This window comes from Gobius niger (genome assembly GCF_951799975.1).
Source record: "Gobius niger genome assembly, chromosome: 4".
Taxonomy (NCBI): domain Eukaryota; kingdom Metazoa; phylum Chordata; class Actinopteri; order Gobiiformes; family Gobiidae; genus Gobius; species Gobius niger.
This window is the reverse complement of record NC_136855.1, coordinates 20,599,516-20,721,411: the sequence shown is the minus strand read 5'-3', so window position 1 is coordinate 20,721,411 and position 121,896 is coordinate 20,599,516. Positions and strand designations below refer to the sequence as shown.

Below are 121,896 nucleotides of genomic sequence, written 5' to 3'. Positions count from 1 at the left end.
GTGAAATAAATACATTTACACAAATGGACATTATCATCGAAGCACACTTGTATGATACACGTCACAAAAATATACAGGTAATTGTTTTGTATTTTTTCATTGATGTGGAGCACATCTAAAATCTACAGACAGCTTTAAATAACACTACAGGGTCTTCTCCTGTTCACAACTGTTCTCCTTGGAAGGGTCAGCATCCATAACCTTTTTGATCCAAATGGGTTTCCTTCCCAAATTGATTCGGCTGCTGAAGTATCTGCAGCACAGTGGCAGTTACAAGTGTTTAACAACTAATGACTTGAAGATTCTGCCTGTTGGCTATGGTTACCCAGTCTTTTCATTGTTTTGGCTAAAATATGGTTTCATGCATGATTTCCATAGAAAAGATTTACAGGTTATAGAGATGGAGAAGTAACGTATGATCCCCAAAGTGTGACAGGTCCGTTCAGTGGCTCTAAAACCTCTTTCAGCTCTCTGCAACATACACAATGATGACTGCCAAACTGTGTGTGAATTCTCTTCAGTGACCCAACTTTCTTGTCCAAAGATTAGCCAATTTAAAGCATCATAGCGTTTGCAGGGCCCAGCAAAACAAATACATTTCTCTTTTATTGTGGGATACTGTAGTTACATTCACCATTATGAGCCTTAACTGATATATGATAACTATGACTTTTAATCAAAGTTGAATAACTTAAGTTTCTACTGTTTGTAATAAATATCAGTAGTATATTAATTTATTGAGGGTTAAAGGCTTTGTTCAACAAAATTAAAGCTGCAATACAAAACATTGCACAAGTCCAGCACCTTCTTTCATAAATGGCAAATAAGTGCAAATGTAAAAATTAATTTCTGGACTACATACATAGTCCTTTTTTCTTTACAAAATAAATAAAACAAGAACAACAACAACATGTTTATAGTTCTCAGTAATCAGTCTCACGTTTGTAAAATAAGTTCAATTTAGTAACATCAAGCATAAAAAATACATAATCCAACCGGACCATGAGTTGAAATCTTGACATTTATTTAAAAAGGTTTTCTGTGGTGGCCAGATAAATGGTGCAGTCCTATGACTGGGATGAATGGAGGGCAGTTATGTACAGCTTATTTATCAAAAGACTCATATACAGTGAAAAGTACCTAAATGTCCTCATTTAACCTAAAGATATACAATAGAGGTTTTTCTACATAAAATTACGCATGTGTATTTGGTTAGGTTGGTTATAGAGTGATTTGTTCCTGGTACTTTATTGAGCCTTATATCCACTTGGGTTCCGCATGTGAAAAGGGAAGATGGACAAGATGGCTACCCTACTGTGTTGTGTAAAGAAGAAACACATAGTTAAAGAACAGTAAAGACTACGAAAAACTACACAGCAATATCTGAGAACTGAGGGAGGAATCAAAGAAGACAAAAATAAAATGATTTCAAATACATGAACCACACATAAAAACCAAAGTACTTTTTTGTCTTTTATGTTGTGTTTCCAATAAAATGTCTTAAGTTATAATCTGTATAATTTATACAATATACACTGAGTAAAAATACCCCTTACAATGCTGATGTGTGATGTGAAGTCAACTACACGAGCTCTGCTGCTCCTCGCCTGTGTCCTGCTGCCATTCATATTGAAACAAGTCTGAGTGCACGTTTTGGCTTCCTCACTTGGCATTAAGAGTTGCATAATTTTTGATACTTTAAGACCATTATTACCTGTTAAAGCTGAAAACTATAGAATAGTTTACTGTCAAAACAGAGCTTCTGAAACTGTCGTACTTATGTAATGGTGAACAAAAGTGAACAAAGTGCAAACACCTAAAAATACTGCCAACAAAAAACAATGTACTCCCCATTTAATTGTTAAATTACGCAATTAATGGTCCCCACTTTTACTGAAAAATGGCATCGACTATGTAACAATTTAAATGATTGAGGTTGGGAATATGGCATTTTCAGATGCTTGATTATTTTTGCTAATACTAAAATAAGCCAGCTGGTGATATTATAAATACTGTCTGTTATCTAATAGCTTATGGCAAGTTACACAAAGAGGAAGAGAAGCTCTTCTTACAGGGTCAAACATTTGCTCCTAACAGTGGCACATATCCATATGCAGAAACCCCTCCTTTAAGCCCGCTATTGCATGTAATTCCTAAGATCATTGCTGATTTGTTAACACATTATCACTTGTTATATTCATTACATATATGATAATTGTCAAAGTGGACAAGCTGATAGAAAAATGAAATACATACTGATTGGTTTTGCTTTGAAGAAGACAGTAAAACAAAGCAGTGTAATATGTCATATACAAGGTGATGCTTATTTACATGTCTAGTGTGAAGGGGTCCAAATAGAGAAAAAGCTTGATCAGTCAGTTTTGTCAGCACACATTTCCTTCAAGCCACTCCAGAAACAGATGCCTATGGTTTGGTACATGAACTGACGCTGGTAAAGTTTGTACCAATAAAATTGACAGGAGGGCATTGAAATAATCAGGACAGTAGTGTGAAAGAAATTCAAGTCTTTACACGACTCAAACATTTTTGAACGGTAACGCCACCTACATTTCATGTTCTCATATGAGATTTTTTTTTAGCCAAATTACAGGTGCAAACACTCTTGTAGTAATATTGGCATGTTCTGTATGTAACACATGTAAATGTTTTTAGAGGGGGATGTCACAGAGCAGACATTGAGAAGCAGTTGAGTTCAGAGCTGAGAGTAAGCCATGACATTTTGTAGACATCCTCCATTTTTTATTTGGACCAATGTCAATCCCATATGTATTTCTAAATGTACATGTAATCAGAAATGTCATTAATAGTTCAATGTCTAATTTTAGCTTTAGGGTGTTGTCTTGTTGAACATTTAAAAAACTCTGTGGAGTAAACTGAGAAAAGGGGTTAGTACCGTCTCATTATCTCACAAAAGTAAACCAAACAGTTCTTCAAAACATGTCCTTGTTTGAGCACTTATTATTAATAAAATCTTAATGCATATTTGACTGCCTTGCCATCACACGTGTCCAAAGTTACTTTTAGTAACTTTTTAGAGATTATTCAAAGTTCTAAAGCAAAATATCTTACTTCCTTGGTGAGTGCAGGTTGATGTCAGTTCATCATCTTCCCTCCAAACAGTTCAAGTCACTCCAATATGGTGTAGGGTTCAGGCTAGAGGTTTGGGTCTTGTTATTTATACGGGGATGCATCAGCGGACAGTGTGTGTGTGTGTGTGTGTGTGTGCGTGTGTGTGTGTAAAAGAGCAAAAGGTCATTCAAAGCAGTTTGGGATTTTGAACTGAAGCCCGGCTGGTTGCAACATTGTTCGCGTGTCCTTCCGTTCGCCTGACAGCTTCACACTTTGGCTTCCAGCAGCTCCAGGAAGAGTTTGTGCATTGGGACCTTGCCATCCTGCTTGATGCTGTAGAAGTGCTGCACTGCCTTGGTGGAGGTCTGCCGAAGCAGGGGGAGGGTCATGAGCAGCTTGCCCGCCCGACGGGGGTCCTCCTGGTGTTGGGAAGCCTCGTAGTCCTGCAGGGCCTCATGGAGCACATCCTGGAGCTTCTGCACCGCGTCCACGTCCTCAATGTGCATTGAGTCTGTGGAAGCACAAACATATAGAGCATGTAAATCTAAATATCTGACTGAGACTGAAAGCTTACATAAAAACATCCTTGCAATATTCCATATTTGAGCTGAGAAAGTTCAATCATTTCTGACGTAGTTTAGTTTGACTCAGAAAATATGTAGACTATAGCACAAAAGTTGCTATAAAACACTGTACGTACTCATTTGATTGGGCTCCTGAACTCCCCTGTCTTCCCTCTGCTGCCCCCTATGTGCAGATATATTTCTGATGCAACTCAGTATATCATTTTAACAGTTGTTTTATGTTTGAGAGTATGTATGTGTATGGCATATTCATTTACATGTGCTAGAAGTGGCAATAAAGCTAACTAACATTAACTACAGAGGCTACAATTGTCATTTTATGAAATAGTCACAACCAAAAGACATAAATGCCTAAAATATTCATTACTGTATCGCCCAAAACATTTTGTGACATCTATTGGTTCAGTAAAATGTTCCTGCGTCTATGTTGATACAGTGAGAGGTGTGTTTTCCAAACAAATATCGAGAAACCACCCTTTGAAAGGCCTCTGCTGCCGTCTGTGGGTGTGATGAATGAACCGGCGAAGGCACAAGTGGGAGGGGAATAAAAGCTGGACTTAGAGTGATGGAGGGACAGCGCGCGTGTGTGTGTATGGAGTAAACATTAGCTGCCTCTCTCTGAGTTGGCTCACGGAGTATGTTCTGGCAGATGTGGCAGTAAAGGCTGAGAATGACCCTCAATAATAATGCTCCATATCGGCCCGTAGGGAGGCCAAGTCTTAATGTGAGCTGGCCTTTAGCTCCCCACCTCCGATCAATGCCTCTGATCAATGGCTACATGCATGTTAAATAATAATCACAAGGAAACTATTGATAGCCTTCTACACATACTGCTGCTTAAATCAGGAGAAATGCGGGACTGAAATTTAACAAATATTTAAGAAAACATCACAAAATAGCATACTTTCTGTGCTTGCTACGCAGTGGCTCTATTGTGTACAATTTAAAAAATATTGAGTTTTATTTTTGTGATGAATCAACATGTATGCAATGAAAGAATACTTACTACATTGATTTACTCCTTTCCACACAAAGCTATTTCAAATACACAGGATTGGATCTATAGAGTATAATGCAAGTATCAGTATGCAGCTCCAGACCAGGCCTGGTTCGAATTCCATAAGATCAATAGGAACTTGTTTTCCATGTTTTCCTTTTCTTCGTATTGCCTCTATTTTAGTCTAAACTCAGCACATAAATAGTAATAATAATGAGGTGCTTACGCCTTTACTCTTACAACCGAGTCTTTTGGATCAAAAGCATGTAGAGTGTACAGAGATTATGGAGTCCCATATTAGAGTTTCATGTGCTTTTGCACACTGCATTTTCACATTATTCTATTCTAATTTTATATACTTTATTGCATCGTTCTTTGATTGCACATTGACCTCTGTTTTTTTGTTTGCAAATTGTATAACTATCTGCATATTTTCTCACTATATGCACCTACTGTTGTAAAAAGTGAATTTCTCCACAGTGAGATCAACAAAGTCTTATATTCACTTCCTGAACTGTGCCCTGTTCAGTGTAAATGTAGGCCTTAATGATTATGAGGATGTTAAATCATCAAATGTTAACATGTAAGTCTCAATGCACACTTTTATATTAAAACAAATAAAGGAAAAAAAGAAAAGAATGAATGGATATACACAGACACACATAGCTAATGCTTCCCATGGCAGTCTTTACATGTGGGGCACGTTTGCTAACATTTCTTAAGGCTTGGCTTCATTAATGCAGACGATTAGCATCCTGTGAATTAATTAGTGTCAGTGCCCTTCAAAATGCTAATGCCAGCATTCTGTTGTCTTGAAGACCAGTTCGTCTGGGCAGTGGGGCTAACTTCGTATTTGTGCGTAAGCTGATTTACTGATTACGGAGCAAAGAAAAAATCAACAAGGAACCAGTGATTCATTATTCGCGTAGCTTTGATTAAAAAATAGATTATTGGAGTTTATTTTATAAGTATATAGAGGTAGTAGTAGTAGTAGAAGTAGTAGTAGTTGAGTATCAATGGTGAGATATTGTATATATTTTAAAGGTATAATGCAAAATCAACTTCTTAGAGTTGATTCTAGTAATGTTGAAAAACTGCATGTTTTCAGGGTTTCATTCACGTTAAGGTGATTTTGGTACGGAGCCCCATTCTGTACATGCGTCAACACAAATTCAAACCATTGCAAAACTTTATAAATCTTTTACGGTGTATATAGCACTTCTGCTGACAAATTCTGACGCATAAGTCCACTCTAATTGCATTCATTGTATCTATAAAGTTTACATATAAATAGACACGCAGAGCATAAAGGAAAGTGTTGATGGAACCATTTTGTTGAATCATTATCATTATAAGTAATTTTTTATCAGTATATTTTGGCAGAGTCTAAACTTCTGACTTGTATATATGTTTGTTTTTCTGGTCTGTGGCAAATTTGGAACAAAAGGCCCCACCCTCCTTAATCAGAGCTCTAGTTGCATTCTCTCATTTAAACACATTGTATTGACAGCTCTCCCCTTGTAATTAAAGAGTACTGAAGAGCTGGCCGGCTTCCAAGACAAAGTTCAAAAGACAGGTCATGAGAGGAAGAAGCCATGTGTGTGTGCGTGTGCATGTGTCAGTCAGCTGTCGATGCCTCCGGACACATCAGAGAGGGGCCCGTATCGACGGACTCCGGGATCTAATGATTTCACCTTATTTAACAGCCGTCTGAAGGGGCGACTATGCTAATTGTAACAGGGACTTTGTTTGGAGTGGGAGGCCAATACTTGTGTGCGCTCGTGTATACCTGTGTGACTATCGAAGTGTAACGTCGAAGAGTGTGCAGCTTAACTAAGGCGCGTCAAAGCAAGTCCGATGTGATGCATGGCGTGCCTGTTTCATCGCAAGGAAAATCAGCTCTTTGATGGTGTTGCCTAAATGAGTCCCAGGGGTGTAGAGAATCCTAGGATTAACTCTTCTGTGGCCCCTCACACACACAGAGCGACAAACATGCATACACATACCGATAGTGACATTAAGGCAATACAAACCTGAGTTAGCAAGAGCAATCGCTTTCAGGGTGACAAATTCCTCCTTCTCCATCTTCATAGCTTTGTATTTCTTGACCAGTTGAAGGATGGCGTTGTTAAGATCCAAAAGACCGGCGAGTTTGGACTGGTCCTCGTCCATTATGTAGTCCTCGGCATACACCAACTGAGGAGCGAGGAGAAGAAAGCAAACTGGTATTAACAAAAATAATAATCGGAATACATTTGATTTAAAAGCACCTGTCAAAATCTCAAGACACTGTACAATGGAAACATTAAAAACAGGAACAACAAAATAGCATAATTGAGATGGGTGCACGACTAGGTGGTATAGGATTGTTTGAACAGATGAGTTTTGCATCTGGATGAAGACGTGGTTCTTAGAAAGACAATATTCATGTCGGGGTACTACTGCGATAAAGCATACTATGATCTTAAACAGAATAGAAATATGAGACTTGCCTTGTCTTCGAAAGAGAGTGAACGGTAGACGACACGCAGGATTAGGATCTCCATCCATGCACTCTGCAGGAGACTCATCTGATCAGCCAGAGACAGTGTGGAGAACCCTGACAAAACAACACAAGAATCTATTAATGCCGAGAACACAACTTTTTACTGGTTTTACCGATGAAAGAGTAAGGCTGTTTGATTATTTCTTCTTTTCCGTGCCCACCCTCCAAAAACCTCCACTCGACAGGAGGACTCCTTACCCTCCTCTCCCTCCTCCTCTCTCCCCGGTGCCCTGGGTCCTTCTCAGGGGGAAAGCAGGCCTTATCTCCCCCTGACACAACCCCTGTGGATCAATGCTGGTCACTGCTGCTTCACCGCTCAAACACACAGCCTAATTGCTGCTGTCGCATCAAAACTCATGCTTTTCCTAACGTCGGCCTATCCAGTCTCAGATCAGGCGTTTTTTTGTATCAGTTGTGGCTGTCTAACACAGACCAGCTGTTTGTCAGGTTTGCTCTGGAATGTTTTGTCCCATTTGATAAATCTACGTAGCTTGGCTTCACCTTGGTGTGTTTCAAATTCAATTGGCAATTAGAATTTTTTACCTTAAAAGGACTGTAGGGAGTTTAAAAATGTTAGAATTATGTATTTTCCTCCCCCTACATGTTCCCGCAATGTCCTAATGTGTAGAATGAGCCCAGACCTGTTCACCACAACTGCCTCTAAAATCCTGCACTGTCACTCAAAAAGGTGTTAATTCGGGTCTAAAGTGCCGTCATGCACGAGCTTAATATAGAAGCTGCAGTTACGCGTAAGACCTGAGGTGGCAGTAGTGAATATAAAATGACCAACTTGCATCTAGTCCCTTTAAAATGCAAATGACAAGTTTTAATACTTTAGAAAATATACTGCCTGTCCTACTGACAGGAAGTGACACAGATAGAGGTAAAGTTCCATAGCAGGTTGACTGACTCATTTCTCATTGACATAACATGATTGGCACGGCAACCGTTTAAAATTAACATCCTGTTTGTGTCCAATAAGGAAGTGAAACTATATTCATATAATAAATTCTTAGATATAATTGTGTTAACTATGGTGTAGCAAGTATTGTGTCTAATGTGTCATTTCCAAAGTAAAACGGTGTTCCATTTTAAGACAGCCAAGGCCCTCAAATTGTCCACGGATTTTGTTCAGGAAAACCTTGCTGTAGGATGTGCCTACTGTGCATGTTTTGGGTTGATGGAGGAAGCCAGATTGTTGTTGAAGTGTGGTAAGAATACTCTTAGAATAAATGATTTACTGGAATAAACCAGCCTTTCATTCAGTACGAAATGACGACAAAAATTGAGACAGATCTCCCATTCAATATCACAAAAATCCCAACACTTAAGTGACATAAACGGCTGCCTAATAATAACTATATTGCAAAGGAGACAGTTATCTCATCCTCCTCTGTTGGTCTATTAACAGCTCAGCGCTCTAATGGAACACCTGCCCGCTCACACCTCTGCACACAGCTGCCTCTTACACCTGCCTCTCAGTTCATGTTTGTGTGGGCTTCATAAGGCAGGGGAGCGCACCTGTCAGACCCCACAGCAGCCCTCTACGGTCTGTGTGCGTGGGTGTGTGTGCCAGTGTATCATCCTGTCAGGGGGAAGGCAGGAGGATAAGAATGGAGATAGTGCTTCATCAACATCTGCGGCGACGCGCCTCCTCCTGAGACGCTGCCCTAAGTGTGAGTGAGGGTTTATGGGTATTAGGAGTTCTTATCTTTGAGCTCATTGATGGATAATGACAAGTGTCTCATTATGTTGTAGTTGCTGGCTATTGTTGTTTGTAAAGTGTTGTGACTCCATCTATTCACCTTTGTTAACACCGTGGAAACAGACGAGTCAGTTTGTAAAGACACGACGAGAGACACCACCGTGACGCAAAACAATCAGGCACATCTTCTGCTTATTAGTTCCATACACTTTAATAGCATTTAAAGGAAATTCATATGATGTGGAGCAGAACTGCAGGGGGGAAAACTGATTGCAATTAAGTATTGTAATGAGATCTGCAATTTCAGTTTTGTTTTTTGTTTGTTTTATTTTCAAATAAAGATTCAGTTGACAGTGGAATTTGAGAACTGAAATATGACCTGCTTCGCTAGGGACGGGAATCGTTTTTGTATAGCGCCTTTACCATGACACAAGTCACCCAAATAACCACATGGATTTCAGAACATGCTCGGAGAGATCTAGGATATTTTGTTGTTCGCAAAATCAAATTGTATTTCCCAAATAAGTATAGGCTTTGATGTTTCCCAGTTGCAACCAATTAGGATCCGCTGTGAAGCCCCAAAGTGGAGGGTCAAGCTTGCATATTTATTTTTCTGACGACTGTGGGATGTGTTTCAATTGAGCGAAATTTAAGATGGATGCACAATAAAATCTGTGAACATTTGCATGGAATATATGTTGTGGTGAGAGAATTACTGCTGCAAAATGTATCCCTAAATTATTGTTACAGCATATCAGGTGCCACAATATACTGTCAGATCACTAAGTTCTTCCAGTTATCTGAGTTTGTTCTTTCTTTCTTTTTTGCTTACAGCACTTAAAACAAGAAAACATTTCAAAAGTGCAAAAGAAGATTCAGTTAATTTAGCCGTTTTTTGACACAAACAATAAAAAAATACTCTCAATTTTGGTTGAAATTTACATAGAATATCCTGTTGAAATAGCATAGTCAAATATTGCAATAATATCTCAATTTTCTCATAATGCATTCTTATCATTGCCAGCTGTCAATGCTGTCCTTTTTTAACCAAATAAAATTATTAACATGGTTTAAAAGGTTTTTAAAGGTGATTTATTATAGGGGTCTTCTCTGCAGGCATGGACACACAAATGCACACACACACACACACACACACACCATGTCTTCAGGGGGTTGGCCACCACTCATCATGCAAAGAGAAAATGAACACTGGCATTGCTAAATTTAATACACATAACTATCTTCCAACGGCCCGGGGGAGAGATAGAAGTAAAATGGTGTAGTAATATTCAGAAGTAGCTCAGGTGTGCTGGTTTATTTGCTAGTTTGTGTTTGCAGATGTACAATAAAATAAATGCATGTTGTTATTTCAATGTCGAGCTTTAAGCGCAGAAAAAACAACAACCGTGGGATTTAATTAGCACAAAAAACAACAAACTGAAATTTCTACATAAGATCAATTTTCTCAAAGTAAATGCTAATAATCAGCAACAGTTATTAATTGAATACGTTAAAAGTGGACTCCTAACATCAAGATACATGATCCTTATCTGGGCAGGGTTTATCTATAGAGTTGTGAAGCCGTGCTTTGTCTGACAAATATGGATGAAAATTAAAAATAGCTATTGCTCCCCTTAGCGTGGCTTGAATTTCATCTGCATACAGGTGAAATATTCATGCTTGTGCATCTGTATGTTGTGTGTATGAAAGTTTATGCACCCCCTCCCTCCCCACCGGCCTGTCTGCCCCATTCAAGCATCCAATGCCTCTTATCTGTCTGATTAATAGGCGGCCGGCTTCAGGACAAATTAATTAACAGATAACGGCATCTCTCCCTTCTTCCCTTCCCCGCGCCCTCCCCTCCTTCTCATGCAGCGATCGATATAGCAGAAGAAAAGAAACATCAATGGGAATTTAGTGCTGATGATGGAGAGAGAGTGGTATTGATGCAGAGAGAGAGAGAGAGAGAGAGAGAGAGAGAGAGAGAGAGAGAGAGAGAGAGAGAGAGAGGTGGTGGTGGGAGGGTGGAGACCTTTCTTTCATACCTGTTATTTCAACAAAAGAAGGTTCCTTATTTGACTCTAATTACATTTGCTTTCTGCTCATTGTTGATAAGTAATCTTGTCTTGTTTGTTGACGAATGATAGTGTGCCTCGCTTTAACGTGAGTAGGACAGTGACTGTTTAATGGAAACCAAACTTTACAGTTAAGATGATATTGAACTAGACATCCTCCACCAGAGATTTGTTCCAACTTCCACCCCAAAGGCATTAGCAAAAAAAAAATCTATATGCAAAACAAAGTCTTTCATTACAAAGCTCTTGTAAATACCATAATGAATGGAAGAATCTTAAAATAGCAGCATTTGCACTTCTGTCCTCAAGTACATAGGTATGACAGAAGGAGGCCGCGGTGCACTCACTCGGACCTAACCTCTACTGCTTCCTCTTATGTCTTTTTCTGTGATCTTCTTGCTCGATGGAATACTCACACAGACAAACACACGGGCGTCGATTCCCCAGTCGCCCCGCGGCCTGTTTGTCTGCCAAATGAGTCCTGACTGCACGTTTACACCCGAGACGACGCACCAGCCCTCCATAGCTCCATAAACATGAACAGCAACACACACACACACTCTACAGGGATCGGCCTCTCTCATGCCCCACTTGTTACTCCGACACACACTGACACACATGACCAGAAGGCCCACATTTGTTTTCTTGTGGTTACAGGGCAAATGGGAACCAGTGAAAGATGACTGAGATGTGTATGAGTACCTATGGACCCGTGTGGGCAGTTGGCAACACATGTGGAACAGTTTTTATTTTCTATTTTATGTTCCTACTTTAGAAATGGGAAAATGTAGGTAATTCCCTCTTTTAAACTTTACGGCGCTAAAACGGCAATTTATTGGCCTCTTTCTATGAAGTCATTTGCATAGTCCTTTAGCATTATTTTACAAAGGCACTTGACTTTCAAAAGGAGCACGCGCTTTTGATTCGTGTGGCTGGAAATGTTTGCGTCTTTATTTTTTCACAATCATGAATTTGATCGTAAACAGGATATCTACCTGTGATCTAACGCAATAAAGAAGACCTCTTTGTACATGTGCACAGTGGTCTATAGGAGATGTATTTAATCCTACTGTGACTGAGATTGCCTTAAAAATGCTCCGTGGGAGATTGTTACATGTTTATGTTTGACCACTGCCCTCACCTGTTTACCTCGCTCATACTATTTCTTGTGCGCACATTAGTACCTACTGTGCTGCGCTAAGTACATTCCAAGGCTATATTTACGTGTTTTGTGTGTGCGCTGTCAAACTGCTTTGCACCATACGGCCAGACGCTGGCCCAAATGAACAAGGACCCCCTGTGATGGCTTTGGCCGAGCTCAAACTACACACACACTAAACGCACCGCAAACAACACAAGCAAACGGTGCCGCACGCAGCCACACACTTTCACCAGCTGACCCAATTACACAGAGATGCGCAACGAGATGGAAACAAATCTACCCAGAGAACCAGCTAATTTAGAGGGGCTACGAGATAGGCACAAACCCACTCAGAGTTAAAAGGAACAACTACTGAAGTCTAAACTTTGGTAAATGTTATCAATTAAATAGCACTTGGGGAGTCATGGTCAAACTGCACTATACATTTATACTGATATTCTCTCAGTTTAATAAAGCAACGTAATGTTCTTTATTAAAATGCATCAGCTTAAAAGGCATTATTCAAATAATAGTCAGTTTGGGTGAGTCGGTACAAAAATTAAATATCAAGCATAGGCTTAAATGACTTGAATTGAGGATATATCTTGTTTTGAGTGTTTTTTACTCATTTAGTCTGTTTTCCTGACCTGACCATGTTTACTTTGCTAGTTTAAGGACAAAAGAACAAAAAAAAAAAAGATTATCATGCTCAAATTGAGACATTTAAACTAATCTAATTAATTTCTTTTTGCAGTGTAGATGTCATTGAAAACAACTGAATGGACATTTGAGGAAAGATTTGACAGGTAAAAGGAGTAGACACAAATGTACCATTCTTTAATCTAAAATATTGAAATAAATTGTGCCATATAATAATATTGACCACGACACCCCAAAAAAGATTCAGCCGACTGCATTCTGAACAAAACATACACATGATTTCTTTGGCTTGAATATCTCTTCCCTGCCCCCCCCCTCTGCCCTTAGCCTCTTTCCCCTCACCCCCCCCTCTGTACCTCAGGAGAGAGGAGCAGTCATAGGGCTGTGGTAGCCTCTAATCAGTGTGAACAGCCAGCTAATTACCAAACTCTCAGCCCTCCGCCGACCGTTAATTGCATACATTAGACACCATCAGCAGCGGCGCAAGATTAACACTTAAAATCTTCCCATTGCTGTAGCCGCGATGATTGTGTGTGCAAAAGGCATAGACAGGAGAGGGGCTGGAGTGGATAACTGTATTCCCCATGTAGAGATCTGTGCTGCTTCCGCGGTGACGGCTGCAAATATTTAACACTTAATTAGAGACGAAATGGAGACGTGGCAAATGTTACGGAGAGGGGCACGGCCGCCCGGGTGACGGGGGGGTGATTGGTCATCGAGGGCGGCCAAAAGTCTCACTGGAAAACGGCATATGGAGTGACATTAAGAGACATCAAATAATAAAATATCAATATTTACATTTTAATTACCCGACGGGAGCTCCTCGAGGACTCGCAATAATGTGAGAATGTGAGCCGTATTGTGCAATGCTGTGCAACGTGACAATTTCAAGAGGAAAAAGAACAAAGAAATGTGCACGATGTGTACAATATTAAAGTGCAATGGTGGACTCTGCCAAGGCACTGGCCCTGTCTCGCAATGGTAACAATATTGAGCCAAAACTTGGACCTAGACTAGAATACTATTTAGTTTATGACATATTCTTTCATGTATGTAAAAAGCCTAATTATGCTCTTGAAAAGGGAATAATAAGGTTTGAATGTCCTTGTTTTCATCACTGACCTTTCTGTGAATAAAAATCATCTAGCGAATTACTCACAAAAATGATAAAAATAATAATTCCTGTTATACAAGCATGTTTGTTGTTCTTCTTCTCTATCTGGCCATCTTTTCTTTTTTTTTATCATCTATCTATCAATCTCACTGCTGACAAATTCATTTTCCCAGCTTGTTCAATTAACTAGGTGGTGAGAGTCTATTGATCTTATGTCGGATTACCTCTTCAAAACAATATCCCATTATAACAAGTTCTCAAAATCCAAAATCTATATTCCAAGGATTGAGCGATGGGATATGCACTCGCAAAATTTACCATGAAATGCAATAAAACCTAACAAATGTTTTGGAACTTTTTTAATAATAATGCATGAGACAAAGCTGGTGGCATTAAATGACCCAACAGTCTCTCCCTGTCAGGGCTGGGTGACTGTCTGTGTATGAGATTATGAAGCTGTGTTGATTTTATCTTCCTAATCCGCCATAGCTTTCCATAGAGAGAAGAAAAACTCCAGAGGGATTAATTTACCATTCACAGATTAGTGATACGTCTCCACTATCATCATCCAGGACAAACATCGTAAGAAAGGGCTCAACAATGCCCGAAAGAAGAGGCGTACTGTACACAGTCGAAATGAAAGACGGAGATGTAAAAGATGCCGAACATCGAGACGGCGTCCTGCCTTAATGTTCTAGCTCCAAGACAAGAACATTAGAGACCATTCCACTTCCTCATCTGAGCCTGAAAAAGCCTGGGCTGAAAATCTTAATTAATTGTCCAATAGTGCTGCAGGGTCATTATGCATTGCAATAAAGAAGCGTGTAATTATGAGATTTAACAGCCATTACCAAGGCCAGGAACTCATATGTCATCATCAGCAACCAAGCCAATGGTTTGGTAGGCTTGTGTGTGTGGCCTGATGGACAGCGCACACACACACACACACACACACACGCACAATACACAACAATGACTTACAGTATAAAAATGGATAGCTAAAAAACTCAGAGCACACACCAGATGCCAAACAGCCAGCTGTGGCAGTAAGCTGACAAACTCTCCATCAAACAGAACTGTGGCTTTGCTCGTTCACCTGTGCTTGTCCGTTGCACACACGTGTATGACGGCACAGTAGCGCTCTCGTCTCACATTCCGGTTTGTACGTTCTCCCCGTGCTTGGGTGGGTTTCCTCTGGGCACTCCACCAACCCAAACCATGCACAGTAGAACAAAACATCTGAAAACCAAGACCCTGGAGAGCTGCTCTATGGTCACCTACTGCTCCTCATCGGTTGCACTGGTGTTGAAGGATGGGTCAAATGCAAGGTATCCTATTAAGCATGTTATACAAATTACGAAATGTGTGGGGAGAGAAGAATAAAATAGACCCCCCAAAATAGATAAAGTTTAGAATAAATACATATATACCCTAGTGAGAAAAAAAACAAAAAACCTCAATATTTCTATGCACTATCCCACCTTCAACTGATATCCGGAAACGTTTCAGTCGCTTTTGGGTGGATAGACAACAAATATTTGCCTGTGTGTTGTGCTTTTTGTTTGTCTGCGGAAAGCGGTTTTGGTAACCCCCTGTAATATATAAATACATTTACCTATGAGTGATCGCATTTGTGTGTGCACAAGCCATAAGTCGTCCCCATCTGGTGACAGGCACGCTCCAATCCCATTTCCCCACCTGCTTATTCCCTGATGGAAGGGATGAACCCTCAGGACTGTTATTTAAGCAGATAGATGGAGGACGGGAGAGGACATGGGCTGAGGGCTGGACACAGACATAGACAGTGAGACAGTGCTGGTGGAGATGACAATGCGTGGGTAGCATTGGGAAATGATTTGGAAGTACCATCTTTGCAATTGATACATTTTTGGACAGAACAATGCAACTGTAAGAGAGAGAGAGAGAAAAAAAAAAATGAAAATAGCAGGAGACAGACAATGATCACTCCATGCCGTCTGTGAACTTTACATGAACCGGGAGAAATAATGTGATGCCATGACAGGCAAGGGCCCTCCTTCCACTAGATTTGCTGCAAGCTTTAGGTGTGCGATAAGTGCACGTCAACGTCTATGGGAATATTCATGTACATATATATGTTGATGCCGAGCGCGGATGAAGCCTTTACGGCCTCCTCGCGTGAATGAGTGTGTGTGTGTTCAGAAGATGGTGATGGACCAAAATGGAGTTTAGCCTCTCTGTAATTATGATCATCTATCTTTATGCCTTTTGAGCATACCATAACATATCGCGCCATCTTTCTCTTTTCTCTCGCTCAAATACAAAGCAAATTGAAAGTGGTAAAAAACGCTGGTGCTTGACTGGAATTATCATTGAGTCAGATGGTGAAATGATTTATTTATTACTGCTTATATGCATGTAATGTATGAGAGGGGCAGTTTACAGGGACTACTTACTATCTCCTGAATGACCATGTTATTTTTAGTATTGCTTCCCCTTGAAAATATTTAAAACATTTCACATTAATGACTAGAACTAAACATCTAAACAGAAATATTGTAGTGATGCAGTAAAAGGTAGCAATGTTCTTCTCCCCAACACATCGTTATGAAATGGTTCACTAATCCAATAAGAAGCCCAACTTAATCCAAACATTAAGCTCAGCTATCAAATTTAATTTTCCTAATACGATTTTGTCAATATTTGTTTTCATCTGCAAAGATTGGTATTGTCTCCATAAGATGCAAAGAGGCACTGAAAAACAGCGTCTCAGATGCTCAAATGTAAGCATTGGACAAACAGGCAAATACACTTACACCCAAACTCTAAATGCTTTATGTTCCCCAATAAAAGCAAATCACAGTCAACGAGATTAGAGCCAGCACACATGAACACACACATCCATGCAGTGCAATGGCCTAATACAATTGTTTTTGGCAATTATATTGAAGCATTTGTAGCAGAGTGGCCGGAGTTACATTACACCGTCTGAGGCAACTACAGCTGACGATAACGGTTATGTGGTGTGTCTTTGGTTAATAAAACGTCAGACTGAAGAAACCTTTAGAAACAGAGCATTTGATTGATTTGATATTTTAACGATTATTTACCAGCAACATTTCCCTGTAAGTGATGACAACTGAGTCTCCAAACAAGCAGAAAAATGTGACTGAGCATTAATGAAACAGCAGGCAGAAAAACTGAAGAAGACATGGGGTCATGGGTCTAGGTTCTGGATAGAGATCCATTTGACTCAATAATGAAGAGGTTAAAGGATTTCATTGGGGGTGAGGGAGGGACAGAGGGAGGTGAAAAAGGGGGCAGAAAGAATGGGTGTCAAAATAGAATTCAGCTGTAAGGTTCACGTACTGTATACTCCAGTACAATTTCTATTAATTTCTTCTAGACTTTTCAGAGTAGAAAGTATATTATATTTTCTAGGTACCATATAGTTAATTAGCCCCAGTTGTGTCCACTCTTAATGCTTGATTTTTAGAAAGTTTATAGAAAAAAGTTAGATAGGATTTTTATGTACAGAACCCATGCAGGTTTTGAGGTGGGCGGGAATTTGAGTGGAGAAACCTAAAGACGTTTTTATATCTGATTGGCACTATCCAAATTTGTTCTTCCGTATCTACACCATGACCAATTAAATGAATAGTGTGACAAGAAGTGCCTTCACTGCCTCCCTCCTTTTTACTGCTCAATCATACTGCGTTACGGTGGACAATTTGGCTGCTTATCCCAAGTCAAAATTGAAAGGAAAGAGAAAGAAAAAGAGCAAGTGAGATTGAGAGTAAAGAAAGATAGGGAAAGCAGAAGAATGGTGGGGAAGAGTGGTGGGCACCCCCAGAGCAATTTCTTTCCTGAATAAAAACGATGGGGGTGGAGGTTGTAAAGAAACACTAATAGCAAGGCCTCGGGTTCTGGTAAAATAGACTGTTTTATAGGTTCGGCTTCTTATTCATTGATTCATTCATTTGCTCAGGCTGTGCTCTTTCGTCAAGTCAAGTGCTCATCTGTCTGTCTCTTCCAGGAGTCCAGATAAGAGCATGACTGCCCAGTAGTTATTACAGAGACTGGGAGTATAGTGAGTATAACAGAGAGGATGAAAAGACTTATTATACAGAAGGATGAATGGATTTTAAATAGGGGTTTCCCCCTATAACTCACTCCTTTACCCCTGATGTTTTAATGTTTTCAGTCTTTATAACGGCAAAAACACAGTGAGGTTTGCAACGATTTCATTGGGGACAATTTTAAAATAGAAAAGCTTACAGGATATGTCAAATGTAATGCAAATTTAAAGCAATACACGTGTAAAGATATGAAGCAGAATTGTGAGAAATCATATGATACTGCAATGTCTGAAGAGCCAACAGTCTTGCACAGTTCCCTCCCAATAGCGTGCTTATGTTAGTAACCCGTTTGTTTGATAACAGGAGACATACAGTGTGTGAAAACTCATTTTGCTATCCTAATGACATATCAAATGTTTGCATATAGGCCAAATCAGTATGGAAATAAGTGTGTGCACACAAATACAGCCAGAGCCTTAGAATAAAAGAGCCAATCACACAGATATGCGTCTGTTGTCACATGTCTCTAAGGTTGGCCGCCTGTGTGTGTCAGACATGAGTCCCACTGAACACACACACACTCAGCAGCCTAGCCTTGTTATCCAGGGGCCTGTCTCAGAGGCAGCCTCTCTAACGCTGAGTGATGTTTAAATTAGTTTACAATTTAGCCTCCTCGCTATCCGCAGACGGCTCTTAACTCAGTGTGTGCATGTGCTGTGCTTTTGTCAATGTGTTTGTGCGTGTGGGAGTGTAACAAATTGTTGCCAGTACGGCAGACATCTAATGACTTCAAATTAGCTGCCTGGTGCTCGCCTTGACATGTTGTTACCACTGTTAGTGGCCTGTGTGTGTGCTCTGGTGTGTGAGCGAGCGCTCACTGCGCTGCACAGCCGTATCATGACGCATAAATTGGCTACACCTCATCACTCTTTGCATCTATCTCTTTCCATTTGAATAAAGATAAAAAATACTTCTTATAAGGCCACATACATAAACTTTGACCTGAGACATGACCAGGACTCCTTTCCTTTGACTAGATTCTGATTAAAATATAAGCATTAGTGCATAATTATGTGAGTGCTTATAACTGACAAAGTATGTTGAAAAGGTCTACTTCATTTTGACAAGCCACTCTCCCCTGAGAAAAGAGTAAATCACTTTGTGTGTGGACATGAGAGTATTAGATCAGTGGTCAGTGTTGTAAACAGTGAGGATTTCATAAGGTGTTCCCATCTCACACACACACACACACACACCTAAACACACAGAGCCGGAAGATGAAGAGTTCTATCTTTCGCAGTGAGCAGTGGATTGCCTCGCTCGTACATCTAATCACACTATCTGCTCTTCTCCACCAAGCAATCGTTGCACTTCAGTCCCTTCATGACAAAGTTGCACACATACAGTCCTACACATAACCTGGCCATTCATTTGTAGAAAGACAAGGCAAAGAAAATCATAATATAGTATTAAATTACATTTAAAGTTTTAATACTGTGTTGAAATGTGACTATAGCACCACATCTATAGTGCTGTAAAAGGTAAAGAGAAAAAGCAGAGAAGCTGTGAACATGTGGTGTGAAAATAGATATAAAAAATGAGCTATACTTGGAGTATAGATCAATATACTTGTCCACTTACTGCCCATATAGAAGGCTACTGTAGATCAATACGGTAACAATAAGTAATGCATATTATTTTTTCCTTTCCTCCATGTTATTTTCACATAACTTGATATTACACATTAAAAAGCACACGACTATTATCCTCCATGACCATTTCATATAGATATAAACTTGGTGTTGTTTATGTCTGTAGTCTGATGCTTCAGAGGTTAGTTCTGTTAGTTTATGAATGGGTCTTGTGATGCAAAATAATTTATCTTTTAAGCAGTACACAAAATTAAAACAGAGAAACTAGAAAAGTTGTCTAAGCTTTGTCTGTGTGTCTTTGTGATGAGACAAATATATACAGTAATCTTTGCTAATACAAAACATCACTCTTCCTCTGTCTGTGCTGTCACTGCATGCTCACTCAGTAAAACCAAAACCAGATTAGATTTCATCGCTTTGTCTTTTACGGTCTGATCCTTGTCTCATTCTTTCATGGCCAAATGAGGAGGGTTTTTTTGTATTCAGTTTAGAACTTCATTCATAAAATGGTCAACAGTATGTGTGCTTTGTTTTACTGTGGGCATATGGGGCTTATACAGCTACTGACTTGGAACGGTCAACAGTTCAGCCTGTCTGAGGGCACAGATTAGGGTGAAGGGTCACACAGAAATAGCCTATTGTTCAGTCCATTATGTACTGTAATCTAAATGCCCCGCAGTAAAAGCGTTTTTGAAGTCTCTTGCAGCAGCCAGCTTGGTCAAGTTTGACTGCACTCTAGTGTAGTACAATTGTATTCTATTTGACCAATATTCATACTTTATGCTCATACTTGTGAGAGTAGGTGAGTACACATTGAATGGTACACTTGTGAGGTGAGTAGGGCCTGTCCTACCTGGGATGTGCTTGGCCCAGCCGATGTTGACCACCAGTTCTCGGTCAGCCAGGTCGCACAGCGTAGTCAGGGCCTTGATGTCGCTGTCTGGTACTGTGGGGTCAGGCATGGCATAGATCTTCTCTGGCTCAGCCACCAGCAGGTGAGAGACAATTTTGTTATCTGCAAGGCAGCCAAAGGCAACTGACATGACCACCAGACAAGAGAAAGACAGAAACAGACAGAAGAAATGGTGAATTAAAGCTTTAACAGCTAAGCTTTTCCACACCAATAAGGTGCAAAAATAAATAATGCAAAGAAAAAATCAGCCAAAAACACTGTAAACATTTAAGCACATTCAGTATTTTAAATCTAAATATTGAATAGTGTAAAAGTTTAAAGAATAAATAATTGGGCCTTGTTGGTGCATAAAGGATGAAGGATAATACTTAAAGCCAAACAGCTCAGCTGGTAATAGTGACATGTGGTGATGAGATCTCTATGGCCCATTAGTAACAGACTGATACCCTGCTTCCAAATTAATCCACTGACTAATCAAGCATGGAAGTCAAAACCGAGAACAGAGGAGGAAGAGAGGTATAGGGGCAGGGGAGAGTCACTGAAAAAGGGAGAGATATAAGCAGAACGAAGACAGGGAGAAATAGCAACTGACTGTAAAAGACAGACAGCAGAGGAGAAAACGACAGGCAGGTGGAGATAAACACAGGCAGGAGGGGTGCTGTATTGATCTAACACTATCCAGCCCAATTCGCGCTCACACAAATACACACTTGGATATATATATCTTTATAAAATATCCTGCACCCCCCTTTCCTCTCACTGCAGCTGCAGGGTCGTTTGAGCACAACCAATTGCAGTCACACAGCAGTATCTGTGGGTAAATCTTATTTAATGTTTCCCTAATTAGAATCAATGGAAGCCCATTTCCAAACCCTGGGCTATTGTTTGGTTCTCACACAATCAATGGGGACGCTGAGGCTAGGGATTGTGCTACAGATAGATAGGCACTGTGTGTATGTGAGAGGAAGACAGTGGGACAGACAGAATTTCGGTCACTATTGACTGTGTGTAAAGCAGAGAATAACATACAAAGGAGGTTGACATTCACCTACTGAGATTTGAAATTGGAGTACAAATCTCAATGTCCACATTTACACAGTAGTATTATATGGTTGGATATAATCAGTTGTTTAGTTACTTTTTAAGTTGTATAGTAACTTGAAATTTGGTCTTGTGTTCAGCAATTAGTTAAGGTTAAAATGTTTGACTAATTATGTATTAATTCATATTCAGACCTATTTAATATCAAATATGTAGAGAGTTAGACATGCAAAATTCACAATGTCTCAGTGCATTTATTGAGTATACAGGCTCTGTATACACAACACAGGCCTATAGTGTACTCACAGTCACATTATCTCATCATTTTAATGATTAGTAGCACAAAAGTCCCAGTAAGCTCTTGTGCAGCCGTTCGGCATATTGGCATAAAGCAGAATATGCTCCAGCTTTAAGCAAAATGGGCTTTAGGGAGCAAGCCGCTGAACACTGCTCAATCTGCCTCGCCTGCATGTGCACGTTGTGTGTCTGAGCAGACGGTTAGCTAGAGAGCTAACCCTAGTTTGATGTGGTTGCCAGATTGGATTTAATCCGGATTAGGTTGCTGGCTGGTAGCCCCCTTATCCTGCTCTTCTCATTCTCTCTGCGAAACCATCTCATTTATGTATCTTCCTTAGTACTCTTCTTCATATGATCAAGTTTTGGTATTGCTACATCAGAATCAACCAATGTGAATTAACACTTTGTAATGGAATATTGCACTTATAACAATTTTGCTAATAAACTGGTAACAGCGCAAACAGAGAGATGAACCTAGCATAACACAGATGGACCTCACTGCACTGTGAGTGAGCATAAAAGTGTGTTAAATATAATTACAGTCTATTAGTACGTAAACCAGGGAGGCAGCGTAAAGTGTGGTCACACATATACATGGATTAAAATAAAAACAGCAACTTTGTCTCCTTACATGGTTTCTTGGCTGGCAGAGCCAGCTGTGGGTTCAGGTATGGACTGTTGTCAGCATCTATCCTGCGTTTGTACTTCTGTCTTCCCCCACGAACCCTGTCCAGACGCACACCTGCAGACACACAGAGAGGTGCATTAATACAGTGACAATAAAGACAGTACAGATTATTTTTGTATTCAGTTACAGGGGATACACATGTTAGTATACTTTGTCCGGTATATTCTATGTTTCACTGTCATATTCGTAGCCTCTTCGTTTTGCACTTTGACTCGAATGAATAAGATCATGCTCTTTTGTTATGTAACAAGCTAATTCAAGCTGACACCTGGAGACAACCTTTCTGGGGCGCTCTTGCATATGACTTACTTTTCCCTGGCATTGCCCAATCTCAGTTGGTCTTTTGCTGCTTAATTAATTGACACAAAAGGGTCCTAATTTAATTAGTCCTTTGTCTTTGGGGATTGGTTGTTTCCGTGGTTACCACTTAAAGATGGATAAGTAAGACAGAGGTGTCTTGTACCCTGAGGGAGTAGAAGAGGAGAGCCCAATCTTCTTTTAAACAATTCCCCTGTTTAAGCACTTCAGTCATTTAAACAGTTCAGGGTCAGTGTTTCAATGGTCAAAAATAAACAAATAAAAATGTTTCTGATTGGCATAGGTCAAAGAACTTCCTCCTGGTGCAGGTGGAGTGTGTCTGGGTGTTTTTGTATTTGATTTAGTAAAAAGGAACCCATCAGCTGTGGCTATAAAATATCTGTGTGATTCATGAACAAAAAATGTGTAATTTAGCATTGTGCATACCAAAAGATGACCTTGAATATTTGTATTAACCTAAAAGAGAAGGGAAATGTACTTTTTGTCTGTTTAGACCTTTATTGCGTTTCATCACAACAGTCTCAGTAAGTCCACAGACCACACTTCTCCAGCTGCGGTGAAAGGCTGAGGGATTTGCTCAGACAGACAGATTTAAATCCTGTGAAAATAGTGCTGACCACAATGGAAACAACACACCTAAGATTAACGGGAGACTAAAAGCAGCAAAGGGGAAAATATGTACGTTCTAAACAATAGATTCACTCGTTGACTAACCCATGTTGTATTAATGAAAGCACATTGACATGCATCTGTGTCTGAGTGCAAGCCTGAATAAGGGAGGGAGACAGAAGGGCCGACAGTCCAGGTACAGTGGGGGGGCTAGTGTCAGCAAACGGTCAAGAATCTCTTAACAACGGGGGGTACAAACTCTCTCACACACAGGCAGGCGCACGGAAATATTTTTTATCGGAAACACATTGCAGTGCACTAGTGTTTGGGTAAGCCTTCACAAGCGGCTTGCTTCATTTCAACATGGGTCAGTGGTGGGTCAAAAACAGGTGGCACGAAAGGAAGCAAAAAATACAGTGAAGCTTAGATGTTGTGGTAGCTGTGAGAAGATTGTGAGATTATAAGTTTCACTCACAGCTGTCAAACTGAACAACAGTATTATTGGTAATAAAGTAGTAACGCAAAAATTATTCCTTAATCTGCACCTTCTACTTACATTTTACGTTTGAAGAAAATATATTACACTTAATATAGTAAAACTAAAACCTCGGCTGCAACACAGATGCATTTGGATACTCTTCCTCCTTAAAACCTTTCAAATGTGGAGTCCTAATTTGTCACTCCCCACACACCTTAAAGAGGCAGCAGCTCTGCAGCCCGGCTCACTTCATAAAAAGGCCCCTCTAACTACCTCATCTATTTTCCACCAAATTAACTCTCTCTCAGCACTGATTAATGATCAAATCTAAATGAATCAAATTAAAAATTGAAAATTATATTTCCAAAGCCCACAAAAAAGAGACAGGAGGAGGTTAGAGGAGAGAGCAAGAGTGCTGTAACTCCTTTAACAAATGAGCCTTCAAATAATAAAGAATGGTCATGAGAGGAGAGGGATGAGGAGAGTACACTACACCCGGACTATGGAGAAAAATAATCTTCAAAAATGAAAAGAACAAATTAAACAATTAAAAACAATTTGTGTAACATATAAATCAAAAGCAAAAAAAGGTATAGCAATGGCCAATGTTGAAGTGTAAGTCTGGTTAAATATAAAGGAATAACAAAAAGCCCTGACGCTTTCTCAAATCAAGGGAGCATCAGGGCTTTGTAAATGCAAATTGACCAAATGAGTCCTAGTTTTGTCTCAGCCAAGAACAAATCATTTATAGTGAAACTACAAACAAATGTATCGCTGGAGCTATGGCAGCTTGTGTGTTTAACCAGTCTAACATTTTGACTACAAAAGCGAAAAGAAGCTTCCTAAGATGCGAAACGTCCTCAACTTAATCAACCCAGTCCAGTGGAGGATATCTAAGAGCCGACCCAAACTCCAGCAAAAATAGTTTCTGCCTAAATATGAGCGCCCCACCCTCTGTATGACAATGATGGAGGTGAAACGCTCCTATCGTGGGAATTTCACTGCCTGTCAATATGGCCATCTGCAGTGATCACATCAGCATAGATTTTACACTGCATTGGCATCAGCCCGTGTATGTGTGCTTGAGCTATTGAGGGATTGCAAGTGAAATGCCTTTGACACCTATGTGCTTTGAAGGGGACCAGCCGATGAACAACAACTGAGGGGAGAGAGGCAGATATAGAGCGATGGCACAGAGAGAGGGAGAGAGGAAAAATTACCGAAGAGGAAAAGACAACAACTGGATTGATTTCAGATGGCCGATAGATGATATGATAAGAGAGCGACAGACTGAGGGAGGGCAGACTGCGGAGAGAGAGGCAGAAAAGGGAACACAAATATAAATGAATTGATCACAAAAAATGTATGGCAGGAAAGATTGATTTGATTAAAGGGACATGGAGGTTTTATTATATGAGCTTGTAACAAAGCTGTCAGGATTTCATTTCAAGATAAATAAAAAATCTATGTGTACAATATTAAAAGGCCAAATGGCATTTGAACTGGAGCAGTAGAAGAATGGAAGTGAGGTGCAGTGTCAAACAGTGGCGTTTGTTTAGACCAGAGCAGATCAGAGTCGCTCTGCCTGAGGCAGCGAGCAGGTGGCTGTCACTGCTGTGTGAACTTGTGTGTGGAAGAATCAGCAAGAGTCTGGAAAGGTATCTGCCTTCTGCTCTTTTCTCAGCAAATACAAGGGGACATATATGCTTTTATAGTCCATAATATTTTCATGAAATTGTTTAAGTTGAAGGAATGTCAATAAAAAATTCCTATATACATAAACTGTTTCCTTCTTTTGTCTCGCCTGTATGTAAGCAAATGCAAACCACTTAGATGGATCTCAGTTCTCTGTATTTCCATTATCGCTTTCTTGCACCGATGCAACTAGATGCCACTCACAGACACTCTCACACACTCTCGCACTCAGAACAGACACTACAGATTTAGCTACAAGTTTCCCAAGGGGAAACACCAGACGCCACTTGTCTGGCCTCCCTACCTCTTCTTTTGACTTTCTTTTTACCAGCTTTTTTATAGTTTACACTACACAGTACACTTCAATTGTGTGTTTGTGTAGGTTGCATTGAGGCGGGGCCTGTTGTGGTGAGTGCAAGTGCTTGAGAGCAGTGAGATCCAGTGGCTACAGTGAGGGTCATTGAGCTATGAACAGAGTTGTGACACAAACCACCAGCTGTACCCCCCACCCCACATACACACACACTGCTCTAACACACAGAGCGAGGCCTTCCACCCGATCTCACTCATTAGGTCTTGGAGGCCGCGGGGAGCAGGACCAGAGCTGGCACTAGCTCCTGCTGTGTGCGTTTGTGAAGTGTGCACGTGAGGGTCTGTGCATGTGTGGGGGCACTGTGCCAGGGTTAATATTTGACTGTGTGGACCAGTCTCTGTCGCGTGGCATCTGAATCCAGCTGGTCTGTAACACATTATAGAGATGGAGGCTTTGCTTTAGGAACTGCGCAGTCTGTTTAACAACAATTCATGAAATGTGCCATCATCAAAGCTGCTATGCTGTGTGGGAGCAAATTCTCTGTCAATATGACCATATGTACAATACACTGCATACTGAATACAGTTGGCTAGTGAAGAGGGGGGCCCTGCCAAAGCCTTTTATGCACAAATTCCTGCTTTGTGGATTGAATCCTGTTCATTAGTGTTTCAGATTTTTGTACACTACATGATGTATTAGCTCTGATATGTATGTATTCAGATCACTATATTTTCATCTCTGCTACAAAATGTTAAACGTTAAACAAGAGTCTTTCTTGTTCCATACCTGAAAAACACCCCTGCTATGGGAGGAATCAAGCTCCACCCGCCTGACCTTTCAATCTTCAGCTGACGCATCATTATGACCTCATTAAAAATGGACAGGGAGCTATAGCCAGAGGGTAAGTTCTCATAATACAGTCAGGCTTTTAATTGCCTTGCTCCAGAAATTAACTGCTACATATTGGTGGGTGGGTTTCCCCCTTTCACTCCCTCCTTCAGTGGGCCACCTGCTTATGTACGGGTTTTTGCTAGCATTTGTTTGTGTGTATGTAAGGGGCATGAGGAAAGGAACTGTTGGTTTACTGGATTACTGACCCAAAGGCCTCTTGTTCTCTTCTCTCTCCATCACGCACATGAACTTACTCTTCATCTCAGCCTCTCTGTCTCCCAGGGCGACAAAGCTAATTTGAGGCAGATCTTGCCCTAAGGGGTAAACCACATTGTCCACACACACACACACATGCGCGCTTTGTGTATTACACCACATTTCACCCCACTCCACCATTTCCACTTTATCTTCACCTTTTTCCTGTGAGCTACCCCCTGACACCAACAGTTAATGCTGATGCTAACTGATCTAGCCACTTACCATTATCGTCATCTACTGCTATGATGGTCACTGCCTAAAGCTAAACAAGAAGCTGCCTCTAAATGAGTGCAGTGAACACATGCATCAGTATCTGTTGGACAAAAGACACACTCCACTCAAATGCCGCTGTAACCACATTTAAAATCAGCTATGATTTCAGAGGAAAAAACAATATATGTCCCCAAGAAAGATAAGATGAATATGAATACATGTATTTTGGATCATTACAGCTGACACTCAGAACAATACACTAGCTGAGACATATTCTGTAGTTGTGTCAGGGAACAATGAGAAAACAGCAAGATATTAAAAGGGGGAAAAAGAAGAAAGCTGTTACTGAAATAGAGGGCTTGAACACCTTTACTACTTTAAAGTTATGTATTGTAAACCACAAGGGCAAATGCAATAAACTTCAAATGGAAAATGGCTTTAATCTGGTACTGCACATCTCAGTCTTTGTGTCTTTGTGGGCTAAAATGGCATTTGTAAGATTGAACCACCCATTTCAGCCGTCCACTTTATGCACAAATAAAAATGATGTTTATATAAAAAAAAAGGAGGAAATGGACAGAATGAGCCATCAGTGTGGGAGAAGTTGATAAGCACTATAGATGGAGGGGGCTGGCCAGCATCGGTGCAGCCTGACCAGTGTAAGAAAGGGGGCGTAGGCCAGGTCCCCCATCAATTACAACCTTGACCCTCCTCCTCTGCGCCTCACACGCGCACACGCTTTCTGCCTCATTCACCCCTCCTCACCCCGCTGCTCGTCCTCCCCTGGTCCCTCTCCTCTGCTCCTATAAATCAATCTCTTCTCCCTTCATGCCTCCTGCCCTCCCCCCAACAACTTTCTTCACTCCCACCACTACCCCTATTTCTCCATCGGACACTGGTCTCATCCTCAGCCCTTTTCTCACCGTCCCTTTTATCGCAGGGAATGCAGCGGGACTAGAGAGGTCGGAGGTGGCAAGATGAGAGGGAGGAGGGAGCAGTCAACGGGAAAATGCAAATCTAGCAATAAGGAGCATTCATGTGACATCATAGCATTCAGGACTCTACAGTGTAGTACAATATAGTACATGCCTTTCAAATGTCAAAACGTGAGACACCACTTTTATTCAGCGTTTGGGAGATTGCTACAAACAGTGAGTGGTCGCAGTGGATTGATCATTTGCCTGGTCAGTTGAGTCATTGAGTAGAAGAAGAAGAAGAGACCTTTTCCCCTACCCTCTCTCAGCATGCCCACGGTCAGACACTTCATGAAGCGGCAGGCCTGGCACGACTTGCGTCTCCTCTTGGTGATCTCGCACTCGTTTGTGGCCGGACAGCTGTATTCAATGTTACCTGTAAAAAAGACACAAAAATGTTCAAACATTACCGAGCAGAACAGCAAAGGTGCAAGTCAATAAAACGAAAATAAATAGAGCAGTTCCCTCTATCCAGAGCCTCACCGCTTTTCTCGCAGACAACTCTCAATCACATGCATGTGAGGCTATTAACTGTACAGCTATAACAACACACTGAGTACATCCTTTAGGTAATGTTCAGCCAAAGGCTTTCTTACAGCCTGCAACAGAGTTTCCTTCTCCCACCTCCCATTTCCCTTTAATCTCAATTATTCTCCACACGATAATCTCTAAAGGCAGTTGAGACAGATCACTGACTCTACGAGCATGTACAGTTTTCTATGGCCTCGCTGCTACAGTACTGCAGCACGCCCATGCATCTCTCTCTGAAAGAAAGTAAACAATGATTACTATTGACTGCTGCTCTGCAAAGGATGTTTCTCATTACGGGCCTGATTAAGAGGCCCGGTTAGCCCAGAAAGAGGCTAAATGCGCAGTGTGTCTTCTAATGGCTAACAAGATACCCATTAATTGGCCTTGTTAGTTAAAATAAAGGCTAAACATGCTAAATGGGACTCCTGCAGTCTGTTAAATGAACTCTATGGGACTTGTTAGCTAGCTCCATCCTCTACGCGGCGATGATACATGTGGAGCAGTTAAATTCAATTACTGTTGGAACCAAGTGTTATATGTGCTAATGCTAACACATGCCCGGTAATAGGCGGCATTAACCACCAGAAGAAAGCATTGTGGACTGTCGCTTTCTCCACTTGAATGCAACAACCGTTTAACAATAGGAGGGGCAAATGACTATCAAATGGCTCCATGTTGCGAGTCGAGTTGTATTTCTGTGCAGCGCGCCAGATATAATATGTGTGTGTTGTGTAGGAGAATGGGGCCTCAAATCCCCTGCAATCTCCTCTGAGATGTGTGAGTATGTCCACCTGCTGCATGACAATTGACCACTACAGCAAAGACCGCATAGGAACGGTTCCATCGGCAGGCTTTGTCTTTTTTCCCCACACTATTGTTTGACACTCATATTGTTGTAATCTATTGGCTTCGACTCATTTACTTTTGTATCATGAACAAAAAAAAAATGTTTTAAGATATTCTTTTCCATTTCTTGCTGGGTCTGCCTGAAAAAAAATCCTTGTAATGTATCCAAGTTAAATGTCCAATATTATACTTTATTCTGGCTTTGGGACACCTTAGCCTTGATATTTTTGTAGAATAACTTAGAGTATGTGTGTGGAAAGTATCTTCAGGACAGGAGAGGCACACAACCCACTCCTACTGCTAAGATGTGGTTCAAATTGAAGTAACAAAATGATGGAAACCATGCTAACCATGCGCAAGTTTGGTGAAGGCGTCTCTAGACTAAAAAACACTATGTTTCCGATGAGGATTTAACATTATAGCCTGATTAAAAGCCTTTTGTGTAATAATGAGTTTTCCCTCTTTTTTAGTATATCTTCAGTTCTCCTACATTGGCCCCGTCTTTCTTCCCGTTCTTTACCCTCCTCCCCTCTCCCTTTATCCCACTCTCTCAATAAGGGGGTGATAGATGCAGCTTGTCAGGTGCTTCTGGAATGACGCCACCGAAACAGCAGCTGCCGTGGCCACTTTCTCCATGCTGCGACATAAACACACAAACCACTTTTTTTTCCCCCAAACATCCATGTGTCCGGTCCGTGGCCCCTCTTCTTTGCTCTCTCCCTCTCACATTTCTTCCCTTCCTGTCCGATCCTCTGCCTCAACCCCCACTCGCCCCATGCTGTCCTCCCTGTCCAGCTGGAGGTGTTTTTTTGGTGATTACCTGCAGTTTTATTGGCTAATGGCTTGAAACACACCAATATGTCTGCCACTGCCCATCTGAGCCTGGCCTCGCATTCAAGCCAAAATGTGCAGCCCCACTCTTTGCCCGTACATAAACACAAGCCTATGTACACACGGCATGCACATAAAACCTGCGCTCATTTACATGGATGAACACAGGGCCACACACAGATAAGGAGGCAAACACGCTTCTGAAATGTTAGGAAATAAGTTTGGCCGCGGGTGGAGCCAGCGATAATGTCATGACCCATTTGATGCAGGCTTTATCATCCGAGCAAACCAATATGAGGTGAATTAAAGCAGTCTGGATTTCAAAAATGGTAAACTCAATTGTTGTTTCAGGATTAAGCTACCAAAATGTGTTAGTTGTGCTTTCGAAAATGTCTGCTCCTGGGTTTTTCCGTGAGTCCTTTCTGTGTGGAGCTACTGCACCTTTGTAATGCAACTCAATTGTAGCTATAAAATGTTTCTTTGCGTCTTTGAAAGTATCATCAAATAGAAATGGGTGCGTGCCACGCTTTGTCCCAACCCCTAACCTATAGCTCTGGCATACCTGATCCGCCACATGGCCACTACAGGAGAAGAGAGGATTACAAATAGAGAGAAAATGAGGCAACAACACAGAAGGGGCACCACATTGATTTAAACCTATCCAAGGTCACACACCAAAGAGGCTCTATATACTGTCATCACGGCATCATATCTATATGTTTGCCGGGATCTGGTATTTAATCTGCGCCCAGCCCTCACCTATGTGACCTATAACATGCCCCTTTAAATGAAATGTGGCAGGTGGGATTGGTCAACTATTAGATACAACGGCAATGGGCAGTGAATTAGGGGTTAAACCTATATATGGAGTGATTACAAGGTCACGATCTATTCATGCGCCGGTGTCCATGTGTGAATGAGCTTGGGCATGTGCGTGTTTGCGTCTTTTATCTCTGCATGTCTGTCCTGGGCTTCAAATCTCTCGCTGTGGTGGGGGGGAATTGGGGGGATTGGTATGTGTTCTGATCTGCTCCCATAATAAACATGGACAGGTCGCGCCTGTACAGTGCGGTGGCTGGTGACCGCCGAGCGTATGTTAAGACTTCCACCTCGTCTTCTGGGCAGTCTGGTTCTCTCTGGGGCTTTACTGGGGAAAGCTGCTTATCGGGGGGGAGAAAGAAAGGGACATATAGATAGATAGATGAATTGGGTCTGATAAAAGTGACAGACAGACTGGACTCTATGGATCAATGCTGCAGGAAGACTGGCTACCTGGTTAGTGTGGTTATAATGGCTGAGTGTGTCGTGTGAATTGATGACATTGACCTATTCTATTAGCTCACTCGAGCTACCACCTTAAAAACCTATCTTACTCATTCATAGATTGTTGTTGAGTCATGCTTTTTACTTTAAGTCTGCTTCCAAAAGTTGTGAAACAAGTTAGGCATGAGTTTGGACTAGAGCTAACAGTTTCCTTGTTTCCATTTACAGAGAAAATCTGTCAAGGGGCCTTTATTGATTCTTAATTAGGCTTTACATTTTATAGTTTATTTTGAAGATTAAAAGTGAAAAAGTCAGAACATATCCCCCACTCTTTCCAAACTCAAATTAACTTTATTTATTAAGTTAATATCAAACACTATTTTTACTGAAACAAACCAGATTGACGTTTTTAGTCCAATTATGTGAACTTGTTTAGCTCAAACAAGAGACAAGCGCGGGATTAAGGGGCCTAATACCTACTACTCCTCTCATCATGTGGATTACTGTTATATCCCTTCTCTCCTTTACCCCTTTAACTGAACTTCTGACCTGGAGACATGACCTACGACCTTCCTGCAACTTTACCTTATCGCCTAGACAACAGGCTTATGGTAAACAGTCTCTCAGCCAGGCATTAGCCACAAAATCTGCAAATGCAAACACGCTTGAGAAATTACGCCGTGCTGTTGATGAAGAGGTCACGGTGGAGCGTTCGAGACGTGGGGTGAGAGTTGGTGCGTATAATCTAATAGGTGAGATAATTATGTGCATATATACGGGCAAAGGGAATAGCACAAAGAGAGGGCAGTGAAAATGGAGCAAGACTCTTTGAGCAAAAATGTTCTATATAAAAATCTGGGTTCACATCTGGCCTGAGGCTTCCATCATACGTCCTGGATCTCACCTTGGCTGGTGTCTTGTGACCGACTGTTAAAAATAAAACAAACCTCTGATGCATTGAGAAAGAGGGATTATAATGCCTATAGACAAAGTGCCTTTGGTGGGTGTCTGGAATGAAACTCCAATGACTGCTTAAAGGATATTCAGTGTTGTACTTCATAAATTCAAAGATGATCACATAATCAAGGTAAGACAATGGTGAGAGAAATGTGTACAAGAGACAAAATCTTTGTCTAACCTTGAATAGTGCGCTTGAAGAATGCCTTGCAGGCCTCACATGACGCCACTCCGTAGTGGTACCCCGACGCGATGTCCCCACACACCAGACACAGTCTTTTGGGCATTGAATTTAACATGTACTCGCACTTAATTTGTGAATCTTCCCCAATTGTTGAAGAACAGTCCTCGTAGCGTTTTGACCCAGGACCCCCAGCAGGTCCCAGGGGTCCTGCATTTGACCCGTAGAGGCTGGGAGAGTCTAAGCCGTTGGGATGGCCGTTCATGGTGGATGAGTAGGAGCCGGAGGCGTCACTGGAGCCACCAGGAGAGTGATGGTTTAAACTGTCGGTCAGAGACGCAGGACTGGACGGCTCAGTCTTTATGTACGAGGACGGACAGTTGGAGTCAAGGTGACGCTCCTTACTAGACATTCTGCAGAGAAGCCTGAGAGAACAAGACAATTGGAAAGAAACAGATAACAGTGGTTGAATAATGGGACAATGCAATACATTTCAGTGTGTACACAATTTTAAGGAGCACTCATAAAAGCCAGGCCTGAACACTCCACACACCACACTGAGACAAACACACACATGCTTACGGTGCTCATCCGTCACTCTCCAGTCAATAGCGGCTTGTTCTACATGAAGGTAATCAGTAAGCAGCTCCTCTGCTGCTCAATCATCCCACAAACACTTCCACACACAGACACGACGCAAGCCACACGCAAATGCAGTAACAGCGCTCAACAACATCAACATAAGTAAGTCTAAACAAAATGCATTGTCTTCTCACAGCATGTGCTTCTCCATGTCTCTTGACACTTGAGGTTTTTCCTATTACACTCTCAAAGGAGGCTGGTTGGTGTCTTGTTAACGGCAGTTGTAATTAACAGCTATCTTCTCTGTGTCCATATCTTTTCACCCCTCCTTTTGTCTCCCTTTCTATCTATATGCCCTGGATCCCTATCACTTACCATTCACTGCATCTCTCCCTCTCTCCTCTGTCTGCCTGTCCTGTCTTTTTTTTCCCTTTTCTCCTTTGCATTACCTCTGTCTATCCTTCCAGCCCAGCCCTCCCTTCTGCCTCTCGCTCCATTGTAAAAGGTAGAAAGCACAAAAGGGGTTTTTAATTAAGGCAGGATGCTGCTAAACGAGGGGCTTCTAAAGTCCAGTCGGCCTGTAAAAGATCCCTGTTCTACAGAGACCCATAAAACCAGCAGCGACCTGACGGAGGAGGTGCAGCCGCAAAACACCATCCACTCACACACAACAAAGGCTGAGGTGGTGACCGACAATAGACGTGATGTTTGGTTTTCACTATGTTTTGGTATGAATTTAACAGACAGAGGACCGAGTAATTTAATGTAGAATGAAAGCAAAATTCAAGTTATGTTTCAATGTTTCAATTCAATGTTTAAAAATAAATAATTGGACCACTTTTAGTTCAGAGGTCTCTACTTTTTTTCCCCAAACAGCAGATACTTGAGTAACTAAGCTTACACAGAGTCCAGTTACTAGCCAAGTGATATTTCAACACAAAGGAAAAAAAAAACAATTTTGTCAGTCATAAAAATGTACTCATTAAGCTTATACGGAAATGTGGAAAGCCTTGGAAACGTACATGGAAAGGGAAAGGCGAGTGGAGTTCTCCCTTGATATTCTATTTTCTCGTTATGTTCTGTAATTTATATAGTTTAATAATTTTGCAATAATTTAATAATTTCTTAAAGACATTCAGCTTAAAGTCACTTTTGTAATATGTTACCCCCAACACTGGTCATAATCTGGTAGCTGATACTTCCAGACAAGCTCACAGACATATGCACCTATACCACAGGAACAGAGGCACTTTTCTTGGCGTGAAATGGGGAGGAATGCATTCTGTTTCTGTTCAACTAGCTCTACATTCTTAGCTATTGCGACACTTTGTATCATCCACGACACTCGACAGCCCCCTATTACATAACCAAGACTGTAGGAACAGACTTTTTTGTACCACAAGTGGAATAAAATATTGATAAAGATATCAAAATGACCAGAGTACACAGTGACCACGGGAGAGCTGTGATGGGGCAAAGAGACTCATTTATGCATATGACGTCCAGGTGATGATTTAATCTGTCCCTTTTCTCTCTTTATTCACTCCCTGCAGGCGCCCGCCCCTCTGAGTACCATTAAGTGAAAGAGTTCAACTGCCACAGATATCACACATTCTCCTCTTCATTCTTTCCCCTCTTTTTCCTCTGGCCTCTCTTATATCTTTGCGCTGGGCTCCGTCTCCCCCTCTACTTCGCTTATAAATGAAAAATAATGGCAGTCAAAGGGGGAGGAATAGAAAGAGGCGGCGAGAACACGTGTGCGCAGAGTGGAGCAGAGCAAAGAAGATTAAGAAATCAGAGCAGTGTGCGGTGCAGAGTGAGAGGTTGAATGCATTTATGTATGTATGTTATCAGTATAATTATGGAGCTATGTAGCGATGGCTCAGTGCTGAAGGAGCAGTCTTATTGTGCTTGTCTGCTCCACAGAACAGAGTGCGCAGAAAAGCAAGGCACAACCTCTTTTTCTTTTTATCAATGCGCCGTGCTTAAAGTGGTTAAAGAGATTAAATGAAGAGGGGAAATAAAGTGTTTCCCTTTGTGTTTTAATAAGAAGAGCCGGTGTTGAGTTGTGAACACTATGGGATGGTTATGGGAAAACACTGTAGTAATGAAAAGAGTGAACGAATTACGAACTAAGAAGTGGTTACAGAAAGGTTTTTTTACACAGGAATTTCAGTATTTCTGTGCCTAATAAGTGGTAAAAAAATAAAACCTTCTATTTATTTACTTACTGTACATATAGTTCGAGTGAATCTGTTAAGACAGATATACAAAAAGTTACAGTGGCTGCACCGCCTCTCCTTTCACAGGACCCTTCAGTCAACACGCTCATATTCTGGGACACACAGAGACAGCCTGCTTACACAATCATTTAGTATACCCAGACTAAGTTCAATACTCTACATTCATGTTTTTGAATGGTTTGAGAATACTAAATACCTGTCGAAGTGCACACTCAAAAGGAGGCTGCATGTTGCAATCCCTTCGCTATTTGGGTAGCCTGCTAACCACTCCGCCAGTTACTAGGTACCTGCTGATAACAGTTTTTTTCTGTCCTCATTCAACTTTTCCGAACAGAGAAAATGGAGTGATCTCAGAAAAGACAGAGCGCGCAGAGAAGGCTGAGTTCGGACGTGGGTAAAGGGACACTTTGGGGATGACAAGCTGTCATTAGGGCACCGGGCTGATGCGGCGCTCTGACAACTGTCACAGACAAACATACAATCATCGCATTAGACCATCTCCTCTCTGCCTCTGCTCTCTGTCTTTGTCACTCACTCTCTTTTATTACATACAATCCACTGTCCGCTGGGATAAAAACACAACTTATTCTCAAATAACTCTAAACTGTTTCCCCCCGAGGAGCCATCTTTTCAGAAGCTATAGTGTAATTTCAGTCAAAAAGAAATACGAAAAATAACATAAAAAGGTTTGGATAACAGTCTGCGCTCCAATTCCCCCAGTGCACTAAACATACACATTTTGCATATTATGTCAAATGGGCCCTTGTCTCTTTTCACAAATGAGAAAGCAACATAATTCAACAAATTGTTTAAAATACAAAGGCAGTGAAATTGTAGGTAAGGTAAGTGGCAGGAGGAGCGACAGAGGAAGAAGTGCTGACAATGTAGCTACCAGGGATTGGCTAATACCTTTCCATCACACTGAGCATTGTGCTTCCGATGCTGATAAGAACACACGGTGCAATAAGCAAAAAAAAAAAAAAAAAGGGGAGAGGAAACCTTACACAGTTCTATCTAGATGATACTAACCACGCTTCTGTGGGGACAAAGACGAGTTTAAAATGCATTGGATTAAGTAAAGGAAAGGAAATAATTCAACAGAAGTGCAAAACATTTACATTTCCATAGTCAAATGAATGCAATCATTTTATCAGTGGACAGGATTGCTTCTATAGACGACATACTTGTGTGATTTCTGCCTTGTTGAACTGTTAGTCAAGCCTTATGCTTTAGTCAATTCCGGTCATATTCTGGTAAATCTTTTCCTCCACATTGTGCAAGTTTCAAAATACCCCATGAGTGTTTGTGAGTTAAACACCTCTGCAGTCACAGTGCGGGGAAGATTATAGTTGTTTTCAGGGACACACAAAAAAAAGCATTAAAAAAAAAAGCATCCAACTCCTGCAGTGACAGTCAATCTACAGCACTCTCCCACCTACCGCGCTCCCTCCTGCCCTCGCGTTCCTCCTCTCTTTGGGTCTCAATCTCTGTCTTCCTCCACCTCAGAGCTGTTTGTATTACTCACAAAACCCACACACGACAGCGCACAAATATACATGCGCGCGCCGGGAGCAGATCAATTGTTACAGTGTTAGTCGGGCGGGAAACCTGTAATTCACTTCATTGGCTGCGGAATAAACCCCTGATTACATACAATCAATGCGATAATGGCTAAGACCCATTCTGCCCAATGGGGTGACGGCCCATTGTCAACCACCGTCTGTAAAGGCCAGCAGAGAAGAAAGGAGTCTATATTCTTCAACGTGTGCGGCTTTTAGATAGGAATCCCAACGTCAAAAGCTGACACTAAAGTGGCAATCCACGCGCACTCTATCCAGACATCAGCGCGGAGGTGTAATAAGACGTACAGAGAGGAGGCTCGCGGCTAAAGCTGTTATGACAGAACCAGGGGCTTGTAAACTTTATATGTTGTGTAGATGTGGATGGATAACCAGTGGGGGTCTACACAGACTCAGCTGAGGCTATTGATTAAGACTCATGTACCATAACCATGTGTTCTACCCACTGTGGACACTCTACTTGTGTTTAATATGACGATACAATGTACGTAGTTTATGGCAAAACCTTGTGAAATTGCTAAATAATAAATAGTGATTATAGGTTTAAACTATTGCCAGTGTTTCTAAGTAATAGAGGAGACTGTGGGAGCCCCCATATCACCCTTAGTCCAAAAATAAGCTGACAATACACAGCGAAGACAAATGATATCATTTGCTTTTTAAAGAGGGGGTAATATGCTATTTGCAGGTAAAGCTAAAGATCCGAGACGACTTACACAAAATCTCCTGCAGTTTAATTCCCTGATTCATCGAGAGCTCCGCCCCTTGAACCCCTCCTTGCCGCTTTGCTGCACAGATATGGTCAATCGAAAAAAATAAAATTAAAAAAATATAACAGACCAGGCTGCCCATTGTTGCTGCAGTAAAGCTTTGGTAATATTTTTGCCTGGCAGTACTCTGCAATGAGGGGATAAGCAAGAATTTACAGGAAATGTAGGGCCTCAAGAACAACAATGGGTAAGCAGGAAGAACCCCTTAAAATGTTCATAAAACATATGAAACAATACTATACTGATCAAAAAGCGCTGTTTTTTAAATAATTAAATAGTCTAGTGTAAATTTCATTTGTATCAACTATACATTTTTGAAAACTTTATCAAATAAGCAAACAGAAAAACAATGTTTCCATTTGCTCTGATATGTAAAAAAAAAAAAAAAAAGGTGTGACAATAGATTGAACGAACATTTCTATGGGGAGTAAAAAAACTTAGAAGGGCAGAAATTTAGGAAATTTGGCAGAAAATTCCATTAGGTTGTTTCAATAAAAAAAGGCAACCTCATCATATGTTTCATGGAGTTACCGTAGCGATGACCAGAACTCCCCATTTACTCGAATGGAAAAATTGTATTATTGCACAATTTTACCAAATGACAAGAGCAAATAAAAACATTGTTTTTCTCATTGCTTATACCGTAGGGTTTTTCCAAAAATACAACAGTGAACCAGACTAAAAGATGTAAATGTGTTTGCTGTTGTGTTGTCAAAATACATCACAACCAGGAACCAGGAAGTCAGAGGCTAAATTAGCACAGTGCCTCGTGCTAGACCTGCTTCTAATTACTCGAACAATCATGATGTGTGGGAGGGTCGGTGAGCGCTAAAAACTCATTTAAGCAACAGCTAGAAGACTTCACTCAACTATCTGCGACTTTCACAGATTCAGGTAACGCAGCTTTAAGTAAAATTTTCCTCTAAAAACGGCATCATTAACAAAGAAACTAATACAATTAATATCGCCCTCATAGTCTCAGCAGCACAGTGCATCTTCTAATTGAAATAAGTAAATTAAGGATTGCGGGTGTTCTGAGTTGCTGTACATGAAGCTTTGAGATCTGTTCAGGAAATATAAAGCAGTACCCAGTGCAGGCGCTTTGTGTGTGTGCGTCAGATGGGAATCTTGATGATTTAGGTCATTTTCTTGTGGAACAGTGGCTGATAAGTGTGTAGCTGCCAGGCATTATCTTTGTCACCGTGTCTTGCTCTCACTAGGCCTACCTTTCCTTTTGTCTCTCTTTCTGCTTCCCTCTTTTCTCTGTCGTCTTTATCTGTTGTGTGCCATTGTTTTTGTCAAAGTGCTGGTGTTACCCACAGCTTCCTAAACTGTTAGGCGGGCACTGCTGGCTTGCACGGTGCACTCTTAAAACTGCTTTTCTTTCGGCAACGTGATCATCCACTGTTGACACCAGTCACAGCTTTAAATCAATGTTAATTTAGACTTAAAACAGAGAAACTAGAGCCTTATTACGTTGATTTTAAAGTATCTTCATTGGCTCCCAGTCGCTTTCAGAGTACATTTTAAAATCCTAAGCCTGATTTTCAAAGCCCGTCAGCAGAAAGGCCCCAGAATACGTCATAGGCCTGATGTTTTTCAGAGCCAATAGACTTGCCATAATAACAATTTTATACATTTTACTTTACGCGCTGTACTTTGTTGTTTTTCCACAGTAAAGAACATTGTGACTCCTGTCTGGGAAAACCAAAATAAAGTTAACCAACTTAAATGCACCTAAATGTCTTGTGATTTTGCTTGTTGCTTGTTATTTTAAGATGCATATGTTGAATTGCGAACCACAGCTTCCGTCCTACCTTGATAGCAACAGATCTAGCAAAAAATGTCCGCACAGGATTAAAAACACATTTTATTAAGCAGAAGCTGAAAGAGGATTTCCTCTCTAGTAAATATGACAGGGCTTTTAAATGTGACACAGAAGTGAGTTGAACATGAGGAAAGGACGGGAGAGAAAAAGAGACAAGCCGGGAATGGGAAAAGTGTGTGCCGTATAATGCTGCTAGATTTGTGGTGAATGGTAAGAAATGCAGGCGGAGAGACGGAGGGATAGAGACTGGAGAGAGGCCATCACGGCTGCATTCTTTAAGCAGATCAGATTTGGGGAAATTGGGCTGTCACTACAGGATTGTGATGATTTACACCTATCCATCACTGAGCAGAGGCTATGCTCCCGGTGAGTACAATAATGCACACTGCCTTGTAAAAGAGAGGAAACGCTCAACGCAGTTCACTTTCAATCGGTGCAACGTATTGGTGACAGGTCGGAAAGGACAAACCCTACAATATGGCACAAGAAAGGGGAAATAAAAACTCACAAGCTAAAACTAGAGGCATTAAATAACTATTGTAGCTATTGTTTTGTCATACAATATTTATACTCCTTCTGGACACGGTGACGCCAGAGGAAAGTCGTGCAGTTCCGACCTCACCAGAGTGCCAAGGCAGTACACAAAAATAGTTGACAAAAACCATAAACGGTAACAGCACGCTGCCCCCGTCTTGCTGCACGCGCCCCATCCCTCCCTCTCTGCACTGCTGGCCGACGCACCTCATAGCTCCGCTCCTGCACCATCTGTTAGGGAATCTAATTCACATCCACTCATAATCAGGTTTACTGGAGTGGCCACTGTGGCTGTCTCTCTGTCTGTCGCTGCTTTTCCCTGGCATCACGTTGGCTATTATATATTCAGAACCATTTTGTATTGGTGTGAGTAGTTTTAAGACGATACATAATGAGAGATTCCCGCGCTTCCAGGTTGGAACAAAGTTAAACTGGAATTTGGATAGAAAGAATCAAATTAAATGATGATCAAAGCTGTCAACTTCCATGCTTTTTATAATGTCCCTTCTGTCCCTGTCTTTACTGTCAAAATGTTTATAGAACTTAACATACAGTAAGCTAATGACCTAAAACAATAAATTCCATATTGTCTAAAGCTACACGTATTATTCTTAGAGAGTGCAGAAAAGTTATAGGAAATGGGGAAGAGAAACATGAAAATCTGTGCCTTTCAAAAATGCGGTGTTATCCCCTCGCAACAAATGAGAAATTAAAGTCTTAAAAGTTAAAATGTCGCTTAAACATCTTGGTCCTGAAGGACTTTACACCTATGACAATCGCGGGCATACGTTAGATAAAAATATTGCGCTTCAGCGTGTGTATTTGTGCATGGGTCGGGGGCGTTGGGGGGTGGAAGTTAATGAGAGGTGAGTGTCTGAAGCCTCTCTCTCTTCCTCACTCCTGCTCGGTCTCTGTGTACTCGCTCCGGCAGTAATCCTCTTCTATAAATCTGCAATCCAATCAGCGTTGTCCACACGGACACACACACACACACACCCCGACACACAGCTGTTGAGAGGCCCATCTGTGTGTTAAGGCAATCTGCTTTATCATTATGATTACATTGAGCTCAGTTTACAGCAGAGAGAAGGAGAGAGTGTGTGCCTATTCTGACTGGCTGACATTAATCACATTCCCATGGTTTGATGGCCTAAATAAAAGGAGGAATAATATTGTCGCTGTCCAATAAAAATGGCAGGCGTCAAAAAAACGATTAAAACATTTCTACAAAATCAGACATGTTTTTAGTTTATATCATATTGGCGTAAGACTTTAAAAAAATGTCATAACTATTATTAATGTATTGACAGACGAACCCTAGATCTGATCTACGCAATTTTGTTGAACAAATGTAAAATGAAAAGTAAAGCACTTCCTTACTTACGATATGTGTTTTAGGTTTGTTTTTGAGCCCATACAATTTTAATCAATAAAAATAAGATAATTACTTGCCAATTAAGTATGAAATCAGATTCTGACTTTCACCGATTCAAGACCTGCGCCGTCAAAAACACATAAATTGTGTTTTGCTACAAACCTTTCACTTTTCTATTGCGTTGAAATGTGAAAAATGTGTGCGGATTTGCCAGCTGTGCACCTGAACTTTGGGTGAGAGTGAACAGGGCCCATGGCGTGACTGTCGAGCCTCTGGCAAACCTTTACGCCTCTCATCACCACACCTCGGCGGCGGCCAACACACAGACACATTGCACTTGTAGCATGCAGTTCCTCTGTGATTGGCCAGAATCTGCGTGAGAATCAGTTGCCAGACCTCTAATTGGCTTGACCCAGACTAACCCGGAAATCCTATTGGACTAAGGCTCCCCCAGTGCGGACGGCGGACACACCCACACAAATGCAGGCACATTTAAAATGATGGGGATTTGTATTAGACTAACAATACACTAATCAATAGCGGTTTCACATGTTTTACAGGAGGAAAAAGCTCCATATTTTCGCAGCAATAGTGGGTTTGTGCATGGAAGTATTGAGTATTAAGCAGCTTTTTGCATACAGTGACTAATTACTAGAAATACATACCATAGCATTGCATTCACACCATATGTCTAACTTTCAAAAAGATTGAAGACAGGACGTGTTGGAAGAAAGAATGATGAGCTGAAGACTATGTTTAAACATAAAACACAGAGTGTATTTACATAATATTCTCTACAATGAAAAGGCTTCTATAGCCAGAAAGCTAAAAATACACGTTTCTGGCGCTTGGTTTGAGTCTTGCACATATGGTACAGGGACGCTACTGTAAATAAGTGTCAATTTCTACTAAATTAAATCCAGGGAAAAATGAAACAATTTACATAAAAGTGTCCTCAAATCCCCGTCGCTGTGAGCAGCAAAGCAAATGCAAGGAAGCAGTAACCAAATTAAAAACAAATTCAAATTGCCATCACCAACAAGAATTTAATTGATCTATATATTGTCATATATGGGTTATTCCTGGTTGGTGCAGAACATTCAGACTCACTTAGAGAAGTAAAAACAATGTTTGATGTCACTCACTACTCGCCTTTTCCTCCTCTTTCATCTGAGGTTTATTGAGGTCAAACGTGGCTTTTGTGTAAACCTGAACTCTCCGAGACTCTTCTTCTTCTCTCTCTCACTAACCACTCTCTCTGGTGTTTTCATAGTCTTACCTGGGGTTGTAGAGGGCATGTGCGTCTCTCATGTGGTTGGCCTCCAGCGGATCGTAGCTTTGGTGCATTCTCCAGGCGCCAGCGCCGCATTTACTAAAAGTGGACTTGGAGTTATCTTCGCTGCTGCTGTTCACCAAGGGCCCCTTCGATAAGTTCATTCTGGAGCAGAGGCAGAATGACATGAAATTATAAAAATCCAGAACCAAACAAACATAATACAGTAAAAGTGAAATAAGGCTGCACATGTATTGATTTGGCAAAATTGGTAACTGCAATTTTTGTTTCATTAAACTTATCTTACCTATGTTTTTTCTGAATGATATCCAGATAAAGCCAATCATATTTTTACATGATCGTTCAAAGTTATTGCATATCACTTGTCATGTGCAACCCTAGTTTTATGTGACCAGAATAGTTAGACACGCCACAGAACATGTACCACAGAGAAAAAGGACAAAGCACAGCAGAACGTTACAGCAGTGTCCGATAATGTTATAACTGTCAAGGCGGCGCTCGTGCTTCACAGCAAGTAGGTCCCGTATTCAATCCCTGGGCGGACAGGGCCTTTGTGAGTGGAGTTTGCATGTTCTCCACGTGTCTGTGTAGGCTTCCTCCAGGTATATCGTGTACAATAGGCCAGGAGGAATGATGTGTGTGCGTGAATGAATGGTGGTGGTCAGAGGGACCGTTGGCGCAGATGCTTGCAGTCGCGCTTCTACCCCAGGGGAAACTGTGGCTACCCTAGGCACCCTACCACCACCGTGTGCGGAATGATTGAAGAACAAATCCCTCACTGTATGAAGCGCTTTGGGTAACTGGTGTCATGTGAAAAGCGCTATACACATAAGCTTCCATTCCATTCCGAGTGAGTGCTTTTACTTCTGAACATTTGGACCAGGTTTTGAGTCTCTTTAGACCGGGAGAATCTAAAAGTAAAAGCACCAGAGGAGGGACCACTACCTGCCAATCAAGCTCACCCCTGCTGTCAGGGGAGAGGCTGCTGCTGGGGTGATAAGGTCAATGGACTTGAAATCATTGTTTGCACAAAATCTCATAATTAAATTGCGTAAGAAAAAAAATTAAATGCATAAAAATCACTTCTGTATTCTGAGCTGCCTAAATAAAAATGATAATAATCTATCTGCAGTTATAACATAATTTCATAACACAGGAGCCTCAACCAATTCAGATTAGCTAATGATAGTTCGACAGACAGACAGGCAGGCAGACAGACAGACAGCCAAATGTACCAATGGGACACCTTTTCACGTGTCTTCCCTGTTTCCACAGAGTTAGCCCTGTCTCCCTGAGAGCTGGAGGCCCGCCTGTGTAAGATGTAGGTTTTAGTTCCACTCTGGTGAATAGGGGGAATCAATATCCCGCTCGGTGCTGCTGCTTCAGACACTTATTGGCTTTGGTTGCGGTATCACAATGCTATATAGACAGACAACACTTAATACTGCCGTTTTATTGGGAGTGTCCTATAGTGTCGCAATGGTCCGAGGTACGACACCAAAAGTTCAATTTAATAAGACGCATGTCCAATCGCGGCCACGCCTCTCACGCGCCGAACTTCTCCTATACGCACATTTGCCGTGCACGGGGAGGAAGCGGAAAGGTTGTGGGTGTCTTGATGTGATGCTCAGTGATTCGCTCATGTGTTGCTGGTCCATCTGTGAACAGAATGACCATGACGCTGTGCTGGCGTGTGTGTGTGTGCGTGTGTGTGTGTGTGAGCTGGTGAAGGCATGCTGATGCAGTGATTGATGAGACACTTGCCATTCTTGTTAATGCAAAAAACGCACCTTTTCCTATGGGGAGCAAATGCCACAACACATTGCAAACGCACACGTACACACACACACAAACATGCACACACAGGAATGGTCCTACCACCTCACCTAATTACCCCCTGTGTAAGACCGGAGACGAGCAAGTAATGAATGCAAAAACTGGTTTGTATTGAATGAGGGCGTGCCACATTGAAAAACTGCACTACATTACAACACTTTAAACTGTTTAAAACTCGAAAAACAACAAACAAATTCAATAAGGTGTATCCGGACCAAAGGATTACATTTTACCCTGCGAATGATAACATGACTTAACTAACGGCTCAGTGGAAAGGTCCCAAGTTTGACTCTCGGGCAAGTCGGGGCCTGGAGTTTGCATGTCCTCTCTGTGCCAGTGTAGGTTTCCACCGGGTGCTCCAGTTTCCCACAAAAAATATGTACAATAGGGTCCCCTCTAGGGTAGGGGGGAATTAGAGTGTGTTTGCGGGTGCGAGAACACATGGAAATTAACCTATGACTACAATCATGGGTTACAACTGGGGCAGAACTCTTAGAAAACGGCCAATTGGTAAATATCAATGTACTTTTTTCAACAACTTTTGACGACAAATCTAGGAATATTGCTCCGCACGCATGAGGGGGACAGGTGGGATTTGAGGCAGCGTTCCGTCACCTATGTGTGTGTGTGTGTATGTGTGTGTGTGCGGGAGAGTGGATGTGTGCGCATGTTAGCGTTAGCGACGGGAGCTGTTAGCGGGGCAGGCGGCAGATGGGCTGTCGGCCTTAATAGGGACTGAGCGGGTGCAGAAAGGTGACAGCTCCATAAGGGAGGGGCACACGGGGAGGAAGAGAGAGTGTGTGTGTGTGTGAGGGGTGGGGGGGTAAGAGGGGGTGAAAGATAAAAGCAAAAGGAATTATGTGCGGAGGTGAAGAAAGATGCGGATCATGAGCGTGGCACAACGCAACTATGGAGAGGAGAGGTGTGAAATTAGCCCAAACATGTGTCTCTGTGTATGGTGACCAAGATAAAGTGGATTATCCTATTAAATCCTAATGTAAATGTACTATTAAAAGGCAGCCTTCTTAAAACAACGCAACCTAACAGTTTAATCTCTGCAGGTTCGATTTTAACTATTGGTCGTAATGCGTGCAGTGCAGTTTTACAGAATACAGCTACATTACGCAAAAGGTATATGGGTATTTTTTTCTGATATTGTGCACAGTTAACCCTAAAAGTCTAAATATTCATAGGAAAAGTTAAATGTCAAAGTTATACAAATTTGGTGAAAGAATTCCAGCCTAAAGTTCAGCCCGATCCTTTCCGTCTCACAACACATGCAGACAACGATAGAGACAAGAAATGTTTCTATCACGTTTATTTTCTTATCGTAATCCATCTTCACACACTCAAAATGCTTCAACGTTAGGCCTGGATCTGCAGAAGGGCCATGCATTGCTCTCCACCCGAGCCATTTTTTTTCTTCTCTAAGTTACAAAGAACAAACACATTTGACTGCGGCCCCCTTTCACACAATCCTCTTTAACTCATACCCACACGCTGCACCTCTCCATCTAAATCTGCTCCATTGTGGCCCGGTCTCTGCTGTCTCCTCCGATTAGGACTGAGAGGAGGCATTAGCCCTGAGCAGGACATGATGGGCACACAAACACACACACACATGCGCGCACACACACACACACACACACGGGACATTCAAGAATCTAAAGCTGTTCGATAGCGGACCAATGGAACAAATTTGTCGCCGATTTAGCATGAAACGCTCAGAACAGCAACAGATTCAAAGTCGAGGAAACTCATCGGCCCGTTGCACTTTGATCTTATGAAATAAAATGCGACTTGGATTTTTGGAACGGTTGATACAGCAAGACACTTAAATATGTTGATAGGTGCCAAAATGCCAAGAAGAGGAGAGGGAAAAGATAAAATAAGTCTTTTATAAGATCACCGGCTTTAAATCCGCTCTTACTAGAGTCCATTCTATCTATACTATACGGCCCATAATTCAAAATCTTAAAACAGCAATTGAAAGTGCACGTTCTGTCCCAGCTGGTGGAGTCCTCCTTTAACGCTTCTCCACCACATTGGAGAGGAGGGGGGGGGGGGGGGGGTGATTGACCTCCAACACGCGCAAACACACCCAGGAAAGCAACGAATCGAGCATAAATCAAAGCCCAAAGCCGCTCTTTCTGTTGCTCTGATCTTGCGTATTTCACACAAATGCAAAGCGTGTGTAATTGCATTTCCCGTGCCTTTTTTTTTTTTTTAACCTGCAAATGAACACGGTGCTTTTACAGAGACTGCGCCGGGGCCCGTTCATGCGTGTATGCATTTGTCCGGCGGACCCCATGAGTGCTGGTGTCAGACAAAAGCGCACCCCCCCTTCAACCCCGCACCCCCGCCCCCTTTCGCACTACCTCTCGCTCGCCCTGATCTCTCTCTCTCTCTCTCTGTCCTCACAAGACCAGTCCACCGCTGGAATGATCGCAGTCTTCATAGGCCACCCCAAAAAAAAAAAAAAAAAAGAGCAAAAGAAAGAAATGAGTGTGTGTGTGTGTTTCCTTATCAGCTGACAGACTGACAGATAGGCGTTATTGGGACGGTCCCGACAAAGAACAACACCTCCTCACACGGGCCACCACCGGGTCAATCTGAGCACACGGGGAGGCAGAGGGGCAGGCAGAGGCACGGGGGCCATGCGTGACAACAGACAGATGCAAATGCACACACACACGCGCGCGCGCATACACACCGCAGCAACAAATCAGCGGGCCACATATTGACATGCTTTGACAGATGAATTAAGTAAATGATTTTATAAGGAGATTAAAAGGATTTTAATTTACGCAATCTCTCTTTGGTCCCCCTGTCCCTCCCTCCGCTCTTCTGCTCTCTACCCCCCTCTCTCTCCCTCTCCCTCTCTCTTTCTGGCTCTCGCAAAACACCACTGCCTTTGCCCCGCCGATGGATGAAAGTCAGGGAGATCCGCACTTAAGAAAAAAGATTAATGAAGAGAAATTATACACGTAGTATAAAGACGGCACGCTTATTTAGAGCCATTTTACAGCTGTTTTGATAAAGCTGTGTCGAACAGTAAATTAATATACAGGGCTTAAAAGTTTCTGAAGAAGTGGAAGAAAAAAAAATCTTCAGTTTATTTTTCTTGTATATACTTTATAGAGATTTAAGCCTTTATTTTAAAAAGTTCTAAAAAATCTCAAAGTTGGCAGCACATTTGAATTAGTTTATAAATTGTTTGACGCAGTTCGTTTGAAAAAAATAGATTTTTGGATATGAATAAAATCTCTGACACTCGTATCTATATTTGAATAAAAGAAAACACATGGCGAATTCGGGCGTCGAATTTTGTTCTCTACGTCAGGACGGCAGAGTTGTGTGATCATCGTTGGGGCCACAGCGCGAAACTGACCGTTTTCATTTCACACCTATAAGACCAATAAAACATACAAAACGTGCTGAAGGTATACAAAACGTGGTTAAAGTGTGCTGCGTTATACTAATGACATGCAAATGCCACGTATACGGTGGCACGAGAGGGGCACAATTACGTTAACAGCTTAAGTGCTGGTTGTTGCGAGTATTATCAGTAAGATCATCATTATCACTAATATTTTAATTAGTGTGCGGCGGAGAGCGAAACACGGAGTCTGAGCGGAGTCAAAGAACAGGTGACTCTGTTTGAAGAATACATGGAATTTAGGCTAAATAAAATTGTAATTTTAAAAAGAATGGTAAGAACTTAAATATGTGGGCAAGACATACTCTACTCTAAATTAAACTAAATTATTTGTTTAAATTATTCTTTAATTTCTCAATGTAATTGTCATGAAATTGATTAACCGCTTTAAAACATTTTAAAATGCTTCCAGAAAAATAGAAAACAAAACCATGCAATTTAAAGAAATGATATTTAAATTAAAGAAACTTTTTATTTCAAAACAACTCCTGAATGTATTATAAAATTCACAATGGAATAATTATTTGGAAATTATAAAAATGAAATAAGCAACAGTCCATTTAACCTTCAGAGGATTTAATTGAAGAACAAGAAGAGAACCCCCCGACATACGTCTCACATACAGAGCGATGACGGCTTCAGAGATATCGTGAAGCTCTTTCAAATCAGGGCTTCGGGATTTTTGCTATGTCTCATTGGCCGTAATCCAACAAATCCACATTCCTTTATCTGAGTTCAAGATAAGCGGGTAATAAAGTTTTACATAATATTCAGAGTGTGCACTAATTTAAAAAAGCCAAATCAGACTTTCATTATTAAGCTACGAAAAAAAGAAGTAGTGATTGAAGCAGTGAAAGCGGTCAGTGCGCTCACACCTGGGCATGAACTTGGCATGAACCTCTTATTAGCCGGATCCGGGAAGGACCAGGACCATTTCTGCTGAGCTTCATTTGTCTAATTGTCCAGTCCAGAAATCACAGCATGACCCCGCACAGATCCATCAGTGTGTCATGAGCAGCACTCGCTAAAAGAGCAAAGCCCTGTCCAAAGGAGCAGCTCCGCGGCACTTGTCTGTCTGAGTGTGTCAGTGTGGGACGGGCTCTAATTCCTGCGCAGGCCACACGCTGAGGTGACCGGCTGAAATTCAACCTCCCCTGGCATTTCACAGTGCCGTGGCCCCCATCTGCTCACAGCTTTCTGATGGGCCTTCTCCCTATAACTCACCACTAACCTCCCTGTCCTGTCCAGGTGAAAGCATCCTGCAGTGAAAACAGATACAAACTCAAAGGTGCGCCGGCAGAAACTGATGAACAATTACAAATACTGTGAAATGAAATCGCAAGAACAAAACATGAAGTTAACGAAACTCTAGCCTTGCTTTGTGTGCACAGGTGTGTGGGTGTAAATCTCAGCCCAAGTGGAGAACAGCGCTGGCGGGACACTGCTGTCAATGCACTGCAGTCGAACACACACATAACAGAGACAGTGGACGTGTGCCACTGACAGGAACAACCTTGACACAGAGCTGGACACCAACTGCATACCAGCACATCAACACAAACAACACAGCAGACAGGATGCACATGGAAGTTGACTGATGAGTGAAGTAACAAGAGAAAAAAGAAAAATTTACCTACTCTTGTTCAGAGTGCATTAAAAAACACTCGGCTAACTGATGTCCTACCGAATCCATCGGCGAAACCGGGTCATTGTCATGTCAACCTCCACCGAAAAAAGAAAACAGCAAAATGTGACAAAAGTAAAGTTTGGCTGTGGCTCCTCTCTCTTCTTCTTTCTCGGGAGTCTTTGAGTCCTTCCTTCCGCTTGAACAGAGCAACACAATTAGCAGGCTGTGCGCAGGCTGCACTGGCTCTGCCCCGAGTGTGACTGGAGATGTGTATGTGAGAGCCGGGAGAGGGGCTATAGGTGCACACACAGGCAGCCTCTCAGCCAGTTGGGACGGAAAGCTGTGCCGCTGTCCTAATCAACGACTTAAAGCCCCGATAGGAGCTCATGAATATTAAGCAGTGCTTTGCATATGCAGTCCCTCAGGTCCAGGCTGGGCTGTGGTTGGTGGATGCTGGACCAATTGTTATGAGTAGGGGTGGAGATAAGGGAGGAGCCAAGCGGGGAGAGGGAGGGAGAGAGAGGCAGAGGAGCAGGTGGAGAAGGAGGGATCAGACAAAGAGCACAGGCACCGGGAGGAGGAGAAAGCAGGTGAAGGATGCATTTAAAGAGAATCTTTCACTTGCTCCTTTGACGCCGGATCGGACATTTTTTTTACTCAGAAAAACTTTTGTTTCCACTGCGTTTTCAAGCACCTCATCTCAAAATCCCTCTGCAAAAGCCATCAAGGATCGAAAACTAAAATAAAATACAGAAATACACTTAATTTTGTTCTACTTTAGACGAAAGGACCTAAAATGCTCTAAGAATAACAGCTGGGTGAACCTGACCCCGACACGGACCCAAATCATAACAAACACACACATGGACTCAGCACAGAATACACCCAACGGTGCGCAGCAGTAAAAGACGGGATTATGGCAATTCCAAGCCACTTGCCCTTTGTTGTGGAATGATTTGGGAATGATTGGGACAAGCTTTTCCCAACTGCCTGCTGCTTTGTCAAACCCCTGCCATGCTGGCACAAGCATGTGTAGTTTGGCAGCTGATGTACACAATGTTTTAGATATACAGTACAACAGATAAATATAAAACAGAAGAGGAATAATAATGCTTTTGCTTGGAGATATATAAATTAATACAAATATGTAAATTTATGAGATAAAAAAAAGGCTCGGATCTACAGGGGTGCAAACGGGTGCATTGAAACCTCATTTTGAAATGTTTGCACCCTGTATTTTAACGGCGAAAATCTCAGGTGCAGCCTTTTGAAACTCACCCTCAGTTTGCTTGTTCTGGAGCCGGCGCTGGTGATAATTGTGTGTTTGGGGTTAAATAATCATATAACACACTATATTTGATGTGTATTTGTGTGTGTGTGTCTTTGTGTGCGTGTGCATGTGTGTGTGTGTGTGTGAATAAAGCCTTGCTACGTTTATTCAAACCAAGTGTTAGAAGGATGTCCTGGATAATAGCACAAGATACAGCACATGATGAGTGAGAAATGAATAAACTAATTGTACTAAATACTAAATAGTCCACTTTGAATCGCAAAGACATTAGATGGAAAACAGATTTACACATAGATGTTTGCCAACATTACTGTGGTCTATAAAATAGATTAAAAACTATCACTATGGTTTGCAAGATACTAATGCAACCAGAACCAGTAAATACCAGAATTCCACACTGACAAACAATATGCATTCCCACACATGTAAACACGACACACCACACACACACCAGTTATGATGTATCCAGGGGCTTATAAGCATCGACAAAGATGAGTGTGAATCAATGGTGCCGTCACTACTGGGCAAACAAATCTTTTACTAAAGCCCCCCTTTCTCTCACACACACGGGGCTGTCACACACAACTGTGCTTCTAGCAATGCAATCCAGGAACATCCAATTGTTGTTGTTTTTGTTGTTGCTGCATATTTAAAATGATGGTTTATGTTTGTATTGAATAAAGTAAAGAGAAAGAAAATAAAGGCTATCAGTACATATATAAGACAATAGATCGTCCTGCTTCTTCTCCCCCCTGCTTGTTATTGATTGGTTGATCCGAGTGTGTGGGTATGTTGACAGTGACCCCTTTAGGCCACTTTCAGCTTTGGTCCTCCTCTTCTATAGAGCAGACAAAATAGCATATTCCCAAATATAGGCCATCACTGGAAATCAGCTTTGTTCGCTATTTTATTTTCTTCTACAGTTTTCCTAACAGAATCACTGCAATGCTTGGTGTCTATGTGTGCTGCCCAGGTGACCCACATCTCAGTTTTCCGTGTGTGCGTCTGACCCTTGTTGACACCAGTGGAAGAATTATCCGCTGCAACTCTTACTGGCATCAATCACACCACTCAATAGTGTGCAGCAGGTTCATTCGGGGCACAGTGTCTGGGCCGCGTGTGTACACTGGTCAAATATATCCTTAACAAATTCCAAAGGTTGGTCACTTAAGCTGTTGACCCTGTGGCTTCCCATTGATATATGTGTGTCTGTCATATTTACAGCCACGGACTCAGTTATTGTGAGAGTTTTATGAAGATGGAATGAAATTTGATTTTGTGTCTGGTTGGATGTATCTCAGGGGGTAAAGTCCATTTTTAAATAACAGGGGGAAAAAAAGCTAAAAACATATTTATTTTGTAAATTTGCCATAAACACCTCTCGGAAATACAAAATCCCTGCAAGCACAAGCAATGAGACAAGAGGAGAATATGCACAGGCGCACTTCATGATTAGCCAACAGAGGGTGCTATGGGCACTGGTCACTTCCCTGTCACTTGCTCACAGGACTACCAGAGTATGTGCAGTAGATAGAATATAGTGAATATTGCGATACATTTTTTCAGGTAAAGTATATGCTTCTGCAGGCAGCACTTAAAGGCAATGCACTGCAGAGATAGAGGTGTATAGACGTTCTTGAAGAGCTTTGTCAGCAAGCACAACACAGAAGAAACAGCCGATTGGACCACAGACCCCCCACTGACCAGCTGCACACTGCACCAGCGAGAAAATCCAAAGGCAGAGGAATCTCGAACACCAGAAATAAAACTGAAGTGGACTCCAGCAAATAAAACTATAATTGTCCAGTCAGTCACTATAAAAACGCAACACACATTTACAGTGTAATTAAACTTTGATGGGCAATGAGTGAAGACATTTTCTTTTTTTAATTTTCAAATTTATTTATCAATTTTCTACAATATGTTGACACTGAACGTTCCTCAGGGAGCCATGTCCAAAACATAAACAAAAAAGCTGCAGTTAATATGAGACAGACTGTATGGATCCACGGTACTACTTAGAAAGATTTGTCTTTATAGAAAATGAGAATTGACAATGAAAACAAAAATTGTATCGATACAACAAAAAGTTGCGAAAGTTTTATTAAAATGTATTTACAGGTCACCACATTTTTTTCAGTTTCATATTTTTTACATCATAAAAACAAACTTTTAAGATTTCAAACTGAATAGACAGATGTGCGCAAACTTTTCCTTTATGCCCAAATAAACAAGACTTTTAGGTGTACTCCATAACGCCTACGCAGGAGTTGAATGTGGGTTAGAACAACAACTTGTGCAAAAACAAATAAAGACTATTTTCCACTTTGGTTTAAGATTTTAGATGTGGCTTGTTATAGTTCCCTGAAGTGTCGTAATGTTTCTGTGTAGTCTCTGTGATGTCCCGAGAAGAGAGAAGGGGAGAGGGCCAAGGAGAGGAGAGCAGCTGTTGGGAAAAGCTGCTGGCTTTAAGGGACTTCTGCTGCCTGTCACTAGAACTCTTCCTGAGTAACCTTTAGAGCGGGAAGGCCACGGTATTCAACAATCAAACACTCCATTTACATCCAGTTACCGCCAATCAGGGTAAATATGTACACTGTTTGTTTGGCATGAATAATAGTTTGATAAATAAGCCCCTTGTCTCCTCCTATAGCGATTCACAACTACACAGTGCTGTGGGAGGAGCTTGGGGTAAACGGGAGAAGCACTGTATGAGCACTTCGAAAAGTCCCTGTGGAAAATGTGAAGATTTCTCAAACATGAATGAATAGTATGAACAGGACCACAAGTATGATGAGGGAACAACATGGTAACCATCAAAATACACTAAAAAGCCTTTAACAGACGACGTTTTCTGCTGCTTCATGAATTCTAAGCGAGGAGAAAAGTCGCCAAAGCACATACAGTATAAAAACACAGAGTGCGCTGCAGGCCGCTGTGGTCAAGGGGCGTCAGAGGTCCGACCAGGTTATGGGGGGGTCTGACATGGGGGAGTGAAAGGAATGACCTCATCAAACTGCGACATGCACAGAGAGAGACTGTGGGTGGAACCAAAGCTTGACCCCATCACACGTGGACAGACAACGCAGACCCCAAAGTTGACAGAGGTGATATTCTCTCGCTCTATGTGTCAGTGCAAATAAACACCACCCCACAGTTCTACATGCCACAACCATAACAATATCTGGTTCAGACAAGGGAATATTCGCCCTGAGGGGGGAATAATATTGTGTCCAGCCCTGAACACCAAAGCAGATATTCTAGCTTTATTCAGTGAACTACAACAAAAGCTTTTGGTCATAATCTTTGGACTATAAGCTGCTGCTTTTTTCACACAGCCAGAACCGTGCGGCCTATACAACGATGCGGCTAATTCAAGACCGTCCTGAATATCATATGGAGTTGTCCCGTAGTTCAGCTCTTTTTTCCTACTTCGACCGCTACCAGACTGCAGCGCGGGGAGGGGGGCGCATGTGTCGGTCACGTTTCTAAAGCATGGAGAAGCCAGCGCTTTAATCTGGCACTACATCGAGACCATCACGTTATGCTCTTTCTCTCAAAACAGTTTTAACTCACAGTGGGCTAAATAAGTAGTTTTGGTGTCCATTTATTGTGTAAAAGTATGGAAAATGCAGCACGATGTTTGTGAGAAACGACCGAGGAGGAGATGAGAATGAAGCGGCAGAGGAGGGACTCTTGTTTGTGTTGCTGGTCCTATGCTGTGTTCGTAACCTGTCCCGTACCGGCCCTGGTGCAGAGTGTGTGTGTGCTCTTATGCTGCAAAATGGACAGACACCTGCGGCTTATAGACAAGTGCGGCCTATATATGTCATTTTTCTTTTTTCTTTCTGAATTTAGTTGGTGCGGCTTATATTTAGGTGCGCTCAATAGTCTGGAGTTTACGGTATTTTGATCCTTGTTTATAGAGCGAGTGCAGAAACCATACAGTACACAATCATTTACATTTGAAATAATTTCACAAAGTCTTTTATGAAAGATTATCCACCATAAATATTGAATATTTATGATGTACGTTTGTTGTGAACCATTTCCACCATTTCAGAGGATCAGAGGAGACTGAAGGCAGCCAGGTTTTCTCCGGATGCTACGGTTTCCTCTACCTCCGAAAATATTCTGGTCAGGTTGGCCCAGAGTGGCGGCGCGGCTCAGTCGCAGCGGCTTAGGACTAACACCTAAACACTATTTCATTACACGCCCAATGACAAATAAAGCACTTTCTTACTAAGTTACTCACTTTTTAAGTCTAATGTACACTTTGAATTGTAATGGGTGAATCATTACTAGAGAGTAGTTCTTTCCCACAATCCCACCATAATGATATTATTACTACTACTACTACTAATAATAATAATCATCATATAATAATTATTATAACTATAATAATAATACTACTTTTATTATTATTATTATTATTATTATAGTAGTATGAGCATAATTTAGAATTAGTTTCGTCCCCAAGTCTTTTTGTCATTGCCTTGACCTCGTGCTCTCCTCACTGCTACCTAATCCATGTATTATTTCCAGGTTTTTGCATTTTCCGTGGCTAAATTAAAAGTGGATTGTAATAAGTCTCACTTGTATCTGAATAGAGTCAGCAGTGTGTGTGTGTTTCCCTGAATGTGTGCCGCCAAGAGCCAATGTTTTGTATTGAATTGGGCGACTTGGGCGAGGTGCGTTCCTTTAATTACACCGCTCTCAAACAGAACATAAGTGGGCTATTCCGATGGGATTAGTCATCTCTATGCGCTGTCTCTTTGTTAATGCAACACACACATGTAACACACACGTTTACTTCATGGACACGAATGTACGCCTGCCAAAACAGCCCCTCTTCGCGAGAGTTCAACACTCAATTTATTCAAACTGAGCCACAAGCCAAGTGAATAATTCCACCACCGATAAATACGGCAGGAGGGAGCGGTGACGAGATGAAGGGGCGAAAGGGATAAAAACACAGACTTGAGAGGAAAGGTAATTTAAAAAAAACATTTTCAAGGACAACAAAATATGAAATCTAACCTCAATAACTAGATCCAGTTTCAAGACGGAGAAGCTCTGATGTGCCTTCCTGCAAGTTTGAATGTTGCTCAGCTAACAAAATCAACGTCTACAAACACACATTTGGTTAATAATTGGCTTATGGTGCAATGCAATACTTTTAAAAACATGTAAGAAGTGCTCCAAGTGCAGGGTCTGTGTAGTTCTTGATTTCTGAAGCGCATTTCCAAACTGACTACATTGACCAGACGATGTTTTACACTTTACAGTTATTATGAGCTTAATGTCTCTGTACATTGTCCCTTAGATAAAGATTAAACTAAACTAAATGCAGGAGACAGAGCCAAGCAGTAAAGCCACTAGTGCACTGTCTGTGGCCAGTGACGTGTGTGAGTAATTACTTAAAGCCTTAAGTGTCTGTGTTCATGTGTTTTCTTGTGTGCCTTTGTCGCTGTCTATGGCTGCACTGTGTTTAATGGAGTGTGTGGAAATGATCACTTAATTGCTGTTCTATCTCCATTTGAGAAGCATGTGTAATGTGTGTCAATTTTATGTACTCGCCAAATGTGAGGGAAAGACAACTGACAATGACATGTTCTGGCACCGAGGATATAAAACAAAAGCGGGAGATCTATCTTTTCTAAACTTCGCACAACAACCCTTCTCCACTGTTGCTCTCTCAATCGTCCGCCAGTGAATTTATAGTTGACCCAATGATTGCTTCTAGGGCCATGATGGCTGTAAATTGCTTTGCCATTTGGTAAATGTTGGCAGTTAGAAGGTATACAAGTAATTATTTCCGCTTGTGCTGATTGAGACATAATTCCAAGGCGAGGCCAAGGAAAAATGACAGCATTTCGAAACAACTCTGTTTTAATTTCCCAGCATTCCTAATTAGAACGTGTATGAACACAGGAGGTTTTTTTTTATATGGTTTCCTCCAATGGGGCCAGAAATAATTAAACTGTCAAGAGGAAATAAATACCTATAAACAAGGCATAATTTCTACAGAGCCAAGCACCTTGTCAGACCATGACTTTTTGTGAAGGAAAACAAGAGGGAACAATGCAGGGGCGCAGAGGACACACTCAAGATATACAGAGTAAGCGGAATAATTAAAACTAATCAAAAACGTCCATCTTCTTTCTGAATATTGAATCCCACATAATATGGTTGACTTTATTTGATAACATTTCTTAAATGTCTTTCCCATCACTTTTCTATTATTAAATGCTAAAAACAATAAAACTATATGCAAACCATTAAAAATCACAATTTTTACCAGAAACAAAGCTCCGTCCTACACATGTCTGCCCGGCTCTACACCGTAAGGACAGTGGTGCGCTATGATACAAATGATTCTCATTTAATATTAATAACATGCTAAATGAAAAGCCGCTCAGAAGCAGTTACTGTGAGACAGCAGTTTGTTTAGTTAAGTGCCACAATAGATTTGAATAAAAAGAAGAAGAAAAAGATATGGATTTTTTTGTTAAAAACAAAAGCAACATTGTTCTTTCTTTACTGTTTGGCTTTTACCTCTAGGGGGCATTCTAAAAAAACAGAGGGGCAGTGAGGAGGTGAAGACTTCACAGATGTTGAGAGTTCTTTGCTTAAAAGGGCTAGACACAAGTTGGCCATTTTATACTCACTACTGCCACCTCAGGTCATACTTGTAACTGCACCTTCTATATTAAGCTCGTGCATGAAAGCAATTAAGACCCGAATAAACACCTTTTTGAGTGACAGTGCAGGATTTTAGAGGCAGTTGTGGTGAATTGATCTGGGCTCATTCTACACATTAGGACATTGCTGGAACATGAAGTGGGAGGAAAATACATAATTTTAACATTTTTAAACTCTGTATAGTCCCTTTAAGGCGAGCCAGTTGTGAATGTTTTAAGTTGACGAAGAAACCAAAGCTTGACTACTTTGCCACAATGTGGCCTCTACGACACAACAGTCATTTTTCTTCAATAGTCTTTCATAATAAACATTGCATTAAGTAAGTATGAAATATGTCGAGATTTGTCTGTGAATTCTGACATTATATACAAAGGGTTGAAACAAAATGCTTCCACTTAGGCATGAACAGCAGCACTTGAGAGACATCAATATTTCAGTCAGGTGTGTCGGGAAGTCAGAAGGATGGGGAGAGGGGCACTCCCATGACTGTGTTTGTGTGCCACTCAGCCTTCCTACTCGCAGCATTGTGTGTACCACCTCTGTCACCTTTCCTCTAATCAGAGTTTAAATCAATGACGTTGTCCAAAACTATAATTGCCACTCCTTAAACTGCTTCTCTCGCAATATGCTTTCACCAAGAAACCACTCGGCAGCAGAAATACGCCTCTGCGCGTGTCACTGTGTGTATGTGTGCGCTGGATTAAGAGTATTTTCTCATTACGCCAGTGTCTGAACTAGTAGAAAGTGCTTCTCACATTGTTTTACAGCATCCTGAAACCTCAAAGCTCAGCACTAAGCGGCATAATACCCTGTAGTCCACACTGATTCTCCAGCCAGGGACTACTGCTGTCACATTTTGTTCAGGAAGTGGACAAAATCATATGCACTAAATGATTAATCAATAGCATTGTATTTCATCTTAATCTCAGGCTTGACATGTCTAGCCAATGCCTCTTGACAGTTTAAGGGCTACCATTTTATTTGAATATTGTATCATCTATATATCTCTGTTTTTACACAAGAAAGTAATACCACAACACTGACCAACAGCCCGAGGTTAGCCAGGAAAAAGCTTTTCTTTTAACACTGTTTTGCCCACTGGTCAGAGACATAGAGGTAGCCAGGCAGACACAGACAGGTTGAGTCAGAAAGGCAGGAGGCACAAACAAAGTGGAAAGGAGATGGAAATGGAGATGGAAAGAGAGATGTCTGGTTAACAAGGTGCTGAGCGCGACAAGCCCAGGGGAGTGCACGCTCCCTTACCCTCTAAGATTAGACATCTCTTTCTCTGTCCGTTCCACTCTCTCTCTTGTTGCAACACGAAGGGGACATGCCACTATCAGAGGGGTCCCCCACTTACTATGGCCACCTCCATTCTGTCTGTGCTCTTCTCTCTACTGCCTGTTCACTGCCACTCAGCCAACGCTTGTGTTTATTGCAAAACATTATGAAAAGTACTTTGTTCATATGTACATGGACATGGAGTTAGTCTCAGAAATGCATTGCAATAATAATAATGACCCGGCCCCGGATAAAGCGGAAGAAAATGGATGGATGGAATAATGATACTAGTTTTCATTATAGTAGAATATTTAAAGGCACTCTATGCAACATTTTAGACTATACTGTTGCCATCAGAACAAAACATGATCTTAATGACCAGCTCAACACAGAAAATGCTATTTTTGTGTAATCAAAGAATGGATTTGGATGAGAACCTAACCTATTAAAATCTCAAATTCTGCTGCCTTTAGTCACATCTCCATGGAGACGAGCTGGAGACGTCCCCACTCCCGGTAGAGTTACAGTCAAAAAGGCTCATGTTTGTTTGTACATTTATGAGGTATTTTTCAATGAAGAAAATATGTGTCGTAAAATAAATGCCTGTATTTCAATTTTATATATTGGGTAAAATTCCATGCGGTGTGGCTTTAATAAAATAGGAGCAACATTAGAATAAAGGCTCCAATCTGAGCCTCAAGTCAACTTTGCTTTACTTCTGCTTTACGACCATGTTTTTTGTTTTGCCCATTTTCCTCAATATCTTCCTCTCTAAAAGCCGTGTTCAGATGTTTGACACCTTTCTCCCTCCTGAGCATCTCGACATGTCAGGACAAATTGACCGAGACCCACATCTTCCTCATTCTCCCTCTCCTTCATTTGTTCAACCGGAAAGACAGAAAGAGCTGAAGCAATGGAAACAGTTTGGTACAGTGAGATACAAAGCATGAATTTATATTTTTATACAGGCTTAAGACTGCCACAAATGTCCAAACAGTCGTTATCTGTTGTACTTCAAATTGAGCATATCATTAAAACATGAGAATAACACCTTGTTTGTCTTTATAGTTACATTTGTTAACACATGAACACACTTCCGCACATTGTAAATGTCCAAATGCTGTTACAACTGCACTTTGTATTGCTTAAACACAGGACGTAGCTGTATCTTTTGTCCCGCGCCTGTACCTGTTCAATCACTCTTTGACACTGCAGCGCACAGAAGCCTATAGCATTGTGACATGAGATCAGAGGAACGGGCAGAAAATAATAGAATCTTCATCCCAGTAATCCATATTCATTCCTCTCGGCCCTCCCTCCCCACACGCTCCCCTGTATCTCACATTCAAATGAGTTGTCTTTTCTCCCTTGTTAGACACACACACATACACACTCATCCTCTTTCTTGGATACTTTCTGCCCCGTTGCACCCGTGATGGCAAATTGAGCACCTCTCGTCGCTCCCCCTCTCTCTCTCTCAGCCCCTCTCTGTTGACTCCTCTCATCTTTCTTCCATCTTCTCCATTCGGCTTCACCCCCAGTCTCGCTCTTATAACCCCCCCAAGACTCTCCTCTGTCCTCACTGTGATTTGACTACGGGGGCAGGTAAAGATAGTGCCACCCAGCTATAGTGGCACACACGCCAGTAAAAACGCTCTTCACCACTTACGTGTCTTTCTGTGTGGACTTTGCTTGTTCCCCCTGTGTCTGCGTAGGGTTTCCTCTAGGTGCTCTGGTTTCCCCTTTACCAGGTTGGCCCACAAAGGCGCAGCGGCTCAGGACTAACCTGATCTACGCAATTCCACTGTACAATTGTATAATGACAAATAAAGCACTTACTTACTTTTTCATAAATAAATTGCCACATGAGCTGAAAATGCCTCAGGACTGCACTTGTAACCCCTTGCCACTAAGGTGGGCCGTGTTACAAATGACACAATTACAAAAGAAAATTACAGTCCATGAGATTAAGGCTGCATGTTATGAGAAAAAATGGGGTAATATGGTAACTGTCTTGAAAATTGAATTCAATTGAATGAAACCATTTCAACACAGCATGTGTTATTAAATTAAATTCAATTAAATTCAAACACATTTTCTTAAACTCTTCATCAAAAAAGAAAGACTTGGCAAAAACATGGCAAAACAAGACTAGAAATACTAAAGGACCAAAACAAGGTTGAAATGGAGTTAAATAAGTAAAATGGTGACTAATGCTGAACATTAGCACAGCTTTAACTTTATTTTAGGCTGTGTGTTCATCTCAGTCAGATAAAAGACCTCAGTGGTTACTTTATATATTGCAACTTTTTGTAATGTGGATGTTTTGTCTAAGAATAATTTGGTGATATATTGTGCTGCCCTAACTTGTATCTAAATGTAGTTTGTTTTAGATAACCGTTTTGTATTTTACAAACGTTTGATAGCCAGAAAGTGCAGGCTCATACCTATATTTGGTGTAGCTGGAAGGTCTGTCTGAATGGGCATCTCGTATCTATCCATCTATCTATCTTTGCTCACCTTCAGCCTGCCACGCTCCTATTAGTGGAAGATGGAGGTGTGATCATGGCTACTGTGTGCTAACAGGGATCGTGCTGCCACCGATGACAAATATGATACACGGGGCGACACACACACACACACACACATGAACACACGCAGCCATGCAGGGAAAAGGCACTTGGTAGCTTTCATCACTGCTCGTAATTATGATCCTGTCAAGAGCACAATGTGGCAATCCATAATGACGCGTGCACAAGTTCGCACACAGTGACTCGCAGCCCAAACACAGACCGCCACAGTGACATTAATATGGGATTTGTTGGATTTGTTAAAGGTACTAATTCAGATCTAACAGATCGTCCACAAAACACATTCATTTTCCTGTTTTTGAGTTTTCCATAAGTTTTAAGACTACGACATAAACTAAACTTAACACGCTAGAATGTCAAAACATTGCATTATTTTTTTCAACTATCTAACAAAAATACAGTTTTGATATTGTGCTGCTCTAGTTTGTCATTTTAAATTAAATGTATGTTGTATATTTCTACCGTAAGCCTGTTTGTCACATACTGTACTCGTACATTAGGACAGTGACTGTGGACAAAGAGCCTGAGCTGTGCTCTGTGTGTGTCTCCAGCCTTTATATGTGATGACATGAGTGTGTCCCGGTCTTGACACCTCATCTGTCGGGGGAACCTATTAGAGCCTTCTCACACCTGACCCCCGCCCTGACGCAAGAGGCCAACACGCATTTCTCAGCATTATATACTTGTTCAGATTGTTTCTCAGTAAGGATGATAATCCCAATATTATAAAACTTCACCAACTTTGACAAACCCATCCCAGTTGAAGTAGTAGAAGTGATCTAAGAATGTGTGCAGTGCGCAGTTTGTGTGTTTGTGCCTCAAATCCCCAGCCTAAGCAGGGGGTCAGGCCTCTGGTTACCAGCCCCGATCTGACCCCGGGACCCCTATGCTCCACATAAATCTACTCCAACATTGTTTGTGGTGCACTGGGCCTGAGCGTGAAAGTGTTTTCCGAGTAAGATCAATCTTTTCTTTTTATTCATTTCCCCCAATATCAATATTTGCAACAGAGAACATACAAAAAACTTTAAATAAATGCTAGTCACAAGTATTAAACAATTATTAAACTACTATTTCTTAAGTATTTTAGACAAAACTATATATTAATGTGCAAAAATATACATTTATCAAGCAACCTTTCATGAATATTTGTCTACAGCCAGATCAAAGTACTTCAAATCCCTGGCTCCCTTACTCTGTTTACAGTGTGAAGGTCAGTATTCTTAAGCTGCAGTATCTTTATGATTTGCAGATAAATAAACAACACTTTCAACCCGTGTAAACAGTGTGTATTAAATGTCAGGTGATATCAGTCGGCAGCTCTCACACTTCAGTCTGCTTCACTGTACAGTCAACGCTGCCTTTGACCCATCTGACATTGAGCTGCACTCTTTAGCTACAAGCCGTGCTAAAACTCAATACAAGAATATATTGTTTGTTTTAAATAATAATAATAATAATAATAATAATAATAAATTTTATTTGTAACGCACTCTTCATTCAAAGAATCTCAGAGTGCTACAAGACAACACACACATTAAAAACATCAACAATTATAAGCTTTCTTAAAAAGGAATGTTTTCAAATTAGCTTTAAAAAAGTCCAGGTTGCTTGTTTCCCTCAAATCCGCGGGGAGGCTGTTCCAAAGCCTTGGTGCAGCAGCACAAAAGGCTCTGTCCCCCATGGTTCGGCGTTTGGTTGAAGGAACTTGAAGGTGGAGGCTACTGGATGACCTGAGGGTGCGGTTGGAGGGTTTCCGTGATATGAGTTCTTGCAGGTATTGTGGAGCGTGACCAGTGATGCATTTATGGGTGAGTAATGCCAACACCGCTTAGCATTATACATCAGTAATGAAGAAGTATTTCATATAGGCAGTTTCATAAAACTATAATGATCTAAAACAAAACTAGCAATGATTGGAAAATATTAACTTAAACCGAATCTTGGTGATGTAATGCGGTCTGAAAACACCACACAAATTTAGCGGCTCCTCTCTGTGCTCCCGTGCCTCGTCTTCCTCACGTGCATGTACCCTCTCTCTCCCTCTCTGTCTGTCTTGTCTCTCCAAACTCGCTCAAGCACAACTAAGCCGGGGTTTGAGTCCCAATGAGAGCGGTTAGGGCAATCAGTGCTTTTCACACCCTCTGATGTTCTTAAAAGGTGGAGGGATCAGACGCCCCTGCTGTAGCGGTGCACTCCAGCGACACACAGCTACGCACACAACAACATCAACTCCAACGTGCCCAAAACATTTCACATGCTCACATAACAATGACATGTGCACAATCTGCTGGCACACAGTGACACGCACAGGCCGGGGCACACGGGCTGGTATGTAATGACACATTGACAAGCGACCGTGCTGCTTGTCAATGTAACACAATATATATGGACACACATTTAATAGTGGTGAGTTTTCTGATGATCAAAGGGCCAACTCAACAGATCAAAATACAGATGGTTAATATAGATCCAACAGAGTTTTGGAAACATGAAATAAAAGTATTACTTACTTCAATTAGGCTGTGCATCACCAAGAAAGGAATGGCAATTTATCAAAATGTATTCCTTTCAACTTACTACTGGGTATATTACTTGAACATAAATCTAGTAAAGTTATGCTTGTTATACTGTATCCATTAAAATATTAGATTTATATTTACATCAAAGTAAAGCGCTATACTAATAAGCCTGATACATTTGCCAGGAGAGAAAATGCTTTGGCAGCCACTAAATTTAGAGGTATCAGATGTCTGCGATAGTGTAATATAGAAAGCAGTTAGGAAACTGAATGTACAGCTCCACACTTCCTGTAATGCAGCAAAGAGGAGTGACACTATCAATTTACACCGTAACAAACTACACACTCGCAGTGCACAGAGTAATGGAAAAGACAAAGTTGCTTTTCAGTAATTTATTTACTGGACTGTATCAACACTTCATTCAAAAAGTCACTTCTAAATGAGACAGATTTTAGTGGAATGACTTTAGTTACATGAGCGTAATCTTTTTCTTTGCTCATCTCTTCCTGTGTACTCTTCATCAAACTGTTTTGTGACTGCAGCCTGCTCTTGATCAACAGAGGCTCTTAGTCACATTGAGGTCAGCCTGAGCACACACACAAACCCACAGTGTGCCCAGTGGGACAGGGTCATCTCAGGAGGGTTACGCTGCACAAAGTCAGTTTCCCATAATGTGGCTCCTGTCACTTGCATCACACTCTCATGATCCAATTAGGAGCCTCGATTCCCCCAATCAGCTGCTGTGCCGACCAACAGACAGACAGGCAGGCAGAAGAAGTCGGGCCGCGCCAATTTCCTAAGTGCTTTTAAGGGATTAGAAAGAGGGTGGAAAGTAGGGCGGGTGGGGACCACCGCATCCACTCTGAACCAAGTCTGGATCTGCAGCTAGCAACAAGAAGCAAAATACTAAAACACTGCTTAATTAGCTGCACATATATTTGTCTGAGCCAACAAGTGCAGGTTTGTTCATCTGAAAGCTTTGAAACATCTACCAGATACAGATCAGATCAGATTCACTGAAGGACACTAAAGAACACAATAACTTAAAACTGCTGATACAATATGCCTCTACATATTTGTTTAGACCATAAATTATACAATGCATTATACATTGTAGTGAAAATGTTATAATTATAGCATGATATCGGACGAGAAAGGAACAAACCTTTTAATCTATAGCAAACATTTTTTTTATCTTAATGAAATATTCCAAAGAAACTTCTGCACACAAAATTCAAATGTATTTCCACTCATTTCAGAATCTAGAATACATTTATAATGCCCTAATTTAAAGTAAATACACTGCACTGCAGCTGGACTGATAATAACTAAGTTATCAGATTTGTGCATTTGTTCAATCATACTGAAACAGATAATAAGTTATTTATAATAACTTTGCATGTATTTGGTTTAGCTGAGGTCATGTGGGTGCATTTCAGAGCTCAGCTGTATTTACCCACAACTGTGCAGGTATTATCTTTCTCCTAAGCGCCTGCTTAAGGCGTCAAGACCTCAATTAAAGACAACTGCTTGTAGCAGGCCTAAGCCTGACACACAGAGTAATTGTACAGTATGAATATTTGACTATATCCTCGTCCTTTTACCTTGGAATGACCTGATTGTCCCACTGTGCAAGTGTGTGTGGCACTTCATTTCCATAGAGGTATGTGGAAATGCATTCAATCTACTGCTCCAGCAAAGACACTAATACCGGCACAGAGGACTTAGTCCAATGACACAGAATATTTAGAGTGTCATCACCTTTTGTCCGGTTTTCCCTACAACGGGCTTCCACAATATCTTTACTGGATCCATGACATTTATTATGTGGTTTTGGTGCCTCACAAAAATGCTACTTCCTTGTTCTTTTTAGATCAACCAGAATTGAATCAAATGACATTGACTGCACACAGCAGTCTGCAGCCTCATCATTCATTTTTTTCATTTTCTTTTTATGTTTCTTTGTAAATAATACTCAGCTATATTTAATTTAAATGAAGTATGTTCAGAATTTAAATTAATTATATCATTGTTTTAGCAGGATGTATTACACCATATGCAAGTCAGCTACTGTATGTTAAAATGAATTAAAAGTGAATAAAAACCTAGAGATCTGATTGAATGCGTAAATGAATTAGCACTGAGCTCCCTTGTTCCCAGAGTAATCGGACTATTGATCAACTCGGCTTTTCTCATAAAATTGACCATTTCTTATAGACTGTCAATACAAGGACCACTTAGGCCATTTAGAGGTGACGAGGCAGCAATCGCCCTGTTTAAACTAATGAGCAGAAAATGAAGTTGCAGTCAGGAGGAATTGCACATTTTTCAGGATTTCTCGCCATCCGTGTTTTCACTAGAAAGAACTCACAGCACTTAAACAGTAGCATCATAAAATAATACAATTGGCAGGGTGACCTAATAACATGGTAAATAGCATGGAAACAGGACAGAAATCTAATTTATCTCATAGTAATATGAGTCATCATAATCCTAACCCAGCACAAAAAAACTGGAAATTCCCAGAGGAGATGATTAGTATTATATTGGAAACAAACCAAAATGATAAAAGGTTGCAGTGAAAGGTATTGTTTGTGTCAGCCGTCAGTCGTACAGGAGTTCTCCATTGTAGATGAGATTAAACAGCCACAATTCAAAAACATCCCACTACCGATAAAGAATGATCAAATGTCCACAAAATCTACAAAACCCGTGACTAAATCCTTTTGTTTGAAGGTGGATATTATTGAATGTAATTTTGATTTGCTTTTTGGGGGGGATTTTGACTTTTAAAAAAAAATCAAAATCTTCTATATTATCATTGTCACATATCACTTGTTTTTCAATTGATCAAATCCCAATAGTGCCAAAGAGGGGCAGTGGTTTGTGTATATGGGGGCGCACAGCTGAAAAAAGTGGTGGGAAGGAAAGGGAAACCCGAGCCGGGCTGGAGTGGGCTAACACGGGTCCAAGAATAGTGGCAATCAATGGAAGGATGGATAGAAGGCTAGAAAGAGGAATACAGAGGGGGGGAGAGGAGGGAGAGAGAATGGAGGAGGCAGGAGAGGAGGAGGGACAGATGAGTGCTCTCTAGGGGAGTGTGGTGATAGTCCTGCTGAGTGTCTGTGAGACAAAATCCTTTCCAAACTCAGTGCTCAAAGGCAGGAGGGGAACAACTCAAAAGAGAAACAAAAATATGGAGGACCTTTGACCAAAACACACCATTCTCTGTTCTACTCATAAACCCTTATTTACATACATGAGCTTTCACTGCAAAATCTTAACTCCACTGACAGCTATATGGTGCTGTCAGTAACTGCACATCTAAAATAACTTATGAGAAAGCAAAGACATTACCAGGAGTGGTGCACATTTAAATCAATTTACATGTTTACAATGTGTACTTTTCCACATTCACCACCAATCCCAAAATGCTTTCAAAATCTGACCACAAACAAATTAACCAAATAGCTACTTAAGTTTGCAACTGTATAATACTGTATTTGGAAAAGGGCCTAATATTCCTAAATAAAAGTAGTAACTTCAAGGCCTGTATAGTCAGTCCAAAGCAACACATGCCTCTGGACTACAGCAGTAAAAACAGCTATTGATGGGGAGGCCTAGTCAATGACCATCAGAGGAAAACAGAGACCACCATTAGCCAACCAGTCAATTGCTAAAGCATTCTGGGTAATTCTAGCACACACATACCGCCAGACACGGGGATACACACATCGACAGCAACAGGACACCCCTCAGGGGCACCTTAACCACATTCTCACGGACGCACCGACAAACAGACAAATGAAGGCGAGCAGAGATTTATTTTGTTATGAGAGCAGAGGCTCGCACTGCATTTTTATTCCCACCTGTTATACATCTTCAATTTCTCAGTGTTTTACTCAGGGCTGGAGTTCACTTTTTGCTAACGGGTCACTCTGGCTAGTCCTTTTGGAATGTTACTTGTTTCTTTGTCATTTTACTGGCCATGTATATGCTTTATTTACCTTTTTGGTGCACTTTCATTGTTATGAAATATAGGCCTATAAACCATATCATTCTGTAATCAAAAGAGTTTCAATTAAAAAACTTTCCATGCATAAGACCCACTGGCCAAAGTGGCGAGTAAAAGATTTTTCAAAGGTGAAATTAAAATTCTACCATCATTTGGCTATTTGGTGTTTCTGCAAGGCACTGGTTTTAGTCACTCTCCTTTCTCGCACGAGCCTGCACCTCCGCTGGGTAAAGTGGTGGTTAATTGTTCCTCGGGGGTCTTAACTAGCTCTCATTAGAGCAGAGCTGGAATCTTTGGAAGCACAAATGGTAAAGATGATTGTGCATTAGCCGACCAGCAAATCAATGCGAAAACCACTAAGCGCAGCCCTTGCTTACGTTACCATTAGAGCTATTTATAGAGAAACACACAGAAAACAATATCCAGGGCCTGGTTTTGAACATATGACCAAATCAATAGCCAAACAGCAAACCTATTTTCAGAAAACTTCCCTTGCAATTACTAAATTAAAAAGTAAATATATCCATGTGTATCTACAGATTTATTTTAATACACACAATAGCTTTTGCCACAACTCTCCCACTTGATTCACCCCCCTCTTTCCTCCAGCTTATGCCTCTTTCCTAGCGGGAGGAGGACAGATTAACGTCAATGCTGTCTTTACTTATCATGGTGTAGCCAGCGCAACCCTGCAAGGAATAAAGTTGGACGTTTATCACACTGCGGAAAACCAAGTGCATCAACCAACCATATAAAAATATTAAAGGGGACCTATTCAGCAAATCGACTTGAAGAAGCTTTTAACTATGACATACATTTACATCACATTGCTTCATTCACACAGGTTTTATGGGAATTATGCAAAACCGAGGTGATTTGAAACTCAGTCCTTGCTCAAAAAGTGTCCTACACATACTCATAATTGTAAACGATAAAACATGAAATATAAATGCAAGGCATAAGTTAAAATTACGCACAATATTTCCACTTTAAGATAGACGTTTTGCTTGACTATTAACTTTTCAACACCTTTTCAACAGCTATTATTTCTCAGGTGTGAAATAGTGAGTGAGCATATTAGCACATCTGAGAGCACCCAAAGTTTAAGAAGCCGCAGTGATGAGACCCCCTGTCGCTGTGGCACCAAACACAAACATCCACACAGGACAGTTAGAGCGCAATGAAGCAGAACCCAGCTTTGCGCTCATTAGACTGGTAATTAATAATTTCTCCCAGTGCACATACACAAGGACACACTTAAGGGAGCTGGGTAACTTGGATGAGTCTGGCTCATTCGGAGAAGATAAGGTCTGGTGTAGTGCCAGCAGATGTGTGTGCAGACTAGATATTCAAAGTGTACTTGAGTTAAGTCTAATATACACCCTGTGTCCACCTATTTAACCTGGTGGAAGTGTCTGTGCTTTTTCTGAGCTAAAAACAAAATGATTACATTTAACCAAATGGAAAGAAAGTCAAAATAATCAGTGGAGTTCTTTTTAACATTTTTAAAACACTAGAGATGCACCGATCCAGCTTTTTTGCAACCAATACTGATACTGGGATTTGAGTATCTGTCGATATCCGATATTTAGTGATACCAAGAGACTTTCTAAAAAGCTTCTTTCTCTGAGTGAAAAATCTAATAGACTCTTTTCTCCATTTTAAGATCAATAAAGTCATATTTTATTGTCATGATGTTACAGATCAATTATAAATAATATCTATTGATAAACTCTTGGATGCAATTTAACAAGGCTCACTGGACTTTTCTACACTAAATATCATTGGGTAAATGACAGGCTTTAGGCTACATTAATAAACAAGCCACAAGAAGTATTACAAATATGTTAGATCAGTTATTTCTTTATAAAGCTACTTTAGGTATTTCTATATTTCTCTATTCTATATAGTTTTTGACCCAGCCTTGATTAGCTTTCATTAGCATAAGTGTACTAACTAGCTTTAGCATACTGATGCTAACCACGAAATTTTGCGTGGCGATCAAAATACATCTGCAGAGGTTAAAACTAACTCAGCAATTGGATATAAATCCCATATTCACTTAGATTTAGGTCGTTAAAGTTATGTTTTAAGGCGTCAGTGTCGGATATTTGTAGCCGATACCCGATATTGTATTTTTTCCAGTATCGGCTCCAATATCCGATACCAGTATCGGATTGGTGCATCCCTATAAAATACTGTATGGACACTTTTGTGAAATGGCACTAACAATTTTCCATCTAAGGGCAAGTCACAACTGATCTGGCACAGCTATTGCACAGAAAGAGAAATAAAAATGCTTTAATATTTTCAGACAAAATTAATTATGTAAGAGCGTTTTCATTCTTCCTGCTCATCAAGTGTCTTTGTTGTACCTTCCATAGCTGTTCACCTCCCAACACTGTGAGTGGAACATCAAAAGACTGTGAGTTGGATGGGGAGCGACAGAGTTTGCCATTGGTATGCAGGCAGACGTGTCTGCTCCCAAGTGTCAGTCTAAAGGCCTCAGCTAAGTGTTTGTCAAGACTTAAAGCCATTGTTCTCAGCTCCTCTTCTCTCACATCATACACCACTTCCCTCTTTACTTTTTATATATTCATTTATTTCTGGCCCTACACCTCTTACAGATAAATGACAAAATGTGCCCAAACTATTTTAGCTGAGAATCAATTTTGGGGGGTATATACACTGAGTATACACTAAAATAGCAATAGAAATTTCCATTCGCTCCATTCCAGTTAGAGGTCACCATTTCACAAGCACTGGTTCATTTGTTAGTTGTGCAAAATGGCTTTTAGTTGAAATAATGAAGAATTTACCTCTAAACTGTAATTTTTCCAAGTCCCAGTAAGACTGCAGGCCCTGAATATTGCCTCATCTAAGTGCTTCTGGCTTAGTTTTTGAACCTCATCCTGTCAGCTCCATTTCCCAACCCTCCTCAACGACTCAATCTCTTCAATCTTGCCTCGTACATTTCCCGCAATCGCTGAATTTTAATTGGACTAATTTGTTTGTGCGTAAATGCCACATCACCGACAGGGTTTCACTAGGCCTAAAAAACAAAAACAGTTGTTTCTTTGAAGTCCAATCCAACGCTCTATAGGGTGGAACTGTTAATCGCTGATAACCCTGCAGCATCTCATCGCTCCCCATCCCGTACTCGCGCCCTGCCCCTGCTGCCCCCCTTACACTGTCTCTGCACCTCTTTCCCTTTCATATTGCAGCGCCATCTATCCCATCCAAGTCATTTCTCTTGCTCACGTGAGAGGGGTTTCTTTTGGTAAGATCTGTTTAATAATCGCCAGTATATGTGTGTGCTTCAGCAGGTACTGGAAGTAATTTAGTTGCCTGCCTCGCGGTGCCAGTAAAGCAGATTATGAGTTGATTTTTGGCAAAGAAGACTAGTAATTCCTTTATACCAACAACGCCATTCCATTAGCCCCCTGCTGGTACAGTGAAAAACAGACACAGTAGCTACCAACACACAAGAGACTCACACTCAACCTCATCTCAGAAAATCATCTTCCAAGCAGCTCTTAAATATGAATAAAATATGATGTTGTCTTATGCCAAAAGCATGTGTTGTATTAAAGGCCCAATACCTGATTTTTTTCCTCTCCCTCGCAGCGGAATAACATTTGTTCTGTCCTCCTTGAGTGTGTTTTAGAGGCAGAAATTTGTGAAAAAAGACCTTTGTGTTTGATTTTAAACCTTTTGCATGAATTGTAACCTTGCAGGCTAGTTGAAATAATTGACATTAATCAGAAATGGCTCCAGAAAGTTGCCTATAAACTCACCCCTGTGGAGAATTGGGAGAAATGTGAGTTGGGAATGAGTTTGGACTACAAGTAACAATTTAAAAAGTACCTGCACCCTTTTTCAAAAAGAGCAGGTAAAGACGCCACACAAATAAGTCAAAGCTCCTTTTCGACATGATATCCCTGGAATTTGCTAATTGCGTCAACTAAACATGTGATTATGATTTGCTCACTGTGTAGAGATGTAATTAAAATCTACCTGTTAGTTATTTGAACAATTTAAAAGTAAAATAAACCAACACAATCAAGCAATTTCCACCTCTACTCTTATCCCACAGAGCTGGGATTTGTAGTGACTAATGTATCAAGACTCTGCAAATGTTGGTACTTTATGAGTTCTGCTTTACAGTTTCTTCTACGGTTACAACTTTGGATCTATAACCATATAACAAACACGCTCTCTTCTAATAATTTCACAGGCTGTCGGTGACTGAACAAATCTGGACTAATACAATTACAAGCACTCGCTAATGCTGGTAACACTAGAGGAGTTCTTAGGAGACAGTAGATTTGAGCTCGCTGACCTGCTGCTATGGGATACACTCAGACACACTCCTGCTCCAGTCGGGATATCCAGTCCTGCCACTGAACAGGATTACCTCTGTCATGGGACGACTGGTATCCCCTCATCAGCGCACGCACACACACATCATAATGGTTCACTGGGCAGGCTGATAACAATGTGTGCGTCGGCGTGTGCCCCAGGAAAACTCTCTGATGGCCGGATTACAGACTCAAGTCTCAGAGCAAAAAAGGCCTGCAACGAAGCAATGCTCACCTAAACATTTGTACATAGGATAGTCTGTACAGTCATCTTCTCTTACATTGATGAAGTCATCTGCGATACAAACTGTAGCACCTAAACCTAAGCCTGGAGTGACCGCCACTCCAACTTTTTGAAAGCGGAAGCGTGGAAGGAGCTCCATTCACAGTCAATTAATAATCTCCACAGCCCGATTTAAGGATGGGTCAGTCACAGCTGTTTATTTTTGTCCGTCACTTAAAGGTGAAACAAGTCATTTCCCCTTAAATAACAGTGTGATTCAGACCTAACTTTATAACATCTCTCACCTTTAATTACTTTTGAGGACTTACTCATTTTGTAAATGTCTTACAGAACAAAGAATCAAAATGGAACACAACAAAATATAGACAAGGAAAATCTACAAAATAAGAAAAAAAAAATCAGTCTGATACGTACAAAGCAGGAAGACAGAGCATCAGATAGAAAGAGAGAGCATCAATTATTTAGTGGAGGTAACATGAAGCTTCCTTGGATCAAGCAAACTGCTGGCTCTTCCCCAGAGAAAAGAAAGAATGAATTAGGGTGAATTTATTAGACTGTGTGTGTTTGTGTGTCAGTCCAGTCGCGGCGCACACTCAGACCCTGAGAATCCCAAGCCTGTTTCCAGGTTCATTAATAAAACAGCAGCTTTTATATGGGCTCTTCCCCTCGCTGTCTTGCCTTTCATCCTCTGTTTGTTCACACACACAGTGGGATTTGGCGGGTGTACGTTGTGTACGTGTGCCTAAAAACTCGTGGGATTAGGGAATGGCCCGACTGTTTGTTCATCAGACAAACAGTCGGGCTCACTCCGCTACTGGCACACGCAAAACCTGCACACTTTTTAGCATGCACAAGGTGGCACAGCGCACCGTTCAGCAATTACTGTAGAATCGTGCAGAGGAACGTTCTCTCCTTTGAATGAGTGTCTTCTTTTTAATTATTAGGTTATGTCATAATTCATTTATGTATGTGTGCTGGCTATAGCACATCTATATAGGGGTAGTAAGTAAAGTTTTTTTTTGGGTGGAATACACTTTTTACCAAACCTCTCTCTCAAAAAAGCCGCTGTACCTGATTTTTGTTGTGTGTCATCTGTTTGGATAGAGATTTGACAACTACAAACTTCTCTGACAAACAAATCTTCAATAAGAATAAAATAAATTTGAATTATATTGCATTACCAGACAATACAAAAGTGATCATTACAACACAAAAACAAATACCCTCAAACCAACGCCAACTTTCATTGAGTAAACAATGCTACGTTTGTGCTTCTCCACTTTACAGCTGTCTCACTTCTTTAAAAGCTTATGGTTGAGCGAATTCATTTCCAAACATTTAATTGTAGCTTGTATGTGATGTGTTCCCGCAGTCATTCGCGGATGCTCGTGCGTCTGGGCGTTTGCGAGTCTGAAGTCTGAAGTGAGTGAATATATACGGCTGACTCAGTGCTTCTGTCTCAAACGCAGCAGCTGCATCTTATCTGCTGCCGTGACGTCTGCGTGCTCTGTGCATTTGACTGCGCGCATAGTATCTGGAGGAGGAATCTTAACAGGTTTCCACATTAGAGGAGTGGAGACGTCAGAATGCTATTGTAAGAGATACACTTCCTGTCTAATAAGCAGAAATCTTACTTACACATACACAGCCATCTGACAAACAAAGCCTGACAAGCATTTTCACCCCTCTCTTGTCTCCCTCTCTTTTCTATATTCTTGCTTTTGCGCTCCATTGTCTATGTTTCATTCTATTTCTCTAATAAGTGGAGGTTTGGCGCTGAGGGCAGACAGGGCAAGGCAGATAAAAGACGCGAGGAGACAAGCACATGCAGAGAATGACAGCAAGAGAAAAATACAACTGCAGTAGCTATAGAATAAAATGCCTAAATTAAACAATATATTGGTTTCTTCAGCTGGACACTCTTTTCTATAATTGCATCAAGTGAAGTAAGCGTAATGGACTGATTTGGAATTTTCAGTTGCCTTATCCTTATCAAATTTGGAGGTGGAGAACTTACATTTATAATGGAAAAAAATGTCATGCTGTCGGAGGTGGCTGATGTATTTATTATACATTGCGAAATCCCAAAGATCTTCCGACTGACTGAGATTTTCATAGTAAAATTTAATTTAGTTTAACTTGTTTTTGTATGTTTAAAGCAGAACTAAGTAACTCATGCCCCTAGAGGCCATAAGTGCCACTGCAGGTGTCGTAACATGTTACGGTTTTTTACTCATTAATTGTCAGTGAGCGTAAATACTACACTGACAGAAAAGACAAAGGGAGAGAGGGATATTGTACATCCAATTACACGATGGAGATAATTTTTTTCACTCAAACTTGGCTGTAAATACTGTTTAATTATACTGTTCACTAGCCCGCAGTTAGATTTGCCCGTTAGCCTGTTAGCTTCTTCTTTGTGATTCCATTAGTGTGTATTGGGCCTCCAACCCGGTGCAGGGAAAGCTGCAAGTGTGGTTTTCTGGCCAGGGAAGATAAAAAGACCCCAAGTCATCCCATCAACACTTGTATTTTCCCCAGAGGGACTACGAAAATTATTTATTAAGGTAAACAAGTTACTTAGTACTGCTTTAAACAACATTAGTTTTTTTGTATGTTTAAATGTAATGGATGTAAAAATACTGTGATGAAAATAAGGCAATAATATTGTTAACAAAATAAAACAAAGACAATTCCATATTGTGACCTACCAGCTCTATTGTACTAACACATTCCTAATAACAACTTGTCTAAGCTTTGAGCAACACAAGAAGACGGGTTTATGAGCCCAACACACTGGATTGTAAATGAGGTACTGTTCAAAAATGTTTGACTTGAATACAAACAAATGCAACTGAGTCAATACCAATTATAATTTCAATGACAAATCAATTATACAAAAGTGGCTGGTGAGAGCAGGACAGGGTTGTTAGTTATCGCTTGTATCTGTGGAGAGGAGTTTTCCCTTCCTCTGTGCGCTCCCCTGTGCCCATCCGCCCACACATGCAGTTGACCTGAGTTGACCTGAAGTGTTAATTGTCCTATAACTGAGTTGTGGCCCTCAGGTCCATAAGCTTCGGCTGTGTGTCTGCCATCCACACAAATTGGCTCCCCATGACTCCCACACTGTTAACCTCTCGAGTACTGACCTTTAGTTTGTGTTAAACTCAAATAAACCCAATACAGTGTTTTCATCCCAACAGAGGAACATTGTTTTAAGGCCAAATGTTGAGGAAGATGTTTTGGAATGTTTTTAAAAGAACACACAAGAAGTCTGTCGTGTGACTGTGTGTTCATAAAATTTGAAAAAGAATTGAAATGACATTGGAAAACAAAAGTTAAGAAAATGAACCTTAACCAGTCAAACAAATCGTGGCAAGGACTGACTGCCATGGGGAGACAAACATTTTCCATGAGCATTTGAATTATATGGTATAGAACAAAACAACTTACACGGTCTAAAGTTATTTTTACATTGTGTCACTGCCATCACAGTATGTCTCTGTGCGGCGATGTTATGTATTATGGTTTTAAGGTTATCATAAGCCTATACTGTGTTTGCCCTATGGGTCACAGTCGGCCCATCTGTCATAAACTCACACACACATACGCTCCAGATCTCCACTCTATCTCCATTTAGAAATATCCAATCTACTGTATCTTGCATACAGTATAATGTAAATATGATCACAAAAAGAAGTAGAAACATCCTTGTGAGATTCAAGTCCTGTCCGTAAAGGGAACACTATTGTACGTGTTTATAATAATAGCACATGGAGGAAACGTAGGGAATGGGAATACGGGATCAACATGCAAACTGCACCTGGCCATGAAATCAAGGGATATTTCAGGACTTTTGACATAGGGCCTCATTTCCTAATTATCCAGAGTGTTGTTGATTTCTGGAGATATATATATATTTTTTAAATTCATGCAGTCCTTATATTTGAAGAGTTTAGTGGTGCTAGGCTAGGGCTAGGCTACCGCATGTCTATGGTAACTAGTAGCCTGCATTAAAAACATTGTCAATTGCCATATCTGATTTGTAGAAAGCTCCTTTGTGAATTCCACGTATAGTAATGCCGGCTGCAGGTAAACAAACTACCTTAGATCCGGTAACTGAGCAGATCACTCCACCGCTGCGTAGCTTACAACCAGGAAGCTGATTTAAGTTATTTTAAATGCAAAATGCTTATATTTCAAAAATTATTCAGTCAACACAGACATTTATATCAGTAGTCTGGTGTTATAAGTGATTTGCCTCAGGTGCACTGTGCGTGGGTTAGACTGTTTTTAATGCAGGCTACTAGTTACCATAGACATGCGCTAGCCTAGCACTAGCCTAGCACCACTAAACCCTTCAAATATAAGGACTGCATGAATTCCAAAATAGATATATCTTCAGAAATCAACAACACTCTGGATAACAAGGAAATGTCAAAAATCCTGAAATATCACTTTAAGGTTAAGGTGCTTTATTAGTCACTACTGTATACAACCCGTAAGGAGCAGTAGGCAGCACCCGGGGACCCATCTCCAGATGTGGAATCACCTAGTTGGAGGATTTACCTATTGCCCATAATTTGGGATAATGGGTAAAACCGGAGAACCTGAAGAAAACCCATCCAGACGTGGGGAGAAAAAACCCACAGAAAGTGGGAATTGAACCCAGGACATTCTAAATGACTGTTCGCCGCTGGGAATGCCGCTGAGGTCAGAGGATTCAAACAACAAACTGCGTGACTTCATGAATGGTCCAGAGAAGAAGAGGACTAGAGTGGCACGACTTTTACAGTTAAGTCCACAGAGGAAAATTATACTTTTTTTTTTTTTAACTTTTCTTACTGTATTCATTATCTTTTTGACTTTTCTCACTGTATTTGCTTACTTACTATTTGTTTTTGTTGTTGTCTTTCTGTCGATTCTGTTTCATTACAGTACTGTCCCATGTCAGTGTTTTGTTTTGTGAGGCTGCAAGTGTTTATAAAAAGAAGAAATTAAGACAGAAAAGACACTGTCAGAGATTCTGAGTTGCGTTGTTGTGTTTTGTTACTGTTGGATGGTCAGACTCTGTCCATGGTGCTGAAAGGTTTATCCAGATTCACCACTTTTGACAAACAGAGAAATAAAGAAGACCAAAGACTTACCTCCTCTATGAGTGAAAGGGTGGCTGTATCGTCATGATGCAATCTAGAAAACAGAATAACGGATCGTTATATTTCAAGGTGACAGTTCTCAGCTCTTCATTTAAAACAGTCAAAGGGCATGGACTGAATCTCTAGGTAGTGTACAGATAAGCAATGCCAATAGATCTAACTAATTGTACAAAACAACAACACAGCTTTATCAAGTGAATAGGCAACTTAAAATCATGCTTTTCTCTCATGCTACTCATGTTTATAAGAAATGCCCTTGTTTGTCTTAGCTTTCTTTTTAGATGGTTATGATGAGAACAAAATGCTCAGTTTTATGAAGAAGTGAAGTCATGTTTTAACCAGAGTTGTAGCCACTTTTCCGTAAATAAAGCATTCTCTCTTTTTTTTTACACTCACTAGCATTTCTTTCCTGTTTGTATTAGGAAAAGTTTTGAGTAAGTGAATGCGCGCTGGATGTTCAGAGCGTTTGTCCGTGTTTGTGTTCTATATCTTGAGATGGAGCCGTTATGAATATGCATAAAGCATAGTCGCACACAGGTGACGAGTGTGACTTGTGTTGGTGCTTGAGAACAACTGCACCAGACAAACGTTTTTCCCTCTGTCTCTGTTTCTCCGGGGAGTGCGGGAGCGAGCAGGAGGCTCTCTGGGGAAAGCTTTGCCTTTTTTCCACTTGGGATGAAAAACCAACACAGTAATGATGCAGACGCACACACAGCAGCGAGTCATGAAAGAACATAGACAAAGAGGAGAAGATATATAGACCACGTTTATGCACATAAACTACAGCATAAAGACGAGCTCAAAGCAGGCGCACGCATAAGGAGACTTTTTAAACTGTGTCTGCGACATGTGCAGCTCACGTGGTCTTTAGCAACTTTTCACTTCTTTGCTGTGGGTCAGACTGAAGATATCTTACAGCTACAATAACACATAGCAAACTCAAAAAGAAATAACAATAAAAAAAATCTACCTGAAGCCGAAATGTTGCTTTTTGACAGCAGAGCTGGCAGAGCGTACAATACTTGGGCTGTCTTAGTGCAGACTTAATTCATCTGTTCTCTAATTTCCTCTCACTGCCCACAGACTGCCCAGAATAGGTCCAGGGGCATAAATGGTTGTCTGGTAATGCATATTTGCTCGTATCAGCTCTGTCTCTATGCCAGGTCCAGTCTTCTACTGCTTGCATTTGTACACAGGTCTCTGTAAAGGACTCCCCCATGATGATCACAATACCCTATGTTTAAAATGATATGCCCCTAATGAAGAGCAAAACAACAATGGTATTTCAGCACAAGTCTATTTAAGCTTACTGTACTTTTAAGAAATTGGATGTAGAGATTGTAGAGATACAGATTGTAGAGAATATAATCTCACAGACAAGAGGCAGCAGAGATTGTGAAGAGGGAGAATGAAGAGAAAATAAAAACACAGACGGAGAGATAGTATAGGGGGATTAGGACAGAGGGATCTAGACACAGGGGTAAAGGAAGACCAGGAAGGTGAAGGGGTCAGACAGCGGGAGGAAGCTAATGTCTTTATTTCCTGGTGAGATGGGACCTTGCATTTACCCCTTGGGTCACAGGTCACAGACTGGGTCACCTGGGGTGTTGTAAAGGGGGTTATCTCAATACAGAGGGAGTAGAAAAATATATCTAATAAAAAAGAAGAAGTGTACCAAAAAAAAAAGGATGAGTAATGGGAGAAATTGGAGGGTAGGAAGACATAGTTTGAGTCAAGAGGGGGACGTGCAGAGGTGGAAAGATAGAGGAGTTTGAGGAGGGCTGGACATACTGTACACATGACATGATCAGCCTATGTCACAAGGCGCATTGAGTTGCCTTGTGTACGAAATGCACGGTATAAATAAACATGCCTTGTCTATGAGCATTTAATAACATTTAAAAAAAATAATTGTTGATTTGGGAACCCGAGAACTGGACATCACCGGAAACATAATGAGCAAAAAATTCGACATTCAATAATAACCTGAATATCGCGGTTTTAGATCTAAACTCAATGCCGGTTGCGCGTAAAAGGGTGTAAATGGGCGGCACGGTAGCGCAGCAGTTGGCGCCTCCGCTTCACAGCTAGAAGGTCCTGGGTTCGATTCCCACCAGGACGGGACCTTTCTGTGTGGAGTTTGCATGTTCTCCCTGTGTCTGCGTAGGTTTACTCCGGGCACTCCGGTTTCCCCTACCACTAAAAACATGTGCAATAGCCAGGTGATTCTGACCATCAGCCTGGCTCCACAACATGGAGATGGGTCCCCGGGCGCGGCTCCTTACGGGTTGCCCCAGCGGCATCGAAGGATGGGTTAAATGCAGAGGACAAATTTCCCTACGGGGAAATACAATAAAGTATACCAACAAACAATTTTCAACTTTGTTGCATTCATCTTATTCCGGAGGTTCTCGTGGGCGTTGCCATGAATTGTGCCCGCCCCTTCACTCGTATTAGTTTACATTGGACTGTAGACATCAAGAGAAAATCAGTAAATACAGGGACACAAAGCTGTTTTCAGGCCGGCCAGAGAAACAGTGCAGTGTTGACTTGTTGGTGCAAATGAACATTTTACGCAAATCAATCTAATGTACGTCATAACGCGCCCTACCGGACGGGTCAATACAACAGAAGTGCAAAAAGGCAAAAGTGAGCAGGGCAGAATGAGGTGAATAGGCCGCATGGTTTAGAGCGTGTGAAAAAAGCAGTGGTTTATAATCTGGAAATGATGGTAACTACTTCAACACAGTACATTCCATTGAGTAAAAAAAAAAACCTTTTCCTTTTTTCATCAGATTATGTCAAAAAGAAATTTCCTTTTAGAAAAAAAAAAAAAGATTTCACACATCAATACAGAGGGTTTGTACTGAAGCAAACCCCCCACCCAAAAAAACTGTGAGAAAAACTGAACTTTTGCCCATTTTTTGTTTTGGCTATGTTAGCAAAAAGTGTGTAAATCTCAGTCAGATTGAAGACATTAGTGATTTATCATTTTGTTGTGGCTTCTTTTGTGATATGGATGGTGTCATATAATATCATTACAACAATAACTACACTGTGCAGTCCTACCAGACGCTGAAAGATTTACACTTCTAAAAAACAACACACTACCACAAACTGCTGAAGAATTTCAATATCCAAAACTATAGAGAAGACTTGAGCAGGTGTTGAGCATGTACTGAGCGAATTACAGTGACCAGAGACAGGAATAATCATTAGAGAGAAATTGTCAGTTGCACGCTCTAATTGTGCCATGGCATGTCTGATATTTAGTGCTGAACGATGAAGTCATCTGAATCCAGTGTGACTTAAAGTCTATAAAAAGTCTCTAGTCACTGGCCTTTCTTTGAGACGCTTATTTCTGTCATGTTCTGTAGTTATTCTCGTTCTTGGCTCAAGTACTGGACATCTGTATGTCTAAATGTGACTCAGTCAGCTATTTATATGAATGGCCTTTCTGCCTGACCAATTGCATGGATTAACAACTCCTCCTGGTTTTCCACTGGACTTACACCTTACTGCACATGCTAGTACACAGTCAACTACACACACAAACACATCACTCAGCAGAAGTAATAGCCAGACTACTTAGACACACTTCCCTCATAGGTTTTTAGTTACATACACGTTTATCTATGTCATTTAGCATAATTTTTGACAATAAATTTGACCATGGAAAATGTCTCTGCTTTTGTAAAATAAATGTTGCTCTGAGGTGAAGGTGGCTTTGGAATTTAGGGAGCTAAACCTGTGTGAGAAAAGAAAACTCTAGGCACTCTTTGTGAATCAAAATTCCCTGAATACGGAAACCTTTTATTCAGGCAGGAGAATATCAAACATGAGGTTTGATTCCTACCTATTTCTGAAAGATTTAGAATAAATCTGGCTTTCTAATAGACTGTTACAGATCATTACAGGTCAACAGGTCAGTAGTGTGATATAAAATTCAAGCTTTTCTTAAAAATACATAATTGCAATGTAACTAATTTGTAGCTTTTTGTTAAACAATTTATTATGTGTTTCGAACCATGTTAAAATGAGTAATTAGATACTAGGGATCTTAGCTGACTGTCCTCTACAGTTCGTAGAAGAAGTCCCGGCTACACTTGGATATTCCACTGAGGAAGCAGCTGCCCTTGTGTAAAGCTGAATGGAAAGAGGCTTGGTCCTTGTTAGTCCTTAGTGTCACATGCTGCATCCAGTGACATAAGTGAGAATAGACCTGACATGCATTACACTGTACATGAAAGAAGTTCAAATGTGTCCAAACATATTAAACTGAACTATAGCTGGAATACGTAAAATAAACTTCATATATTAAAATATGTTTGTGATGTTTTACATCCCTTAACATTTCCACAAATCATCTAATTGTTTGAGAGGTCTTACTTAAAGGTTTTGAACCTTTTTAGTCAAAATGTGACGAAATGGGCATTTTTACCGTCATGGCCGTCCTTCGGGGTTATTATGTGACAAAAAAGGTAAACCCCTTTTCGTCACATATTGACTATTTGGTTTGACCATACACAACATCAATGAATCATAATATGGCGCAAATGTCATGCATCAGGCTGATTTTTTTTCACAAATGGCTACTTTTACAAGGTTCATAGCTAAACACAATAAAGTAAACCACAAAATGTTTGTTATTAATCATAGCACTTGTGTTTTCAGTCACTAGAGCTCACTCAACAGGTGTTCTGCTCTCTGTGGTCAGGGAACATTAAAACAGGAGCCTGATTGAATTAAGGGAGTCATGTCTTATCGCTGGACTGAAGTATCAATATATCTCCCTTTGCTTGTTATTAATAGCATCCATAAGGCAACCAGACACGGCGGGATGGGGTGACAAGACAACTCCGGGGACTATAAATAGAAGGAAATGGAAAAAAATACTCATGGTCAACATGCTGAGATGGAACGAGAGTGGAAAAACATGACACGTGTTGCACAAGATTACAGTAAGGAGGAGGTGAAGGAGGACCCTGAAAGACTGACTAAATTAGTGGTATAGTTACAAAAACTCATGCATGACCTCATCGATAAATGACTCAATCGATGGCAGTTGCGTAGCTAAGCTAAACCGTATATCATGAATTTAATAAAAACAAACTTAAAATACATGTACAAAAACCAAGTAAAAAAGGTTGTTAGCAGCAATGTGTAAAAAGCGAATGCAGCAAGAACCATTTGATCCCATTAAGTCGGGCCATCTTGACCTCTGACCAGGACTCTTATGCATCAGCTGCATCACGCTAAAACAATGTGATGCTGAGAAGGCAAGTGTTCACTCTAGTGGAAGTGCTTGGTCATAACCTGCCAACATTCAGAGTTCCCAAAAGAAATTTATTGCAGAGTACTGTGCATTACAATAGATGTTAGTTGGTCCTTTCCCAGCTCTGTTAATGCAAATAGGATGCGCTTGACCATCCACAGCAGTTTGTTTGAGTAATAGTTAGCAGAGGAGGGTACAGTAGCCACGGAAGTCAAAATAGTGCTGGTAAAAACGGAGGATTGAAAAAAAAAGTATAACTGCATGCATAAGACACATTGGCAGCTGTTCTTGTTTAGTAAATACACAGGGATAGGCACAATAAGCTTTAGCTTGTGCATGTTCCATTTCAGACTATATGTATAAATATTTCCTCTCTTCATCTGTTAAATGTTTAAATGAATAAATTAATCTGAATCTGAAATGTGGCTTGACCGGACCCAGGCAAATCACGGCCCGCGGGCCAGATCAGGCTCTCACGGGCCGCGGCAGGTGGAGAGCATGTTTTACCTGCCTTTATAGTTTACATAAGACTTCAAGGTAAGGTACAACAACAGAAATGATATCTTCTAAATAATTTACATTAATTGTTTCCTTTCCCCTTTGACTCGATCTGCATTTGTGGGAAGTACAAAGATAAGGGCAGAGGATAAGAGTGACTGAAGCTGAATAAATAACAATGCACACACAAGTGCGCTTCTCTGCAGAGTGTCATTTACAGCTGAGTTTTTCCAAAAAGTCTAGATTCCCTCGAACAGGTGCCTGATCAGCCCTCTGTCCGCACTGCAGCCATGAGAGTGTGCTGAGTGAGAGGCTTATTTTGTTTGAGAAGCACTGTGGTTCTTTGGCTTCCCTTTTGCCTTATTGTCTTGCTTAGTTCTGTAGTAGACCGGCTTTTGGCCTAGTTAAGATGTTGTTTAGTCCTGCTTTAGACCTGGTCTTAGCCCTTATTTCTGGTATACATATGGTCTAGTCTTGAATTAGATCTGATATGACTACATGTTTACAGATTATTAAAGTTCAACTGATCAAGTACACAATGTGGTGCAATCTACAATAGGAGAAAGTTATTGTTGGTGGGGCCTTCTGACTCAATTCAGGTTTCTCCTGTGGCCCCTTGTAAGAAAAACAATTCCCCAAATCTGAGATTGACTGACAAAAATGTGAACATGTAAAGTATACTAATCATGTGCAATATCCTGAAGTAAATGTAACTGAAGTGAATCTACCCAAATAAAGCACGGACATGCAGCCCAGGATAAGGAGTAGATTTAACAACATGAAGATTGTAAAACAAAAACGAGACTTGGCTCTCTGCCTCTCACCTTTCTGACTTTCTACATAACCCTGACACAAAGCGGAATATTTGGACTAATTCAATAAATGACACCGAGCTATGTCCTATCTATCTTTAGTAATTCCATGAATACAGCGCTAAGGGGCAAAACATGCTGTCCTCCTGCTAATGAAGCTTTCAGCCCTGTGCCACAACCACACAATGACAGCTGGCAGGGGAGGGGCAGGAGCCACACGCCATGAAATAAGAGGGGGTAAAAATTGATTAGCAATTTTCATTTGTGCTAAGCTAAACAAAAGAAGGCTGCTTCCCCACTCTGCATATCATCACGCTGAGGGAGGGTGGAGGATGGGGGCGCCGGTCGCACTGGGTCGGGAGAGGGAGCAATCCTTCAGAGCTCAGGACTTCTATTGTTCAGTTGGAGCTGATGTGAAGCCAAAGAGGGATTTAGCACGAGGAATCAGAAGGCCAAGGGGAGAGTCTCAGAATGGGGGTCCGGAGAATCCAAAGCAAGAAAAGAAAAAGAAAAAAAATCCAACATGATATGCTGAGAAATAATGACATAGAGGTCTTTTTGAAATTATAAATAGGTAAACTTGTTAGTAGTTTAAAAGCGCAACATAATAAAAAATGTTTACAGTATTTTTTTGTTAATGCACATAATTTCAGCAGTGTTTGCATGCCATCTCAACTATATGTCTAACTCTCTAACTCTCATATAGTTAACCTGTGCAGATTTTACTTATGCAAAGTTAATAAAATGCAAAAATGTGTCAAAACGGGGGGGAAAAGCAGCAGCTTGTGATTGAGTGAAAGGGGGAGGGAAATCAACAACTTTTAACCAAAACACTGTACACAACTCTAAATTTAATTTTCTGCAAGATTAAGCACAATAATGACTAGCTTTATAAAAACCCATAACTAATGGCTTCCAATGAGCCAATCTATAGGCATTGATCTGCTCAGTATCTCATAGACTTGTGGTGTGAAGCCAATACGAGCCGAGGAGGGAGGCATAGTGAGAGGAAAGAAGTAAACAATATGCAAGCTTTTTGTTCGTATTTTGTTAATTCAATATTTTATATTGAATTATAGAGCGTCGTGGGACAATGGTGAGGTGAATTTTCAATTTGTTTCAGAGCATTTATAGTTAGTAAGTGTGACCAACCAGTTTATTACAAAAATGTAGCGTATTGTATCATTAAAAAATAAAGGTTATTGGTGCAATGGGCTTTATTCGCTGTTAATCCTACACTTGACAGCTTGATGGTGTGTGAGAAGAGAATGAAGAGAAATTAAACAATTCTGTGCGGTGAATGCACAGCAGTTTAAACCCAGAGAGGGCTTCTCGTGTTAATCCCTGTGGATTATGCTTCTAAATACTCCTATTCAAGCCAATTAATTCATGCATATATCTGTCTCGGAGTCTTTTCATGTCATTTAAGAAGATGGAGGGTAACTTCCTGGGAAATCAGGAGGAGGCTGGGTATATGTCTCCATTAATGCACACAGGGCTCTCTCTTCTGGACCACGCAGCTTCAAACATCCCGATACAGTGTGCACACACACACATGCTGCGTGGACAAATGTAGCAGGTATACATTAAGATTTTAATGGAGAATTGATGGAGGGAGAGGGGGATAGAAAGAGGCCTCCAAAAGTTGATTGACGGGCTCTGACAGCTGAATACTAATCATGAGATCAACCTCTGGCTAAATCTACAGCATCTCACTGGGGCTCCTGATTGTGAGAAGCATAAAAAGGATTAGCAGTAAATACAGACGGCTTAAACAGAACTGAGAGACACTGGTAGACACTCAGCAACTTAAAAAAGGGTTGAAGGAGGAGGACATTTTGCAAGAGTTAACAGTGAGTTTGTCAATTGGAGACTGCACCACCACAAAACTTTTAGTCCTAATGAAATGGCATTTAGAGACAAGATGACATCACTTTCAGTGTGCAATGATGAAAGATGAGCTTGACGGATCCAGATAGACAAGTCATTGATATAGCTATAACATTACGTCAGCCCAAGATGCCTAGAATGGCAGGCAGTCAGTTTTTGGATGCATTCAGTCTCATATCATCTTTTATCCTCATATCCAGTCTCAAATCACTGAGTCTGGGCACAAATGTGTGTCAGGCATTAACAACTGTTCATAATACAAGGACCACACGTCAGACAGAGACAAAGGCAAAATCTGTTGCTGTTGACAAAATGTCCTCAAAATGGATCAGGTTTTATCTGGTTAAAATACATTAACAATATTTTTACCTGATTATTTCCTCGAGAAGCAGTACTCTGATGCTGTCTTCTTGAAATGAACCATGGTAAGCTTCTTTGGACTTTTGATCACCCTGAAGACATAAAACAGATTTAAATCAGAATAAAAGAGAGCATTATCTTCTCTTAATTATGCCCTTTTATGTCATTACGCACTATTACTGTCTGTCATTATTGGTCAGGCACAGGCTCTGTGATTGGGCGACCTAGCTTATGCACTAACCAGTGGTAGGCTTTAAATTATTGAGTGACTGACCTCAATTGGTCGTCTGGAACAGCCTAAAACACATTGGACACATCCACACACATAAACAAACATTTGTGCGGCATGCTCACACTCTACAAACATGCAGCAGAGTTACACACTGGCCCTGGGGATACTGTCTACGGTCTAAATATGAACTTGTGGACATCATCAAATCTGCTTCATCTCAGTCTGTGCATTCTGAGACACATGAGATAACAGGCGTCAAAGACAACAGGAGCATTGTGTTTCGTCATTAAATGAGTGCACTTTTTCATTTTTAGCGCGGTGATTGGAGTTTGAAATGCCATTGTGTTACTGAGAGTTGAAAGAACTGAGAGCGAATTCCCTATCTCTTACTGTTTTCTATGTGGTTGCCCATTGGCCAGTAGGGTCACTATGTGTTAATTTCAACAAAACGGTACATATTAAAGAACATTTTTGCTTGAGTGATATCCAAACAAAACAAATGATATCTCTCATGAGGCGAAGCTTGATTACACTGAATACATTCATTCTGGGAACATCCTATGACCAATAAATATTGCAAACCTAGAAATGACACCGCACTTGCCCTTTGGTATGCCACTCATCTACTTCATATGCTATAAATTAAAGTCTAAATATAATCCAGGAGAATGATCTGTGCCACACTTGTCTCACTATAAATGATCAAAGATGGCTGATGATACCGACACATGATACGCCCTGTTCTGCAGGGTATGAAGTGACCAGGGCATTTTTGGAAATATCATCAAGACCCAAACGCACAAAACACAATAAAACACACCCTTAGCAATGACAGACATTTCGAGGAAGCTTTGCAAACATGAGTGACATGTCGACCGTTGTTATATTTTGATGGGTGTAACCGGACTGCGCTCCGTGGCATGTGGTGTGGCTTGTGGCCTATGATTAGTTACAGATAGTTCAATGGGTCACAGTGTGTGGCTTTGATCTGTCAACCTCAAAGTGCTGGAGATGGCATCTTAAAACAACAACAACAGTAGGGATTAGGTTAGGTTAGGGTTGTAATGACTTCCCTCTATTGTATATTGTCAAAGCTTGAAGTTTATCTCTATAAGTTTTCTCTTATTGATCTTTAAGAGTGATTAGAAAATGGATAAGGCGTACCGCAAAACTCAGGTGTGGACACTTTTTTACTTGATATTTCATGTAGCACTTTTTGACTTTCCTGTGCTGTAGTTGAGATAACAATATTTCATTGAGTCGAACAATAGCACAGATGATAAACATACAAGCCTAATCCTTACACACACAGTACCAGTCAAACAGAGCTCTCACCATGGAGCTCCATGCTTGCGTGTCTGCATCTCTATGAAGTTTGGCACTAGGTTTTTCTGGTCCATACGGTGTTTTGTATTTCCCATAATCCCCTGTCAGCAACACTTAGGCAGGCAGACAATAGCGGAGAAGACCGACAGCCAAAAACCCCTTCACTGAAAGCTTGGCAGGTCAGCGCACAAGCAGCAGGTTTCACACTTGCTCACACACACACACACACACACACACACACACGCGCACGCACGCACGCACACACATACACACACACACATACACACACATACACGCGCACACACACACACACACACACACACACACAACAGTACTACTCGTGCACACAGGCAAATCCACATGTGTACCGCTGTGATGCATGTTACTCACACCGTTTCCCGCTCTTCTCAAAGAGTTGTGGTGCAGTTTTCAAGGACACGGCTCTGTAACATTCTCCCTTCTCTTTTCTGTCCCACTCCGCTCACTCTCTGGCTCTACTCGCACTCTACTACTCACTCCTTGTTGCGGGATGCTCCAGCAGCACGTTGACCGGCTGCCTCTTCCTCTTCTACATGGTCAATGGTCAGCAGCTGAGAGGCAGGGCTGGCGTGCCATGAAGCGCCGGGCAGCGTGTGGGGGAATGAGGAAGTGACAGAAAGCGAGGGAAGGGAGGGAGACAGAGGAAGAAGGAGTGCTGGGCAAAGTGACCAAACTGATGTCGCTCTCCGGGAGGCTTGAGAGCGCCGCAGTCAGCCGGACTCCTGCTGCAGGGGAAGAGGGAAAGTGATTTAGAGAGAAGATGCAACAACAGAAACTACACAAAACAAATCCTAAAGAGTAGGTAAAAAAAAAGTAAGGAAGTATCCCAACAGACAGTAAAGCTTGAATGCACAGGAAAGACTGGTTAACTTTCAATTGAGAAAACACAGAAGAAAACGAGAGTTGAAGGGATTCATGTACTGGCAATGTTCATGACTTTCAGAAAAGTCATTAGAAATGTTAAACTGAACCAAGGTTTTTTATATATTACTTTCAAGCTTATGTTCAAGTTGTCTTTATTGCCAACGAGTAACACAGGGCACAAAACTTTAATTAAAAATATGTATACAGTAAGCTGGCCGAAAAGAGGTATGTGAAAAAGTGTTTAAACTAAGAGCAAAATGTCGGGGAAAAACCCACTTGAACTGTCACAATCTAATTATAATAAAAGAAACATCGAGCCGTGGATTCGGAGAGAAGTACGGAATCTGTAAAAACAACAGGGTGCGTGGACGTTCTGAGTATTCCCAAAAGCCGTGCTGTCTTTCCTGAAAAATGGTCCCTCCAGGCCCAATCCAAAAAGAGCCAATGCAAACAAACACAGAGCAAACAAACAGCTATTTATGGAGGAGGGGGTCCAGTTTCCCCGGCCACATTTGCCAGCAGCTTTTTGACAGTGTTACCAATTCAGCAGTTTAGTGATAAGAACTATATTTAATAGAGGAGAACACAGGAGAGCAGTGGAAACAGGATGAGAGGAATAAACAGAAGGATTGTCAGTGTGCAGAAGGGTTGGGTTTGGGCGATATATTTTTCACATTGCTACCTCTTGAATTACAATTTCGAGCAAATGAATTAGGATTCATGAAAATAGACAACGTGCACCTAGATAAACCTGATTAATATGCTTTTTGATACACAAAAAGTTTTCATTTCATTCTTCACCACTTAACTAAGTGCATTTTCTCCACTTCAGCTCAACGGATAATTTCCCTCACATCTTTGCTATTACGTCTGCACATTGCTTTTTTCAATGCGTTTTTGTCACATTCACTCTCACATGGACCACAACCTCAGATGGTATGCACGAGAACATGTTTAATAACAACTTGACAAAGTTAAAATGACGTTTTGGGGCTTCGATGAGGGAAGCTCCCGGGCTTGTGTCCCCATACCTGGAGGAGAAGCAGAAGGAAACGAATAAAAGGAGGGAGAGTGGGGCCGGAAACACCAAACGAGAGGACAAGGTCAGTAAACGGGGGGCTTAAACAGGCCGGCAGCCAGAAGGGGCGTACGAGAGGTGTGGTCCTGCTCCCGAACTTCAGATAACTATCTTATCTCCATTTCTCATCACTTTTGTCACTTGTTTGTTTCGTTTTGGTCATTTTTCTGTTGCTCTTTTATGGCTTTTATGTTACGATTTTGTCACTCTTTTGTTGCATTTTCATTCTTGTTTTCGTCTCATTTTTGTTGCTATTTTGATGCTTTTTTCAAGAAGCTTTAATGTTTGGGTAAAGCCAAACTGGAGGAAATGTGCTCAGTTCAGGTGGGGGTTAAGAGGTTAAAATAAGAGGCTGTTTTGAGGCTGAGCTGAAAGTAAACGTAAAAGTCAATTGTGACAAAGTAGAGAAACAAAAAGCAATAAAAGTAAAAAACATAATGAACTCATGCACAACATACAGTTAAATGATGCGACCGGATAGTGAGCGTGACATAAAAAATAAAAGCAGCGACGTGGCGGGTTGTGGAGGACAAGGGCACAAGTGAAGGGTGTAACTCACTCCTGTGCCCATCACCAGCGCCCAGTCCTAATTTACCCAGAACAATCAATCAGATCAGGAGGCAGACACTGACAGAGGACTACCGTGCAACAGGATCCACAATGCGCACACACTCACTGGACCAGAAGGATGCAACAGGATCTATTCTCTCACACACTCACACATACTTTTATGCTGACTTGGGGGGAAATAAAGTTTGCGGCTCATATCTGTAGCCTCCGCGCTGACTTCTAGCAACTAGGCTGCACTGTGCACCAAAGTCACCGCTACTTCAAGGGGGTCACCAGGAGGGGTCAGGGCCCAGGAGATGGAGCAGGCGCACAGGGGGGATCACACCGGGGAGCGAGGGAACAGGGGGGGTTAGGGAGTAAGGGAAAGGGAACAACAACAGAACAACAATAGGGGGTAAAAGTACAGAGGACGGAAACGGCAACAAAAGCGGGAGGACAAAGTGATCGCCGTGCCGCCCGCGCGTTGTCTCGCAGAAAGATAAATGTGTTGACATGGAAAGGGAGAACAAGGGAAGTACGGGAGAGTGATGCTGGGAGCGCTGCTACTGTAAAAACATTCAGCGCGTTGAGTTTCCCCCGTGTTGTCATGACAAAAGTCTTGTTTGAATGGGGAGACACTATAGAGAGAGAGAGTCTGGCCATCTTTTACTTTTGTTATTTTTATATTGGCTACGATGCCTGGTTTTACTTTGATACTGATACAGAAGTTATACGATGTTTTGATAGTTTGTGATGGTCAGACAACCCTGTATTGCCAGTGTCACAGCCGTAAGTCAATAAGAACCAAATTAAATTGCTTTTATGTTGCTGAACTACTTTGACTCTCAGTTGATTATCTTAAAACTTACCACTCGATGAATGTCAAACCCATAAAAAACATAATTGATATTTCATTTTTATTCACAATTTATTATTCATTTATTTGACTTAAGACTAATTGGAGCAATGCTTTATTTCTCTTGTAAATTACCACTTGTGTTTGTCTGATGCACATAATAAGAGCGGACTTCTGAAGAGAGCGCAGGGGAAGGGGAGAGAGAGGACACTGGGATCCACACTATTTATTCTAAAGGATGACACATTTAATTTAGGCCCTGCAAAAGAAATTAAAAAGCATAGCTGTTATTAATGAAGATGGAGAATAATGAGGGTACGCTACACACAGGGAACACACACACACAAAGTTTAATGATTTGCATAACAAGGGTCTGCCTTGTGTGCTCAAAATAAGATACTAGACCCTGCAGAAAACCAGCTCTAAAGAACACGTTGCATAAAACAGGCAATACATGAGTCTATAAAGATCTTAGAGGGCGACACAGTGGTGCAGGGGTTAATGCTGTGGCTTCACATGTGCACACAATTTGCATGTTTTGTTTGTCCTTCTCCAGCTTGGGCTTCCCCTTTCAGCAATGGGATCTCTGTGGGGTCAGAACTCCCCCTGCAGAATGAATCTAAGTGGGACATTTCTATAAAAAAAAAAAAAAAAAAAGACAAATAATTTTCTTAAAGCAGACAATGTTTAGTTTTGTCCAGATTTGAGTTCATAAGGCAGAATAGAATAAAGATGAGTCATTACCGAGCATTTAAACAGCACTTTGTGTCTAAATGACACTATGGAGCCACACAATGTCATGTTATTTTCTGCTCCTCAGGAAGTAAATTGACCAAACAGAAACACAGGCCACGGTCTTGCTTTTAATTTCACTGCAGGCCTGCCAGTGCCATGCCATTAAACGTACAAGCTGCACAGCACATGTATTGATTAACAAATGACAACAGCGTCAATGTGTCGCAATGCACACTTGAGGTCAGGGACTTATTGCCTTATTTCAACACTTCATTCCCGCTCTCTCCTTCCTTTCTCTCGTTAACAGCAAATTTCATACCATTGCCTTGTTCCCTTTTTTTTTTTTCACGCCGTTCCCGCAAATAGATATTGAAGTTTTCTATTTAAGGCAGATGCTGTTTAACTTCCTTAGGCTGAGGACTGAAAGGCAGGCAGAGGGCCATCCATCTAGCTATCCACCTGCTGACATCTTTAAACACTATCGACACGCAGCGGCGACATTAACATGCAAACCCGCGCGGCACGTTTGATTTCATTAGCTCATTGCGCCGCGGCTTTTCTCCGGCCCGGCTGCTGCCATTGTCCTCGCAATCATTTGACTGAATGCAGAATTGGCAAATATTCTGATTTGACAGAAAGAAATGCCATTGTCACACAGCTCCTCATTTAAGCTAAACCCCACACAGACAGTAATACTCAATGAATGCTTAAATGGTAATATGCTAGTTTATGGAGGATTATATGGGATACATGCAATTCCGTTATTGGTTCTTGTAAAACCAAGCATCATAGTGAGTTAGGGTTATAAAATGAGATACACCTTTTTTTATTTCATCGCTAACATGGCCGTAAATGTAAGACTTAAATGGTTTATCCTCAGCACTGGTGGCAACACAATTCAATTAGACAGAAAAACAGGGAGAGGAATACTTTTTTTTTTTTTTAGATTGCTCCATACATTCTCAACACGCTTTTACTTAGGATACAATAACAAATCAAATGTAAAACCTATTTATTATTGAATGGGAAATCAAATTTATTCGTACAGGAGCTAGTCTAAGAGGAGAAAGCAATTATGTCAGGCCATGCTAACCCATATGCATTTTTTATTTTTTTTACAAATTACAATATATATTTTTGAAATCACAAAGTCAGCACAGGATCACAGTTGAGTAGGTGTTTATCTTGTTTCCCAACAGAAAGGTGATTTGATTTATGAGACGAGTGGGTCCTTGTGAGGTGACCACTGTGGACAAATATTTCAATGGACTACACAGAGTTATTCAGAAATGCCAGGCTAACGACGTAAGCTAGCGGTGGTGGCTAATGAAGCCTAGGCGTTAAATCAACCTGGTAGACTAATTTCAGCATCACCCACCTACAGTCAATGATCGCTTCAGAGAGGGCCACACCTCCACCTCAGCCATCAGCGTAAGAGCCGCACCTCCGTAGCAGCCAATCATCGCCCTCGGTCCCGCTTTTAAGCCCCAACAATCATGGTTTGTTCGCTTCCCAGCTGCGTTGGGACCCACCTCTGCCCCATCTCCACCTCTTCTGTCCACGGCTTCTCCCTGCTGCATCCTTCGCGGGTCTCCTATACCACCACCAGTGTCCGGAGCCTGATCGCCAAATCGAATATACATGCTTTTGTCTGTTTGAGTCTCAAATGCCAGTCGACAGTCTATGAAAATCACATCTTACAACTGACTTATGCTGATAATGTATGAGGGGGTTTCCACTTCAAAACAAACACGGTTATCATTCTTAGCTCTGTATTAGTATCAAAAGGAAGTGCAGTGTGTTGTTTTGTAGTAGCGATGGGTAACTTATGTAAAAATGAACTAAGACAGGCGCCATGGCACGTCAAATAGTGAATACAAGACAAGGAACATTATTTCATGGTAGACAGATCTAAAAAGCTGAATTTGCACTGTGTTCCTTTGTATTATTTTATTGTGTGGATTTTGGGGGTGGGCGCTTAAAAGCTCTTGCTTCAGCCCACTCCTTTTGAATATAGTGTTAACTGCTCAAATAAACAAATAAACAAAATTACCTAAGTCACCTGTGCTACCCCTGTGTCAGAAGTCTTCTCTTCTTCTCTTCTCTTATCTCTCGCCCGGCCAATCTGCAGCTGTTCCTCTGCTGACGTCATATTTAGTACTCACTCAGCCTGCTATGGACCAGGTATGGTGGTGGTGTCAGTGGAAATGCTTGAGACCCAGATGCGTAGCTGCGCGACGAGTAGAGCCAACTAATAGGAAATGCCTACTCAATACTCGTGGTGTTGATTGTCTTGGAGAATGGTGCATGGGAACGGCACTGGCATTTACTTTATATTCTATTGGAAAAGTGCATGTTAATGGACTTACATAATTTAAAAAACATGTAAAACACCAAATTGTAGCTGGAAGCTCTGGGCGCCATCTTGACAGTTTTGAATAAGAGATTCTGCTTCAGTGTGACATGCGCCACATCAGTAGAGATAAATATGATTGGGTGGTAAGACTGGAAATTGTTGTAATAAATAAAGTGTGCCTTTTTTTAAAGTTATGTATTTTAGTTGAAATCATCTGAATAAAAACGATTAACAAAAAATAGTATTGTAAACAAAAATACCTTCAAATACACAAGCAACAGTAAGAGTACAGAGGGACTGAGTGTGAGGTGATGAAGTACTGTAGCTTTGCTGCCACCTAATGCAGACATCACACAGACTGCCCCAGCAGCAGCACGGGCTTCCCCCCTGCTCGTCTCCAACTCTCAGCCGGGGCTTTTTAATCTGGGGCTTCACTATAAACACCACTAACAATCACCAGCCAAAGCAGTGTGGCCCAGGGTTGTGTTTTCCAGGGGTGTCACTGCGGTATGCTAATTTAATCATTTTTGTCCACTCCTCTTTATCCTTTGTTCCCTTCTGCATGGACTGTATCTATCAATCTAATCACTTTATCAAGCGCAGAGAGAGGCAAAACGCAAGGAAAAACAAGTCTGTTTTTATATCTATGACCACAACAAGCACCACCGTAACATATATACAAACATGATATGTCCACATGAACATTACACACGCCCCCTGAATGCTTTTAATTTAGTGATGGTTCAATTTAATTATTATGAAAATTAAATCAAACGTAATGGTCAGATTAATGTGGACGATGAAATAATTCAAACGCAAAGTGATGAGAGCAGGGTGGATCTTCTATAAATCTTTACCAAACGCTCAGTCAGGTGGAGAAAGTGCAGAGACTGTGGACTTAGTGTGCACCAGACTATAAAGGGACATGACTGATCTCTAACATGCATGTCTTTATTTGCCCTCAGAATGAATACTGCCTTGTAGGCATGCTGTAGAGTATAAAGGAATTTTGAGACATGGTGACTTACTGTAAGTTGACCACATAGTGTATTTTCTTACCTAAATTACTTGGGCCACAGAGGGGGTCACATGCCGGTCATGAACTGCAGGTGGGGCAGTTGGCACAAAACACTGGACACAAGAAAGAAGCTGATTTGCTGATGACAAAGGAAATGAAATCAAATTAGCTAAAAGGGAAAACATTTACTATATCCACAACATAAAACTGAGAAGAGGCCTATATGGCGCAGTCACAAAGTATGACGGGCTACTTATTAACCCACAGGCTTTTTAGACGAGGCATTGAGAGTAGCAAACTGAGTTTGTAGCGCAGTCTAAATTATGCAGCAGAGCTACTTAAATTGTCATAATCTAAATAATTTTATTGGGGTTATTGTAAGGACAAGATCGCGAATACAAGCGGCCGAAATGAGTTTCCTTCGCAGGGTGGCTGGGCGCACCCTTCGAGATCGGGTGAGGAGCTCAGTTACCCGGGAGGAGCTTGGAGTAGAGTCGCTGCTCCTTCACGTTGAAAGGAGCCAGCTGAGGTGGCTAGGGCATCTGTTCCGGATGCCTCCTGGCCGCCTCCCGCGGGAGGTGTTCCAGGCATGTCCTAGTGGGACAAGGCCTCATGGAAGGCCCGGGGCACGCTGGTGGGACTATGTCTCCGAGCTGGCCTGGTGTCCCCTCGGGGTCCCCCCAGAACAGGTGGAGGAGGTGTGTGTTGTTCGGGAAGTCTGGGCATCTCTGCTGAGACTGCTGCCCCCGCGACCCGGCCCCGGATAAAGCGGAAGAAAATGGATGGATGAATATCTTCCTTTTCTGTTTTTAAATATAATAAATATATTCATATTCATATTCTATATTATTAACGCAACTTTCCCCAGATATGTTTTGACATAGAACTTATTTGAATCAGTTTATGTGGATTAATAACATCAGAAGACGTATTGATGTGTTGATGTTCACGGCTTCATCTCCCTCCCTCACCTCAACACCATCCTGGAATGGGACAGTATGAGATTTTCAGGGTATGACAATCGCAACCCAAAATACTGTGATATCACAGTAAACCTTGAAGTTGCAGATTTTAAACTGATTAACAAAAAACAGGACGTTAAATGGTTTTGTTTACGGTACAATTCAAATTATTTATGCCTTTTCATGCTGTGAATAATCAATAAAGTCAAGTGGGTCGATTAGTGGAGCTCAGTGTTTTGTTTACAGCAGAAAGAGGCCAGAGTGCTCGTCCTTTGACTCCTTTTGATCTCGGGTGCGACAGTGAGTGGAGCTTGCAGCTGAATGAGAACGAGCACTTCTTTAGCAAATATTAATGGAAGGCTGAGCATTTTCTTAACAGCGTTTTAAAATATTGTTGTGTAGTGCCAAAAGCAGAGCAAGCATCCTAAAAGATAAGCAAAACTAAAGTCCAAAAAGTTGTTTCTCTGCTGCACTCGACAGCTTTAAATGTGACCCAGATACAAACGAAGCTTCTGCCCAGTGGAACTGATCACGTTCACGAAATACAGCGGCTGTTTTGCGAGCTCTGCTGTCACGGCAGGTACTATTGTGCTCAACAGGCTGATGGCACAGAGTGATATACTGGGGTCAGGGGGTTGCTGAGGGGCAAAGGGCATCACATCTAATTCAGCTGAAATAAAATAGACAAGTACATCCTCGTAGTATCGATACTGTGGCATTTGAATCCTGTAGTATAGTGTACTTTGAAACCAGCTATTGTCCCATCCCCACCAGCATCTCACTCTTCACACTTTCCTTTTCTTAATCTCAGTGTGAGCGGATTGATAACCTTCTATTACCATATGTTGCTCAATGATTAATGCTCTCAGGTCTCTCTCGTTGTTTCTCATTCATAGCTCATGTCACGGTCCATAAACGAAGGCCTAAAAGAGATCTGCCACATGATTCCAACACTAAAAAGAGGACTTTAAGATACAGATACTTGGGTGTAATAAAGGGCACAGGAAATGACCAGTTAAGAGCAGTGCTAAAAAGTCAAACATAAAACAAAGGAGGGTGGAGGAAAAAGTTGTTGGTGCTTTGGCACTGATTGAAATATTTAGCTCCTTTTTGCCTGGCAGAGCAGTGGAAGCGTTATGCCAAAGGGAGTTATTAAGGACATAAATCTGAGACCAGGCTGATTTGTTGCACCCATCATGGCATATTTATTAGGTAGCAACATTGTGATAACAAGTGGCAAGCATTGTGATATGGCACTGAGGCAAATCAGTCAAAACCGCTAAGCATCCCGGGTGTGCGGGGACTTTCATGTTTTGAGAGTTTCTTATGTGAACTTTTTTTTCTACCTCAAATTTACACTCATGTTCAGAAATGCAGGTTATTCGTCACCAGTTCAAATTTTACCCTTCACTGAAATATTGATGCTTGGGTTTGATTTTAAAATCAGAGGACTGAATGTTGATTTCACAAAATGAATAACAAATATAATACTGAATTAATATTAAATCATTCAACATAAATGAATAGCCCGGATTGAGGTCGTATAACCAGAGAGAGAAACAACAACAACAACAACAACAACAACAAGAACGACAACGAAAACGACAACAACCACAACCACCACAACAACAAAAAAAGATATATGGTGCATCATTGCTTTGCACAAAAGCAGCCAAGTCACTGGTGTTTAAGTTTAGCCAGACCTGGCAAAGCTGAGGTTTCCAGATGGTGCTCACTTAAACAAATGAACCACACTTAGACAATGCAAGGTCTTGACAAAAATCTGGCAACAGACAGGATTTCTGACCATTGTCTGCTGAAACTCGCAGTCACCAGTGTTGATTTCATAAGCTTATATTCAACAGGATATTACTCAGACTAACACCAAACAAGTGAACGGGGCGACAGAGGCTCAGGTGGAAGAGTCGGTCGTATTGTAACTGGAAGGTTAGCAGTTTGAACCTCAGTTCCATGCAGGTCCAGACTATCGTGGCCTTGGGCAAGACACTTTATGTAAACACTGGTGTATGAGCCAAATGCGCAGATTGGCAGCCTCACTCTCATCAGTCTATCCCTGGGCAGCTGTTCTACAATGGTGTAAATAAATAAAGCAATGTAAAGCATCTCTGAGGGTCCAGAAAAGCGCTGTATAAAATCAATGCATTATTATTCAATAGAAAATAGTTAAGGATGACAATTAAAAAAATCTACACTGACTCACTACAAATAGCTTGTAAAACTCAGCAATGTGCATATACGTATGATATGAGATTGCAGCAGAATGAAAAAAAAAAAGTAAAATGGGTCACATTCATGAATGAAACTAATTCCCACAGACTGAGTACAAAAGCTAAAAGATCGGGTGCAGAAAAAGGACAATATAGTTCTAATATAGTGCAGTGTGGGCCATAATATTTCTAATGTTCCAGCTTTTCTAATGTTAAGTGTGTAATGAGAAATTCCATTGGTTCTCCCAAAGGATATGGTTACATCCGGATTGCACTACCTCCTGCCACTGCTTATTAAAGACCAATAGAGTGATGTAATTGGTTGTCTTTAATCTCCATTCACAATTCCCACTGCTATCTACAAGGTATGAGCTGAGTTGATTGGGCATTAAAGCAGCCAGACATGTATTGTTTTACGCGTTTTGTCCAGAATTCTCATTATAATGAATGGGTAAATATTTTTTTTCCAAGGTTTTGGGGTTTGTGCGTTCTCAATGGATTAAAATAACATTCAATCACAGACGACAAACGCGGTATAATTTGGTAAATTTAACTGTAAATGATATTGTTATTGTTTTATACTTAACTCAATTTAAAAAAAAGTGCAAAGCAACAACGAGCCACAGAAAATTAAGTTGAGCAGAAAAATGTGCATTAATCAACAACATAAAAAAGCAAAACAAGGAGGAAAAATGGAGTTTGGAGACAATGACTTAGGTTTGCATAACAATGTAAGTCTGCATATTTGAAACAGCAGCAGTTGACTTGCCGGGCTTGTGTGAATGTTTCCAGTTAAGGGCCATGCATATATTATTTCAGAGTTGAAATAATTTGTCGACAATTAGCCGGGACAGTGTAAGGCGCGGGGCTGATTAGCATGTAGGCACAAGTCAGCCACAGCAATAGGGACACTGGGGCTTTGAAACTGACATGAATTCAACATTGCACATACTCGCTTGTGTCATGTTTCTCCTTTTTCCAGATACTTTTTTTTCAGCACTCATCTTTAAGGGTGCATTAATATTCATGGAGGGAGAAATTTATGAATATGGATGTGTGGACAAACCGACTTGATTCAGTGACGATAACAAGAAAAAAACAGAAGGAACAAAGGCAGGGATCCCATGAGGGAAAACGTGTGTGGATTTTTAGTAAAATTTACACCTTTTCTGTGCTTCTCCAAACCATGTGAATACTGTATCGATTTCCCCCTTTTTCTTGGGCTAGCACTTGAAACAGGTCCATATTTTAATATTTTAACATTTTAGTAATAATCTTTTTGCTACCAAAGAGTAATTTCAGTTCTTTTGTGGGGTGGTTGTAAGTCACATGGTGGTTTTATTCACATCACAAGATTTTGTAAGTACCTCGTTTGAATTTAGGTGAACAAAAGTAAAGCAGCTGAAAAAAATAAGTAAAAATGTACTTCACATAGGACCATTATCAACCATCAATAGTCAGACATCCAAGTATATAAATAAACACCGATAAATACAACCAACTGGAAATAGAGAAAGGGATAGAGAATTGCAGTCTTTTGTGACTAGAGATTTTAAGCTTAACGAGCCCTCCTTGGTCCACCCACACCTCTGTGTAACATGGCAGTGAATATTTGTAAATATTCACATCAGAAGGGGAGGGTTTCCCCTCTCATTGTGTGCACATTTCATGATTGCTTATCCAGACACTCAAAGTCGCTTTACAATTTCGTGCATTATTCATTCACACCATGCTCCGTGGTGGTAAGCTACTGTTGTAGCCACAGCTGCCCTGGGTAAACAGACAGAAGCGAGGCTGCCAGTCTGCGCCATCGGCCCTTCAGACCACCAACCACTACACTTGCCAGGCTTCCTGGTGTTCCCAAACGGTCTCCCACCCAGGTACCGACCAGGCCCTTCCCTGCTTCGCTTCCGAGGTCCGACTCGGGCAGAGTAAAGAAATTATAAAAATAAAAATAAAATAATACAAATAAAAAATAAAATGGAAAAAAGGAAATAAAGTGTTTGCAACTTATTGCCACAAGTTGCAAAGTGACACAAAACAGACCTTGTGGGTCAAAGACTGCTCATAGTCACCAGACAAACTAGTGAAGAGAAATAGTTTGGTTAACCACAAAATGTCGGCCTTCTACAACAAGAAATGTACAGTCAGCTCCATTTATCAGACTCTGTTTATATTAAGAACATTATATTATATTGAAAAAATTTCAGGTCATGAAATTTGTCCTCTCGAAGCTGCTGGTGCAACCTGTCAACGTGCAACGCTCGAGTGTTTTGGGTTGGTGGGGAGAACCAGAGCACCCAATTATTATTATTACGCCTTCAATCTCACACTTAATGTTTCACCCAAACAATACGAGAAAACAGAGTTCAAATAAACTGCCCCGATGTAGTGCAGATATTAGGGCCGAGACTTTTCTCAAATAATTCCGATTAATTAATTCCATAAGGTTTATTAATCAAATAGACATTGCTTAGGGATGAATGCCGCATAAAGTCAAAACAGTTTTATTGTCAAACTTGTTTATTCACACAGTTAAGCCAAATAAACGTATTCAAAAGGATCATTCTCCAAAATACATCAAACTGCTATATTGTCTGAGAAGTGTTTGCAATGATCACACAGGCCTCACATCTCCACGAAAATAAGAAAAATACGAAAAAGCATCTAAAACATACCTCTAAGAAATACGAATACGACCCATAAATAAACGATGCTTAAAGGCAATTAATTGTGATTAATTAATTGCCTCTAAGAGCAAGCTATACAATCAGAAGGCTCTGTATAAGCCATTTGAAATAGTGATTAAAGCAAGTAACAAACAAAAGACAATGGAACAGGGCAGTGCAGTGTGGAAGGCTGGACTGTCAATGCCCCTCTTTTTTGACAGTGTGGTATAAGAAATTCATTGGATTCCTTGAAGAATCCTACCCATTTGAAGTTGGATATTGTATCCTATCACATTCATCTTGTTCGGCATCAACATCTATACTACACTATCTAAACAAAATACCACAGTGTGCCATATTTGATTTATTCCAAAAGCTGCCACAGAATATTAATTAAAGTTTCTTGCATTCAATTCGAGAATCCAGTGATCACACGTTTTTTCTGGTGTGGTTTGAGCAAAGAAGATATAAGAGAAATGTGAAAGTAAACCTCCAGAGGAAAACAATCCTGTCTATCCCGTGTTGCATCTCGTCACCTTTCCGGCTTCTCTTTGGATGGTACGCAGCGTTTGAAGCCTTATCGGGCGCTCTGCTTTTTCATGTCCACCAGATGAAGGCTTTTAATGTCGGAGCAAAAGGTAGTGTTGGAATAATTACTAGGGCACCAAGCTGAGAACGCAAATTACTGCATGCAGCAACAGATGTGTAGCGCTCACGTTTACAGAGCTCCGCTAACTCGGTGCGTATGCAAACAAACATGCCTTGTGCAAACACATAAATATGCAGACATGGGCTGCTCTACATCCAGCTAAGTACCAAACATACAAATATTTTTTTTCTCAGATATAGACTTCACTCCATGCTGTTTCCCCTCTGAGTTCAGACAGTTCTTGAAGTAGACAAATAATTTACTGATATTAAGTAGCACCGGCTCAAGCCAATTTGGTGTCAAGGCAAGATTAGGTTTTGGCACCCTCCATCCTGGTCAATGTATCAAGGGTTTGAAACTCAAATCAGCAGGGCATATTCATCAAGAGAAAAAAAGTCTGAGTTCAAAGTTCTATAAGTACATCAAGGAAGGGTCCTAACAGATGACAGATGTTCGGTGAATGGGGAAAAGAGGATGAGGTGACGGAAGGACCATCAACGAAGGACAGGGCCCTACAGGGACGTACCACCGAAACACAACGGAAGTGGCCGATATCAAGAAATTAAATCAATGGCTAGATAGAGCTGGACTGAAGGAGAGCAGAGAGGCTCCTCATGGCTGCACAGGAGCAGGCCAAGATCTACCACACCAGACAAGACCCCAGGTGTAGACTGTGCAAAGAGGCCCCTGAGACAATCCAGCACATAACTGCAGGTGTAAGATGCTCCAGGTAAAGCTTACATGGAGCGCCATAACCAAGTGGCTGGCATAGTGTACAGGAACATCTGTACAGAGTATGGGCTGGAAACCCCAAGGTCAAAGTGGGAAACACCTCCAAAGGTGGTAGAGAACGACCGAGCCAAGATCCTGTGGGACTTCCAGATACAGACGAATAGAATGGTAATGGCGAACCAACCGGACATTGTGATGGTGGACAAAGAGCAGAGGAAAGCTGTGGTGCCCATGGTCGTTGGGGCACTTGGAGCAGTGACCCCCAAACTGGAGGAGTGGCTACAGCAGATCTTAGTCCAGAAAAGATACTGCGCAGAACCCTCAAGCTCCCATGCCTCTGGTAGACCTGAGCTTGGAGGATAAAGAGACCACCCGCGGTGGGTGAGGAAGAGTTTAAATATATACATATATATATATATAGATGTAAAGCACGAGCGCTAACCCTTCCTTATCTCCTGATCTCCTGATCTCTGCTAAGCAGAGGCTGCTGTAGTGACATGACAAAGCAAACCACAAAGGAGACAAGTGAGAAACTAGCAGTAGTATCCTGACCCTGTGTCCTCCTCATGTGCACGCATCTGACTGCACGTGTGACCGCTCGCGTTCATGCTTGAGCTCCTATACCGGTGCCGCAGAAAAAACGGCACTGAAACAGTGCAGCAACAACAACCAAATAATGTTTATGAATGAAGAACGTTACTCCACAGCAGAGCTCTGCAGACCTGAGAGAAAATCCTATGCCCTTTAAGGGGGGCACGGTGATGACCACGCACTGGAAACTGGGGAGCAGATAGCCTGTGGCTCTAATAAGAATTTTTAGCATTCTATTTGTAAGTTAATTTCATTTAGATGACTTTGTCATATTAATATTTTCACAATGCAGAAAATAAGGCTAAAAATAATAATAATGTCACTAATATTTAAAGTAATATCTCTAAATTATATAGAGGGTCTGCACATTTTAAATCTTAACAGAAATAGGATTGAGTGAAAAATCAATGAAGAACATTTCAGACTATCCACTCAATTTGCTGCTGTTGCCGTGAAGGAATGCTATCTGCCATGTTTTGACACCACACGAATAGCATAGTTTCAAAAGTTATTTTGTGAATAATCGTAATTATCAATTCCCAGCCATATATAAAAAAAAACCTCTTCCTTACCCTCCGCGGGCGGTCTCTTTTTCCTCCTGCTCGGGTCCTCTACCAGAGGCCTGGGAGCTTGAGGGTTCTGCGCAGTATCTTTGCTGTTCCTAGAACGGCACTTTTCTGGACCGAGATGTCTGATGTATTTCCTGGGATCTGCTGGAGCCACTCCTCCAGTTTGGGGGTCACTGCCCCGAGTGCCGACGACCACGGGCACCACTGACGCCTTCACCCTCCAGGTTTTCTCCAGCTCTTCTCTGAGCCCCTGGTATTTCTCTAGTTTCTCGTGTTCCTTTTTCCTGATGTTGAAGTCGCTTGGTATTGCTATGTCGACCACAGCGGCTTTCCTCTGCTCTTTGTCCACCACCACAATGTCCGGTTGGTTGGCCATTACCATTCTGTCCGTCTGTATCTGGAAGTCCCACAGGATCTTGGCTCGGTCATTCTCGACCACCTTTGGAGGTGTTTCCCACTTTGACCTTGGGGTTTCCAGACTCTGCACAGATGTTCCTGTACACTATACCAGCCACTTGGTTATGGCGTTCCATGTCAGCTTTCCCTGAAAGCATCTTACACCCTGCAGTTATGTGCTGGATTGTCTCATTGGCCTCTTTGCCCAGTCTACACCTGGGGTCTTGTCTGATGTGATATATCTGGGCCTCTATTGCTCTGGTGCTCAAGGCCAGCTCATGTGCAGCCATGATGAGTGCCTCTGTGCTGTCCTTTAGTCCGGCTCTGTCTAGCCATTGGTAGGATTTCTGAATATCCGCCACTTCAGTTATGTTTCGGTGGTACATGCCATGTAGGGGCTTGTCTTCCTATGACGGGACATCCAGCACCTCATCTTCTGTTCCCCATTGTCTGAGACATTCACTGAGCACGTCATCTGTTGGAGCCTTGTCCTTGATGTACTTATGGATCTTGGATGTTTCATCCTGGATAGTGGCTCTCACACTCACTCGGCCTCCTTCCTTACAGCTAGCATACAGTCTCAGAGTGCTGGATTTGGGGTGGAACCCTCTGTGCATGGTTAGGAGCTTTCGCGTCTTAACATCTGTGGTCTGTATCTCATCCTTTGGCCAGCTTATTATTCCTGCAGGGTATCTGATTTCTGGCAGGGTGTAGCTGTTTATTGCCCGGGACTTGTTCTTGCCATTGAGCTGGCTTCTTAGGACCTGCCTTACTCGTTGGAGGTATTTGGCCGTAGCCGCTTTCCTTGTCACCTCTTCGAGGTTGCCATTTGCTTGTGGGATTCTGAGGTACTTGTAACTGTCCTCAATGTCTGCTATTGTTCCTTCTGGGAGTGAGACCCCTTCTGTCTGGACTACCTTCCCTCTCTTAGTCACCATCCGACCACACTTCTCTAGTCCGAATGACATCCCAATGTCTGCACTGTATATCCGGGTGGTATGGATCAGTGAGTCGATGTCTCGCTCATTCTTAGCGTACAGCTTGATGTCATCCATGTAGAGGAGGTGACTGATGGTGGCCCCGTTCCTGAGTCGGTATCCATAGCCAGTCTTGTTGATTATTTGGCTGAGGGGGTTCAGAGCTATGCAGAACAGCAGTGTGCCTTGCCATTGGCTTCAAGGGTGGTTTTCCAAAACCTCATCGAGTTTGCAATGAAGGCTCTTAGAGTCCTGTTGATGTTGTATAGCTCCAGGCATTCAATTTTCTAAGTATGTGGCATTGAGTCGTAAGCTTTCTTGTAATCAATCCAGGCAGTGTTCAGGTTAGTGTGTCGGGTTCTGCAGTCTCGAGCGACTGTTCTGTTCTGCTGGTGTTTGGCACCTCTGGTATCTTTACCGATTCCCTTCTGAGCTGTGCTCATGTATTGATCCATGTGCCTGCTTATCTTAGCCGCTATGGTGCCGGACATGAGCTTCCACGTTGTGGAGAGGCAGGTTATTGGCCGATAGTTGGATGGGACTGTACCCTTTGAGGGATCCTTCAGGATCAGGAGTGTGCGCCCTTCGGTTAACCATTCAGGGTGATTCCCATCCCTCAGCAGCTGGTTCATTTGTGCTGCCAAGCGCTCATGGAGTGCCGTGAGTTCCTTAAGCCAGTAGGCGTGTATCATGTCAGGGCCTGGTGCTGTCCAGTTTTTCATACCTGAAGCTCTTTCTTGGACGTCTGCCACTGTGATGGTAACTGGATTCTGTTCAGGGAGGTTGCTGTGGTCCTCTCTCAGAGCCACCAGCCACTGTGCATCACTGTTATGTGCAGCCTCCTTCTCCCATATGCCTTTCCAGTACTGGCTTCGTTGTCTCTCGTGTACCTCTTTAGGCGGCTGGCCAAGGCTTGGAGCCTTTGTTTGGCAGTTTCCAATGCTTCAGGTGTGGGCATCTGGCTGTACCTTTTGGGTACTTGCTTTTTCATTGCACCTTTCAAGGCCTCTGTCAATTGACTCACTTCTCTCCGTGCTGCCTTGATGTTATCCTCCAGCCTTCTTTTCCATGGTGGGTACTTCATCTCATGGTTGCTCTTACGATAGCCAAGCGTCTCTAGGATCACTGCTGCTGTGGAGTATATCAGCTCATTGGTTTCAGTGATGGTTGATGTAGGAATTGCTCTCAGAGCTGCATTCACATCTTCTAGGAGACTTTCTGACAGTACTTCTCTTAGCCTCTGTAATTGGCTTCGGGGTTGCCTGCTGGACATTTTTGCCATGATCTTATTTTTCAGGTCAGTCGCTGCCTCATTCAGCGTGATGGCACTTATTGGGGCTTCGTACCCAATCTCCATTGGGGGGCTGGTGTTAACTCCCCTCTGACCTGGTGTCCTGGCTCCCCCACTTTATAAAAAGACACATTTGCATTTTTTTCCTCACTGTCTGACATGAAACCAGAATTTTTTTTTTAGGTCAGGAATAATTTTAAAAATTATTTAGATTTAGATATTTTAGAAATGGTTTTACAAAACCAAAAGTTTACATACACTTCATTAATATTTGGTAGCATTGCCTTTAAACTGTATAACTTGGGTCAAACGTTTTGGATTTCCTTCCACAAACTTCTCACAATAGATGGCAGGAATTTTGATCCATTCCTCCAAACGGAACAAATTTATAGGCCACCTTTTATGCGCACATGCCTTTTCAGTTCTGCCCAAACATTTTCAACTGGACTGAGATCAGGATTTGACCACTCCAAAACATTCACTTTGTTATCCTTAAGCCACTTTGTAACCGGGAAGACCCATCTGCGCCCAAGCTTTAACTTCCTGGCTGATATCTTGAGATGTTGCTCCAATATTTCCACATAGAGTTCTTTCTTCATGATGTCATCTATTTTGTGAAGTGCACCAGTCCCTCCCGCGTCAATTTTTTTTTTTTTTCCATCAGACCACAAGATATGTCTTAAGTCTTTATCCTTTTTTTATTTGAAAAGTCCAAACTGGCTTTTTTGATGTTTCTTTTGGAGTAAGGGCTTCTTCCGGGCACAGACTTGTGCTTCCAAGGACATGACATCGTCATCTGGGCTTTACCAAATTGTTTAAAGGGACTACACGGAGTTTGAAAATGTAAAAGTTATGTATTTTCCTCCCCCTGCATGTTCCAACAATGTCCTAATGTGTAGAATGAACTGCACTGTCACTCAAAAAGGTGTTAATTTGGGTCGAAGTGCCGTTATGCACGAGCTTAATATAGAACCTGCAGTTACGTGTTCGACCTGAGGTGGCAGTAGTGAGTATGAAAATGACCAACTTGCATCTAATCCCTTTAAAGGTATAGCAATCTTAGTGTATAGTGTATATAAACTAACTTTGCAAAAAGTAACAAGAACCTAAACAAAATTAAAAAAATCTATCCCTCATTCAATTATATTCAATACTCTACTTGACCAAAAAAGTTAATTCTGGTTTCATGTCAGACAGTAAGAAAAAATGCAAATGTGTCTTTTTATTAAGTGTATGCAAACATATGGTTCCCTCTGTATGTGCTCCTAAACATGTATGGAGGGTTCTACCCCAAATCCAGCACCCTGAGACTGTACGCTAGCCGCAAGGATGGAGGCCGAGGACTAGTTAGTGTGAGAGCCACTATCCAGGATGAAACATCCAAGATCCATGTGTTCATCAAGGACAAGGCTCCAACAGATGACGTGCTCAGTGAATGTCTCAGACAATGGGGAGCAGCAGATTCCGCCATGGGAAGACAAGCCATTGGGGCACTCGAGGCAGTGACCCCTACACTGAGGGAGTGGCTACAGCTGATCCCAGGAAACACATCAGACATTTCAGTCCAGAAAAGACACTACGCAGAACCTTTAAGCTCCCAGGCTCTGGTAGAGGACCCGAGCTTGGAGGAAAAAGAGACCACCTGCGGAGGGCGAGGAAGAGTTTTGTTTCTTTAAAAAATATATATATTCATCGTGCTGAGAGGCAACTCTGCTGTGACTTTGTAGATGGTGGGGGTATGGATCTCAGAGGGTTAACAAGTTTAATGCACAATTTGGCACCCTCTCCAATAGATGGTGCTCTAGGCTGCTGCCTGGTTTGCCTATGCCCAAAGCCATATCTCTATCCATGTCTGTAGCGTTTATAAATTGAAACATTTAAGGCACACGTTCCCCAAAGCTCCTCCACTACTTTTACTTTCTTAAAATCTTTATCAAACTAAAAAATTCAAAGTTGGCTCACCATATCTCAGAAACCAGAGAAACCACACACTAACACAAACAAAACCTCATCCTGGCTATTAGTAACAGTTTTCTGTTACAAATAATAACAATAATTGCCATGTTTGAGTGTTGAGACTGTGTGAGTGGACGACAGTGAGAGCCCTTGTCCTAAATGCCTCCTAAAAGTAAACACCTTTCTCTCCTCTCACTCCAGGTTGGTCCTTCCTCTGTCATCCCCACACGGTGCCACTGTGGGTGTAGTTAAGGTGATGGCTTGACAGACAGCGCTTTAGGGTAACGCCTGTTTGCCTTGTGTTTTATGGCGTCAGTTTTGTGAAGAAGGCATTAAGCAGCTGTCACTGTCATTAGCCGGCCAGCGCTCTCAGTCTGTGATGAGATGCAGATGGATGACTTGAAGGAAATCCAAATGTTCACATTCAACTATTCACTGTTCTGTACCTTTTACTGGCTTTTCTCATTACTTTCATCATTTGGATCTTGTGGTAATTCAGTCAGTCAGTATGGGGAAACAGCACTAAATAAATCAAACAATAAAAGCACTCATTATGCGCAGACATCCACAAAGATGGTGCCCACATTTGCCCACTTTGGGGTCTGTCCTATACCTTCTAGTTCAGGGATGCCACAGTCTCAGTTGATGCAGCACTGTAATTATTGCTGTAAGAAGAAATTATCTTAGATGCAGTAAAACGGTTTGTTTATTGACTATTTAATTGAGTTCTCTCATATTGTTAAGAGAGACACAAAAATCTTTGTCAAAACGTGCATCCTCGGTTAAATAAATGATTTGTTTACCAAATGAATAGATATGCAAGAAAGCTGTGGAGGGGTTTTTATTTTAGTTGTAAGTCACATTTTGAAGGGGCTCGACGCAAGTTGGCCATTTTAAACTCACTACTACCTCAGGTCATACGTGTAACTGCACCTTCTATATTAAGCTCGTGCATGACAGCACTTTGGACCCGAATAAACACCTTTTTGAGTGACAGTGCAGGATTTTAGAGGCAGTTGTGGTGAACAGGTCTGAGCTCATTCTACACATTAGGACATTGTTGGAACATGTACGGGGAGGAAAATACATAATTTTGACATTTTTAAACTCTGTATAGTCCCTTTAAAAACAAAAGTATTCATTTATCTAGTCTTTCTATCTAGTTTTTCTTGCATCACACTTGTGGTTGTGTGTCCTTGTATGTGCCCAGACTGAACCTTGCTGTCCAAACTCATGTTCTTGTACATCTGTCTCTGCATGTGTTTGCCTGATGCTGTGCCCCACATGAAGCCCCCACCGGGGACATCACGGTCAGACAGACTTATTCAACACAAATAAAAATCAATAAACAATCTGAAGTTTTCACCCTAAACACTCGGCTTTTTTTAAGGTGTTTTTTTTTTTTCAATGAATTTACAACGTGGCCAGGATCTTGGGGGCTCGGACAGGCACTGCCTCTGGAAGAGATTAGATAGTGTCTCTAAAACAAGAAGAAAATTGAGAGAGAAATGAGGAGACCACAGGAGGCAGCTGAGAATAAGAAGACTTTGTGTAAGTAGTACAGCTGAAATCTGCGCTGACTAAACATGCCGTCACTCAATACTAATATACAGAGTTCATTTATATTCTCTGTACAATTCAAGACGTTTCAAACATAACAATGAAATGGAGCTACGTCATGTGACTAAAGCAAACAAGTCCGTCTGCTTTAAGGACTCTAAGCTTTGAATCATAAAACGGTTCATTCTCAGAAGGCAAATTACAACAGAGTAGACAGTACATTTATTATTTACAACCTTCACTTCTAACACAAGCAAAATAATCATGGCTTACTTTGGCCAAAATAACAAACTATTCACAAAATCAGAAAATACCAAAAATGAATATTACCAAATAAAAAAAAAAGACACTGATATCTTTGGGGGCTACAAGTGCAATACCTTACAAGCTTAGCTCACCCAATACATGAGTTTTGGTTTATCCCGGGGTCATGACTGAGAAGACACGTATAGCCAAATCATGTGCACGCCCACAAAGTGACACTTCTGAGCATGTGTGAGTCTCTGGAACGGCCTCTCAGCCAAAAGCACTAATTAGAGGTCAGGCCAGTTTGGTCTGATGCATTCTCGCCCTGCCAGCTCTGCACTGGTAGGTGCGTGCGTGTGTGTTTGTGTGTGTGTGTGTGTGTGTGTGTGTGTGTGTGTGTGTTTGTGTGTGTGTGTGTGTGTGTGTGTGTGTGTGTGTGTGTGTGTGCGTGTGCGTGTGTGTGTGTGAGCGTGCCTAAAGACATGCAGATTTACAGGGCCCTGGCAGAGGCCCCTGCACTGTGACAAGACTCATGGGTTGAGGCCACTGGTCACTGCGCCCCTTAGTCTGCAGGCCCTACAGGTCACACTAAATCTACTGTCACATTGAATACAACTGTTTACTGTATCCCTTTCCATACTCTCAGTGCATTGCAAACAAGAATAACTGTATTCTGGCTTCATTCAAACAAAAAAGAAAATAATATTGCCTATATAAAATAAATGAAGAGTTCATTTGCAAAAACATTCAGCATATACTTGCAAATTTCTCTATACGTAGCAATGATTTTCATTACCAGGTCTGTTTTAGTGCCATGAAAAGTAAGTCACGAGTTCTTAATCAAATTTACACAACTTACTTACTCACAGTGTCATCTGTAGAGAACAGTAACAAAGATTCTGAAAATAAAAAAATCTGCTTTTGCAAATGAACTCTTCAAATATAATAAAACTGTATATAATAATAACTGTGTATTTGAAGCCACAGCATGTACAAATTTGACCTTTGGCTTTATGTGAAGAAATTCAACTGATCTTCCATTAAAAACAAACTGAGCTCGCTCTGGCCAAAACATGAGGTAAACTTGAAACAAACATGTAACAAACCAAAGGCCATCAGACAAAAGTTCACTTTAAACATTTCCCATAATTTATATAAGAACAATAATGCACTGTTCCTCCTCTAGAACAGAGAGAGACAATAAAGAGGAGAGTAAAAAGAGAAATATTCCAAGAGGGTGAAGAGATAGAGGGTGGAAGCAGGATGGTCCCAAAATAGACTAGACTGACAGAACTTAACCACAAAAGTGGTGCAGGATTACCAAGGCAATTCATCAGGATCTATCTGCAACACGGATATTAACTGTGTCACAAACAGGAAGGCTATAGACTTTAAGGTTTGAAATATCATAAGAGAAAAAAAACAAAATCATGTTGATCATATAATAAATAAGAACTTTAAAGTGATGTTAGGTGTTTGGTTCAAAAAACCTGAAATAATTTCCTGGCTGTGCGTCTGAGTGGGAGTCTGTGAGACAGATTGGTTTACGAAGAAACGTAATGACACACTCTAGTGGTCCAGAGAAGGGCAGAGCCACTGTGTCATTGATAACAGGATAATTATGTACTCCGTCATCATGTGGGTGAATATACAATAGATTCTATAAATGCCTATACACAACGCAGATGAGCAGTACTATGTAATTACTGTGTGTTAACATATCTAGTGTTTCAGTTTGACCTTTGTCTTCAGCCTGTGTATAGACTGATGTAATTTTGTTGTGTATTTGGCCTTGCACTCTGTATGTCACAGGCTTTTATAGTGAACCTGGTCTAGTCTGCATGATTGTGTATGACAGCAGTGAAGTGGGACGTTAAATTGCTGTATTATGTTGGAGTGCGATGTAACACACACCTACCTTCTCTCACACACGCACAAATTGCCAACCTCCACACTGAGGGGGCGGGTGTTATAGGACCACCTAACACTGAAAATACATGGCATCAATTTCAGTCTAAATGACTCTTGTCATCATTCGTTTTTCATCTCACTATCATCTATACCTCCATCACAGAGCTGCTATACCTGGCCAGCACGTTAGAACACATTAAACAAACAAATGCACAAGGTGGAAATTGGAAACACATGCCTGTTTTCCAACAAAGAGAAAAAACTACTTCAAGCCTCTGTTTTACGGGAGCCCTAAGCAGACTGTGAATGTGCAGTTACATGATTTTAATCTGATGAGGGTCTGCGTGTCATTGTGTTTTATTTGTGCCCCCTTGAATTGAGAGGATAAAAGTCAAAAGTCGGATTGGGCAGTCGGCTGACTGAACTGAGGCGACTGCACAAAGTGGACAGTAGGTGGCATGAGGCAGAAATGGCAGAAAGAATTTACAGTTAAAGAAAAAAAGACAGTAAAAACACACTAACACAAATGATATGATATGCTAAATAGATATGGTAACTAGGAATATCTTTCATATCCTCACACTTATTTTTTTTTCAAAAGGAGTATCATTTAAAAGAAAAAAAACACATGTTTTAAATCAAAATTATGTTTAATGAAAATAAAAAGTAGTTTTATGATCGACAACTGACCAGTTCACAAAATGGCAGGTCTATGCACACTTACTTAGAGTTTCTCATTACTATTACCGATGTGTATTTCTTTCATTTTCTAAACTGAATATTGAAAATAATCACAAGCATTCTAAAACAAAACTATACTACTTTCCAAACACTGTGAGACTTTAATATTGTGCATTCTTCACCTTGAGTGGCAGCATTATTGAAATTCTACGGCCAGTGTTCCAAGCCGCACCAGAGGCATTAGCATGATCCACCAGGAAGTGCCCTTTCTCTCCATTGAGGCTCCGTGCATGGGTCACATCACAGATAGAGTTGTGGCTCCATCCATCATGTAGGTTATAGTTAGCCGCCTATGCTAATGTCTGACCCAATGAAAAGTTTACTGAGAGACGGACAAGGACGTTGGGGTGGACTCTTGTCATCACGCGCCGTAAACACACACACACACGCACACCCACACCCATAGAGGTGCACTACTGTGGGGCTGTCATATTTCACAGTAGCCCGTAGCATGGGGTGAAATATGGCCGTGTCACACTATAGAGGGAGGCCGCGTGTGTGGGATGCCTGTTTATGTGAATATGCCGCCCGTGTTTCAGGTCCACTCCGGATATGTTTATTTATAAAACAACCCCCAACACTTCAAATCAGTAGTGTCCAGAGTGCTGCATGTGTGTAAATGACAAAATGATTTATCGAAATATTCCCTCCAAAATAAAGTCCGGGGGAATGGAACAGCCCCGACGGTATCGCCCCACCGTAATTGTATGTATACACAAAAATTGCAAAGACGCAACCACAGGTGGGTCCGGCGGATAGGGGACGGTAAGAGGACAGCGGCGCTCCGGTAAAACAAAGCTCTCTAGATTTATGACCTGTAAACGTGGAGATGGACAGATGGATGGGTGCAAGAGTGGATCAATGGAACGGCGAAGTCAGGAAAATGAAAAGGGGACAGAAGGACTGAAGGACAAACTGATCATGGAAGCACGGACGCTGGGAGACGCGAGAGAGGGCAGCGCTTCGATAAAAACAGTTTAGGGAATTTATGGTGTGTAAAGTGGGAGACAGACGGGGGGGGGGTTGAGGAGAGGAGGGTCTAAGAAAATGAGGACAAATACGTTGGGGCGGAAATGGATGGATGAAAAGTTGGGAGGGAACAATAAGAGGTCAAGAGCGCGCTGTGAAGAGAATGGCGGGAGCGGAGGAGCAAGAGTCTCCAACTCCTTTGCAGACAGTCTGGATATGACAAATCCGAAAGTGGCCTCTTTGTGTGCCGCGATTCCTGGAGGAATTGTCAAAGCATGAAATGACTCTTACACTGGGAATTGTCTCATTCCGACTGTGTGTGCAGTTATTAATGGTGTTATCGTTCTGTACTGGTAATTATGCTCTCAGAGGGAGAGACAGAAAGGAGAGAAAGAGCGGAGGAGAAAGACACACTTTGATCTTTTGTGAACATGACGGGTTGAGCTGAACAGAGAGAAAAAAAAAAGTGGATTGGTGAATAAATGTTCTGTGTTAACATGGTAACTGTACATGAACGGGCCAGAGAAATATTAGAAAATGGGTGAAAGAGGAGGTCCGGTCTCTCAAATATTTTAGGGGAATTCCAGCCATAGGGATTTTGGGACTACATCTGATAATATATGTTTTTTTTTTTTAATTAACTGGCAGATTATGATTATGTTTGTCAATTGCTCCAATGTCTAAGCTAGAAAATATTCAAAACATGCCAGTGGACATTCAAAACAGCTTAAATAAACAACCTTCATCTTTCACTCTCCAAGTCCCAGCCCTCCTCATTTGCCTCGCATTGCCTCAGTGCCACATTGCCATGTGTTGTGTGGTGAAAATGGCTTGCGTTAAATGTTGCTCTGTCCCTGGTGAGTGTTAACAGTATGGGGAGAGAGGCTGATAATCTTTAAACGGGGCATCTGCTGGCATCTGCTTTATTTTTATTGTTCCCTGGACACCCGGCACAAAAATATAGGAATGGCGACAAGAAAATGCTCCAAAAGGGTAACAGCAAAACTGCATTCTCCGAATTTGTTTACAGTTCATACAGCATAACCAGTGACATACTACTTTATAGATTTTTTGTTTTGTTGGGAGAGTTGAATGGTATATCAAAGCAGGAACTTATGTCTGTTAAGGCTGTGGAGACTTAATCATTTTTGCACGAGATGAGAAACACCCCCGCAAGGTTTTATAAACTGTCTGCTAACATGGATAGACTGTGAAAAAAAAATATAAAAATAAAAAAAGGTTTTTGTTTTTTCACAATAAAGCATCAATACAAGACAAGGATGAACATGATTTACCAGAGAAGAAGGGTGATAAAATCGGGGTGCAGCAGGGATGGTGGTCACATGGAGTGATGTGGATGTGAATGAAGGGAGAGACAGAGAGTAAAAGGGCGAAATATTGAAAAGACAAGGGGAAGCAGGGCTTTCCATAGGGGGTCCAAGGGCTGGCAAGCACCTGAGTCACAGCCCGGTGTGTGTATGTGTGTCCTTCTGTCTTATTGTGTGATTAATGAAGACGTGTCAGTGTGGTAATCTTCTCTAATAAGCACCAGTGGAGCCGCACTCAACCGTGTGTGTACATGTCTTTGAGTGTGAGGCACTAAGGTGCGTTTGTGTGATACAAGAGTGGCTATGGTTCTTGACAGATTTTTTTTTAATGCTTTTTAAGGTTTTTTAAAAAGAACAGTGATTCAAAACTGAGGAGACCAGGGAAGAAGGTTAATATCACATAGCTACACCAACGTAAAGGTTATTTAGCTTCTGATTATCTTCAATTAAAAAAGAAAATAAATAAGTTCATACAGTTCACTACAGTGGGAGAAGTTATCATTCTATCTTTCCTCACAAGAGCGGGTGGGAGAGAGAAAGCTAATGTCATTGTTTCTAAGTATGCCCAGATGTTGATACTGGAATGGCTCTTTAATTACCATTTAAACAGCAGGGGCTGTGTGCGTGTTAAAGACGGAGTGGCAGTGTGGTGTGTGTGCTGTGTGCGGTGTGTGCGGTGTTGACAGCGGAACTACTGTTTAATTACCATTTAAACTGTGAGAGCTGAGTGGATCATTTAAAGATAGAGGAGCTCCAACCACCGAACGAGCACAACAACACCATTAGAGGAACAAACACACACAGAAAGAGACTCTTGTGTAATGAAAGAGTCTCCGTCATGTGACTCTTCACACCTGTAAGGTGTTTATGCAATAAGGACACAATTTTACTCTCTCACACATGACCAGCGACACACGATACCTTCACGGAGATGTGTTCTTCAGTAAGTGAGCGTACATTCATAAGAAACTGGGCAGCCATCTGTGAATGTAGACTATCCATTCACCCTGTTAATCAGTCAGTCTGCTGCAGAGGCAGGTGGCCAGTCAGTCACCCCCAAAACAACCTGTCCTGCCTCCACTTGTTCACAGGAGCCCATCGCATCAATTAGGTTTGCTTAAGTTACTTTCACAAAGTAACCAGAGGCTACAAACACAGTTCAAATAACAAACTAATGAACTATGAGCTATGAAATGACAATTACGTGTGAGTAATATTAATTATAAAGTAGTCTCCACACTTACACAAGTACAGTGTCTGAGACAAAGAACCTGTGATAGCAATAGGGGTCACGCTTTGTTAAGTTTGAATTTATAATCTGAAAATTGAACAGTAAAATGTAATACAAAAGTAAACAATGAGTTTTGAGAATCACTGGTTTTAAAACGTACCCGCTCAGATCTCATTATCAAAAAGCCAAGTCTAAAAACCACTTGAGTCAGAGGTGAGAGAGTGATGAGAGAGAGGGTGTTTATGACAGGACTCATGGTGCTGAGTATATTAGGACAATGATATTAATGATGGATCTTTGTGTTGAAGTAAAGTAGGAGATATCTCACATCACACTGGGTTTCTCAGCTCACAACCATCTGTTCTGTCAGCACTGAAGCAAATGTACACAATACGCTTAAGAATTGAACATAGTTCAAAGCAGAAACAAAAAGCCCACATATTTCCACTTATTCTTCAATAGTGATGAAAAGAGGAGACAGTCTTTGAACAGAACTGAAATGCAGAGATTTGAACTTGCACACTGCAAGCATATTTGGCTAATTGGAGAGGACACAGTAGCATGGAGGTTCAGCCAAAGGGAAAACAAAATGGTGTCACGACAGTGGACATATAAGATCATGAACTATGGATCGGCCTGGTCATGTGGATTGCCATGAGTGAAAACGATAGGAAAGCAAAGTAGTATTTTTGTTTTATTTACGCATTCGATTAGCATCCTGTGATCATTTGAGACCATTGTTATCACAGACCCATTGAAATAACACTAAGGCTGCACTCACACTTGATAGCAACATTGTTTTATTTTTATGATTTAACTGTTCAACACTAAAAATAATTCATTCTCCCCTTCACCAGTAGGGGTGCTGCAGCGAGATAAGGAAAGATGAACAAGACATCAGGCTCCTCTGTTGGACAGTGGAGAATTTCCTGATCTGTCACTATAAACATGGAGTGGGATTTTAGAGCTGCAAGTGTTTTCTTTGGGGAGGCGGGGAGCTGACATTGTAATACCACCTCCTTGTGGCCAGGGGTGGCTCCAAAAGACACTTGGTTGACAGGATTCAAATGGGACTTCAGACCTCCCTAGAACGGCTTAAAAGCCTGGCTACAAAGAGTCTTTTTTTTTTTTTTTTTTTTTTTAAATCGCTATGACCCATGTGACAATGCTAGGCTGAAATATTAACCACACTGGTTTTTGTACAGCAGCCCTAAAAAGTGGAAGCCTTTTCAGCGCATTAACTGGCTCCAGAGCCTGTCAATCAAGCTCTGGAGCTCTGTGGAGGCTAAGCCCGCCCTTCTGCCCTTTTAAGGAACAAGCTTCGCAGAAGGAGATTGAGCAGCCATGAAAGTTTCACAGACGACTCGGGAACATTACAATGAATGAGGCTGAATGGAACACCGGCTATCTCTAGTTATTAAAATCTATGTTCTGGACTCAAGGGAGCAGAGGCAGTCTAGCTCGGACAATGCTAATTCACTTTGGCTCTGAAAGAAATTTTTACCTATTTAGCGTATTTACTACTGAAATATGTCTTGTTTTTTCCTTATTAAAGTAAACTTTTACATATTATCTGCTGTTGTCTTAGCTCAATATCTATCATTGTCCATGCCGTTTGTATTAATTTGGACAGTACATGGCCTTATGGTATTGGGCATTTCCTGCTTTTGCTGTGCTCTCTGGTCCAAGTGCATGCATGAATCATACAGCCTATCATCATATGAGTCACAGTTTTGATTTGCACATTCACAACACCTCAAACAAACCATATTATCATATTATCCATGCCGAGTCAGTATAAATTATCAACTGATGAAATAATACAGAGGAAGTTGTGATTAAAAAATCTTCGCCACATTTTACGCAGCTTCATTTTAAGACATTGGTTTGAAGGTGGCTGGTAATGTTTCGACTGCGTATGACCAACACACGTGCACAAAAAGACACGCAGGAGATGTCTATGCACTGGATGCCTCTGTGTGGCGTTGCCTGGACGGTGTAGGAGCCGCGTGTCTGTCAATATCTGACAGGTTGACAGCTCGGGCTCCCAGCACTTTGTCTCCTAACATCACGTCAAGAAATACACAGAAACATGCGTGAACAACACATATTTCTGACACAAACAAAACGAGCTGAAGAGTCAGTTTTGAGGTTGACTTCATAAAATGTATGCATAAGAATTATATTATATTTATATATATATATATATATATATATATTTTTATATTTTGAAAACAAAAACATCTTATCTCCATCAAATATTGAAATGTATGATAAATTACCAAAATACACTTTGAACTGCTGAAGTAATACAAGAATCCCATGATGCAGAACATGAGGCATAAACTTCAAGGTTAGCAGGTTTTATTTATAATAAAACCCCATCGAGACAAAATATTTCATTGTTTCCAGAGGACTTTGTCTTAGCTAAATGATTGCAGTCTTGGTAATTACAAATATTAAACTAATTATTAATTATGCAGGAAACTAGAGTACATATTTTTCTACAAATACAAAGGCCTTTTATTAGTAAAAGATGTTATATGCAGGGACAGGTGCTATAAACAGTTGGAAAGCCTATAAGCATCCGCACGTCCTCCACTCCTCTTGTCACTCTCCACTCTGCACTTATCTATCACAGCAGAAATGCTGTAAAACAACAATAATTCAAATTAATTAATGTATCAACTCCAATAGGGTATCAAAAAGCGGCAGGCCCCCCTTTTTTCTAAATCAGTTCAAAGTCACTCCAAAGTTATCAGCTCTTTTGTGACTTTAAGGCTCATGGCAATGCACATTATACGGCCGCCATACAAGTGCCAATAGTTTTATCTCATCATAAAAAGCTCAGTTTAATGATACTCACAGGCGCCTGCAGTCATTTGGTTCCTGTAGCTTATAGTCGAGTCTTTACATAACCAACCAGGTCAGAGCCGATGGAAGCACTGCAAAATGTGAATTGCAGCTTCTTCATTCAACTGTGGATTGTGGATATGAATGGGCTCAAATTAAATTTCTGAAAATCTCAGCGAAACATGCTGTGCTGCTTTGAAAAATACAATCAACTGCACGAGAATAGACATTGAATTGGATTGTTAGCTCCTTACAATATGGCATCGTTCTCTCTTTATCCTGCCTCCTATTCTGTTTTCAATAGTGTTCAGGGAGAAGTTAAGCCTGCTTGTATTAACATTAAATTGAAAATACAAAGTCATAAAGGAATTAGTGAAAATGAGCAATATTCTAAAGCTATAATGAAAATTTAGAACCTTAAAACTGTGGCAAAGAAATGGTTTGTTCTTGGATACTAACACAGCACAAGAATGTGAACTGAATACCAAGTTACAGATGAAAAGTAAATCAAAAGAAAAAAAAATCCAGATTCAACAGGGTCAAAAGAAACAAAAGGAAACAACTTGGACGGGGACAAAGGAGAGATTAGTCTGAGACACGAATTGAAACTGAATAGGACACAAAGTTACCGGAAGACAAAGAGGAAAAGATTGTGGATGAAACAAAAAATAGAAGACAGTGGACAGCTCCTCCTCCACTAAGTGAAAGACTTCAAAACTGCGGTGGATGAGAGCGCTGCTTTTTATGGGGCTATTCTCTCTGCATTAGCATTAGCTATAGCTCTCAGACTGACAAGCCCACGCTCTGTTCTCAAGGTCAGGGAGGGTACACACAACCACAGGCCACGACACACACGCATCATACACTCATACTGAGGCTGCTGCTATGTGCTCACTGATAATGTACATGGACAAATTCACAAACGCGAGTGATACATTTACATATCCAACGCTACATCCACTGTAACACTTGACAAAGTTTGTTGTTGCAGGGGACAAAAACAGGCTTCTTGATAAAATGTTCAATTCGGTATAAATATACACTGCGTTCCAAATTATTATGCAAATGACATTTTTCTAAGATTTTCTAAATTGTCAACTCAAATGAGAGTCAGCATAATTTTGAAGTCTTTAACTGGTAGGATAAAAAATATCCTAGTGATAACAGTATTTTTTTCAAAAATAAATATAATAAAAACCTCAAAATCCACTGTTCCAAGTTATTATGCAACTCATCGTTTCAATAATCAAAATCAAAAGCTATTTAAATCAAAAAAATATTAACAGGTCAAGTTATATTTTACCAAAGGAGCCCTTGTGTGATAGAAGCTTAAAAATTCTTAAATCCATTAAACTTGTGAGTTTTTGGACAGTTTCTTTGCAGGATGTCAGAATAGCCTCCCAGAGCTGCTGTTTGGATGAAAACTGCCTCCCACCCTCATAGAAGTTTTTTTTGTTGAGGCTCCAAAGGTTCTCAATAGGGTTGAGGTCAGGGTAGGAGGGGGTCCACATCATGAGTTTCTCTCCTTTTATGCCCATATCAGCCAGTGATGCAGAGGTTTTCTTTACAGTATGACATGGTGCGTTGTCATGCATGAAGAGGATTTTGTTCGGGAAAGCACGGCTCTTCATTTTGTAGCATAGAAGACAGTGGTCAGTCAGAAACTCCACATATTTTTCAAAGGTCATTTTCACACCTTCAGGGAGCCTAAAAGGGCCTAAAGGGGCCGACCAGCTCTCTCCCTTATGATTTTGGTCCAAAACATGACTCCGCCACCTCCTTACTGACGTCACAGCCTTGTTGGGACATTGTGGCCATTCACCAACCATCCACTACTCCATTGATCTGACCATCCAGGGCTACACTGCCTCATCAGTGAGCAAGACTGTTTGAAAATGAGTCCTCATGTATTTCTGAGCCCGTTGCAGCTGTTTCTGTTCATGAACATTCAATTAAC

The 121,896-nt window shown here is 41.2% G+C and overlaps 1 protein-coding gene across 7 annotated transcripts; it reads right to left on the bottom strand.

The window, feature by feature from the left end:
- Positions 1–2,599: 2,599 nt before the first annotated feature.
- On the bottom strand, positions 2,600–89,220 carry esrrga (estrogen-related receptor gamma a). Of its 7 annotated transcripts, none has more exons than XM_079554994.1 (11): positions 89,102–89,220; positions 87,037–87,119; positions 78,184–78,226; positions 43,110–43,268; positions 32,919–33,343; positions 28,557–28,685; positions 22,504–22,614; positions 20,475–20,657; positions 7,164–7,270; positions 6,705–6,867; positions 2,600–3,601 (listed from the first exon to the last, which is right to left on the bottom strand). In XM_079554994.1, exons 4-11 carry the CDS (start codon positions 43,265–43,267, stop codon positions 3,357–3,359), a joined length of 1,521 nt encoding a protein of 506 aa, XP_079411120.1. In that variant the 5' UTR covers position 43,268; positions 78,184–78,226; positions 87,037–87,119; positions 89,102–89,220; the 3' UTR covers positions 2,600–3,356. The 7 variants fall into 7 exon arrangements, with proteins under 7 accessions (XP_079411120.1, XP_079411119.1, XP_079411116.1 ...); XM_079554993.1 differs by having other exon boundaries at positions 88,978–89,209; XM_079554990.1 differs by lacking the exons at positions 78,184–78,226; positions 87,037–87,119; positions 89,102–89,220 and adding an exon at positions 50,037–50,382 and having other exon boundaries at positions 20,475–20,636.
- Between the last annotated feature and the right edge of the window lie 32,676 nt (positions 89,221–121,896).

Bases quoted from the DNA above. Each gene is read 5' to 3' on its own strand.
- esrrga (XM_079554988.1), bottom strand. From the start codon at position 50,092: ATGGATTCGGTAGGACATCAGTTAGCCGAGTGTTTTTTAATGCACTCT. The intron at 28,686-32,918 runs GTTAGACAAAGA...TCTTTTTTACAG, and splicing joins CTTCAAGCGCACTATTCAAG to GTAACATTGAATACAGCTGT. The intron at 22,615-28,556 runs GTCTCTTCTTCT...GTGTGTCTGCAG, and splicing joins GAGAGAGGGTAGGGGAAAAG to GTGTGCGTCTGGACAGGGTT.